Below are 141291 nucleotides of genomic sequence, written 5' to 3'. Positions count from 1 at the left end.
ATTAACACCTTTACCAATCTCAGTTATACTGTATGAATATTCAGTTTTATACCCAATAGTGATTTAATCATTTTGTTTTATAGCAAACTGAGGAGGATGCTACAAAGGACACATTTCTTAATTTTCCAGTCTTCAAAGTAAAATTTCAAGACTAAATCCAGATTAATCTAAAGGAAATATATAGATAACAATGATTTCTATGAATACACTATCCTTTAAATAGATTTCATAATTTCTTTCTTCGTGATTTATTTGTTTTCCTTTAACTGTTCTCTTTAATATCTTACCAAGTTTCAAAATGAAATAAGCAAAGTAAGTATATATTGAAAAACATTTTGTTATCAATACAAATTTAACCTTTTTAAAGATTATATAGCATTTTCTGGATTAAAATTATTTCAAAAGTTATAAATTGTAAGTAAAATGAAAAAAATCATAACACTTTAGCTGCTATAGATGAATAAATATGATTTCAGAACAAGGTTACATAGTTTGAAGTTTTTCTATCCCTAAAAAAAATCACACCCTGGATCTATCCTTACAAATACAGGTGAAACTCGAAAAATTAGAATATCGTGCAAAAGTTCATTTATTTCAGTAATGCAACTTAAAAGGGGAAACTAATATATGAGATAGACTCATTACATGCAAAGCAAGATAGTTCAAGCTGTGATTTGTCATAATTGAGATGATTATGGCTTACAGCCCATGAAAACCCCAAATCCACAATCTGCAATCAATAAAACAAGGATTGTACATAGAACAATATCAGACCTCTGAAAAGTATGAGCATGCATATGTACTCAGTACTTGGTTTGGGCCCCTTCTGCAGCAATTACTGCCTCAATGCGGCGTGGAATGGAAGCTATCAGCCTGTGGCACTGCTGAGGTGTTATGGAAGACCAGGATGCTTCAATAGCGGCCTTCAGCTCTTCTGCATTATTCGGTCTCATGTCTCTCATCTTTCTCTTGGCAATCTATGGGGTTCAAGTCAGGCGGGTTTGCTAGCCAATCAAGCACAGTAATCCCACGGTCATTGAACTAGGTTTTGGTGCTTTTGGGAGTGTGGGCAGGTGCCACGTCCTGCTGGAAAATGAAGTCAGCATCCCCATAAAGCTCGTCTGCGGAAGGAAGCATGAAGTGCTCCAAAATCTCATGGTTGACGGCTGCATTGACCCTGTACTTAATGAAGCACAGTGGACCAACACCAGCAGATGACATGGCTCCCCAAATCAACACAGACTATGGAAACTTCACACTGGTCTTCAAGCATCTTGCAGTGTGTGCCTCTCCATTCTTCCTCCAGACTCTGGGTCCTTGGTTTCCAAATGAGATGCAAAAGTTGCTCTCATGAGAAAAGAGGACTTTGGACCATTGAGCAACAGGTCACTTCTGTTTTTCTTTAGCTGACATTGTTTGTTGTTCAGGAGCCGGGTTGACAAGAGTAATATGACATTTGAAGCCCATGTCCAGGATCCGTCTGTGTGTGGTGGCTCTTGATGCACTGACTCCAGCCTCAGTCCACTCCTTGTGAAAGTCCCCAACACTTTTGAATGGCCTTTTCCTGACAATCCTCTCAAGGCTGCGGTCATCCCTGCTGCTTGTGCACCTTTTTCTTCCACACTTTTCCCTTCCACATAACTTTCTATTAATGTGCTTTGATACAGCACTTTGGGAACATCCAACTTCTTTTGCAATTACCTTTTGAGGCTTTCCCTCCTTATGGAGGGTGTCGATGACGGTTTTCTGCACAACTGTCAGGTCAGCAGCCTTTTTCATGATTGTGATTCCTACTGAACCAGACTGAGAGACCATTTAAAGGCTCAGGAATCCTTTGCAGGTGTTCTGGCTTAATTAGCCGATTAGAGTGGGACACTTTGAGCCTAGAATATTGAACCTTTTCACAATATTCTAATTTTCTGAGATTGTGGATTTGGGGTTTTCATGAGCTGTAAGCCATAATCATCTCAATTATGACAAATCACGGCTTGAACTATCTTGCTTTGCATGTAATGAGCCTATCTCATATATTTGCTTCACCTTTTAAGTTGCATTAGTGAAATAAATGAACTTTTGCACGATATTCTATTTTTTATAGTTTCACCTGTATACAATCTAACTTCCCCCAGGGTGAGACTATTTTTCAAAGCCAGGCATTTTACAACTGCACTGCCGCAAGGCAGATACTCCAAATCCCTTTAACAGAGCATACCTGCCCATGTGGCGACAAAAGATCAAAACCATTTCACATACATTACTATAAAGATATTTATCTATGTAGTAGGCTGTATTGATATTATCCTTCTCATCTTTCTCATCTTTCCTACTACCTTTTCCTAATGGTATCTATGATTTATCACTCATTATATCTTATGATTGATTACTGTAACTATGATTTATGATATATGACCTATCACTTTGTTGTTTGTATGTACACTGAGAGCTTATGCACTGGAGACAAATTCCTTGTGTGTTCCATCACACTTAAAAAATTCTATTCTACATTATAGGAATATCTGATCTGCTTAAATTCTGCACCTACTATGTACATTTTCAGGAAGACCCGACTGTTACTAAATGAATCTTCTAGAAATTCCTGTGAGGTAGTCAAATTCTATTATGCCACACACAATGAAAATAAGGCCTATGGAAATAATTGCTTCTATATTATTTATCACTTTAGATATAACGTATAGTAGCTATCTTGTTGTGTGTGTGTGTGTGTTAATTATGAGTAGAAAATGTTCTCTGCCAACTTTTCTAAAGGAACTGAGAACAACAGGTATTTGCTTTAATCTCTTCTAAGTATATTAATTCTTTTTAAAAGCAAGACATGCCAAGCACTGTTCACAGTATGGAATCCTGCTGGCTACGCTCAATTTTCTTGTTCCATATCAAGTTTCAGAACCAAGCAACATCTGGATATTTATTCAGGTTTTAGGCAAAGATCTTCCTCTACTATATTATTGAAAGGTGTGGTGAAATTTTTTTAATTTGTGTGGAAACCATCCCAGGACAGTTTAATTTAAACATTGTTTTATTTGAGTCTTGTCAAAGAGTTAATCAACAAGTTATACATATCCTTGTCAGAACTTGTCTCAGCACAAAATAGCTTTGGCAAACAAAGCATTTAGAAAATCTTTGGGAATCATTTCTGTTCCGGACTAGCAGGCTTGAAAGCCTGCAACTCTGATTGGCCCGCTGATAGCGGATCATGATTGGTCACCTCAGACTGATCCGATTGGCTAGTAAATGGGCTGCCGTGGTTGGCCCAGCCAAGCGTGGCAAACTCAAATCGCCGTCATTGGCTGCCTAGCCACAGCCAGCCCTATATAAGGGGCTGCTGCGGCTGGGATAGTTCGCTCAGATCTGAAGTCACTAATAAAGAGCTGTTGTTGCTGAGTCTTGTCTCCATTCTTGGACCCATCCTTCCAGATTTAACACTGGCGACGAGGATGGGATGCGGAGACAACGAAGCCTGCTGAACACTTGCTAAGCTGAAGGAGCTTAGCTGGCTGACAAAGCGCAACATCGGCGACATGGCCAACAGCACTATACCACCCGCCCCATTCAATCCAGCTAGCGAGGACTGGGACTCATATATGGACAGATTTCAAATGTTCCTGGAGTCCAACAACCTTAAGGATGCCACGCCCAGCAAGAAACGAGCAGTTTTTCTTACGCATTGTGGACCCGCCGTTTTTAAAATGGCTAAAGCACTTGTGAAACCGGCTGAAGTCAAAACGATGGACTGGGATACCCTTGCTCCCATCCTTCGTAACCATTACGCCCCAGCAATACCGACTCTCATTCGCAGACACGAGTTTTATCAGAGGGACCAACGAGATGGTGAGAGCATCAGGGATTTTGTAGCTGACCTGAGAAACCTGGGCGGATTATGTGGCTTCGCCAATCTAGAAGAAGCCATGAGAGACCGAATTGTCCTTGGCCTGAGAGATCCAACTGTCCAAAGCAAGATCATGGCCAAAGGAGACATTTCCCTTGCAGATTCCATAGCAGACGCCACTGCAGCTGAAGCCACTCGTAAATCAGCAGCCCGAATGCGCCGAACCAGTGGGACCAACCGCCAACCCACCAACGATGCTGGGAAGCCTTCAGACAAATACACATCGGCCACCCATCACGAAGATGTCGAATCCTCCTCAGACAGTGAAGAGGAAGAAGTCCACAGACTCCGGTCTGAAGGTGAGCAACGGGACCAGCGGGGTCGTAAATCGAACTACCAATGTGCCGGATGTGGTGGAAACCACCCACAATCCAAGTGCAGATTCCTAGACGCCATCTGTCGTTTTTGTGAAAAACGGGGACATATTGCTAAGGTATGCAGAAACAAAAGAGGCTCCAGCCCCAGATGGAGAGGGAACAGCCCGAAAAGAACCGATGGCAACCCCACCACACAGAGGGACTGCCCTAGCAATCAGTGGAACCAGTACAACAGACTCCGCCGGTTTAATGGCGTACCCAGACGAGAAGAGGCTCATCAGACCATCACCATCAGCCACGCTTCATCGCTAGATACAAAAAAAAATCCGTGTATAAGTCAACATCGAAAATAAACCATGCATCATGGAAGTAGACTCTGGGTCTTCCCTATCCATGGTGTCCTGTAAAATCCTCAAACAACTGATTCCCAACATCCGCCGCCAAGATCTCAGCAGTCAGAGACTCATACTAGAAGATTACCAAGGCATCCGGATTCCAGTCGCGGGCACCAGCCATTTCCAGGTCTCTTTCAAGGGACATACTGCAATACTACCACTCACCATTGTTGATAGAGACCGGCCAAGCCTACTGGGCCTTCAGTGGTTCACGCCATTAGGAATCGGAATGGCTGGCATCCACCATACCGAAGACGATGACTGGGAAGCAGCCCTCGTCCAAGATTTCCGGGAAGTTTTCAGTGAAAATTTAGGCAAGCACAAAGGGTCCCCTATTTCATTTAATCTCAAGCCTGACATTGCGCCCATTCGCCTAAAACCACGCCGAGTTCCCTTTGCTCTCAAACCCAAAATTGATGAGCAACTGGACAAATTAATTGCACAAGGCGTATTCGAGCCCATTGATCACGTCCGATGGGAGACACCAATTGTCACCCACATAAAGCCTGACGGGTCCCTGAGAATCTGTGGAGACTACAAGGCCACCCTCAATCACGCACTGCAGCAGAGCGCCTATCCGGTACCAGTCATTCAGCATCTCCTACATTCACTTGGGGGTGGCAGAATATTTGCAAAACTAGATCTGGCCCAAGCTTATCAACAGCTGCCAGTTAATGCTGAAACCGCCGAAGCCCAAACTATAGTTACACATCGAGGCATGTTGAAATGTAACAGGGTCCAGTTTGGAGTCAGCGTAGCACCAGCATTTTTCATAGCCTGATGGAGAGACTATTGCAGGGCATAAAAGGGGTCGTGCCCTATTTTGATGATGTATTAATAGCCGCCCCAATGAAGGGTCAATTAGAGAAATGCCTCAGAACAGTCCTACAAAGGTTCAAAGATGCTGGCCTCAAGGTTAAAAAGGAAAAGTGCCAGTTATGTACAAAAAGGGTTGAATTTCTTGGTTACCTCCTTGACAAACAAGGAATTCACCCTACAGAAAAGAAATTGGCAGCCATCAAAAATGCCCCAAGACTCAAAAACAAAACAGACCTTCAAGCCTTCCTGGGACTCATTAACTTTTATAACATTTTCCTACCCCAGAAGGCGACTGTTGCTGAACCCCTTCATAGACTCCTCGATAAAAGGGCCTCCTGGATTTGGGAAAGATGGGAGGAACATGCTTTCCAACAAGTAAAGGACCTTCTCACTTCAGATGCAATGCTCATACAGTATAACGAAACACTCCCATTGACTGTTACTTGTGACGCCTCACCTTTTGGGGTGGGGGGGGCATCCTGAGCCACGTCCTACCAAACAGTACCGAAGCACCAATTGCATTTTTTTCGAGAACCTTGTCAAAGACAGAAAGAAACTATAGCCACCTAGACAAGGAAGCCCTTGCAATTGTATCTGCAATCAAAAGGTTCCACAAATATGTATATGGGAGATCATTTTCCGTCATCACAGATCATAAACCATTACTTGGCATCCTGGCAGGCGACAAACCTACTCCACACATTCTATCCCCCAGAATGACACGGTGGTCGGAGTTCCTAGCTGCCTACGACTATCAACTAAGGCATCGCCCTGGAAAATCTATTACTCACGCAGACACCTTGAGCCGCTCTCCACTACCCAAACTGCAAGATGACCCAGCTTCCACGCTACCAATACTACAAATTGAGACAATTCCCTCACCTCCACTAACTGCGCAGGACATCGCCCTTGAAATAAAAAAAGACTCATGTTTGGCACGAGTTCTTGGCTGGGTGGAGAGGGGTTGGCCAGAAAACGAGCCCAAGGAAACCTTTAAACCCTTCAAGAACAGACAAACAGAACTTTTCTCACAAAGAGGGTGTATATTATGGGGAGACTGAGTGGTCATACCAGCTAAACTACAAAAAAAAGTCCTACAAATGCTACACAATGGACACCCGGGCATCGTGCGTATGAAAGTGCTGGCGAGGAGCTACGCCTGGTGGCCAGGTATGGACAAACAAATTGAAACCTCGGTCACCTCCTGTAACAGATGCCAAGAAAACCGCTCAGCCCCACCAAAAGCTCCACCAGCAGAATGGGAAACACCCAGAGGTCCCTGGTCACATATTCATATTGACTTTGCGGGACCTACTAAAGGACACACTTTCCTAATAACAGTAGAAACATATTCTAACTGGCTCGAGGTTAATAAAATGAAAAGAACCACTACAGATGCAGTCATCAAGAAATTAAACAGACTCTTTGCAACACACGGCCTACCTGATATCCTGGTATCTGACAATGGGCCCCAATTTACTGCCTTAGCCTTCGAACAATACCTAGCAGACCGGGGCATCCGACACGCACTAACATCGCCAGCTCATCCAGCGGCAAATGGTAGGGCTGAACGAATGGTTCAGTTCACAAAGAAAACTCTGCAAAAAATGGAACAAGGAAACATCCACGATAAAGTCACTAGGATACTCCTTCTCTAGCACATCACACCTAACAGCATGACTAACAAGAGCCCAGCTGAACTCCTGATGGCCAGGAAACTCAGATCGCCTCTAGACCGGTTACACCCTGCTTACACCCCGGAAAAACCCCTGGGTTCCAGCAGCAAGCACCGCGCCTTTAAGGTAGGAGACCTTGTATTTGCAAAAAACTTTTCAGGGGATCCCCTGTGGATTCCTGCTCAAATAACTCAAGTCACGGGCCCCCGCTCCTACCGCCTACTGACCACTGATGGCAGAGCGTGGAAATGCCACATTGACCAGCTACGCTCCAGACTAACCACAACTTCCATCAGTGACCCCAACCTCGACACCAGGGGGGAGGGGAAGCCTTGAGTCCTATAATAGAACCAACACCTGTCCCATCAGAACTAAACCCGAGATCTCCACATCATAGCTTACAATACTTACCAACTGTAGTTGAACCTGGGCAAACGAACACTTCACCTAGAAGCAGCAGCCAAGCAGGTTCAGTGAGCCCGGGGAGCCATAGCAGTAGAAACGAAGCTGATGACTCAATCACCCCGAGGTCACCAGAGGAGAGTCACAACTATGGCACCGGTTCACCGTTCCAGTTAGATCCAGCAAGAAGTCCGTCTGAACCCGAAATTGAACACGGACGATTGGAATTATGCAAGTCAGGTAGACAGGTACGAAGACCCGCCTACCTGCGAGACTACATAACCCCGCCCCTTAAACGGAACCGAGAGGGGAGGGGTGTTCCGGACTAGCAGGCTCGAAAACCTGCAACTCTGATTGGCCCGCTGATAGCGGATCGTGATTGGTCACCTCAGACTGATCCGATTGGCTAGTAAACGGGCTGCCGCGATTGGCCCAGCCAAGCGGGGCAAACTCAAATCGCCGTCATGGGCTGCCTAGCCGCAGCCAGCCCTGTATAAGGGGCTGCTGCGGCTGGGATAGTTCGCTCAGATCTGAAGTCACTAATAAAGAGCTGTTGTTGCTATCTGAGTCTTGTCTCCGTTCTTGGACCCATCCTCCCAGATTTAACAATTTCATTAAACTATTGAATTACAAAACCTCTACATCATGTATCTTTTACAACTGCTGAGATTTCACTTGACTAGTGAAGCAAACTAGTCTCCTCGTCCCCTAAGAATTATATTATTAATATTATTAGATTTCATTTAAAATTAAATTATATTACTTCTAAATATAGGTAGAAAATCGCTATTCCAACTTATAGCAATACATAGATATAGAAGTATGTCTATTTATGTGAAAATAAACTTCACTGAACACTTCTGATTCAACAGGGAAAAATTCAGATACTGTTCAATCAATCATTTGGCAATTTCCAATCATTTTTCATAGCAACCATAGGTAAGGCTATGAGATCTGGGCTGCAAACATCTGACCAATAAATGCCAGTAAATAGATAGAAAAAAACTAACTTGTGGACATTTGAATGTTATGTCACAATTTCTGTGACTTATTTATGTCAGATATTAGGATGCAAATACAAAGAGCTGTGAACTAGCACAGTTCATGCCAGTTGTCAGTAGGGTAAACTCTAACAAGGTTAGTATGGTAAATGTCAAAACCTGAAAAAAGAAGAATATATTTTCCACTCCAGATAATGTAAATACTTTCAGACACTGTGCACCTTGTACATGTTTAAAGGCTAATTCCAAATCTAGTGAAATCATTAGCATCTTTTTATGTTGCCTATTAATTAAGTAGGCTGTAAGTAATGTAGTGATTCTTGCCACATATATATTACTAGCTGTCATGCCCTTGGTAGAGTCGGACTCTGAGGGAGAGGAGGAACAGCCGACAGGGAGTGGAGGTGTGGAGGAGCTGGAGAAGGGCAGAGGCTCGCTGGGCAGTCAGAGGAAGACCAGGCCCATCTCCTCTGCATTCTAGGACATGCAGGGAGGAATGGAGAAGGAAACAACTTGGCTTATGAGAGAGGAAGTGGCTTATGAGAGAGGAAGTCTTCCTCATTGGTTGCAGCTGGGGAGACTAGTATATAAGAGAGATTTACGTTTTGGATTTTGTTACGTTTGTTACTCCAGGTCATCACACTAGCCATTTCCAAGGTAGAGGGTATCAGATGAAAGAGACTTCATCATAAGATTGGGAATCTAGACATTCATATAAGCACTTCATGCTTCCTTCTGCAGACGAGCTTTATGGGGATGCTGACTTAATTTTCCAGCAGGGCGTGGCACCTGCCCACACTGCTAAAAGCACCAAAACCTGGTTCAATGACTGTGGGATTACTGTGCTTGATTGGCCAGCAAACTCACCTGACTTGAACCCCATAGAGTATCTATGGGGCATTGCCAAGAGAAAGATGAGAGACATGAGACTGAACAATGCAGAAGAGCTGAAGGCCGCTATTGAAGCATCCTGGTCTTCCATAACACCTCAGCAGTGCCACAGGCTGATAGCTTCCATGCCACACCACATTGAGGCAGTAATTGCCGCGAAAGGGGCCCAAACCAAGTACTGAGAACATATGCATGCTTATACTTTTCAGAGGTCTGATATTTTTCTATGTACAATCCTTGTTTTATTGATTGCATGTAATATTCTAATTTTCTGAGATTGTGGATTTGGGGTTTTCATGAGCTGTAAGCCATAATCATCTCAATTATGACATATCACGGCTTGAACTATCTTGCTCTGCATGTAATGAGTCTATCTCATATATTAGTTTCACCTTTTAAGTTGCATTACTGAAATAAATGATCTTTTGCATGATATTCTAATTTTTCGAGTTTCACCTGTAGCAGCTATGGATCAAGTAGAGCAGGAAACCTTTGTGCAGCATGCTTTCTTAACTTTATTTTTGAGAACTTGTAAGAAAGTGGGGCTTGCTTAACAATAGTTTTCTTAGAGTAGAGCTGAAGCCTGTTCTACTCCATTTAGATCCCCATAGATCCCAGATGCTTGGGAAGACCTTAATGACATCACCTATTCAGCCAGGGATTGGAATTATAGCTGAAATATCACCAGCAAGGGATAATGCTTTACCTCATGTCAATGGATGAACTTACCCAGTGACTTCATTTAGAAATTAAATAGGAGCAATGAAAATCTATAGATCTGAGGAATCCCCAGAGTGGAAGCCTAGAGAGAAATATCTTGTCTCCTACTAACGCGGATTGAAATCATCACCTAAGAAAGGAGGAGAACCAGTGCAAGTCTCTGCCCTCCCTCATTCCAGATTTTGAAAATTGATGCAGAAAATTATAATGATGGTATAAAAAGCCACGGAGAGATTAAAGTGGGTGAGGATGAATAGAAGTCAGCTCGTTTGTGGTCAAGGTGTTGTGCAGAGTCACCCATTTTTTCATTTGTTGGTCTAGGTATATTATACATTACAATTAAAGACCACAGCTTTAGAAAAGAACTGGCAACAACAAAACCTGAAGATTAACTTTTGAAATGTCTTTGGAACTTAAAACGATTTATTTCAGAATATTTTGTCATTAGGAATCCTTTGTTTGTCTTTGGACTGACTCTTTGTCAGGTGAGGGTCCATTCAAAATCCAAGAAAGAAACCATTAGACTCCACTGTTATAGAGAAAAGGACTTTTACTGGAAATCAAGTGGTAGCAACAACAGAATTCAAGATCTGAGGCATTAGGCTTGAAAATCACATATACAAAGTTATGGCAATGTTCCCACCCACAATAGTTCAAATTGGCCATCCAATCTGAGATGTGTATAATGTCATGTGGGGCATCTTCAGGTGGTGATTCAAACATTTGGCTGTTGACCTTGGCCTGGATAGATAAGATGCTGCAGCTGCACAGTAAGCAAGTTAGGATAAACAAGAAAGTTTTCCCAAGTATTACAGTTCACCCTCTCAAGCCTCCAGCACTCTTCCCCCCCAATAAACCCCAAATTATCCTCCCTCCCCCTGTTACTATGGCAGCCAGAAAGACAAGCAGAAGAAAGATTCTTGAAGGCTGACACTCTTGCCATATCAAAATGGGATAATGATTGGGATAATGATTTGCTGTCTCAATTTGGGTTGTCTTGGCAATATAATCAAATATATTGTGATCATTTGAAGAGGGTGAAAGTTTTGTCCACCTTTCCTGCTAAGATTATATTACAAACACCTGTTTGGGAATCTGCCCATGATTAATCAAGGATTATCTGACCATATGAACATATTTCTCTATAAGGGGACAAAGAATGAAAAATAAGTTTTTATAAACACTGAAATTTAACCAAAGTTAAAATAAACACCATGTATCTGGTGGCTTAAACAGGAAAAGCATGTTATTTGCAGGAAAATAAGGATTATAATAAGACTATTCAATTATTAAAGAGGTTGGAACATCTCTAATCTAGGATAAATAAGGGCTGGAAATAGAGAGTGAGGATTGTCCTCTTTTTGTTCTCCTGTATCTGGTAGGCAGGGGTTTAACATGAAGTTTTTTTAGTGTATTTTTTGGATTATCACCATAGTAATCATACAAACATTTATATGATCCTGTAAATTGTCTGCTTCTTTCTTTTCCTAGTTTATTGACAGACTTATGTCTAGATTTTAGTTATTTCCTAATTCCAGCAATTGTCTTCAATTCAGACCCTTTAAATCTATAACTGTTTAAGCTCTTCTTGTAACATTGTTAGGAATGATAGTCACCTAACAGTTGGGATGGCAATATATAAATCAGGATAGTCATTTAATACTGTTATATCTTTAAGAGAATGTTGTAATTGTGATTGGCTGAGGTTCCTCCAACGGCCATAAGATGGAGCCAGATACCTGGTTTGTTCTTCTTGCATTTCCTGTTGCCTTTTGCCTGATCCTCATTCTGCTGGAATTGCTGTGAGTCTTGTAACTGTTTGCAAACTCCGTTTATTGAACTTTGTTTGTGATACTGGTAAAGAAAAGGACTTTGTTTTTGGATTATCCCTGGACTCATTGTTTTGAATATTAACTGCTTTAACTGTGTATGATTTGGACTGTTTGTTGGACTTTGTTTACCCATTTACTGGAAGTAAAAACTTACTATTCAGTGTATCTGTATGCTGGTTGTGTGTTATTCATCACCATTCTCACTATGTTTCCCTGAGTGCACTCATTCTCCTAATGGGGAATACCTCAACAAACATATTTTGCTGTTGTTGTTCTTTCTTGTTTTTTCTTGCTATGTATATTATCACTAATCCTTGCATATTGTATATGCCGTGTCTAGAGGTGGTATTCAACCAGTTCGCACCTATTCGGGAGAACCAGTAGTGGTGATTTGACATGGGTCACGACCCCAAACCAGGTCTCCCATCTCCCGCTTGTCCCGGTTGCTCTCCTAGCTTTCCGTACCATGTGGTGGCCATGGCGCAGCTCGGGTGGATGTCCCAGGGCTGCTGCATATGCACACTGCATGTGCAGCCATTACACATGCAGTGCGCATGTACAGCAACCCTGGGACATCCACCTGCCTGCCCGCCCTCCCAGAACATGCTTTCTTCCTTCTCTCAGCAGCAGACACACCTCTTCCAGTCCAGGCCAGCCCAGCCCAGCCAGCCAGCAGGTGGGTGGGCGGATATCCCAGGGCTTCTCGCCCCACTTGTCACAAATGCCTGCAGCAGCCCCTTGGGCCGGCTTAGCCGGGAGCCACCATTCCCAGGTTTCTACTCACCTGTGCTTGGTCGACGCCTCTTCACTTTGCCTGAAGTGGCTGGTCCTGCCCCTCACCCTCCCCTCCCTTGCCTGGCCTGAGAAGGAAAGGGCAACAGCAGGGGATAGCGAAGCGGCCAGATCCCTATCTTCCCCTTTCTCTCCCCCATTCTCTGTGTCTGTGTGTGTGAGTGCCGGTTGTGAGTGGAGGAGGAGAAGGGTCGCCTGAAGGGACTGGCTGAACAAGGATTGCCAGCTGCATTGGAAGCAGGGGTAGGATTCTACCAGTTTGCACCTATTCGCTAGAACTGGTTGTTAACATTCTAAGCACTTCAGAGAACCAGTTGTTAGAAGAAATTACTGGCCTAATCCTGTAAGGAAGGCAGGAAGGAAACATTCTGGTGTTGCTTACAGAAACTCCCTCTCCGTTAATCCTTATTACATTCTTGGCAGGACTAGACTTCCTGTCTCAGGAACGTCTCTGGATTTTTTTTCCCCTCCTTTGCTGGTACTTTACTTGTGTAGAGTGACCATTCAAAGTTACAATGGCACTGAAAAAAGTGACTTATGACCATTTTGCACACTTACGACTGTTGCAGCATCGCCACAGTCATGAGATGCATGCCTCAATGTGAGTGATATTGAGTTGGCCACGCCCAGCCAAAAACATGACCACCAAGCCATGTCCACCCAGTCACATGACTATCAAGCCACACTCACCACCTAAGCCATGCCCACAGAACCAGTTGTTAAAAAGTTTGAATCTCACCCCTGGCTGGAAGCATCTCATCGATTTCCACTTAACATCACTGGTGCCTCCAGCTCCAGCCACACAGAGGCAGATGAGCATGTGTGCTTGCCATTCCCACCTACCCACCCTCATCCACGCATGGCGACCCTACCCCCCAATGAGGGAGAAGACTGCATTTTTGCTTCAGCCCACCTCCGTTGCTGAATTTCTCCACCGCTGCGTCCTTGGTGGCAGCCGATTATGGGACCTCTATCTCCTCAAGTGCCAGCCTCGGTGTTTCTCACTGAAAGTGGGGGAAAAAACACACACAGAGCTGAACCAGCAGCAGTCTCAGTAGTAGTCCTGGTAGCAGCAGTGGCGGTGGTTTCTGTGGCAGGACTCACCCTGCCCCCAGCCATCAGGCACCCCGAGCTAAAGAAGCTGGCTGCATCAGGGGAGTCGACCAGCTGAGCACACAAAACAAGGCACTTTGGACTGCCCACAGTTCTCCTTCCTCCTCTCCCCCATCCCCTTTCAGGGGCTTCCCACCCACCACTCTGCTTGCTCTGTGTGTGGGTCTGGCCGGCTGCCTCTTTCCTACACTGCCTTCCCCTCAGCAATTCTGTTCAGCGCTCGCCCCCTCTCAGCCCTCCACCCCGCCCCACACACACACCTGCTCATGTCAGACCATGAATGAGATATATGGATGGGTAGATAAATAAATGGAAGGAGGGAGGGAGGGAGAAAGAAAAAAAAGGAGAGGAAGCAAGGACACAAACCCTGGCTTCAGAAGACTCTTTGAAGCACACAGCAATCTAGGGCTGGCCTGCAAGGGATTTCGGAGGTCATCTAGTCCAATCCACTCCTCCAGCAGGAGATCCTTACAGAATCATAGAATAGCAGGGTTAGAAGTAAGTGTGTGTGTGTGTGTGTGTGTGTGTGTGTGTGTGTGCATGTGTATGGCTGTCAAAACTCCAAAATAGGTCAAGTAGCTCTGGGGAGATCAGTCATAAATTAGAACACTTGCTAAGCAACTGGCCATTAAAGCGAAGACCACTTGTATTTGGTTTGCTGGTCACATGGTTGCCTGGCCACACCCACCCACATGGCCACAAAGACATGCCCACCCAGTCACATGGCCACAAACCCATGCCCATCTGGTCATGTGACCATAAAGCCATGCCATCTGGTCATGTGACCAAGCCATGCCCACACAGTCACATGACCACCAAGCCACACCCACAAATTAAGCCACACCTACAGAACCGGTAGTTAAAAATTTGAATACCACCACTGTCCGTGTCCCAGATATTTTGTAGCGGTGTTTCCTCTTTTTTTATTTTCTTTAAATAAATTTTTCATTTCTTTTTCCATCATTTGTGTGAACTCTTTGTCTTTTAGGATAATTTGATTCATTGTCCATCTTGATTTCTTCTTTTGTCCCTTCCACACAATTTTTATAGGATTGTGGTCTGCCGAGTGTTCGTTACTATCTCTACCTCTTGGACCTCTGTCTTCATACCTGGAGTTATCCACACCATGTCTTTTTTCAACCATGATTGATGTATATTCGAGTAGAACATATATTCGTCTTTGGGTTAAGCTCTCCCCAGATGTCCTGCAAGCCCATTTCCTGTGTCATGTCGGAAAAGGGTTTTGGAAGCATTCTCCTTGTTTTTTAGTTTCTTTTGCTGCTTCTGTAATCTTTTTTAATGTCCACAATTCAATGGTGGTATTCTATCAGTTCGGGTCAGTTCAGCCAAAGCGTTAATAAAAAGTGCTACCAGTTTAGTTCGACCAAAGTGGTATTTCCAACAATCAGCTGGACAACCATTAGCTTTGCCGTGCAATTTAGATTAGCTAGAAAGCAGGAAATCATTAGATTTCTTGCTTTCTAGCTAATCTAAATCGCATGGCACAGCTGATACCCCCCTGCCTTGCTCCAAAATGCTTCTTTTCCCCTGAGGCCCACTAGGTCAAAAATGGGGTGCAAAAATGGGGGGATGCTGCAAAAGAAAAAAGAAAGACAAAGAAAGAGGGAGGGGAGAAAGAAAGGGGGGGAGGAGAGAAAGAAAGAAAAAAAGAAAGAAAAAAAGAAAGAGAGAGGGAGAGAAGGAGCGAGGGAGCATGGGAGGGGAAAAGGAGAGGAAGGAAGGACCACAAACCTTGCCAGTAGACCAAGGGTTTTCAAACTTGGAAAGTTTAAGACTTGTGGACTTCAACTCCCAGAATTACTGAGTTAAATGACTGGAGGAGAAATTCTGGGAGTTAAAGTCCACAAGTCTTAAAGCTGTCAAATTTGAAGACCCCTGCTCTAGATGCAGCCTCAGAGGATGCTTTTAAACAGTGCAGCAATCCAGGGATGGAAGATACCTGGAGATCATCTAGTGACATCTAGTCCAACACCCTGTTCCAGAAAGTGAGTTTCTGTCTTTTGACCCCCAGTCACATGACCCCATAGCCACACCCACACAGTCACATGACCACATAGCCATGCCCACCAAGCCACGCCCACAGAACCAGTAGTAAAAAAAATTGAGTCCCACCACTGCCACAATTGCATTGAAATCCCCTACGATGCATATATTTTCATATTTTCACATTTCCGTTATCTTTTTATGAAGCCTTTTGTAGAACTCTTCCTGTTGATTATTTGGGGCTGCAATCAAGAGAATTTGTTTCTGGTTTATTAGTACCTCCGTCATTTGTATTCTCCCTTCTTCATCTACATATATTTGTTTAATTTTTAATGATTCTTTAATATATAGTACTACCCCTCATTTCTTTTGATGTGCTAATGATGAGTACAATTTCCCCATTTTAGGATGTTCCAATAGGTTACTGTATTGTTTTTTTAATGTGCACTTCTTGAAGACAAATTATATCCAATTTTAATCTTTGTAGTTTGCTAAAGGTTTGGGTTTTTTATGGGGGAATTCAATCCATTTATGTTAACATAGAGCATCTTTACTTCCTCTTCCATTTTTTCACTTATATCTAGGTCTTACCTTTCTAGTTATTCTTCTATTTGCAGTTCATCTTGACTTTTACTTTCTATCTCCTCTCTACTTTCCTGTTCTTTGTTTGATGTAAAGTGATGTTCAAAAAATTCATGTGCATTATCTCAGGCAGTGGTGACAAACCTTTTTCGGCTCCTGTGCATTCATTCATGCACTCGCGCTCATGTGCCAACAGCCAGAAGGCAATGCACGCTGGCCCCCCCTGCACCCCCTGCACATGCATGTGCGACCCTCCGCAGCATGCTATGCACCTGCACCTGCATGTGCAATTCTCCCATTGCATGCACCATGCACCTCTGCGCATGCATTTGTGTCTCCCGTGCACCCCCCTGTGCATGCATGCCCGATACCTGACAATCAGCTGTCAGGCGGCAGTGGCACACACTCATGCGTAATGAGGCTCTTCCAGGCAAGCTCTCATGTGCTGGGAGAAATGGCTCTGCATGCCACTTCCGGCACGCGTGCCATAGGTTCACCATCATGGATCTAAGGTATCTATCCTGAATTGTTTATCTTGCTAGGAGATCAGAATTCCTTCTGGTATCAGCCTTCTAAACAACATACTATATTTGATCAGTTGTGCTGTTAAAAATTGGTACTGTCTCCACTGCTCTCTGATTCTCCTAGGTATTTTTTTTAGGGTTAAGATTTCTCTCCCTTTTGTACTTCATGGGTTCATCTCTTGTTCTTTTGTATACTTCATCTCTCAGTGTCTTCTTGGTGCATCTCTTTTGGTAATCTATGCCTTCTTGCATAATTTGTGTGAATTCTGAAAATATTGTCATTATCTCTTTGTATCCCATGTTTACTCTTTTCTAACACACCCACTAGCAATTCTGTCATCACCTCAAACACAATGTTCTGAAACCTCAGGTAAAAAGCCACCTTTTCCATTTCAAGGAAAATTATTGTCTCTTCTAGTTCTCTATTAGTCTGGGACAGTTTATGATCCATTTCTTCCACCTTTTTTTCTATTCATTCACTCTTTGTTTCCATTCTGTGGATGAAAGGATTGTGAGTATTCAACAAACAATAACAAAAAAAAATATTATTGTTTGTTGAATACTCACAATCTTTTCATCCATTTCATGTATTTCCCCCTTCATCTCCTTCATTTTGCTTTTGTTCTCATGATTTTTGGATATAACTTCCCGGCTTTTGGTCATTACTTCCTGGTTCAAAAGTAGGTTTTAGTTATTTCCTAATTCCATCAATTATCTTCAATTCAGACCCTTTAAATCTATGATAACTCTGTGTTTTTGTGTGCGCTTGCAAGCACACACATGCCTTTGAGTCAGTGTTGATTCCTGGCAACTATCTGGACAAATCCCGCAGTTTTCTTGGCAAAGTTTTTCAGAAGTGGCTGACAAATAAAGACTGGTCCAAGTCCACCAGTTGGCTTCTTTGTGCCTTGGAACTAGTTTTCAGAGACTCATTGTTTCTAGCCAGATGCCTTAACTGGCCCTCCCATGATCAATGCAATCTGTAGATAAGTAGGTAAAGGTATGCTGGAAAAATATTGTAGTTGAAAAACTGCTTTTTCTTATTGATATTGTAGAAAGTAATTTCATATGTATGTAGATCTACATAGATTTCCCCCCTCAGATTTTCACTGTAATGTTTGTTGCAAGTGCCAAGAAAGTTAAACAATGTATTCTCCTTTTGTCCCCAGTTGTCCTACTTTCCAATCATCCATATCATCCTTTGCCCATTCAGATATCTAGTAACTGTAGTGAAAGGTGGATTGTGGTGCCCATGTACTGGCAAATGGAGAATTACTGATTATTAGCTCTTCAAGTAACACTGCTGTCAAATAAAATAGGACAGTCAAAAGTAATTCAAATTAAGAAGTAGAGCGACCAAGGGCATCTTTGGAAACTATAAAAACTCAGTGCTGGTTCCTTCAATTATCATGACATTGAATAGTACTAGCCTTTTCCCCTCCACCACCCTTCCTCAAAAATGGGGGTGGGGGCACTTCCTGTTTTGAGCTTCCCCAAAGACAGACCACTGACCGCGATCGTGTGCAGTTTTGGTTCGTGCTTCGGCGTCGGAGAGCCCCAATCCTTTGGATTCAGGGCAGAAGTTACCTCGTAGGGGTGGTGGAGGAAAGGGAGACTGTCAGCTGGGTAGAAGGGAGTCGCAAATCCCCTCCTCAGCTTGGCAATTGCTTCCTCCTGAAGATGCCTGAAGCAGTGGTCTAAAATGGCCACCTTGAAGGGGAAGATTAGACTGGAATAAGATTGTGCTGGAGAGAGAGAAAGAAGCGAACAGCAGGAGGAACGGGATGATATAATCAAATAGAAGATATCCCCAGGATTAACATTTCAAAGAATCTTTAAGAAAGGATCTAAGCGGCGAAGAGAAAGAGAGAAAAAAAAGGTGTGAATTGCTTTTGATAGCGTCGGGGCTTTGAAACCACAAAAGGTAGAAGCTGGAGAAGGAACTATATAATCAACTTGGATAAGTATACTTTGATTTTATATTGGCACTAATAAAGCTGAACTATAGACTGTTAAAGAGGAAATTTAATATCAATTGGATTTGATCTTTTTCTTGTTGGAAAATTGGGGTTTAAAAAGCTCTGAATAATAAAGAAGAAAAAAGAAGAGGGGTGTGTGTGAAGACTTAGTATAATAAAAAGTGCCATCTCAGTTAAACTCAACTTGTTTTTCTTTAAAAAAAAATTCGTTTCTTGAAATTGCATGGAAATTGATACAATAAAGTAAGAACTTTGAAAAATTGAAACATTGTAACAAAGAAAGAATTAGGAATATTCTGTCTTTGGATTAGTTGCTGATTCTGACATGAATTTGGCACTGGATTAGCAGAGACTTAAAAACTTGAGAGGAAGAAAAGTTGGCTCTTGGAAATAAACTTTAGAGATACTATTTGGATTAAATTGCAAATCAGAAAGTTGTAAAATGGTGATTTCTCTTCTGGCATTAAAAATGGAACTCAGAAAAATGAAAGAAACACTATAAGAACGAGGTGAATCACTGGGTTTTGCTTTAAAATTTATTCAAAATGTGACAGCAGAATATGAACAACAAAGACAAAAGGCAGAAGAGGAGGTGGAGCAAATAATAGAAGAGACCATCTTTAGTGATCATCGAAAACTAAGAACTCTTGAAAGAAAGAAGAAAAGAGTTGGAAATAAATACAGGAGATTTAAGAAATTAAATAAAAAGGGGAATATCCAAAAAATTTAAAAAGGGAAAAAGAGTCAGCAGAAATTCAAAGGGCAAAAGGAAGCTATAAATAGAGGGATAAAAACTGGAGTGAAAGAACAAAGGAGAAAAGACAGGGGGAAAGAAGGGACAAGAAACAGGATTTGGAAACAAAGAAATATGGGAATTGTAAAAATGGGGAAATCCTTAATTGGACACAGAGATAATGGGTGATTATTATATAGAAAGGGGATTCTGCAAGGTATTGAGGGGTTATATAAATAAATTTATGGTTACAAAATAGGGACTGACAAAATGGAAAAACAGAATTGTTATTTTTTGGATAATAGAATCTAATGCTCTTCCTCTTTATGTAGAGAGATAATTGTAACAATAATGGAATAAGTATATTAGATATATTGAAATATTTTTAAGATTGGAATGTTGGCTTTTTTATTTAAATATGAATGGAATAATTAATAGAATATGTGTATTAAATATATGGAAATAAATGAAATGATATAGGAGGAGAGCTGAAATTGAATTAACTTTAGGGCTTAGGATTGTTTTACTGTTTGAATTAGTAGATTAATATGTCCTTTGGGGGGAAAATTTAATAAAATTTAAAAGGAGAAAAATCATGCAGAATCTGATTTATATATGCTATGTAGTTTTAAAGGGATTATTAAGTTTAATGTTTTAGGTAATAATGTTAAATGTTTTAATGAGATTTAAAAGGGGTGAAAATAAATGAATTTATAACTTAGAGGTGGCACACTTATATTGAGATTTCAGGGGGGAAACCAATTTATAGAAGTGTCTTTTTTTTAATTAGAAATTAAGATGAAATATGATAGTTCAAAGTACTAAAGTATAATGATTATGAAATTATCATAAGTGAATTAAATAATGAGATAAATATTTGGAATAATACAATAAAATAGAAAATGTATAAAAGCACTGTTAGATAAGGAATTGCATATAAAAATTGAATATGTAACCATGGTCATATTTGTATGTATATGTGAAACCTGTGATCATGCTGTTCACTAAAAAGAGACATTAAAATATGGAAAACTGAATAAAACTTGTTTTTTAAAAAATGGGGGTGGGGTGGAGATATGGGTACCTTGGAATGAATGAAGTCTAAAAACTGTACTTCAGATTTCTATTGCTTAAGTTTTTCTGATTAACAGTTCACTGTGATTGTCCCTTTGGTGAAATTCTGCCTCCAGTTGCAAGGTCTCTGTCATATGCAGAGGCAATCACAGGTAGGAAGGGTTTGATCTAATTCTCTGCTCAAAGGAAATAGGTATGCAGCTACTAATGGCAGAAAATTAGGCAGAAAAGGAAATTTTAGGGGACTAATTCCAGCTTTGCTATAGGTTGCTTATAGCTTGTAGCACAGCAAGAGGGGAAAAATCTTCTGCATCTGAAGTGCTTCCCATGGTTTTCTTCAGTGAGAACACCTATATTGTCTTTGCACTAAACACTTTCTATTAAGTCTCAAACCTGCTTTCCTGATAAGAATTCCATTTGTGATATGGAAAACAACAATGCTCCGAATTCTACTGATTTTGATAAGGACTAAGTCCCAAGTAATTGTGCATATCACTGCATGCTTCATCCTTCTAATATAAATAAATGAAGCTTGTGAAAGATGTTGACAAACCATTTCTCAAATTATTCCAATGTTCTGGAAATAACTGGAATAACTGAAGCAAGAGGGAAGGGAAAGATAATAGGAATGAAAAAGGAATGAAAGGGGAAAGAGGAGGAAAGAGGGAAAGAGAAAGTCCAAAAAAAGGGGGAAAGTAAAATTTGTTTCAAATAGAACAAAAAAAGAGAAAAATGGGTGCTGTTGCAATAGTACACAATCACTTGCTATCGCTAAGTGAGAATTATTAAAGGTAGTTAGGTAGACCTTTGGTGTTGGAGAAGACTCCTAGAATAACATAGACAATCAATAAAAGAAACAAATGTATAATTGAACAAATCAACTCAGAGTTGTCACTTAAGGCACAAAGAACCAGGCTCAAATTATTCTACTTCAGACACCTTATGCAAAGACCCAACTGTGTAGAAAAGACTCCAATGCTGAGAAAGCTGGGAGAAAAAAGAAGAATAGCAGCTGGAGGGGGGACTCAGTCATGATGATGATGAATGCTCTGCTGGAGATTTTAAAGAACAGGCTGGGTATAGATTGTCATGGAGAAGGTTTATCTATCTGGACACATAACCAATCAGGGCAAATAGGTTTCTTCCCAAAAATGCAATTCTGCTGTGGTTGCCTGAAAGAGACCTCCAATTGTGATACAATTTACTCACCTTTGAACCAAAACAGGAGAAAGTGTATGAATGAAAACCTCTGTTTCCATTTTTTTAATCAAATGTTTGTTTTGCCAGATCACATGAAGTCCCCAAACCAGTTTTACCATTTCAAATCCAAATGCTGCGCAGCCCTAGCATTTTCCAAAGAATTAAGATCTTATCTTAATTCCTGACCAGATCTCTGGCTCTTCCCTCAGTACTTTTCAAGACATTATGAGTTTCTGATTACAGACTATCTGACTCAGATTACATTTCCCGGACCTCTGTTAAACTGCCACACATTCTTTCTCCTGATTGTGAACTCTTCTTGCTGTCTCCCTGAGCAATATTGAGCAACTACCTCTCTGTGTATTGGTATGTGCTTGGCCTGGGATAGGACACTGGGCAGTGAAGCTCCTCAGGCAATAGTTCATCTAGCAACTGGCTGCTTATTGATGGTTTCTTCTTCAGAGTTCAAGCCTTAAATGGCATAAGCATGGTTATTTGAGGGACTGCCTGTCTCCCATAATATCTGCCTAGCCAATGCAATCCTGTAGGGATGGATTCTGAATTCCTTCAATTGATCAATGTCATCGAGTTACTGGAAGAGTGCCTTCTTTGTAGCAGAGTGTGCTCTCTGGAACAAGATTCCCCCCAAGATCCAATTGGCCCCCACTCCACTGTTATTTAGAAGAGCCATGAAGACTTGGCCCTTACCCAGGCATTGATGAAGGAGAATGAGGCTCCCTTGGTTCTTCATGTTGCCATCTTTTATCTTAATGGTTTTATGTTTTATTTATTTTGTTTATTCATTTAATTTTTATGGCTACCTAAGTCAACCAAGTGACTCTGGGCAGTTTGCAGCTCTCAAACAGAACATTTAAAACCAATAAAAATAATCATAAAATAAATATATACAACAAAGATAATTAACAAATTAACAGTAGAGCCACAAAACAGACTCTTAACATATTCAGAGCCCCAGGCCCAGGTATACAGCCAAGTTTATTTACTTATTTATTCATCCATTCATTTATTTATTATATTTTAAAGCCTTACAAAAAACCTAACTGAATTGGGACCATTTTAATCTTTGAAGGAAGAATATTCCACAGAATGAATGAATGAAGAATTCTTTATTGGCCAAGTGTGATAAGACACATTTTGTCTTGGTGCATATGCTCAGGACAAGAGCTACAGCAGAGAATCTTAATTGTAAATGACAATTATGTCATTTAAAATTATAAATGACAATAATCATTGGAGAAGATGGTTCAATTGTATTTGAAGGAAGCCAACTGATACCACTTCTGAGATGTGTCAATACATCCTGACTTCATTGTGAGCGCCAGCAATGGCTGCTGTTGAGGTGTTGGAAATTTATTCAGTTTTTATAGCTCCAGTGTTTTCTACATCCTTATTTTGGGTCTATTTTTCAGTATTCCTCTTCTAATAGAATTTAAAATTTTAGAATTTTTTGAAACTCAAAAGATTTTCTGCAGGCAAACTCTGAGGTTATAACACATTTAGCTTGTGTTATGGATAAAGTTCTAGATCATTACATTTAAATAGAATGTGAATTGTAATTTTTCATCCTAGATTGCTGAGAGTTAAAGCTTCCAATATCTAATGTTCACTTCCACACAAGAAATACCGCAACTGTTAGATCTGGGAGGATGGTTCAAGAACGGAGGCAAGACTCAGATAGCAACAACAGCTCTTTATTAGTGATTTCAGATCTGAGCAACTAATCCCAGCCGCAGCAGCCCCTTATATAGGGCTGGCTGCGGCTAGGCAGCCAATGAAGGCGATTTGAGTTTGCCGCTCTTGGCAGGGCCAATCGCGGCAGCCCGTTTACTGGCCAATCTCATCAGTCTATGGCAACCAATCACGATCGGCTATCAGCGGGCCAATCAGAGTTGCAGGCTTTCGAGCCTGCTAGTCCGGAACACCCCTCCCCTCTCGGTTCCGTTTAAGGGGTGGAGTAATGTAGTCTCACAGGTAGGCAGGTCTTCGCACCTGTCTACCTGACTTACGCAATTCCAATTGTCCATGTTCAAATTCGGGTTCAGATGGACTGCTTGCTGGATCAAGCAGGAAAGGTGAACCGGTGCCATGGTCAGGGCTCTTCTCTGGTGCCCCCGGGGTGATAGAGTCCTCAGCTTCGTTGCTACTGCCATGGCTCCCCGGGCTCGCTGAACCTGCCTGGCTGCTGTTTCTTGGTGAAGCGTTCGTCTGCCCAGGCTCAGCTACAGCTGGTGAGTGTTGCAAAGTACGGTGTGGTGATCTTGGTGTTAATTCAGAATAAACAGGTGTTGGTTCTAATTCTGAGTTCACAGCTTCCCCTCCCCCCCCTGGTGTCAAAGTTAGGGTCAGGGTTGGAAGTTGTAGTCAGTCTGGAGCGCAGCTGGTCAATATGGCGTTTCCACGCTCTGCCATCAGTGGTGAGTAAACGGTAGGAGAGAGGACCCGTAACTTGAGTTACTTGAGCAGGAATCCAGAGGGGATCCCCAGAAAATTTTTTTGCGAATACAAGGTCTCCTACCTAGAAGGCATGGTGCTTGCTGCTGGAACCCAGGGGCTTTTCCGGGCTGTAGGCAGGGTGCAAACGGTCTAGAGGCAATCTGAGCTTCCTGGCCATCAGGAGTTCAGCTGGACTCTTGTTGGTCGTGCTGTTTGGTGTGATGTGTTGCAGGAGCAGCATTCTAGTGACTTTGTCGTGGATGTTACCTTGTTCCATTTTCTGCAGGGTTTTTTTTGTAAACTGAACCATTCGTTCAGCCCTACCATTCACCACAGGATGAGCCGGCGATGTGAGTGCGTGTCGGATGCCCCATTCCGCTAAATACTGTTCAAAGGCTAAGGCAGTAAATTGGGGCCCATTGTCAGAGACCAGGACATCTGGTAAACCGTGTGTGGCGAAAAGTCTGTTCAGTTTTTTGATGACTGCCTCAGTAGTGGTTGCTTTCATTTTATTGAGCTCAAGCCAGTTAGAATACACATCTACAGTTATTAAGAAAGTGTGGCCTCTCGTAGGTCCCGCAAAGTCAATATGAATGCGAGACCAGGGACCCCTGGGTGTTTCCCATTCTGCTGGTAGAGCTTTTGGTGGGGCTGAGTGGTTTTCCTGGCATCTGTTACAAGAGGCGACCCAGGTTTCGATTTGTTTGTCCATACCTGGCCACCAGGCGTAACTTCTTGCCAGCGCTTTCATACGCACGATGCCCGGGTGTCCATCGTGTAGCATTTGCAGGACCCTTTTTTGTAACTTAGTTGGTACAACAACTCAGTCTCCCCACAAGATGCACCCTCTTTGTGAAAAAAGTTCTGTTTGTCTGTTTTTAAATGGCTTAAATATTCCCTTAGGGTCGTAATCTGGCCATCCCCTCTCCACCCAGCCAAGAACTCGTGCCAAACAAGAGTCTCTTCTGGTTTCAAAGGTGATGTCTTGGGACGTTACTGGAGGTGAGGGCATTGTCTCTATTTGCAGTACTGGGAGCATGGGAGCTGGGTCTTCCTGTGGCTCAGGTAGTGGCGAGCGGCTCAAGGCATCTGCGTGAGGAATAGATTTCCCTGGGCGATACTTTAATTGATAGTCGTAGGCAGCGAGAAATTCCGACCATCGCGTCATTCTGGGGGAGAGAATGTGTGGAGTAGGTTTGTCACCCACCAGAATCCCAAGTAGTGGCTTATGGTCCGTTATAATAGAAAATGGTCTCCTGTAAACATACTCATGAAATCTTTTAATTGCAGAGACAATAGCAAGGGCTTCCTTATCTAAATGGCTATAGTTTCTTTCTGTTTTTGATAGAGTTCTTGAAAAAAATGCAATTGGTGCCTCTGAGCCATTTGGTAGGACGTGGCTCAGGATGGCCCCCACCCCAAACGGTGAGGCATCACAAGTGACAGTCAAGGGTAGTGTCTCGTTATACTGAATTAGTACTGCATTAGAGGTAAGGAGGTCTTTCACTTGCTGGAAGCCGTGTTCCTCCCGACGTCCCCAAATCCAGGATGCCCTTTTTTCGAGTAGTCTATGAAGGGGCTCAGCAACAGTTGCCTTCTGGGGTAGGAAGATGTTATAAAAGTTAATAAGTCCCAGGAAGGCTTGGAGGTCGGTTTTGTTTTTGGGTCTTGGGGCATTTTTGATAGCTGCCAATTTTTCTCTGGGGTGGATTCCTTGCTTGTCAAGGAGGTAGCCAAGAAACTCCACCCTTTCTGTGCAAAGCTGGCATTTTTCTTTCTTAACTTTGAGGCCAGCATCCTTGAACCTCTGTAGGACTGTTCTGAGGTGTTTCTCTAATTGACTTTTTGTGGGTGCTGCTATTAATACGTCATCAAAATAGGGCACGACCCCTTTTATACCTTGTAATAGTCTCTCCATCAGGCTTTGAAAAATCCCTGGGGCTACGCTTACACCAAACTGGAGCCTGTTGAATTTGAATGCATCACGATGTGTGACTATAGTTTGGGCTTCTGCAGTCTCGGGATCAACTGGTAGCTGTTGATACACTTGCGCTAGATCTAATTTTGTGAATATTTTGCCACCCCCAAGTGAATGCAGGAGATGTTGAACAACTGGTACTGGGTAGGCGCTCTGCTGTAGCGCATGATTGAGGGTGGCCTTGTAGTCACCGCAGAATCTTATGGACCCGTCAGACTTTATGGGGGTGACAATTGGTGTCTCCCATCGGGCGTGGTCAATGGGTTCTAACACGCCTTGTGCAATTAATTTGTCCAGTTGCTCATCAATTTTGGATTTGAGAGCAAAGGGAACTCGGCGTGGCTTTAGGCGAATGGGTGCAATGTCGGGGCGAAGATTAAACGAAATGGGGGACCCCTTGTACTTGCCTAGGCTTTTGTTGAACACTTCTTGGAAGTCGTGGATGAGGGCCGCCTCCCAGTCATCGTCTTCAGTATGATGGATGCCAGCCATTCCGATTCCTAATGGCGTGAACCACTGAAGGCCCAATAGACTTGGCCGGTCTCTGTCTACGATGGTGAGTGGTAGAATTGCATTATGTCCCTTGAAAGAGACCTGGAAATGGCGGGTACCTGCGACTGGAATCCAGTTGCCTTGATAGTCTTTCAGTATGAGTCTCTGACTGCTGAGGTCTTGGCGTCGGATGTTGGGGATCAGCTGCTTGAGTGTTTTCCAGGATACCATGGATAATGATGACCCAGAGTCGACTTCCATGATGCATGGTTTGTTTTCAATGGTGACCTTTACTCGGATTTTTTAGCGTCAAGTGATGAAGCGTGGCCGATGGTGATGGTTTGATGAGCCTCCTCTTGTCTGGGTGTGCCGTTAAACCTTCGGGGCCTGCTGTTCTGGTTCCACTGGCTGCTAGGGCGGTCCCTCTGTGTGGTGGAGTTGCCATCATTTCTCTATGGGCTGCTCCCTCTCCGTCTGGGGATGGAATTTCTCTTGTTTCTGCATACCTTCGCGATGTGCCCTCGTTTCTCACAAAAACGACACATGGCGTCTAAAAATCTGCATTCGGATCGAGGATGGTTTCCCCCACATCCGACGCATTGGTAGTTGGATTTACGACTCCGCTGGTCTTGTTGCTCACATTCTGACCGGAGTCTGTGGACTTCTTCCTCCTCGGCTGTCTGAGGATGACTCGATATCTTCATGATGGGTGGTTGATGTGTACTTGTCTGGAGGTTTCCCAGCATCGTTGCTGGGTTGGCGGTTGGTTCCGCTGGTTCGACGCATTCGTGCTGCTGATTTATGAGTGGCTTCAGCTGCGGTAACATCTGCTATGGCATCTGCAAGCGAGATGTCTCCCTTGGCCATGATCTTGCTCTGGACGGTTGGGTCTCTGAGGCCAAGGACGATGCGGTCTCTCATGGCTTCTTCGAGATTGGCAAAGCCACATAAACCGCCCAGGTTCCTCAGATCTGCCACAAAATCCCCAACGCTCTCACCTTCACGCTGGTCCCTCTGGTAGAACTCATGTCTGCGAATGAGAGTTGGCACGGCTGGGGCGTAATGGTTGCGCAGGATGGGAGCAAGGGTGTCCCAATCCATGGTTTTAACCTCAGCTGGCTTCGCTAAGGCTTTAGCCATCTTAAATACGGCTGGCCCACAATAGGTTAGAAAAACGGCTCGTTTCTTGCTGGGCGTGGCATCCTTGAGGTTGTTGGACTCCAGGAACATTTGAAATTTGTCCATATATGAGTCCCAGTCTTCGCTAGCTGGATCGAATGGGGCGGGTGGTATAGCGCTGCTGGCCATGTCCCCGTTGTTGCGCTCTGTCAGCCACGTGCTCTTTCAGCTAGTTCAAATCAATAGAGTTCGTTGCCTCCGCATCCCATCCTCGTCGCCAGTGTTAGATCTGGGAGGATGGTTCAAGAACGGAGGCAAGACTCAGATAGCAACAACAGCTCTTTATTAGTGACTTCAGATCTGAGCAACTAATCCTAGCCGCAGCATCCCCTTATATAGGGCTGGCTGCGGCTAGGCAGCCAATGAAGGTGATTTGAGTTTGCCGCTCTTGGCAGGGCCAATCGCAGCAGCCCGTTTACTGGCCAATCGCATCAGTCTATGGCGACCAATCACGATCGGCTATCAGCGGGCCAATCAGAGTTGCAGGCTTTCGAGCCTGCTAGTCCGGAACAGCAACCTTTCTAATGCCCCAGTGGTTCATTTGGTTCTGTTGGAATGGATATAAATAGAGTACCAGTAAACGTAATGTAAGCAATACTTTTTCTAATTCAGGGATGGGAACATGATATATATCAACACAAATTTGCTCTTGATGCCTTACAGGCAAATGTTGAATTTGGTTTAATTATTCTTTTGATCCTTTAAATTAAAAGAAACCAAGAGGTGCTAAATACTCACAAATGCCTACTAAGGGCCCACAGCATTTTTTTACAAAATTAAAGTAACAGAAGGTTATACAGTAGTCAGAGGATATGATGGAGAGCAAGGTCATCAGTTTGCCTTCTAATAAATGTTGTGTGTCTAGCTGCCAAGGCAGCTATTTTGTTAATGGTTTTAAGGCATGTATCTCAAATACCTGCAAATCCTGAAACTAGCAATTTTCCTGCTTCTATTTGAATAGGGATTATGTGCTCCCCAGCCAGCCCTTCCATTCTGAAGTTGATATAGGAGCTGCTGTTAGAATTCCAACTGAACACTTGTTTACATCTTATATAAACACGTAGAGAAGGGGAATTAAAACGGAACATTTCCTATTTTGTCATGATTATTATTATAAATTTTGAAACATGTTCCTTCCAGGGGTGGGAATCTACCAGTTCAGACTGGGTCTATAGAACTGATTGTTATGATTCTGCGTAGTTTGGAGAACTGGCAAATCATGCCCCTGGATGGCCCCGCCCCTTTCCGCCTCTCCCTCCTCGCTCAGTCAGTCCTTATCGCACTTGTGCAACATCACGCACATGGCCAACATTGCTGACTGCATTCTCCCCCACCCAGTCACTCCTTAAGGTATTTCTTTTTTTTTCTCTCCTGACGATCAGCTGTTCTGATGATCAGCTGTGCCAGGATCCCTCTTGCTCTCTGTCAGGCTACAGAACTTTTTCCCATTCAATTAACAACAATGAACTTCTGAAAACCAAACATATCAAAAGGAATCCTTTATTGAGATGAGATGAGATTCATGTAGGAGTTCAAAGCAGCGTCTAAAGTCTCTCAGGCATATAGGGATAGATAAGGGAGTTTAGAACCCCTCCCCTTATCTCAATGTGTATTTAGTGAAACAAAAGCCAGTATGTTAATCCCCCACTTTTTTTGTAAGGAACAATCTTTTTCACAGTTTCCCAGGGCATACCTAATTTCCCCCCATCCCCTTTCAGAATGAACTTTTCCAGAGGTTCCCAAGACACATCTCAGTGTGGAATTTTTATGGTCTTCTCATCTCCTGGCTGTGCCTCCCAGAGGTGATAGGTTCTGGCCATCTGGGTTTTCTTCCTCCATTGTATCATGTGTAGGTTATACAAATTCGATATAAGATTAAATATATTCAGAATTTTTGGTAGGGTAGACATTTTAATTGCCGCAATTTTCCCCAGTAGTGATAGCTGTAATTTCCCCCACATTTCCAATTCTTTTTTGATTTGTATTATTAATTTGTCATAGTTATCTTTTTTGATTGAAGAGCATCTTGCTGTTAACCAAATGCCTAAATATTTTACCTTTTTCACACTTTGCATTCCCAATTTTTCTTCTAATTCTGTTTTGTTTATCTTTTAAATTTTTAGTCAATAATTTTGTTTTGTTTTTATTACTCTTAAGGCCTGCAACTTTGCCAAATTCCTCTATTTCCTTTATTAATTTTACTCCCATATCCTCTATATCTTTTTCAAACTGTACCAATAAGATTGGATAAAACCTTTTTTAGAGAATTAGATCGAATAACAAGTAAATTTGTTTGGGATGGGAAAAAAGCTAGGATAAAAATGAAATTGTTACAGGACAAAAGAGAAAGGGGTGCCTTTGGATTCCCTGACTGGGAAATGTATTATCAGGCTGCAGCTATGGTATGGATTAAAGATTGGATCAACCTGGAAAATAAAAGAGTATTGTCGATAGACTTGCAGAGAGGGTGGCATAGTTTCCTATGGGATGAGAAATGTAAACAGCATGCATATTTTTAGAGACACATGATGAGAGATTCATTAATTCAGACATGGAACAAGATTAAAAAGAATCATTATACTAAAATACCGAACTGGCTGTCAACTATGAAAGCATAAATCTACCCAAATGCAATGGATCTGTGGGGAAAAGAGGAATTACAAAGACCTATTAGACACACAAGGAAGATTAAACATGAGACAAGAATTACAGCAACAAAATATAAAGATAGATTGGTGGCCATACATGCAAATTCAGGCGAGCTATCAGAAGGACAAATAATAATTTGGTTTCTACATGGAAATGCATCAGTTAGATAAAATTCTACAAGAAATGGAAAAGAAAATGATTTCAAGAATATAAAACTTTCTACTAGATTTTAAAATGGAAGAGGAGGTGGTCAAAGAGACAATGGTGGTATGGGCGAAAAATGTTGGCCACAATATAGACCTGGAAAATTGGGAGAGAATGTAGGGATCAAATTACAAACTGATTACATCCACAGCATACAAGGAAAATTAATACAAAATGTTCTACAGACGGCACCTTCCTCCCGCTAGATTGGAAAAAATGTTTAACTCAGACCCAAATTGTTGGAAATGTGGAAAAGAAAAAGGCACTTATTTTCATACCTGGTGGACATGCCAGGAAGTGAAAAAATATTGGAATACAATTAGATAATGGATAGAAGAAATCACGAATCAGAAAATTGAATTTAATCCGGAAACTTTTTTAATTAGGTATGATAACACAAAAATGCAATAAAACAGATAGATATATTATGCTACATATATTAACAGCTGCAAGGATTTCATACGCACAACTTTGGAAGGAAAAAAGGGTTCCACTGGAAGGCATGGTTATAAAAAAAAAAAATAGATTGTATAGAGATGGACAGGCTAACGATGAAAATTAAAGACAGAGAAGATTCCATTTATTATAGGGCCTGGGATGCCTGGTATGAATGGTTTAGAAATAAAAATAAAATAAAATGGCAATTAGGAAAAGAATGAGGGAATATGTAAATATGTAAATATACCATGGAGAAGATTGAGATGTAAGGATAAAAGATATTGATTTATAGTAAGATATAATGGTAAAGGAATAAGTAAATACATATACTGAAAAATGTGAGGAGATGCAAAAAATGTCTTGATGTTGATAACAATGTATAAAGTTTTATTTTATGTTTTCAAAATTTGGAAACTTAATAAAATTTATTTTTAAAAAAGATTAAATATATCCAGGTTACATCAAGAAAGGATTTCTTTATCAGTCTCTCCCGCCCCTTTTCTTCTTCCACCAAAGAAATGACAGATACATGGATCTGACATCCTGCCCTCCTTAAAAAACAGATAGGTCTACCTGGAAAAAAACAAAAATCTTGCATTACATTTGCAATTCAGGATGGTTTATCAGGGTATTTTAGGTGGAACTTTCGTAGTAATATGGGTGCTTTTATGTGTCGTTTGGCTACCCACTCATTTTCTGAGGAAGGAAGGTGTTTCCAAGCTACTAAGTATTGTGTGGATTCACAGTGAGTGTGTGAATCAAGGATATCTTTAATTTCAAAATGTTGTTCCCCATGTACCATGATAGGGGTTGGAGGTGTGGGAAGGGGGGGTTATGAGGTTTGACGTGATCTCCGGTATGAGCAAGCTACAGTGAAATACTGGATGAATCTGCCAAAGTGTTTTGGGAAGTTGAAGCTCTACCGTTATGGGGTTAATAATTCTGGAGTTGGGGAATGGGCCAATGAATTTTGGTGCTAATTTCTTAGAGGGCTGTAATGATTTTAAGAATTTTGTAGACAAATATACATGGTCCCCAATCTTGAATAGTTTAGGTTCGCAAGCGTTTTTTGTCTGCATGAGTTTTATAAACTGCTCTAGCTTCCTGTAAAGATAATCTTACCACTGGCCACATGGCTTGTAAGTTATCCATCCACTCCTTAAGGGAGGGGATTTCAGGATCTTTGGTGGGTAGTTCTGGCATGGGGTTGAACTCTTGGCCCGTGGCTACCTGGAATGGGGTGAACCCCTTGCTACTATGGACTGAGTTATTGTATGCTACCTCTGCAAATGGAAAAAGGTCAGTCCAATTATCCTGTTGGTGACTAATAAAACATCTTAAATATTGTTCTAATAAACTGTTCACTCTCTCTGTCAATCCGTCCATTTGGGGGTGATTTCCTGATGACAACCCCTGGGTGGAGCCTAATAGGTTTAAAAATGCCCACCAAAATTTGGATGTGAACTGAACACCCCTATCTGAGATAATCCGCTGGGGAGCTCCATGAAGGCGATAGATGTGTATTAGAAACATCTTTGCCAATGCCTTGGCAGTTGGGATCTTTTGGCATGGGATAAAGTGAACCTGTTTGGAAAAAAGATCAGTTACAAGCCAAATGACAGTATTTCCAGCACTTTCGGGAAGCTCCACTATACAGTCCATAGATTGTAATTGTCCATTCTTTTGGAGGACGACTGCTCCAACTGCAACATCACTACCGTCTGCTTGGATGACAAAAGGTTGTACAGGATCTGGATGCTTAAGGACTGGTTCTGCTGAGAATAGACGTTTGAGTTTCTCGAATGCCACTTGGCATTCCATTGTCCAGATAAGGGGTTGCCTTGGTTTCGGTTTCTCCCCCCACTTTCATTTTTAGCAAGTTCATGATAGGGAGGGTGATGTTTGCAAAAGCTGGAATGAATTGGCGATAAAAGTTCGCAAACCCCAGGAAACTTTGCAATTGTTTGCAGGTGTGCGGTGGGTCCCAGTCCAGTACAGCTTTTACTTTCTGTGGGTCCATCTCTATTCCCTCGTAGGATATTCTATATCCCAAATAGTCAATTTTTTCTTGATGGAATTCACATTTAGAGAGTTTTGCATATAGTTTAGCATCTAAGAGTTTTGTGAGGACTGCATGGAGTAGCTTGATGTGTCTTCCATCATTTCCGTGTAGATTAAAATATCATCAAGATACACCAGAACCCCTTTATATAAAATTCATGAAGGGTTTCATTGCTCAATTGCATAAACATGGCATGCGCTCCTTGCAGTCCAAAGGGGAGCACTTTAAATTCATAGCATCCCAATGGTGTGTTAAAAGCTGTCTTCCACTCATCCCCTTCCTTTATTCTGATGCGGTAATATGCCTCTCGTAAGTCTACCTTTGAAAAAAAAAAATCCTTTCGAGAGGTGGGCTAACATGTCCTTCATGAAGGGGAGTGGATACATATTCTCTATGCAAATTGAGTCCAATCTTTTGTAAGCGTGCTGAGCCATCTTTCTTTTTGCGGAATAACACTGGGGCAGCTATTTTAGGATGGGGCAGGTTCAATGAAACCCCTTTTTAATTTTTTATCGATAAATGCTCTGAGTTCTTTCAGTTCTCTGGGGGACATGCAGTACATTTGTGGTTTTGGGAATTTAGCCCCTGGTAGGTTTTCGATGGCGCAGTCTGTGGTGCGATGGAGTGGGAGTTCATCACAAACTTCCTCACTAAATGCGTGGGCCAGATCCTGGTACTCATTTGGGATGTTAACGGTTTCAACCGACTGTCCGGTCATGGCTGTCTCTCTGTTCACTGTTCCTTTCTTTATCCTTTCCTCTGAGCTATTTGCAAATACTACGTCTCTCTAGAAGTGTACAGTTCCTCTCCTCCAATTTATTTTTGGATTCCATTTCTGCAGCCATGTGAGACCTAGGACTAGCGGCTCTTCCATTCCTGGGGCTATAATGAATGTGACCATTTCCCTATGGTTCCCTATTCTTATTTTTAATGGTTCTGTGGTAAACCTGGCTGGCTCCCCCCCCCCCCCGTATAATTCCATCTAATTGGTAGAAAGCGATGGGGTTTTCCGTTTCTTTCAGTTGGATCCCCAATTTTTCTGCAAGGGAGGGATTTATTAGGCATCGGGTGCATCCCGAATCCAGCAACGCTGCAATTTCCTCCCCCTTCCCTCGGCTGGGGATAAACAGTCTCAGGGGTAGGGTGATTGGTTCAACTGGATTGCTTACCAGCGGGTCGTCTTCTGGATCACTTTCGGACTGGCTCAGGTCCCCTCGGAGCATTGGGGGTTCTTCCTCTGAGTTGGTGGGGGATCGGAGTCCCACATCTATTCGGCCTCTCAGGCCAGTCTCCTTTCCTCGAGGGCTGGATGTTCTGGGTTTCCCCCTGCTGAGTGGTCTAGCTTTCTGGCAGGGGTTTTCGAATGGCATTCTGCTGCGTGGTGTCCCTCATTTCCACACTTAAAGCAACCAGACGTTCTTGGAGTCATGGTGGATTGGGGTTTGAAAACTTCCCATTTCCCCAGGGGTGGGAATCTTTTCCAAAACTTGCCACTGTGGTACCAATTACGAGTCATGTCTATTTCCGCCTCCTCTGCCATCATGTACCATTCATGCAGGAGGTTTGGGGCCCCACGGGCCAGACAGGCAGTGTATAGGTCATCATTTAGTCCATCGTTGAACCAACAGACTAGGATATCCTCGGGCCAGTCTACCCGGCCGGTCAGGTCAAGAAATTCCTTGGTGTATTCAGCTACCAGGCGACCACCTTGCTTTAAGACTCTGATGCAGTCTCAGGCTTTTCTATTGGCAAGATGGTCTACAAAGTGGTGGCATAGGGCCATCATGAAGCGGTCGAGGTTCCTTAATTCTGGGGCATTGATGTTGTAGAACATCACCATCCATCTGGCTGCTGCCCCTTCAAGGGCCAGGGTGACGACTCATATTTGGGATCCCTGGGTTTGGAAATTCTGCCCATATTTTGCATGTAGGTGAGCATTTGTGCCAGGAAAAATCCCAGTTTCTGGGGGTTCCCCTCGAATTTTACTCCCAGGGGTCGGACCTTCCTTTGCAGTTGTATGTCTCTGGGTTGGCCAGGGTTAATCCCCTGTTCTGGGGCATTTAGGGGTTGGGTACCTGGTATGGCTGCTGGTTCTTAAGCTTGTCCTGCTGCTCGATCATTCTCAGCTGAATCTGGGCTGGCGGCTCAGGTTCTCTCATTTTCTGGTTCCCTCGCTCTCCTGCATTGGCATCCTGGTGCATCCCTCATCTCGGGCTTCCCTCACGAGGCAATTTATGTACTGTCTCAGTCAGTCATCGGCCGGTGGCTCCTCGCCCCATCCTTCCTGATCTGATAGGGCCTCCAGCTCCAATTTCCATCTGGGTTTACAATTGCCCTGGGTGAAGGTTACTCCCCTGGTTCTTCCGTCCCAGCTGTCTCTCTTTCCTACGTCTATAGACCACCGGGGCTTTGTGGAGGTTTCGTAGGCAGCTTCTCTATCTTCAATGGAGTGCACCGAGTCAGTATCTGGCTGGGTAAGTGTTGACGTTTCTCCCCAGCATTCAGCTTCCCCTTGGTCCTTGCTGTACTCAGACATTTTCCTTTCTTGCAGGGTCCCCTCGGTGGAGTGGAGGGTTTGGGGTTTTTTTTAATTTCCTCTCCGGGCTGACCTCTATTGCAGACACTGCTTTATGTCAGGCTACAGAACATTTTCCCATTCAATTAACAAGAATGAACTTCTGAAAACCAAACGTATCAAAAGGAATCCTTTATTGAGATGAGACAATTCATGTAGGAGTTCAAAGCAGCATCTAAAGTCTCTCAGGCATACAGGGATAGATAAGGTAGTTTAGAACCCCTCCTCTTATCTCGATGTGTATGTAGTGAAACAAAAGCCAGTATGTTAATTCCCCCCCCCCAACACCATCCCTTTTGTAAGGAACGATCTTTTTCACAATTTCTCAGGGCGTATCTCACTGTGGAATTTTTTATGGTCTTCTCATCTCCTGGCTGTGCCTCTCAGATGTGATAGGTTCCAGCCATCTGGGTTTTCTCCCTCCATTGTATCATGTGTAGGTTATATAAATTTGATATAAGATTAAATATATTCAGGTTACATCAAGAAAGGATTTCTTTATCAGACTCCCCCACTTTTCTTCTTCCACCGAAGAAATGACAGATACATGGATCTGACATTGTCTTACTGATTCTCCCAGGACGCTTCCCTGAGGCCCAGGAGGCAAAATAAGGCACGGGGAGTGGGGGAGGGGGCTTCAGCCCCTCCATGTTCCATTTTTTGCCTTCCTGGGCCCAGGGAAGCCTTCTGGGAAGAAAAACATCCCCCAGGAGGCTTCCCTAAGGCCCAGAAGGCCCAAAACTGGAGTATGGGGGGGGGGGTTGCTGCAAAAAAGAAACCACACCCACCCAGTCCCATGTCCACACTCATCTAACCATGCCCACCGTGCCACACCCACATAACCAGTTGTTAAAAAATTTGAAACCCACCTCTGGTTCCTTCCCATGTTACAGTTGTACACATTTAAAACTTTCTATGTATTCTTATAACAGCTAAACACTATTGTTAAGCCAATATAATTCAAAGCAAACAAGAAAGTAGCTCTTAAAATTAGTATAGGCTTGGGCAAATAAATAAATAAATCACAAATATTCTTATTTTGAAATTAATGAGAGCTTCATAAATATAAAGTCTGGCCCAAGTGACTGATATCAATTAACCTCTGGTGAGTAAGTCTGATTTATTCTATAAATCAGATGGAATCAGGAAGTTCAAAAGTCCTATACTCTACTTATACTAAATAAGTTCTACTTACTTAGAACATTTAAATTTTTACCGCACACTCATTTTGAATTTCGTTTTGATTTGTTTTTCTGAATGCAATAAGGTATTAAGCAGCAAGAAACTTGTATTTAGAAATGCAATTCAATTCAAAAGATCAGTAAAGCTCCAAACCATTTTCTTTTTCCAAATCAAATTGGAAAAATGAATGAAATTTGTTGTTAATATCAAACTGACCCAATTCAAGCTTCCCCATTTGATGTGAATCTTCAAATGAGAAGTGATCCTAATAAACATTGTGACTCCCATATTTAACCAGTTGCTTAAGCAGTCTGAACCAAGTTGCAGTACTATATTGTACCTTCTTTTAAGAGCATGAATTCCCATTCCTTTCCATAGCCATGGAGCAGAGTTAACTAGAACTTACTACCATAAGCTGGAATTTATTACGCCATGTTCTAGTTGTGCATCCTGACCCTCACTTCAAGACTTGAAATAGTTACTTCTGTTACTATGGGGCCAAACTGGCCGTCAACATCTTGTTCAACTCCCTTGCAAATGAAAAGGACATCTGTGCTGTCCCAGCCAGTCTATGGGAATTGCAGTTACTTAGGAATTATGAGCTGTCCCCTTAAGGGAAGGCATCATGGTAAATGTAGTTAAAGGTATCCTGGGAAATGTAGTCCATATCATGTGACCACATTTGGTTCATCACTAAATTGACCCTCGAAGGGTTGGGGGAGTTTCCCTCATTCTTTGTCGGAACTCTCCAATTTATGGCAGCTTCTTTCTATCGCTATGAGATGGGCTGGGAGATAACTCCTTTTACTACAAGGCAGATATACAAAGGATTGGTCATTAAAGAACTACTTTGTCACAAATGTGAGTTATGAGAATACCTGATGAACCAATAAATGTTCTTTGTTATGGACATCTTGTTAAGTTATCTATCTGCATCTGTACAGTTTATAAATCCACCTCTGTGCAGAAGGCAGAAAAGTAAAAGATGTTCTCCTGAGGCCCATCTATATATAAGATTGTTAATTTGGATTTGTGATAAAGCAAAGTAATATTGAAGCCAGGAGTGAATATGCAATGTTAATCTAAACCTGCATTTCCCATCGTCTCTCTTTGTGAGCATCGGAACTCTTTCCATGCTGTGGATGGTGGGAGGGGTTGGAATTAACATCTCTAACACTAGAAATGAAATTGGTTATACTATGTTACACTGAAGTTTGTGAAAGTTCCTCATCCCTAGGATACATATTTAATCTGACTGAATCTACTTTGTGCAACATAACTGCAAAGAATGCTACTAGATTCCATAGTGCCATCATACATTCTCCTCTTTGACTGCCAAGATAACCATGTGCATCATTAATCCAGCTGTAGAAATGATGGAGAAAATGCTTTTATTGTGCAGAGAACATGAGATAAGGAAGAAAACTGGTTTAACAGTGGGATTGAAGAAATCTCTCAGTAGCGAGTGCCGCTTTTCTGCAAAGAACTGTTTCAAGTTTCCAGAAAAGTAATAAATAAAAGTCCATTTTCTAAGCATTGACCTTAGAGACAACTTTCAAACTGGGTGCTTAAAGGAAACAGTGGGTGTCACCACCTAACTGAGACCCAACAAAATCCCAAGAACCCAAGAAGTGAAACTCAAGAAATGTTTCTAGCCAAAAATGTTAGAAGTTATCAAGTTACTCTTCTTTCTCCGGTGCCCAACTTGATATTTATGAGGATTATTTGCTTTGAGATATGTTACGGAAATGTGCTGTTCTTTCAGATTAAATAACAAATCTTACAGGTCTTGAAAGTGTGGATATAATTCCAATAATAAGCAGCTTGGCACCCACAGCATCAGAATTATGGCCAATTGAAACTGGTTTTTCTATTACCTGAAATTCCTTGGGGTCAAATATATGTAGCGCACAGTCAGGTATTTTCTCCAGTGAGTTTCACTATGTTCTCCCCATCTTTTACAAAATAAGATTACTAAACCTACAGTAAATCAAGAGAGATGAAGTGAGAACTTAATTCTTTCCTCTTCAGAAAGCATTTTCTAATTTAAAATTATGACCTATGGTAGTCATAAGTCTCCACTGGGGAGGTTCAAGTGAGTTCCATACCAGGATACAAGAAGCATGGAAGTTGGGGTGTGCATCACAGTGTCAAACATCCTTCCTCATGGGTTGTACAAACATCCATGGGAATAACTGCTATTCTCCCATGCAAAAAGAGCTAAAACCACCACGGGTATGGAGTGCCAAATCTACTTTTGTTTTTAGTGATAAAGAAACCTTCACCTAGGGCAACCTGTTTATGAAGATCATATGATATAATATTTCCCCATAGAAATCAAATTATTTCTAGTTCTTGGTCATTTCTCCAGACCCATTGAACATCTACATCAGTGGTTCCCAAAGTGTTTTTCATTATATTGTATTGTAATGTGTAATTAGTAATTTACACTGCTTAGAGCCCTTCGAAACGAAGGTTGTCTAGAATTTGTATAAATAAAGAAAAAAGTGTAAAATTGTTCCTTGGTTTTTGATGGTTATGTTAGCATATAGCATATAATGTAAACCCTATACCTAAATGAAATAAATATTGTAATTTGTACTGTGTGAAATAGGGTTTTTAGCAAAGTACTAGAAAATCTGTGACTCATGGGCCATCTCGAGAGATTTCCTTACCAGATTTCTCAGTGACTTCAGTAGAGCTTCTAATGTACTGCCTTCAGTGGAAAAGTTGGGCTACATTCAGAGATGCATTTGCCTTGAAAATAGCTTATGTTGAACTATACAGCACAATAAAGCATCGGCACAGGAAATGTTTTGTGACATTTTGTATTATATCACAAAGGATTTTATGTTAAAGTTTATGTCATAAATAGTTTTATAACATTTGCCAAATTTCAATTCTACAGGAGTCCTGAGTCCTGGACTTTGAATGCATTCTGTAAATTAGCTGTAAATTAGCCTCTTTGAGGTACCTTGGTTCAAAAGGTTGCACCATTTCACCCAGTTAAAGGACAGGGAAAACACCAGGCTTCCTAAACAAATGATTCAGATTCAGTCATAAGTGCCATTTCACTGGGCTGTGATCTAGCAGAGTTTCCCAGCAGAGGAAAGAAAGGGAGTTTTTCATCTCTTACTTTTTGCACAGCCTCCTGTTCTCCCATCATTTTCCTGGATATTTCCCTTCATAAAATTCCCTACTAGAACACCTGCAAGTGTCTAGAAATGAATATGAGTTTGTGTAAGGGAAAAGTTGTTTTCTTCCCAATTCTTGAACTCTAGACTTAGCCTAGTGCAGTGATTCTTAAAGTAACTTGATTTACATCTAAATAGTATTAAATTCTTCCAACTAAAGAAATCCACCTATGCTGAGAAAAACAACCTTCCAAAGAGATTTTGAATAATTCTATTCAGGCTCCTCCTCCCTCTTTATTTCATTTGTTGCTTAGTTTTTAGAAATTGACTGCCACTGCAAAATCCTTCATTCTTGACCACATCATTCCTGGTAGTTCTTAAACTGTGCTTTTGAACTGCAAAATGACTTGTCCTCAACCATCAGATGAACTTGTATTTTTTGTGAATGGAAGGAAGGTAAGGATTTCTTTTCTTTAACAGAAAATTTACTTTTTTAAAAAATTGAAGAAGGTGAGGAATGCCTTATGATACTATATTATTCCTGACACTGCACAGTGATTCATTCTGGCTTGCAAAATATATTATATCTTTACAGTACAAGGGACAGGTTTATGTACATGCAATAGTAATTGCTTACACAGAAATAAAACTACATAATTGTGACATACTTATTAACTTGTAAAATAACTCCCCCAAGTATTTGTATGCAGCCCGATAGGACAGGAATACAATGATTTTAAACCAATTAAATGAACTGAACTGTTGTATAAATGATTTTGTTATATTGTGTAACCATTATTTTACCATTGTAATTAATGCAAAGGGTTTGCCAAGACTAAGCTAATTAAGACATTGCTAAACAATAATCTGAAAAGTTGTTAAAAATAAATAAGATAATATTTTTCTATTTAAAACTGATAATTATGCAGTTTTATATTTATAGCATTAATTTACAAATACGTTAAGTAGCTTTTTGCCAGATTTACTACAAACAGATATTCTCAAGAGAAAATTTAGTTTGCATTACACATACAAGAATACAAGAAGGCATCCAGAAATATATTTTATGAATTTTCAACTAGAAAATTTTAAAGGGAGAGGTTTAAAATGTGGTACTTTCAATATAGGTCTGAAGTGAGCTACATTTTGCTTTTTTATATTTTTGAAATTCTAATACAGTGTGATAAAAGCACAAAAGTGAGTATTAAAATATAAAGAAATGCCCAGGAAACAGCCTACTTTCATTCATATTCCCAGTGTGTTAATATTTTGCAATCTTTTCTTACTGTGCCCTGATCTCTTTTCTGCAAACGTGCCATAACTAGAACACGTTCCAGTCAGGGGCTATTATCTTTGCATGTTTAGGTTTACCAATTGCCCAAAAATGTCCTATCAGTTCTTTGTTAAGTTTGTTAAGTTTTCCTGGCTTGACAGTTACGTTTGCAATAAGCAGTAGAATAAATAATTACGAACATGTTAAGAAAATGAATGCAAAATACCGATGAATAGGTGTTAAATAGAGGTAAATCACTAGGAAAAAAAGAATTTCAAACAAAAAGGTTAAAAGGGAGATTTTTAAAAAATCTCTAATAACTATAGTAGTTCTACAAACAATGCCCCTATTAGTAATAAATAACTAAGAATAAGAAGTATAGAAATGCTAACAATATAATTCCTAAATAAAGATATTACCAGTCTTCTACCATTGTTTATGATTCTCAAGTATGAAGATTTTTTTTGAAGATCACTTGTTTGGATTGAGAAGAGCTGCCTTGTTGCAATCACTCTTAATAGTGCCAAAACTTCAAAACTTTTGCAGTCTTTTCTTACTTTGCCCTGATCTCTTAGGGCAAAGAGACTTCTGCACCTTAGACTTCTGAGTTTTGAACAGATAATTTGGTCAGATCATAAGTCAAACTGCAATTATAAATGTCATCATCCTAGTGCTCAGCAAGCCAAAATGCACACTACTACAGAATCAAATTCCACTAAAAAATCATCTACAATCATGTTAAGAAATGTTTGTCACAACTTGGAAGACTGTTTCTAAATCCAAAGAAGAGAAAAAAAGATCACTGGAATTGGATCGCTGCTGGTAATGTTTTTTTAAAGATTGTATCACAGCTCTCACACAACTCACAGGTTCTTTCTTCACCTTAATACAGTTGGAAATAGGATGAGACAACATATAGTTAAGAGAAACATCTGATTTAGTCTAGAGAAGTAAGAGAACACTGAAGGAACTTAGGTTAACTCAATTAATTAACTCAAGTTAATTAACTCAAGTTAATTCCTAGTTGCCTAGTCAGGTAAATATGGTGCCTTGGGGCTTTACCAGAGTTTATCAGAGTAAAAATTAATAGAAACCACAGCTCAGCCATTAACTTGCTATTTGAGTAATATAATAATCCAGAAGTAACAGAAAGAGGAGTGAATAGCAACATGGCTCCCTGAATATTTTAATTAGAAACAAGAAGACCCATTGCCTTCAGAGGTCCCTGTATTCCAAATGCTCTTTATATTCCAAAAGGCGTCAGTAAGAAGAGGCAAAAAAATGAAATAGTTTTCATATCATAAACTATTATAAACCTATCTGTACAGTTATGTTTTCTTATGAAAGGGTAAAATTATTTTAATAGAACTTAATGCTGGTTTGTTCCCAATTCCATCAACATATCAACACTGGAATAATTGTGAATCCAGAAAGCCTGAAGAAAAAAAACAAAAAAGAGAAGTTGATTTGTGGATTTTAAAGACTATAAGATATAAGAATGTGCAATGATGATATCTCTGTGGGAATTTAAAATGGTACTTAAAAATATGAAAGAACTATTACATGCAAGAGGTGAATCATTTTGTTTGTGTTAAAAGCTGTGGAAAGAAGAGGGGATGAATGGAAAGAAAGTCTATTTCTTGTTCTTTGATTTACTATGGTTTTTCTTTTGGGTTATGTCATGTCCCCCTGTTCCTTTCTTATCCTAATGGTCTTATTGTATCTGAATGTCCACAGCCCAAACAACTTTGCATTGTCCTTCTATAGTAACAGATGACTCAAGTCTCAGTTGAATTAACTCAAACATGCTAAGAGATTTGTAAGCCTGTAATGATTAGCCTAAGTAAGAGGAAAGAAAAAGTGCAGTATTAATTTCCACTCTTAAAAACAACATTAATCTTATTGGGAAAAAGTGCATTATATCCTTACAATGGTTCTTTCAATGCAGGTGACAGACAATTATCCCGATCCTGAAGAATACTTGCTTAATTACCTGAGAAAGGAGCGTATCCTTTTTTGCTACAGCATTTTATAATAAATTCTACTGATTATGCAAAATGCATGATAATTTTCCTGTATCTCAGTTTCCTAGGAAAACAAAGCCTTTTGGTTCATTTTTATTCAGACTATGCAAAGCAGATCCTCAGAAATCTGCCCTCAGAAATTAATGCCTTTCCTAAAATAATAGCACTGATGGAGAGATCTAAAGTATTACTATACATATCAGTTATGGGTGCATCAGTAGAAAATTGGAAAATGTGGCTTTCCTTATTTTTGTGGGACTATTTCTCAAAAGTGGAACTTCAAATCAGCTAGTAAAAGTTTGTACTTGGATTTTTCTTAGTTTACAAATGTTGGTATAAAAGCCTTGAAGATATTATTTATAGTGCCACTTGATGTTTACTGTATTTTTTTAAAAGAAATTATATGTATTTTTTTACAGAAATTTTTTTTCTTGCCACAGTTGTTAAGTGAAACATTGCAGTTGTTAGGTTAATGACCTGATTGTTAAGTGAATCTGGCTTCCCCATTGTCTTTGCTTGTAGAAGGTCGCAAAATGGGATCACATGACCTAGGAACAGTGCAACCATCATAAACATGAACCTGTTGCTAAGCATCCAAATTTTTATCACATGACCATGGGGATGCTGCAATGGTTACAAGCGTGAAAAAAGGGCATAGGTCCCTTTTTTCAGTGCTGTTGTAACTTTGAACAGTCACTAAATGAACTGTTGTAAGTCGAGGACAACCTGTATATGCAAATATAATGCTTACATATTTGCTGAAAAAGATTATTTATGGAACAATTTTATTTATTTGATAGATATATGTTCCGCTTTTTCTCGAGAAGTCAAGTGGTGAATGGTGCTCCCTCCTCTAATTGCTTTTTTCCTCCACAACAACCAATCTGTGAGATTTGTTGGGAGACAGCCACCAAATTCAAGTCAACTAATTACATTACATTTTTCCTTAGTGAACTGTGATTATTTTTTGAATTTATATTTTCTGCAGTTATGTGAAACATACTTTCAGTCATAGAAACTCAATAAATAAATTTGGGGCAATCAGTCTCTCTCAGTTCAATTTACCTCACAAGGCTGCTCCTGTGGGGAATAATGTGAAAGAAACTACTGAGTTCCTATAGAAAAGGCAGGATGTACCTTTAACAGTAAAAATATACTAATTTTTCTCTAGTATCCTAACTTTTTAAGGGCACCTGACTTTTCCTGGTTAGGATAATGACAGAATAAACCTTAGTGATGGCTTCTTTGGACCCCAAGTTTACCTTTCAATATGAGAAGCAGGAGAGATTTAGAAATGTATAATAGCAAATGCTTTCATAACTTTTGCCGGTAGGTTCCCTGCTTTCCAGACTTTTACAGGTATTCCTCATCTTAAAACCATTGACGTAATAACAGTGCTGAAAAAAAGTGACTTATTACCAGTCTTTGCACTTACAATTGTCACAGCATGCCCACAGTCACATGATCAAAATTCATGAGCTTGGGTATCCAGCATGCATTTATGACAGTTGCAATGTCCCAGGATCATGTATTTACCGTGTGCAATCTTCCCAGCCAGCTTCTGACAAGCAAAGTCAAAATCAGATTTACTTAAACAACCACACAATTCCCTTAACAATTGCAATGATTTGCTTCATAACCATGGCAAAAAAAGGTGTAAAATCAGGCGTTACTTACTTAACAACTGCCTTGCTTAGCAATTGTCATTCTGGTCCCAATTGTGGCTGTACGTCAAGGACAACCTGTATTTATTTTCTTCCCACTTGCTCCCTATGGAAATTGAAAGTAATGGGGAAATTGTTCTGGCAAAACATACAGTCTTTAATGGGAATCATTGTTTCTTTCCTTAACAATACATCTGTATCAGTCCACCTGACTGGAACTAAATATGGCTGTGGAATTGGAGGCTGTGGGGCCTGTACTGTGATGATATCAACCTATAATCCTGAAACCAAAAAGATACAGTATCCTTCAGAAAGGGGGAAACTGGATTCTGTCTAAAGATTACATAAAATTAAGGAAAGTCTCTGAGGTTGCTTTCTCCCCAAAGAATTGTGAGAGTACAGATAGAAAAAGAATAATTCTGTCAGATAAGAATAATCAAAACAGAGTTATAAAGTGGTTGGAATCTCAGAGGCCCTCGTGTGTTTAAGAGCCCTGATGCCAAGTTTCGGTTAAAACAATAAATACCCATTCAAGCTACAGTGCTTCAAAAGGAGATATTCATTATTCCTCACCACTTCCCTTATTATATGGGGTGCTTGTGGATCTCTGGGATGCTTGTGGATCACTTCTCTTGGCTGAAATTCTTTTGAACCATTACCAAAGTAAGAACAATTATATTTGGAGAATCATGATTGATGGAATACATCCTTTAATTCAATCCTATTTGGTACTATTCTAAAGTTTCCTGATAGCTGTCCAGTCCAAGTCTGGTTTCAAAGTAAGAAAGTGTAAAAGAAAGAAAGAAAAAGAAACCAAGGGTCTTGCAGGGGACTATCAAACACACAGGTTCCCTTTTCACAGCTTTTTATTTCAATTTATATCACAGGAATTATTTATGAATTCTATTATATCTAATGAAAATCAATACATGGATGTTTAATGTAAATTTGCATCAACTGTGTCTCAAGGCATGGCAAACATTTTCCAAGTTATTGACCCAATAGGAGGGTCTCTCTGGAGGGCTATGAAATGCTGAGGTCCAAGACAACATGTCAGATTAGATGGTGTGGAGATCATCAGCAACTATTTTAATGGTTATTCATGTGGATACCCTCCTTTACAACCCAAAGTCATTATCCAGCCAACTCTTGTCTACTTCCATTGTGCTCGATCCATGGTGCTGCAATAACCACTGTAGAAGGAGTGGGAACCACAAAGACCAAACTTAATCCTATACAGGTAAGAATAGTAGATGTGCTTAAATCAGTTAAGATATGATGACTTACAGTGCTTCTTTCAAAACTGAATCGAGAATTTAAACCTATAGTTTTTCTCAAGCCTAGTTCATACTACCTGAGTCGGAGAATAACTCTTAACAGTTTGATGTTCCCAGCTTCCTTAGCTCCCATCTCACTAAATATTTCTTTTGCTTTGTTCTCCATATCTGGTTGTTGTGATTGCATCACAGATTCCTTCCAATATGTCCCAAGGTATCTGCTCCTCTAGTTGTGACCCACATTTACCAGAGAAGAGAAGTACCCCTTGAAATGTAGGATCAGGTTTGTCACAGATTCTTTAAAGAGTTGCAACTGAATTTTTACGTGGCATTTTGAAATAATAATGCACTTGTTTGACTTCTGTTCCCATGGGGTCCTTTAGGGTGAGATCTCCATTTTTAGAAACATTTTCATTTATTTTGACAGTAAAAATATGGCAAATTGTCAAGTTGGACACTGGCCATGCATAAAAAATGTGGGCATGTAAGAGCTTGTAATACAGAAATAAAACAATTAGGAAGATTTCTTCTTAAGTCTTACACTGCAGGCTACAGTTTAAGGCAGTGAAAAACAAGTGTAGCATAGGGGTTGTGCTGTGTGTGGTGAAAATTTGTACAGGCATCAGCCCTTGCTATGCAGCTTTTGCTCAGGATCCATGCAGTGTGTGCAGCAGAGGAGAAAGAGCAGTCGTGATAATCTCTGCAGCCTTAGTTTAGACATGTGTTGTATATGCAACATTTTCTCTTTTAAAAAAGTAAAAGCTGATCCTTAATTGGTTTTTGTAATAATCAGCAGAAAAATTTGTTTAGAAATCCTGTAAATACAGTATAAAGTTGGAATAATAAAGTCATAAGAATAACATTTCAAAAATAAATCATTGCAGCAAGGGTTAATTCATATCCAGGCTATGAAAAAATAGTTATAAATATATCTACAAGATAACGTTTTCCTGTGGATCATAAATTTAGATATTTTGATTCCAGGAAAGGCTGGCAAAGTGTTTTGGCTCTCAGTGTGGTTTCTGCACTCCTGGGATGGTGATGTCTATGTATTCTCTCCTGAGGAATCATCCTGAACCCAGCATGGAGCAGATTGTTGCATCTTTGGATGGTAGGCTGCCTTTCTTCAAAAAATTATTTTTTCTTTTTTCATGCTTGTTAGTAATTTAGACATATACCAAAAGAAGCAGCTATTTTTACAGATAGTCCTCAACTTACAACAGTTTGTTTAGTGTCCATTTAAAGCACCGAAAAAAGTGACATGCCTGTTTTTCACACTTATATCAGTTGTAACAGCCCTATAGTCATGTGATCAAAATTTAGACACTTGGCAACTGTCTCATATTTATGAAGGTTGCAGTGTTCCAGGGTCACATAACCACCTTTTACAACCTTCTGACAAGCGAAATCAATGGGGAAGCCAGATTCACTTAATAACCATGCTACTAACTTAACAACTGGGTTAAGAAAGGACGTAAAATTCATTTAACAACTGTCTCGTTTGGCAAGAGAAATTTTGGGCTTAATTGTGGTCATAAGTTGAGGACTACCTGTGTATATCTAAGTATTTGCCTTCCAAACAGTTCTTTCCTTCTTTGGTATCTACTACTAGATACTTCCAATATTAGTCTTCTGTGCTCTCTACTTGTATTAAAATATATAAAATATAAAGCGGAAATATCCAATAACTGAGCCTTCTACCCAGATCTTGGCTCCAGTTGGCCTTAGCTACAGTATTTTGAAATATTTTTGAAGTACAAATGGCACAAAACATATACACAAATTAATGTATAATTTAATAAATTAAAATATATAAAGTAATCAAGTTTGATTAAGTTATGGTTAAGGCTACCTTTTTGGGTATCCTTTAACATTCTATCTGTTTATGGGAACAATCTTAATCTACAGATTTATTTTGTTGAAGGGAGCAAAGATTTGACCAGAGGGAAGCACTTCCACCATGGAGATCAATCCTATGCCTGCAGAGAACTATTAGGAAGAAAAACTGCTGCATTCTTTCTATGCTCTGAATAAAACTTTATTTGAAGATATTTCTTCCTACTAGTTTGTTAACCTTCCCAAGTAATGCACATGCATTAAAAGGAGGATGCAAAATGCTTATTGATCGCTGAAATAAATGTATCGTGTCTGATAATTTTCAGGTAATTTGTGCCGTTGCACTGGATACAGACCTATACTGGACAGCTTTAGTGCTTTTTCTATGGTAAGAAAACAATGGATGATCAATGCATTGATTTTCCTGAAAGTGCCCATTAATGGAAGAAAATGCTGTTCTATTGAAAACGTGGATAGAAGAAATGATTATTTTGTAAAGACGACAAAGAAATATACAGCAATAAAATAATTGAAAACAATAATAAGTAACCCCCTCTCCAGTGTTATCTTAATATTCCTAAATATCATAGAACGAATTCTTTTCTTAGGACTGCTGCCCATTGGCAGGGAGTGGAAAATGTTGCATGGAAAAAGAGGAGAGTAAAGAGAAAGAGAATTATGCAGAAGATCCATCAATAAGAAGAGGAAAGGTATGCTGTAGCGTTTATGGTTTTTGTGCTTTCATGAATGAACTCATGTTGCAAGTCCCAAAGGGTTTATTTTGGTTGGTATATATCAACCTTATAGGAATGTCTAGATTCCCAATCTTATGATGAAGTCTCTTTCATCTGATACCCTCTACCTTGGAAATGGCTAGTGTGATGACCTGGAGTAACAAACATAACAAAATCCAAAACATAAATCTCTCTTATATACTAGTCTCCCCAGCTGCAACCAATGAGGAAGATCATGGCCACTTCCTCTCTCATAAGCCAAGTTGTTTCCTTCTCCATTCCTCCCTGCATGTCCTAGAATGCAGAGGAGATGGGCCTGGTCTTCCTCTGACTGCCCAGCGAGCCTCTGCCCTTCTCCAGCTCCTCCACACCTCCACTCCCTGTCGGCTGTTCCTCCTCTCCCTCAGAGTCCGACTCTACCAAGGGCATGACAGCTAGTAATATATATGTGGCAAGAATCACTACATTACTTACAGCCTACTTAATTAATAGGCAACATAAAAAGATGCTAATGATTACACTAGATTTGGAATTAGCCTTTAAACATGTACAAGGTGCACAGTGTCTGAAAGTATTTACATTATCTGGAGTGGAAAATATATTCTTTTTTCAGGTTTTGACATTTACCATACTAACCTTGTTAGAGTTTACCCTACTGACAACTGGCATGAACTGTGCTAGTTCACAGCTCTTTGTATTGCATCCTAATATCTGACATAAATAAGTCACAGAAATTGTGACATAACATCCAAATGTCCACAAGTTAGTTTTTTTCTATCTATTTACTGGCATTTATTGGTCAGATGTTTGCAGCCCAGATCTCATAGCCTTACCTATGGTTGCTATGAAAAATGATTGGAAATTGCCAAATGATTGATTGAACAGTATCTGAATTTTTCCCTGTTGAATCAGAAGTGTTCAGTGAAGTTTATTTTCACATAAATAGACATACTTCTATATCTATGCATTGCTATAAGTTGGAATAGCAATTTTCTACCTATATTTAGAAGTAATATAATTTAATTTTAAATGAAATCTAATAATATTAATAATATAATTCTTAGGAGACGAGGAGACTAGTTTGCTGCACTAATCAAGTGAAATCTCAGCAGTTGTAAAAGATACATGATGTAGAGGTTTTGTAATTCAATAGTTTAATGAAATGATTCCCAAAGATTTTCTAAATGTCTTGCTTGCCAAAGCTATTTTGTGCTGAGACAAGTTCTGACAAGGATATGTATAACTTGTTGATTAACTTTTTGACAGGACTCAAATAAAACAATGTTTAAATTAAACTGTCCTGGGATGGTTTCCACACAAATTAAAAAATTTTCACCACACCTTTCAATAATATAGTAGAGGAAGATCTTTGCCTAAAACCTGAATAAATATCCAGGTGTTGCTTGGTTCTGAAACTTGATATGGAACAAGAAAATTGAGCGTAGCCAGCAGGATTCTATGCTGTGAACAGTGTTTGGCATGTCTTGCTTTTAAAAAGAATTAATATACTTAGAAGAGATTAAAGCAAATACCTGTTGTTCTCAGTTCCTTTAGAAAAGTTGGCAGAGAACATTTTCTACTCATAATTAACACACACACACACACACATATACAACAAGATAGCTAGTATGCGTTATATCTAAAGTGATAAATAATATAGAAGCAATTATTCCCATAGGCCTTATTTTCATTGTGTGTGGCATAATAGAATTTGACTACCTCACAGGAATTTCTAGAAGATTCATTTAGTAACAGTCGGGTCTTCCTGAAAATGTACATAGTAGGTGCAGAATTTAAGCAGATCAAATATTCCTATAATGTAGAATAGAATTTTTTATTCGCCAAGTGTGATGGGACAAAAAAGGAATTTGCCTCTGCTGCATAAGCTCTCAGTGTACATACAAACAACAAAGTGATAGGTCATATATCATAAATCATAGTTACAATAATCAATCATAAGATATAATGAGTGATAAATCATAGATACCATTAGGAAAAGGTAGTAGGAAAGATGAGAAAGATGAGAAGGCTAATATCAATACAGCCTACTACATAGATAAATATCTTTATAGTAATGTATGTGAAATGGTTTTGATCTTTTGTCGCCACATGGGCAGGTATGCTCTGTTAAAGGGGCTTGGAGTATCTGCCCTGCGGCAGTGCAGATGTAAAATGCCTGGCTTTGAAAAATAGTCTCACCCTGGGGGAAGTTAGATTGTATACAGGTGAAACTATAAAAAATAGAATATCGTGCAAAAGTTCATTTATTTCAGTAATGCAACTTAAAAGGTGAAGCAAATATCTGAGATAGGCTCATTACATGCAAAGCAAGATAATTCAAGCCGTGATTTGTCATAATTGAGATGATTATGGCTTACAGCTCATGAAAACCCCAAATCCACAATCTCAGAAAATTAGAATATTGTGAAAAGGTTCAATATTCTAGGTTCAAAGTGTCCCACTCTAATCAGCTAATGAAGCTAAAATACCTGCAAAGGGTTCCTGAGCCTTTAAGTGGTCTGTCAATCAGGTTCAGTAGAAAGCACAATCATGGGAAAGGCTGCTGACCTGACAGTTGTGCAGAAAACCATCATTGACACCCTCCATAAGGAGGGAAAGCCTCAAAAGGTAATTGCAAAAGAAGTTGGATGTTCCCAAAGTGCTGTATCAAAGCACATTAATAGAAAGTTATGTGGAAGGGAAAAGTGTGGAAGAAAAAGGTGCACAAGCAGCAGGGGTGACCGCAGCCTTGAGAGGATTGTCAGGAAAAGGCCATTCAAAAGTGTTGGGGACTTTCACAAGGAGTGGACTGAGGCTGGAGTCAGTGCATCAAGAGCTACCACACATAGACGGATCCTTGATATGGGCTTCAAATGTCATATTCCTCTTGTCAAGCTGCTCCTGAACAACAAACAAAGTCAGAAGCATTTTACCTGGGCTAAAAAAAAGAGAACTGGTCTGTTGCTCAGTGGTCCAAAGTCCTCTTTTCTGATGAGAGCAACTTTTGCATCTCATTTGGAAACCAAGGACCCAGAGTCTGGAGGAAGAATGGAGAGGCACACACTGCAAGATGCTTAAAGTCCAGTGTGAAGTTTCCACAGCCTGTGTTGATTTGGGGAACCATGTCATCTGCTGATGTTGGTCCACTGTGCTTCATTAAGTCCAGGGTCAATGCAGCCGTCTACCAGGAGATTTTGGAGCACTTCATGCTTCCTTCCGCAGACGAGCTTTATGGGGATGCTGACTTCATTTTCCAGCAGGACATGGTACCTGCCCACACTGCCAAAAGCACCAAAACCTGGTTCAATGACCGTGGGATTACTGTGCTTGATTGGCCAGCAAACTTGCCTGACTTGAACCCCATAGAGAATCTATGGGGCATTGCCAAGAGAAAGATGAGAGACATAAGACTGAACAATGCAGAAGAGCTGAAGGTTGCTATTGAAGCATCTTGGTCTTCCATATTACCTCAGCAGTGCCACAGACTGATAGCTTCCATGCCATGCTGCATTGAGGCAGTAATTGCTGCAAAAGGGGCCCAAACCAAGTACTGAGTACATATGCATGCTTATACTTTTCAGAGGTCCGATATTGTTCTATGCACAATCCTTGTTTTATTGATTGCATGTAATATTCTAATTTTCTGTGATTGTGGATTTGTGGTTTTCATGAGCTGTAAGCCATGATCATCACAATTATGACAAATCACGGCTTGAACTATCTTGCTTTGCATGTAATGAGTCCATCTCATATATTAGTTTCCCCTTTTAAGTTGCATTACTGAAATAAATGAACTTTTGCACCATATTCTAATTTTTAGAGTTTTACCTGTAGATATCTTGCTGGTTCCCAAGTGCTCTTATCTGCTGTATCCAATTTGTACCATCTGGGGCAACCTATTAACTTTAAACTGAAATTCGATATCTCTTACTTTCTGACTAAACAGATATTTGGCTCTGCCATATCCTAAATAAATCAGGAATGTAATATAATGTCTATGTGCCAATTTCTCTTATATGGCCTGTTGCCAGGGAATATATGGGGGTTTATAAAATTATGGCAGCAGCAACAGCATAGAGTAGTATAGGGATTTTGCACCTTGCTAGTTTATCCACATAAAAATCTGGATAATGAACATGGTCTACTGTTGAACTGACATCCAAGTTAAAAGAACAGAGTACATCTCTGTTCACTCCTTTCTGAATACTTACTGTGCCAGAGAGAGACTCTTGCTATTGCATTCACTCTTAAGGTGGGGCTTTATTTCTGTATAGAAAGAGGAGGCACTTGTCAATAGTTGTATTTTTTTATTTTCTGCCATTCCTGGAAAGTGAATCAAAGGCATGTTTAAAATCTAGAAAGACCATGAAGAGAGAAGAGTTCTTTTTATGAGTGTATTTTTGTACCAGATGGTACTAGAGTATCAAAATATGGTATATTGTTGACTTTCCTTCTCTGAATCTTGAAAGAAGATGGCGGTGTATAACTAGCAAGGTGAGGCTCTCACTCCAATGGTCATTTGATCACGAGTGGGACCCTACCATTTCCCTTGCTCATTAAAATAAATAGTTGATCATGGGAAGTTTTGCTGTTCATCCCCGATCAAAAGAGACTCTGTTAGGTTGCCATATGCATCAGTTATTGGCAATAATCACCTGATCCTGTGACTGAGGACCGGTTTTGGAAGCGCTTGCCATCCTTGTGGCCACCCTGAAGGACCGCTTGTGCCAGGGATCCCAGAGCACCAGAGCTACTATTTCCTTCAAAACGCTGTAGCCCAGAGCCTGTTGGAGCCTTTCCCACCTATAAAAACCTATAATACCATTACCTGCACCAGAGATCCTGAGGAGCCTAAGCTCCTAAATCCTAAGGGAGCGCTGTAGCCCTAAACCCATTGGAACATGGATCAACGGCAGAGCTCCAACTGCTGAACTTCCAACAGCTGAGGGCCTGATCCCGGAGTGCTGACCTTCAGTAAAACTGCTGCCCAAACTGCCGCCTACATCATCAATCATCTGCAATCATCAAATCCCACATCGGAGGTCCTGATCTCAGAGTGCAGCCCTGCTAATTCATTCAATGGCCTAATTCCTAAGATCACTGACAAAAGACAAGGGGATCCATGAGAAGACAGACCTAATCCCTAAGATTGCTAGCTGATGATCTGAAGTAACGAGTGAAGATTAACCTTCTGCCAAAAGACTTTCATCTTTACTTTCAGCCTAATATATGCCCGAAGACAAGAAGATCCATGTGAAGACAGATCTGGTTCCCAAAAATCACTAACTGAAGAAACGAGTAAAGAGTAACCTTCTGCCAAAATACTTCCATCTATACTTCCAACCTAATATATGCCCTCTTCCTATACCCACCAGGACTACTCAAACTAAATCTTCTCTTCTTCCTCCCATTATTCTCTTCCTTCCCTAATTTTTCCCAATATAACTCTGTTTAATTGATTAACTGATCTTACTAAATGATTAATTAATTTTTACAATTATTTATCATTAGTGAGTAATATATTATTATAGATTATCATAGACTAGTGGTTACTGATTAGTTTGGTTAACTATTTTGAATATTAGTATGATTAGTATGTTTAGTGCAAATTAATGATTAGGACAATTAATTGACTAGTGTATTTATTGATTAGTGTAATTAATTATTGGGGTGATTATTGATTACTTAAATTAATTGACTAGTGTGATTAGTATAATAGACTGTTCGGCATGATATTACTTTACTGATTACCATAATACTTTGTTTGATTGAATAACCTAATCAACAAACCATCTCAACAAACCCACCATGCCAGGAAAATAATCCAATGTCAAATCTCAACCTAAAAAGAAAGAAACCCCTACTAAAGAACCACAAGACTCTTGCTCTTGCCTTATTTGTAAGGAATCTTTAAAGGAGAATGAAGATTAAATCAAATGTTCTCTTTGTAACAACTACGCTCACCATAATTGCTTAGGATTACCCAAGCAAATGGCTCTATTCCTAAAAACATCCTCCAATGCTTTTCCATATTTCTGTCCACCATGCAGACCCAAACTAGAAAAATACATTACCCTTTTTGAAAGAGTTGATACCATTGAAACATGTATAATATCCCTTGACACCATTGTAGCATCCCTGGACACTACACAAACTAGATTGGCAAACCTTGCAAAAAAAGAGACAGCACTAAAAAATGAACATCAAACATCTACAAACCATATCTCTACTCAACAACCATAACCAAAACCCAATCCACAAAAAACAACAAATCCTACAAATATTGATATCCCCATCCTCATCAAAGAAACCGTTGAGTGTGAACGGAAGCAATCAAAATGCCATCTTATTTGGTCTAGAGGTCAATGATAATGATGACATCTCTAACGTTCGAAACATCATCAGAGAAAATCAAGCATCAACCATCTCCCCTGAAGAAATACTTGATATTTTCCGTGTCAGTCCTGAGCTTAAAAACAAAGATGGCTTGATGATCCCACACCTCTGCAGGGTTGTTTGCAAAAACGAAACAAGCAAACGCAAATTCATTTTCTCAATAAATTCACTCGCAAAGAGCAACAACAACCATAAGTACCTTCGTTCTCACCCTGATCTAACCTTACAACAACATGTACGATCCCGGGAGCTCAAAAGATTACATGAATTAGGTAATACAAATCTATATATTGATTACCGTGCTGACTGTATCAAAAGCAAGACCCTCAACCCACGTCACAATATCCATCACCCAAACATCCAATGTTAGGGATGCACGCCCCTTACTTCCTCCAGACCCAGTACTTCATATCTTAAATGCAAACTACTTAAAGCAAGAAGCCTCGCAAATAAAATGCATGAATTCCTCATCCTTCTAAGCTCAGCCACATTTGGCATTATATTTGTCTGTGAGACATGGTTAAATGCATCTTTCCCAGACTCCATTACCACTACAAGAGAATATCAAGTTTTTTGGTCAGATCATGAAATCCGTAGAGGTGGTGGAGTTGCTATATTCTATAAAAAGTCTCTAAACCTAAAAAAGATCCAAAATATACAAGAGCTTGCTCTTCCCGAGACCATCGTCTGTGAACTGTCCTTAAACACCTCAATCGGCTTCTTACTTTGCTATCAAGCCCCTGACTATGATATAATTCATGCAAACAAGTTAACTTCACTACTGACATGGGCTGCCTCCTGCCCACACACTATCATTTTTCTTGGTGACCTCAACTTACCTCTTATAAATTGGACACTAAATGAGTGTACATCTGAATCCATTCATACAACCCTGTACAATGCTGTTACCACACTAGGACTAGAACAGCTAGTAACCAACAGTACTAGACTTAACAACTGCCTCAATCTCATCTTCTGCAATAGTTTGAATTCAATTTATGGAATACAAATTAAAGAACCCTTTTCCAACAGTGACCACATGATTGACTTTTGTCTCAACATACGTCCACACAAAAATCATCACAATGACATAATCCCCAATTATAACTTCAAAAAAGGCAACTATGATCTTATAGACAACAATCTCTTATCTCTTGATTGGCAACTTCTATTCATTGGATGCAACAGTGTTGAAGACCATTACAACATATTTTTACTTGAAGTTAAAAGAATCATCAAACTATATGTACCAATAACAACTTCCAAAACCAGAAAAAACAAATTACCCATAACAATAAGGAAGCTTCAATCAAAAAAAAAATCACTTTGGTGGAAAAACAAATCTGGTCACATTGCCAACTTCAAAAGCTGATAGATAAAGATGCCACCAGATAAAGACTGAATGTGTCAATTATCACATTAAACAAGAGGAAAACCTTCTATACACCAATTCCACGCACGCTTTCTACAATTTTGTAAACAACAAACCACAAGACTCAAGGTCCATCCCACCCCTGAGAGGACCTAATGATAAAGACTGCAACAATGACACCATTAAAGCCAACCTCTTTAACACATTCTTTGGCTCAGTATTTGTAAACAGCAATGGATCATGCCCAGTATTTCCTAGACGAACCACAGACAACTACAATGATCTAATACATATCGATTTTACAGAAGACAATGTTGAAAAAGCACTACGCAATCTAAAACCATCTCTATCCATTGGACCAGACGGAATATGTGCCTACTTCTTAAAAAAGCTATCCACTGCCATAGCCGAACCTCTAAGCATAATCTTTGAAAAATCTTTCAGGACCAGCTCCTTGCCAAACCAATGATCACTAGCCACGGTTATCCCCATCTTCAAAAAGGGAGAGCCCAGCCTAGTTGAAAATTACAGACCAATCTCCTTATGCTGCATCACCTGTAAAGTCATGGAATAAATTATTAATCAATCCATTATCCTCCACTTACAGACAAACAACCTACTCTCTAACAATTTGGTTTCAGAAAAAACCTATCCTATAATCTGCAATTCTTACACTGCAAAAACATATGACTACACAACTCGATCAGAGCAAAGCAAAAGATGTAATTTACATAGACTTCTGTAAAGCCTTTGATTCAGTGGTACATGACAAACTACTCCTGAAACTAAAATCTTATGGTATCTCTGGACACCTTCATAACTGGATAGAAGCATTCCTGTCAAACAGACAACAAATGGTCAAAATTGGGAGCATCCTATCAAATTCTGTAACTGTCAACAGTGGTGTCCCCCAAGACAATGTTCTAGGACCAACTCTCTTCATACTCTACATAAATGACCTCTGTGATCATATTAAGAGCAACTGCGTTCTCTTCGCTGATGATGTAAAGCTATTCAACACCACCGACAATACTGCTACCCTTCAAAAAGACCTTGACTATGTATCAGAATGGTTAAACAAATGGCAACTTCAAATCTCAACAAATAAATGTTCTGTCTTACATATTGGCAAAAAAAATCAGAAAATAAAATACAAGCTGAATAATCAAGACCTTGTTGAGGATCCAAACTTTGTCAAGGACCTTGGAGTATTCATCTCTAATGATCTAAGTGCTAGAGCCCACTGTAACTACATACCCCAAAAGGCATTAAGAGTTGTCAACCTAATCCTGCATAGCTTTTTCTCTGGTAATATCACACTACTAACTAGAGCATACAAAACATTTGCTAGACCAATACTTGAATATAGCTCATCAGTCTGGAACCCGCATTACGTAGCTGATATTATCACAGTTGAGAAAGTCCAGAAATATTTCACAAAAAAAGTTCTACACTCCTCTACTCGTTGCAGAATACCTTATGCCACCAGACTTGAAATTCTAGACCTAGAAAACCTAGAACTATCCCGCCTTCAGTCCTATCTAAGTATAGTACATAAAATTATATATTGCAATGTTCTACCTGTCAATGAATACATCAGCTTCAACCATAACAATACAAGAGTACACAATAGATACAAACTCAAGGTAAACCGCACCAAACTTGATTGCAGGAAATTTGACTTTAGCAACAGAGTGGTCAGTGTCTGGAATACTCTACCTGACTCTGTGGTTTTTTTCCCCAAACCTCAAAAACTTTAACTTTAGACTGTCTACTATTGACCTCACCCCTTTCCTAAGTGGTGTGTAGGGGCGTGCATAAGCACACGAATGTGTCTACCGTCCCTGTCCTATTGTTTCTTATATTTTTTATTTTTATTTTCTTATATGTATCTGTTCTGGACTAGCAGGCTCGAAAGCCTGCAACTCTGATTGGCCTGCTGATAGCAGATCGTGATTGGTCGCCATAGACCGATGCAATTGGCCAGTAAACGGGCTGCCGCGATTGGCCCTGCCAAGAGCGGCAAACTCAAATCGCCTTCATTGGCTGCCTAGCCGCAGCCAGCCTTATATAAGGGGCTGCTGCGGCTGGGATTAGTTGCTCAGATCTGAAGTCACTAATAAAGAGCTGTTGTTGCTATCTGAGTCTTGCCTCCGTTCTTGAACCATCCTCCCAGATCTAACACTGGCGACGAGGATGGGATGCGGAGGCAACAAAGTCTACTAGAACTGAGCTAGCTGAAGGAGCACGTGGCTGACAGAGCGCAACGACGGCAACATGGCCAGCAGCGCTATACCACCCACCCCATTCGATCCAGCTAGCGAAGACTGGGACTCATATATGGACAGATTTCAAATGTTCCTAGAGTCCAACAACCTCAAGGATGCCACGCCCAGCAAGAAACGAGCAATTTTTCTAACCCATTGTGGGCCAGCCGTATTTAAGATGGCTAAAGCCTTAGCGAAGCCAGCTGAGGTTAAAACCATGGATTGGGACACCCTTGCTCCCATCCTGCGCAACCATTACTCCCCAGCCATGCCAATTCTCATTCGCAGACACGAGTTCTACCAGAGGGACCAGCGTGAAGGTGAGAGCATTGGGGATTTTGTGGCAGACCTGAGGAACCTGGGCGGTTTATGTGGCTTCGCCAATCTCGAAGAAGCCATGAGAGACCGCATCGTCCTTGGCCTCAGAGACCCAACCATCCAGAGCAAGATCATGGCCAAGGGAGACATCTCGCTTGCAGATGCCATAGCAGATGCCACAGCAGCTGAAGCCACTCGTAAATCAGCAGCACGAATGCGTCGAACCAGCGGAACCAACCACCAACCCACCAACGATGCTGGGAAACCTCCAGACAAGTACACATCAACCACCCATCATGAAGATATCGAGTCATCCTCAGACAGCGAGGAGGAAGAAGTCCACAGACTCTGGTCAGAACGTGAGCAATGAGACCAGCGGAGTCGTAAATCCAACTACCAATGCATCGGATGCGGGGGAAACCATCCTCGATCCGAATGCAGATTTTTAGACGCCATGTGTCGTTTTTGCGAGAAACGAGGGCACATCGCGAAGGTATGCAGAAACAAGAGAAATTCCATCCCCAGACGGAGAGGGAGCAGCCCAAAGAGGAATGATGGCAACTCCACCACACAGAGGGACCTCCCTAGCAGCCAGTGGAACCAGTACAGCAGGCCCCGAAGGTTTAACGGCACACCCAGACGAGAGGAGGCTCATCAAACCATCACCATCGGCCATGCTTCATCACTTGACGCTAAAAAATCCGAGTAAAGATCACCATTGAAAACAAACCGTGCATCATGGAAGTCAACTTTGGGTCATCATTATCCATGGTATCCTGGAAAACACTCAAGCAGCTGATCCCCAACATCCGACGCCAAGACCTCAGCAGTCAGAGAGTCATACTGAAAGACTATCAAGGCAACCGGATTCCAGTCGCAGGTACCCACCATTTCCAGGTCTCTTTCAAGGGACATAATGCAATTCTACCACTCACCATCGTAGACAGAGACCAGCCAAGTCTATTGGGCCTTCAGTGGTTCGCGCCATTAGGAATCGGAATGGCTGGCATCCATCATACTGAAGACGATAACTGGGAGGCGGCCCTCGTCCACGACTTCTGAGAAGTGTTCAACAAAAGCCTAGGCAAGTACAAGGGGTCCCCCATTTCGTTTAATCTTAGCCCCGACATTGCACCCATTCGCCTAAAGCCACGCCGAGTTCCCTTTGCTCTCAAATCCAAAATTGATGAGCAACTGGACAAATTAATTGCACAAGGCGTATTAGAGCCCATTGACCACGCCCGATGGGAGACACCAATTGTCACCCCCATAAAGTCTGACAGGTCCATAAGATTCTGCAGTGACTACAAGGTCACCCTCAATCACGCGCTACAGCAGAGCGCCTACCCAGTACCAGTTGTTCAACATCTCCTGCATTCACTTGGGGGTGGCAAAATATTCACAAAATTAGATCTAGCGCAAGCGTATCAACAGCTACCAGTTGATCCCGAGACTGCAGAAGCCCAAACTATAGTCACACATCGTGGTGCATTCAAATTCAACAGGCTCCAGTTTGGTGTAAGCGTAGCCCCAGGCATTTTTCAAAGCCTGATGAAGAGACTATTACAAGGGGTCGTGCCCTATAGCAGCACCCACAAAAAGTCAATTAGAGAAACACCTCAGAACAGTCCTACAGAGGTTCAAGGATGCTGGCCTCAAAGTTAAGAAAGAAAAATGCCAGCTTTGCACAGAAAGGGTGGAGTTTCTTGGCTACCTCCTTGACAAGCAAGGAATCCACCCCACAGAAAAGAAATTGGCAGCTATCAAAAATGCCCCAAGACCCAAAAACAAAACCGACCTCCAAGCCTTCCTGGGACTTATTAACTTTTATAACATCTTCCTACCCCAGAAGGCAACTGTTGCTGAGCCCCTTCATAGACTACTTGATAAAAGGGCATCCTGGATTTGGGGACATCGGGAGGAACACGCCTTCCAGCAAGTAAAAGATCTCCTTACCTCTAATGCAGTACTAATTCAGTATAACGAGACACTACCCTTGACTGTCACTTGTGATGCCTCACCGTTTGGGGTGGGGGCCATCCTGAGCCACGTCCTACCAAATGGCTCAGAGGCACCAATTGCATTTTTTTCAAGAACTCTATCAAAAACAGAAAGAAACTATAGCCATTTAGATAAGGAAGCCCTTGCTATTGTTTCTGCAAATAAAAGATTTCATGAATATGTTTATGGGAGACCATTTTCTATTATAACGGACCATAAGCCACTACTTGGGATTCTGGCGGGCGACAAACCTACTCCACACATTCTCTCCCCCAGAATGACGCGATGGTCGGAATTTCTCGCTGCCTACGACTATCAATTAAAGTATCGCCCGGGGAAATCTATTCCTCACGCAGATGCCTTGAGCCGCTCGCCACTACCTGAGCCACAGGAAGACCCAGCTCCCACGCTCCCAGTACTGCAAATAGAGACAATGCCCTCACCTCCACCAACGTCCCAAGACATCGCCTTTGAAACCAAAAGAGACTCTTGTTTGGCACGAGTTCTTGGCTGAGTGGAGACGGGATGGCTAGATTACGACCCTAAGGGAATATTTAAGCCATTTAAAAACAGACAAACAGAACTTTTTTCACAAAGAGGGTGCATCTTGTGGGGAGACCGAGTTGTTGTACCAACTAAGTTACAAAAAAGGGTCCTGCAAATGCTACACGATGGACACCCAGGCATTGTGTGTATGAAAGCGCTGGCAAGAAGTTACGCCTGGTGGCCAGGTATGGACAAACAAATCGAAACTTGGGTCGCCTCTTGTAACAGATGCCAGGAAAACCACTCAGCCCCACCAAAAGCTCTACTAGCAGAATGGGAAACACCCCGGGGTCCCTGGTCTCGCATTCATATTGACTTTGCGGGACCTACGAGAGGCCACACTTTCTTAATAACTGTAGATGCATATTCTAACTGGCTTGAGGTCAATAAAATGAAAGCGACCACTACTGAGGCAGTCATCAAAAAACTGAACAGACTTTTCACCACACACGGTTTACCAGATGTCCTGGTCTCTGACAATGGGCCCCAATTTACTGCCTTAGCCTTTGAACAGTATTTAGCAGAACGGGGCATCCGACACGCACTCACATCGCCGGCTCATCCTGCGGCGAATGGTAGGGCTGAACGAATGGTTCAGTTTACAAAAAAAACCCTGCAGAAAATGGAACAAGGTAACATCTATGACAAAGTCACTAGAATGCTGCTCCTGCAACACATTACACCAAACAGCACGACCAACAAGAGCCCAGCTGAACTCCTGATGGCCAGGAAACTCAGATCACCTGTAGACCGTTTGCACCCTGCCTACACCCCGGAAAAGCCCCTGGGTTCCAGCAGCAAGCACCGTGCCTTCAAGGTAGGAGACCTTGTATTCGCAAAAAAAATTTATGGGGATCCCCTCTGGATTCCTGCTCAAGTAACTCAAGTTACGGGTCCCCGCTCCTACCGTCTACTCACCACTGATGGCAGAGCGTGGAAACGCCATATTGACCAGCTGCACTCCAGACTGACCACAACTTCCACCCCTGACCCTAACTTTGACACCGGGGGGGAGGGGAAGCCGTGAACTCAGAAGTAGAACCAACACCTGATTATTCTGAACTAACACCGAGATAACCACACCGTACTTTGCAACACTCACCAGCTGTAGCTGAGCCTGGGCAGACCAACGCTTCGCCAAGAAACAGCAGCCAGGCAGGTTCAGCGAGCCCGGGAAGCCATGGCAGTAGCAACAAAGCTGAGGACTCTATCACCCCGGGGGCACCAGAGAAGAGCCCTGACCATGGCACCGGTTCACCTTTCCTGCTTGATCCAGCAAGCAGTCCATCTGAACCCGAATTTGAACATGGACAATTGGAATTGCGTAAGTCAGGTAGACAGGTGCGAAGACCTGCCTACCTGCGAGACTACATTACTCCACCCCTTAAACGGAACCGAGAGGGGAGGGGTGTTCCGGACTAGCAGGCTCAAAAGCCTGCAACTCTGATTGGCCCGCTGATAGCCGATCGTGATTGGTCGCCATAGACTAATGCGATTGGCCAGTAAACGGGCTGCCGCGATTGGCCCTGCCAAGAGCGGCAAACTCAAATCGCCTTCATTGGCTGCCTAGCCGCAGCCAGCCCTATATAAGGGGCTGCTGTGGCTGGGGTTAGTTGCTCAGATCTGAAGTCACTAATAAAGAGCTGTTGTTGCTATCTGAGTCTTGCCTCCGTTCTTGAACCATCCTCCCAGATCTAACAGTATCCATTTCATGTTTTCATTACTATGTTTATACTTATACCTGTTATCTTATAATTGCTTGACTAAATAAATAAATAAATAAATAAATAAATAAATAAAATCTTGCCTGCTCATCTTGGATTATTCACTCTAAATCTCTGTCTAGTCTTGGAACTTGTGATATATGTTTAGCATGTAATTTGCTTACAACATTCAAAAGGCTCATAGGCTCATAATTGCATTGATCATTCTTAGTGCCCTTTTATAGATTGGTACTCTCTCATTTCTGCCTCTTCCATAGTTGTTTTGCTTCCGTGTTCTGTAGCAACTATTACACTCTGATTTCATTGCATTCATTGCTAGCTTCCATTCAACAGGGCAACCTGCATAACCTAAGTTTGTGGGGGGGAAAATACTTATAAAACAAACAGCAGGCTAGTTCTCTCCATACCAAATAAATCCCATTAATAGAAAAGAATCATGTGCTTAATTGGATCTAAAAATTCAAGTCGGTATTGCACATGTTTTTAGTGAAGTAACCTGCACTGTATCAGTGACAAGGTGGAGCAGGTGTGTATAACCATTGGACATTGAATAAGTTGAGATCATCTTGTGGATCATTACTATAAAAGCTGAATGGCAGAGTGCTTAAAGACAATCCCACCTAAATTTAAATGTAGCAATGGCATACTCATACCTGTTTATTGCCTGTCCTCATCAGCTTACTGAAAAGTGAAGGTTAGGATTGAGAGTTATCCTAATAGTATTGGTTAAATTAACCGTGGCTGCATGAGATAAATAATTACATTCATTATTAATGTTATAGCTGCTTTTCTGCAAACAATATTTAAAGTGATCAACTGTACACGATTACCTAGAAAACATTCCTCCATCTGAGTGTTGTCCCTCACTTAGGATCATGTTGGCTAAGTTATTAAAGGAATTGAAAGCAAATACAACTGAAAGACATCCATTTAGGGAGGGCGATTTAGAGTCCCTCCCAATTTTTCTTTTAAACATATCATAATATGTGCACACTTATTTATAAAAAATGCTGCTAATATTCATAATTGGGGTGGCCCTTATTTAGCAACCACAATTGGGACTGGCAACTTGGTTGTTAAGCAGAGTGTAGCTAAGTGAAACTGTGACTGTGCTTATGGTCATATTTCTGTTTTCCTTTCAGACCAATTTGGAAATGTCTTTGTTAAAGAAATGACTGGGTCTTATGGGTAAATAACAAAATGTCATTATTCTGGTAAGATGATCAGTAAGGTAGACAATGCATGCAAGTGACCTGTGCATTCAGCTGAATTCAAAGAATGATCTGAAATGGATAGTAAGTCAACTAAAGCAGCTGAGCATGTTTTGGGAAATCCCATTACCCCATTCAATAACCACTCTTGCAAATTACACATATATTTTTAATCCCCGTCTGGTATGGTATGGTACGGTATGATATGATATGATATGATAATAATTTTCTTTTAGATCTGTTCAGGCCTATGTAAGCCAGAAAAATTCAGTCCCAGGGATCTGACCCAGGATTACATATTTCCTCCTGAACTGATGGTAGGAGATCAATCTTTTATCTAGCTTTTAAAGTTTTACAATCTTTTACAAGATTTCTTGTATTGTAGCCTATTGTCTTGAACTATGCTACTGATGGAACTCCATGGTATGATACAGCATTTTTTTTCTGATTCTGGCCATTCTGCTGATTATAATTGCCTCCTCTCAATTCAGTGCTTTTCTTTTCCATTTTTATGGCATCTTTTTTGGCAACTACATTCCCTATGTTCCCCCTCCCCCCAAAAAATTCAATCATTACTACTAACATTTTATGGCTAGTTGCTATAAATTTGTAAAACTTTCAATGCAATATTTATCCTTTTTTTTCCTTCTAACTATGAAAGGCCAGAAGGAGTTAGCAGATGAGACATTTAGAGCTGACTTCTTTCTTTTTAAAAAATATGGGGAATATTTGTCAAAGAGTAGCCACACAAGTACACATTGGAAATGACTAGTTTTTATTTTAAAATCTCTGTTCCATCTGCAGAAGTATAAGTGACTTTTATTAGCCTTTTAAAATAAAGCATAGTCTAAAGCTGCAGTTTTAATGGAAACTAAACAGTTGTTGGGCTCACATAGTGACCAAGCTGTTGATGCCAAGTAACAAATGTCCAAGATTGCAGAGATATTATTTAAACATGCTTTTAAAAACAAACCTGAAATTCCCACACAAAGTACCACTTGTCCTGAAGCAGTTGCATAGGTAGCTTATGGCACATGATTCCCATGTTCATGCAAAAGAAATATGGCTCTTCTGATGTAAGAAACATGAAACATGGATGAATGAATGGTACTAGACTGAGTTATACATATTGTCACTCCTGTTGTGTCCATCAATCCATGCCCATCAAGCAGCAACTCATTTGGATATGTCACAGCCACAGAAGAGAGATAGAAGCAGTAGATGCTCTGGAGGAGATTTTGCTCTGTATAAAAGGCCACTAATTGAGTAACACTAAGAGTATGTACAGTCTCCATCAATGTTGCCTTTCCTCACAGAGAATGGCTGAAGAGACCAGGGGGAAAACTCTGGTTTTCAATGGGAAAAGGACAACATGGATTTCTCCTTCATCTCTAAAAGAACTGCTCCAGCTGAAAGCTACCTACCCACAAGCACCTCTTGTTATAGGAAATACCTGTGTAGGTAAGTAGATCAAACCCCATTTGTCACATAGTCAGACATGAGGAAATGTGACATGATGGAAGAAGCATAAAGCAAACTATTGCATGCATTCACTGAGAAGAAGCTGCTGAGTACCCTTCCTTCCTGTATATGTGTATGTGGGTGGTATGGATACACTATTGCAGTAATAGAAAACAGAAGTTGCTGGTACATTGAACTGTTCACTGGTGATACAAAATGTTACAAGCTACCTTTTTAAAGACAATTTACCAGGTATAGACTTAAACAAGAAGGAGAATGAAATAACAGAAAGAGCTGTATTACAACAGGGAACAAAGAGGGAATGTAATTTGAATATGCTTTGTTTATAAAACCAATCCCAAAGTCCCTAATACAGAAAATGGGCATGCTGAGAAAGTCATGTTTTTTACTGTTTTTATAACAGAAACATCAGTTTTGCTATTCTTTTTATTCAAAAGAGATCGTTAAAAATGTGATTCCCTTACTCTGCAAGAGGATAAATCAACATGAAAGCAATCTATCTTGGGGTTCCACATATAGGTTGCATAGTCCTCATCTAGCTGTCTAAAATAGCTCTCTAAGGATAGAAGTAGACATGATGATGGCAGCCCAGAAGTACAAAAGAACACCCTGAATGGCTTCAGGCTTATTATGTACTTACATGCTCATTACTTTTCTCTCAAAAGTTTATATGCCCATATATGTTACTTCTGGTTGTCTCCAGAACCCATTACAGGTTCATCTGGCAGCTACTCTGCATAGCAAACATTTGCATAGACTGTTTCTGCTGCCAAGGATTTGTTTTTGCCTTCTCTTTCTAATTTTGGTTTTGCCTCTGATTCTAATTTTCTCCCCATTAGGGCTTGATAGGAAACTTCTGGAAGTTTATTATCCCATTTTCCTCCATCCTATAAGGGTTCCAGAACTGCATGTCACCAGCATTGAAGAGAACGGTACATTTCTATTGTGAAACATGTCCATTTCAAATAAGGGGCAAAAGTGATATAATTTTCACGTGGTCCTAATTTAGTGACCATAATTGGAACTGGTAACATGATCATTAAGTAAGGTGGTCACTGAGTGAAACCATGACTATGCTTATGATATTACTTTAGCTTTTTTTAACTTTACAGATCTGCAAATGTTGTAAATGTGAGGATCGGTTATGTTACTTTTTTCATCACCACTCTAATTAGGAATGATTGTTAAATGAGACAGTGGCTAAACAGTGTCTAGCATGCACAAATGGCAATAATAAGTGAGCTCCTTGCCAAAGAACTGCAGAAGGTCTTCGAATAAAGAAAGGTTTTAAATGTATAGGTGGTCTTTGCTTAATGACTGTTCATTCAGTAGCCATTCAAAGTTATGGTGGTGCTGAATGAATGGCCTGATCCCCAAAGTCACAGCTGTTGTAATTCCCCTGTAATCCCTTGATCAAAATTCTGATGCTTAGCTGCCCACTTGCACTTATGACCACAGGGGAATTTCAATTCCCCCTCCTGCCCATTCCCCATCCCTGCAAAGCGCACTCCTCAGTGGTGGTGGTAGCACCTGCAGTGCTGGGTCTGAAGTAAAGACCTGGAGCCTTCTGCAGTTTCAGCTGGCTGCCACCATCCCCTGGCCGTTACTTCTGCTGTAGTGTTCCTGGCACTCTTGAGGACTGTCATCTGAAGTCTAACCCCATGGTCAGCTACCACAGTGCTGCAGCACACATCCCCCAATGCCCCTGATATTCTATGCACTCCACTGGCCTACTGCTCCCAGCTGACTTCTGACTTCTTTTTCCTCTGCTGTAGACGAGGCATGCCCAGCCTGACCCACTATGAGTAGTTGCATGCCCACGTAAATATCATGTTCTCTCATAATCGTTCTTTAGCAGAGTAGGCTTTACTTGTTATTCCATTGTAAAGGCTGCATATCACATTGCATCCAATGTAATGACGGCACAGAAATATGACTGTTAGTTGAGACTGTAAATCTGCCTGCCTGCCTGCCTGTCTGCCTGCCTGCCTCTCTCTCTCTCTCTCTTTTTCAGCTGACACTTTGCATTGTTATTGTTACTGTTATTGTTTCTAATTTTCCTATTAATCATGTTCTTTGAAAATTCTTTGATTTCAGGCATACTAATAGGAGCAGCCACCCGCTTTGCCCAGTTGAGAGACTTACTATTAAGCATTGTCTCAGAGCTCCCAATGGAGAAGACCAAGATTTACTGCACCCTCTTGAAGCAACTGAGGACTCTGGCTGGAGAACAAATCAGAAGCCTGGCTGTGTGTTTTCTACATGATTTTCATTCCCAATATGCACATCTTTCATCTCATTAGCTCTACACGTCTCCACAAGCTATTCCCCAGCCTATCATCTCCAGAGAATATAAGAGCAGGATTCATCTATTTCTAGCAATCTAGCATGGACTACCTGTCAAAAGGTGGCAGGCAATTGTGAGAAGAGAAATATCTATGTAATATTTTTCTTCCACAACCTATAGAAAAAAATCCACTAGCAGGAAAGTACCCATTCCCATATTCAATCCATGTGTTGTTCTGATATCTAGCTTAGAGATTTACAAGTCCATTTATTGACTCCAACCAGGGGTGGGAATCAAATTTCTTAACAACATTTCTGTGAATGTGGCCTAATTTGTGGGTGTGGTTTGGTGGTCATGTGACTGGCTGGGCATGGCTTGTATGTAAATATTATAAATATTTATGTAAATATTGATTTTTTTTATAAAAAAGAGCAACTTTTACCCAAAAGCAGGCAAAGCAGGCAGGCAGATTGAGTTCTCACAGAATCACCCTTAGAGATCTCTCTATCTGCAATCGGCTACCTGAATCTGTCACATAAAATTTGCTTGCAAGCAACCTCGTAACATTTGCTAGCAAGCAAACTCACAAAATTAACTCACAATCCACCATGGATTGCTCTTTTTAAAAAAAGAGCAACTTTTACCCAAAAGCAGGCCAAGCAAGCAGGCAGATTGATTGCTCACAGAATCACAGATTCACTTAGAGATCTATCTGCAATTGGCTACCTGAGTCTGCACTGAAAAGCTTCAGTCCTAAGCAGGGGTGGGTTCTGTCCACCTCTGTAGAACCGGTAGCTCTGAAGAGCAGCAGACATAGAACCGGTTCTATGTCTGCTGATGTTTTTGCCCATCCACCCGCCCTGGCTCTTACCTGATCTTTATTTCCTGATTTTTCAACTTCAGCTGCTGAACAAGGCACAGCTGCAGTTAAAATAGCAGGGAAAAAGGGCTGCTTCAAGGCTGCTTCTCTGCATGCAGTGTGCTGATGACGATTTACAGGCATACGCGCGGCACGCACACGCAGGCTATGCTTTTACATTAGCTAGAAAGCAAGAAATCCAAGGATTTCCTGCTTTCTGGCTAATCTAAATCTCCTGGCAGAGCAGAACAGCTGATGGTTGGGAGAAAAAAAGAAAAAATAGCAACTTACCAAGCCAGGCAAGTTGGATGGCTCACATGCCAGGTAAGGAGTGAGTGAGCAGGGAGGGGAGAGGCTAGCCAGTGGAGCAATTTGCTGGTTCTCCAAACTGCAGACAATCATAATGTGTGTGTGCAGCATTTGCAAGAAATAATCAGCTGTGCCACCTGGACAGCTGACAAGCACTGTGCTCAGGTGTGCAGCGTTTGAAAATCCTCTTGTTTCCTGCTTTTTCAATCTCAGCTCTGCCACACAAAGCAGCTAAGGAGAGAAAAGCAGGAAATTAAGGACAGCCTAGAGCCCGGGCAGGCAGGTGGGCCAAACACTGAACCGATTCAGTGTCAGCTGCTCTTTGCAGCTACAGGTTCTATAGAACTGGGCTGATCTGGTAGCATCCCACCCCTGGCCCCAACCAAGAAACCCCAATCTAGCAATTGAAATTCAAATGGTAATTGTTTTTTACAGGTCTTTTCTTTTAAGAATTAAAGAAGAATTCTTGAGTGATTCATTGATTGGCAAGCTATACAAGCCAATTCAGTATTCATGAGACACAAGACTGATATTATTCCTAACCTCAAATGATAAAACGTGCATTGTGACATCACAATACAACTTCAGCCATTTTGTACTTGCATTGCAACATTATATAGAAATATATAAAAGGGGAAAACTCCATTATCACAGTTTTCATAACATCCTCCCAGCAGGCTCTCCTATAAAATTATCAATATACAAGAGAATGTTACAAAGCATTTACTTAAATAAATATAATGGGAAAAGTTACAATATGAATAAAAATAATCTAGACAGTAGAGATGAGGTAATTTTTATTGAATATGTTGCAGTAATTTTCAGCTATAATGTAGGAGACATTTGCATTAACAGATCCCTTTGAATTCAGTGGGACTTCTGAATACAGAAATACAAGATTTTACTGCCAACATTTGAAAATTGCTATTATTATTGAACAAGGCTAAAATTGCTGTCATATGTTATATGTTGAATAAGGTTACTTGACTAACTTGATACTCTATGAATAAAAAAGACCTCTATTTTCTTATCATTGTATTTCAAATCTGTATGGAGATGTGGGCAAGAAGCAAATAAGCCTTATCCCTCAGTCTTTAGGAGGACACATTGTAAGCAGAGGATCCACCTGGGATTTGAACCCTGTCCTGGCAGCTGGGAAAGCTATTCTCTATTTGGCATCAGAAGGTAAATATAAAGCATCCTGATATTTGTATTTATGCGGTGTGCAAACTAGACTGCCTAATCTTGTGAGCCCCATCTGTGTTGAGCCAACAGCCATACTAGCTGTGAATTCTGACGTTCTAGTCCCAGCAAACTTAGAGGGCACCTGATATATGGAAAGGCTGGTATATTCCCATAAGATTATGGGGTAATATTGTAATTATAAATATTATAAGTGTTACTAGTGACCTCTCACATTTTAAATTCTAGAAATAAATTAAAGCATGCTTAATTGGTCTCAGTCTTTCCCAGATGCTGCAAATAGCAACAATTCCTAAACAGTGAAGAGGATGGAAGGAAAGGGGAGGGGAGACTTTGCACTTCAGAAATGTACTTTGCTTCAGGGATGGGATCAAATTTTTTAACAACTGGTTCTGTGGGCATGGCTTGATGGGCGTGGCTAGGTGGCCATGTGACTGGGTGGGTGTGGCCAACTTGACATCACTCACATTGAAGGGCGCTTCTCCTCCCCTGGCCTCTTGTGACCATGGGAATGCTGCAACGGTCGTAAGTGTGAAAAACAGTCATAAGTCACTTTTTTCAGTGCCATTGTAACTTTGAATGGTCACTAAATGAACTGTTATAAGTCAAGGCTTACCTGTACAAAAATACAAAAACCTTCTTTGCTTGCAAAAAGCTGCCCTAAATACCAATCATTAGATTAAAAATATCTGCAAGCTGGAGTTACAAATCAGGCAGGGTGCCAGAACATCTTGAGGAATTAAAATAGTTAAAATGCAATGATAACTATCAGCAGCCAACTCTTGTTCATAAAGTGAAACCCTTTAACAGAGAGGTCATTTAAGCTCTCCAGAAAGAGCACACCCAGGAGAAGCAATCCTTAGATCAATTTGCACCACTTAACAACAACACCTAATCTCACTCACCTCGCAAGGAAATCATCCAGATTTAAGGAAAGATCACATGCCCCCAAAAGGCAGTAAAAAAACAGTGCCAAGCTTGTATCCTGCCTCTTGGAAATACAGCCCAAAACGACAGTGCCAAGAACCTTTAAAGCAGTGAGGAAGACCCCCTCCCCAAATAGAAAAAGAAACTATGAGGCAGGAAAAAAATCAAACACAATACAAATAATTAAATCACAACAGTAGCTGTTGCTTATTAAACCAATTACCAGAACAAGTAGACACAGGAACTAGCCAGATTTCTCAACCCAGTTTCTTTTCAGGAACAGAGATTAACCTTTTTCCTTCCAAACAAAGCCGAATAGGGAAAATTATCCCATCAATAAACACAGGATTAAACGTCACCAAGCACAGAATTAAACTTCACCAAAAACTACTTTTAGACCAAAACTCAGAAAGGGTTTGTAAACTCATGTTTGAACGTCAATCTTTCTAGCTAGCCAAGAAGCCTTGCTGAATGTCACTCATCTTGGTTCCTTGTCATTAAAAACTTATTTCCGGCAGCTCTACTTCATTATTCAATTATTTCTTCAAAGTGCTGGTCCCTGCTGGAAGAACTCTAACAGGGGAGTATTTTTCCCCAAGAATCTCCATTCCTGCAGGCATATGCAGTAGATTGGGACATAGAAAACTCTGGGTACAGTGTCAGTGGGAATCAGAGATCACGGCCAACAAATTTGGAAAAAATAGAATTATTCATTGTCAGCAGTCGTACAAATGTGAAAAATTATTCAAAATGATAGAATAATTCATTGCCTGCGTAAATGCTTCTCTTGGGCATATCAGTATTTTTCTCTTTTGTGTGATCTGACAGAGCACTTTCTCTCAAAATCATTACTTCCTCTATCAGATGGTACACGGAAGATTCCACTAAATGATGAATTCCTTGAACGAATGCCTCAAGCAGACCTTTTTAAAAATGAAGTTGTTGTCTCTGTTTTTATTCCATTCTCAAAGGAAGTAAGTCCATGCATTTTTCTCCATCTCTGATCACATGGCCTGTGAAAAAACTAGCATGCACAGTGTTGAGAACTAATCACACATTGTGGTATACTTTGTCCAGCCCATATTGAGATTTTTATCTCTTTTCCTTTTCACTATACTAGCATACATAACCCAAATATTTTAGAAAACTGTTCCTCTCATTATTCAGAGTACAAGTTGAAACTGTACAAGGTTTGGATGGAGGAGAAATTCTGGAGGGATGGGGTGGAGGTTAGGTGGGTTAAAGTAATGCTATTCATAGGACTATAATATTAGTAGTTTGGCTCAATGTCTTGGTGACATTTTCTTGTTTAAAAGCATTAATTATGCCACATATCGCTTGGCTCTGTTTCTTTCATAGGCAGATGTTTTCAAGATAGGCATTTTTTTCACATGTGAACTAAATAAATAAATAAAGAAAGAAAGAAAGAAAGAAAGAAAGAAAGAAAGAGAAAGAGCATTTGAGTATGTAAAATTCTCTTTCTTCCTTCTGCCAGAATGAATTTATATCAGCCTTCCGACAGGCAGATCGTAGAAGAAATGCACTCTCGGTGACAAATTCTGCAATGAAAGTCCTTTTCCAATCAGGCACAGATGTCATTCAGGATCTAACTATTTTATACGGAGGCATTGATTGTACAACTGTGAGTGCACGGAATTCCTGCCAGAAGCTCATTGGAAGGTATAAGTCAATGATACTATTTATTATTTACACAGAGGACTCAGAGAACATGGGTTAATGAAATTGTGATGAAGCCCCATCTAATATGAAAGAGAAATGTTCCTTCTCCAGTGGGGTGGCTTCTTGTTTTCTTCCTTCTGAACTCTCTGTGTTGCCCTAAGGTCCTCCTGAAGATTCTTCAACTTTTTTGGACAGATTTAAGAGGTTGCAAGAAAGGAGTAAATTTGAACATCCAATAATTTTAATAATAGCAAAAGTAGTAGCTGTAATTTCACATGGTTTTATGTAATAATAATTCAAGTATTATAATCTGCCTATCCCAAGTCCTTGGGTAAAAAATCCAAATCCAATCTAAATGTTTGGCTGATGTTTCCTGTACATTTCCCAGATCTGTTTCAGAACACTCACTGTTCACCTCTGTAGAACCGGTAGCTCTGAACATCAGCAGACATAGAACTGGGTCTATGTCTGCTGATGTTTTTGCCCACCTGCCGCCCGGGCTCTTACCTGACCTTTATTTCCTGTTTTTTTAAACTTCAGCTGCTGTGTGAGGCACAGCTGCAGTTTAAAAAGCAAGAAAAAGGGGCTTTTTCAAAGGCTGCTTCTCTGCACACAGCGTGCTGATGACGATTTACAGGCACGTGCCCACAGCATGCAGGAAAGCACATCATAAATCACCAAAACTCGTAAATCACTGAACCGGTAGTTAACCCTGTCGGATCCCACCCCTGCACTGACACAATAGCTAGAGATTTCCATAGGAGGACAGTGTCATATTACTAACTTTATGTATGCTAATAATTATCCCAAAATAAAAGCACAGAATTAGCTCCGCATTCTCAAAAAGTTTATTGTGTAAATCTTGAATTTGTCATTGCAATATTCAATAGTATTGCTACAACTGTCAACAATGATGTAAGCAGTGAGGTTACAGTGCATGATTGTACAGGTAGTCCTCAACTTACGACCTCAATTGAGCCCAAAATTTTAGTGGTTAAGCAAGATATTTGTTAAGTGGGTCTTGCCCCATTTTACGACCTCTCTTGCCTTAAGTGAATCACTGTAGTTGTTTAGTTAGTAATACAGTTGTTACGGGAATCTGGCTTTTTCCTTAATTTTGCTTGTCAGAAGGTCACAAAAAGTGATCACATGATCCTGGGATACTGCAACCATCATAAATTGCCAAACATCTGAATTTTTATCACATGACCGTGGGGATGCTGCACTGGTCATAAGTGTGAAAAATGGTCATAAGTCATTTTTTTCAGTGCAGTTGTTACTTTGAACGGTCATTAAATGAACTGCTGTAAGTCAAGGACTTCCTGTATTTGGAGGGGCTTATTGCTGCTCGTTTAAATTTTCCCTTCTGCACTTTGCTCATCTAAGCATGCTTGATTTATGACTTTTCCCTCCCAGAAACTGGAATGAACAGATGCTGAATGAAGCTTGCCAGTTAATTCTTGAAGAAATCACACTCTCTCCCTCTGCACCTGGTGGAAAAGTAGAATACAGACGCACTATGCTCATCAGTTTCTTCTTCCGATTCTATCTGAAAGTGCTACATGATTTAAAAAATATGGTAAATAATAGACTTTCTGTACACCCAAACGTTTTTTCCAAAGCTATTTCGATGATAAAATTGCCTTGTGTAGATCGCTGGCGGCCTGGGACTGGCTGCTCACATTTTCCTTTATAAGCAAGCTCTGTAAAAGGTGTGCGCTAGGACTGCCATCTTTTCAACCAGACTTTCTTATTGTAATTTTAAAATCAGATGGGCCTGTCTACATTAACTATTAAAAGGTTTACCTTCACAAAATAATCAATGTTTATCAAATATCAAAATGCATCAATAATTTGATAAAACAGCATTTTTTGTATCAGCAATTTGATGATATAGACATCCATAGTGGCTAAGAATAGAAATGAAACCAATAAAAATTTAACTTCATCAGTTAAATTTACACAGAAATATTTAGGACTATAATGGGGATATAGAAAATTGTAACTCTACTGCCATCTAGTCATTGTCTGAATTTGAACAGCTCAGATATGGGGGTAATCCTAGGAAGCTTTCACCAAGAACAGCTGTATAAATTAGACTTATGTCTCAGCAGATGCTATGCTTTCTGATAGTAATTATTTACCATGCTTGCACATAGACTGACATCAGGTTACTACATATAGTTATGAAAATAAGCATAGACTTTCATAAGCATATATATCTGTCCTTTGACTCCAGATTTCTACTCTAAAACATATCCATATATAAAAAAATAATCTATTAGGAAATATTTTGTTAACATGGTTAATTGAATAGAACTAGATTGGAATAAACTAAAATTTGATTTATGTATTCTTTTAGTTGCATTAATTGTTTTAGCCAATATAATTTCCAGAGTCTTAAATGACACTACTGTAAATTAAAATCATAATATTCTGCTATAATACATCAAGAACAGTGGTGGGATTCAATTTTTTTTCACTACTGGTTCTGTGGGCGAGGCTTGGTGGGCGTGGCAGGGGAAGGATACTGTAAAATCTCCAGTTAGAGGTAATGTTTGCCAGTTCTCCAAACTACTCAAAATTTCTGCTACCAGTTCTCCAGAACTGGTCAGAACCTGCTAAATACCACCTCTGATCAGGAAGCTCTTCTGATTTTGCACTATTGTCTGATTCTAGGCATATTGTGGTTAATCTGAACTTGGGATACAAGCTAATTTCACATCGTACTTTATGATATGGTGTTGTATCAACTCCTTCCAGTTTAGAATTTAAATTTGATTAATGGTAAATTTGAATCTAAAATATAAATAGACAACTCACAATGTTCTTTCCATTCTCTACCACAAATAAAACACTACTTAGTGAAGCTAGAAGAGATAAAATAAGTTGATTTTTATAATGCTAAATGATTGTTAATATTACAATGAATATAACAGTACTCTTTTGACTTTGGATTTCCCTCTAGCAAAATCAGTTTTGAAATATTGGTATAATATATTAAATGAATTCCTAACTTCCTACAGTTTCCAGACAACTATCCTAATTTACCGAAGGAATGCATGAATGCTTTAGGTGAATTCTGTGATACACCACCAAAGGGCATGCAAGTATACCAGGTCAGTGAAGTCAGTTTTAAAGAGAGTTAGGTGTAGATAAAAAATATGTTTATCTAAATAGCCAAGAATATCTCAATCAGTTAACAGAAATGATCCTACAAAAATGGGAAGGGGAATTTGTGGCTTGGCTAATTACTCACCTAGTTCTTGAAGGTGAGGGTATTTTGCTCTTGCTCTAGAAATCTGGGCTTTCTGCTATTACTGGGAATATTTTCCAAGTTACATACATAATAGTCAGACAATATTTGATGTAGGTGCCCAATGAGGTCTTTGCAATGAGGTCTTTGCAAGTGACAATGATCCTTCCAACACACACATTGATGCCTATCAAATTATCTGCTTTACTTAGTCTTATTTTTAAAAAATATTTCTGTTTTCAAAACATGAGTGGGATGGGGAAATATTGCAAAACAAAGTGCAGTCCCAGTTGTAATCTACATTTGCAACAATGCCTCTCAGGCCCACATAGATGCCAGAGGCATTCTTAGAAAAGAAAATGGGGTGAACCTACAGTCCGGTGGTTGTAGGTTCTGTATATGTGGGTATTGTGACTGTTTGAACCATTTTGTAACAATGCATTTACGTTCTCACTAACTCACATGTGGTTATTGGTTCACAAAAATAAGGAACTCTAAAATAAGTAGAAATGTAACTTTTTTCTCAGGAAAAAAATAGAAAGGGGTTTATAAATGCCATTTTTCAATAGTTTCAGTGACTTCCTATTATGTGACAGGATATAGATCCTCAACAGCCTCCTCAGGACCCTGTGGGACGTCCCATCAAGCATGAGTCTGGTATTAAGCATGCCACTGGTGAAGCTGTCTATGTTGATGACATGGAACCAGCAGAAGGGCAACTGTACATGGCAGTGGTGACCAGCACACGGGCCCATGCCAAAATTCTGTAAGTAACATGAAAGAAGAGGCATGAGAAATGTGTATTTGGGGCCATATTTCCACAGGTTCAGAACACACTTTAAATCCGTTTAAAAGTTTTAAGTTTATCTGTGGTCAGGGTCAAAAGTGAAGGTTATAAATAAAAAGTAAATGAAAAGAGAGATGTTCAGGATCCAATTCTTTAAAATAAGAGTACAAAACAATTTGCAGGCTAGATTTTCTTGTTCACCATATTCATCTCACAAAAAATCCATTCTTAATTTTTACAGGTTTCCTTGTCTTTTCCCTACTTCCAATGTTTGTTTATTTTATTTCATAATTAGTTTTACAAAATGATACACAAAAAGAAAAAAGGGAAATAAAAAATACAAGAAACTGTAAATGAAACAGAAAAAAAGAAATGTTACAAAATTTCTAAACATTGCATATTTGAAGTTTTCAGCAGTACATAAGTGTCTCATTTCAAAAGACTAAATAGTATAAAATAAAATCTCTGATATAATCTATGCCACATACACGCATCATTTTTTTATTAGTATATCAAAATGTGAGAATGAATTTGGAAAATGAATTTGGAGTTTCTGTGTTCTATTACCACCTCGGGCACAAAGCCAGTTCGGTGACTTTGGGCTAGTTGCTATCTCTTAGCTCATTTTGAAAGGCATTTTAATGATTTCTTCCCTTTGAACAACAGGCTCAGTCTCAATTAGGGCACTGTTTGTTTATTGTTAACTGGGTAAAATCAGAAACTGGAGCCCGAAGACAATTTGTAGACTACCTGGTATAGTCTTAAATTGCTTGGAATGATAGATAAAGAAAAATATGTACCCAATTTTTATCATTGATCTTTACTAGGTCACAAAACAAGTACTCTATGTACTGTACATTAGAGACATCATCTAACCAATTCCTTGGACTGAGCTGAATGGGACATATTTCTTCTTTTTTTTCCAGGGCCATTGATTTATCAGAAGCCTTGAAACAACCAGGTGTGGTTGATGTAGTAACAGCTCGAGACATTCCAGGGAAAAATGGTGATGGCAAAGAGGATGTGTTTGCAAACGATGAAGTAATTCTTTTTTGATATTTTATTTCCATGTAACAGTCTAGCTGGCAACTCTAAAACAGGCATAGGAAGGCTGCTCCTAATAAATCTTCTCAGTTCTTTTGATGCTTGGCTCAAGGCTCATGATTTAATTAGGGCAATCGCTGGAATCCTGAAACAAGCTTTATGCACAACTTATGCCAATATTAGTTAGTATAGGAGTTTCTTCCTGTTCTAGGGTTTCTTTACCCAAGATACAGATTTATAATTACAGGTAGTCCTCAGTTTACAACAGCAATTGAGCTCAAAATTTCCATTATGAAGCAAGGCAGTTCTTAAGTGAGTATTGTCCCATTTTATGACCTCTTTGCCACAGTTCTTAAGTGAATCACTGCAGTTGCTAAGTGAATAATGCAGCAAATCTGGTTTCCTTGATTGACTTTGCTTGTCAGGAGCCAGCTGTCAGGAGCCAGCTAAGAAGATTAGAAATGGTAATCACATGATTCCAGGATAGTGCAATTCTCATAGATACATGCCAGTTGCCAAGGATCTGAATTTTGATCATCACATGACCTTGGGAATGCTGCAACAGTTGCACGTGTGCAAACTGGTCATATGTCACTTTTTAAAGTTGCATTGATACTTCGAATGATCACTAAATAAATGGTTGTAAGTAGAGGACTACCTGTATCCTGCTTGCTCAACCTTTTAGAATAATGGAAATTATTGATTTTGGTGAAATAAGCTAACATGGAAATTTTTTGTGACTATCAAAATATCATTTATATGTGCTTCATCGACTACAAGACTTCTATTGTGTTGATCATGGGAAGCTATGGAAAGCCCTACAAGACCTGGGGATACCAGCACATCTGATCAACTTGGCAAAATCACAAATCAGGAAGTCACTCCGCAAATATCCTATGGAGACTCCGATTGGTTTAAGATAGAGAAAGGAATGACAAGGTTGCATTCTTTCCCCTTTCTTATTGAATCTGTATGTTGACATGATCATGAGGAAGCTAGATTTCTAAGAATCAATAATCTGGGTAAAGATTGGAGGTGTCAGGGTTCCAACCAATATGAAGAAGAAACATCAACAATTTTCGATATCCTGACAATACAAGTCTCCTATAAAAAAACAAAGAAGGCCTGGAACATCTGATCAAGGAGATCAAAGAAGAAAGTGAGAATTTTGGTCTCTTCCTGAACATCAAAAATGTCAAAATGGAAATTGATTGTAAAGAGATAGAATGTTTGGAAAAATTCTGTTTCCTAGGGTTGCAATTCGCTCAAAGTGGTGAACGCAGCGCAGAAATAAAATGTTTGATTGCAATGGGTCACATAGCAATGATGAACATGAGCCGAATATGGAAAAGCCTGGCAATCAGCCTGGCAACCAAATGTAGGTTAGTCCACTCTATTGTGTTTCCAGTAGCTACCTGTAAGCAAGACAGAAAGAAAATTAGCTTATTTGAGTTGTGGTGCTGGAGAAGGCTTCTGTGTATTCCTCAGACAGCAAAGGTGACCCACAAGCAACTACTGAAGCACAATAACACCATGGCACTAGAAAGAAAAATCACAAAACTGTGTCTCACTTATTTTTACTGTGTCATGTGGGAGAATTCACTGGAGAAAGCAATTGTGTTGTGAAGAGTTAGTGGTAAAAGGAAGCTAGACTGCCAAATTTATTTTATTTATTTATTTATTTGATTTGTCAACCACTTACAAGATAACAGGTATAAGTATAAACATAGTTTTGAATACATGAGATGGATACGTATAAGAAAAATAAAAAAAGACAATAGGACAGGAATGGTAGGCACGATTAGCGTGCTTATGCACGCCCCCTATGAGATAACATCAGATAGAGCATACAAAAACTCAAAGAAACAGTGCAAGAAGTTATGGACAGACCTGGTGCATAGAATTGCCAAGACTCAGACATGACTGAATGGATAACATCATCATCACCACCAAACTAACAAATCAAGCAAGGAGAAAAACTATTGATTTGAGCACTCCCTCTCCCATAGGAGCAGTCAAAGATTTCCACACAACTCTTCAGGAGAATGTTAGGGGTGCCCAAGATCTATGGGAAGGGGGCGAAAAATATGTTCTACACATTTATAGAGATAAACTGTATTGTATTCAAAAGTCATGCAGTCTCTATGGTTTGGGTTTTCGTGCAGGTAATATTCATTGGGCATATTATTTGTGGTGTCGTCGCAACATCCTTTGAGTGTGCAAAACAAGCTGCAAAAAAAGTAAAGATTGACTATCAAGATCTGGAAGTGATTCTGACAATTGAGGTAAACATTTGGGAAACTTTTAGTATTTTGGTGACTATTTGCCTTAACTGTTTAACTAAGATCACAGCCCCCATAGCCTATCAGCAAACCTGCAGTGATGCTGTTTTTTGACCACTGCTTTTCAATGCCAAGCTGTCTGCAATGTGGTCTCCCTCAGTTGCTTTCAAAGATATATCCAAACTGGGTTTCAGGTGCCGCATCAGTCAAGACTCTGGGCATGGGTGGAGGCAGGGGTGGGATTCTACCAGTTCTCACCTATTCGCTAGAACTGGTTGTTAACATTCTAAGCAGTTTGGAGAACCGGTTGTTAGAAGAAAGTACTGGCCTAATCCTGTAAGGAAGGCAGGAAGGAAACATTCTGGTGTTGCTTACAGAAACTGCCTCTCTGTTAACCCTTATTATGTTCCTGGCAGGACTAGACTTCCTGTCTCTGGAACTTCTCTGGAGTTTTTTTTCCCCCCTCCTTTGATGGTACTTTGCTTGTGTGGAGGGACCATTCAAAGTTACAATAGCACTGAAAAAAGTGACTTATGACCATTTTTCACACTTACGACTGTTGCAGTCATGAGGCCAGGTGAGGAGATGCGTGCCTCGATGTGAGTGATATTGAGTTGACCATGCCCAGCCAATAACATGACCACCAAGCCATGCCCACCAACTAAACCACACCCACATAACCAGTTGTTAAAAAATTTGAATCCCACCCCTGGGTGGAGGTGTTCTGATTGTCATCCAGGATTCTCTTATAGCTTTAAGGAGCGATGCACCACAGGTCACTGAATATGAAACTGTGTTCATTAAGTTGGGCTCTAGGAATCGGTTGAGCTTGTTGCTGTTTTATCAGTCTTACTACTGCACAGCAACCTCCCTGCCTAGACTCTTTGTTCCATTCTGGGTTTGGCAATGGAGTCAGTCGCCCAGTCTTATGATTCTGGGGGACTTCAATCTATCTTCTCTAGGAGTGGAGTCTGAGGTGGACTGAGTTCAGAACCACCATGATGGCCATGAGCCTTCTCAGATAATCCAGAGCCTGACATAGAGTAGTGGTCACACTTCACATCTGGTGAACATGTTGGAGCAATGGCTGTATGATCTAAAATTGGGGGAACTCTTGCTATTGCTTTTGTCATGGTCTGATCACACTCTGATTTCCATGAGATGTTTTAATGCTATTATCCACTGCAGTGAAGTTGGACCCATTAGATTGGTCTGCCCCCCCCATCCCTGGTGACTGATGGACCTGCAGACACTGGGATAAGGAACATCTTATCCCAGTGTCTGCAGGCTGTGAGGATCTGAATGGGAAGCAACAGGCTTCAGCAGAACCCTGGCAAGATAGAGTGGTTTTGGGTTTCGGGGGCCTGCCAGTTTTAGGACTATGCCATCTTGTGTTGGATCAGGTTGCACTCTCGCAGATAGACCCACTGCACAATCAGGGAACCGGCTCATGACTCTTGCTCAAAGAGCAGGAGGCAATTGTGGCTATGAAGGCCTTTGCACAGCTTCAATGTTGTGTTCCGGTTGCACTTGTTCCTAGACTGGGAGGCCCTACTTACAGTTAGTTATGTCCTAGTCACCTCGAGATTGAACTACAGTTTGACCTCAACTTACAACTGTTTATTTAACAATGGTTCAAAGTTACAACAGCCTTTGGAGAAAAGGCTTTATGAACTGTACTAAGACCATTGTAACATCTCCGGGTTCACATGATTGCAATTTGGGTGCTTGGCAATCTGCTCACATTTATGACCAGTTGCAGTGCCCCACAATCATGTGATTGTGATTTTGAACCTTTTTTGCTGGTTTCTAATTGGTTTCCCATTTACTAGTGTCTGGCAAAAAAAGGGGGGGGGGACATCAATTAGGGAAGCTGGATTCATGGAAAGACCATGTGATTCACCTAACAACCATGTGATTCACTTAACACTTATCTCACCTGCTAGAGACTTACATTTGGCAAGTCTTAGGAGGCGGGCCTTCGCTGCCATTGCTAAGTGAATTTGAACATTAATCCTGGCTTGTATATTAGTCTTTAAGCTACTGCTAATCAACTGCACAAGAATAGAGTATTATGAGAGCAGAAAACAACATTTATTTAATTCTGACATCCCTTCCTCCATTAATTTGCTTTTTAAAACTAAAAACTTCAAAGTGCTTTCCCTTTTCGAACAGGAAGCTATTCCCATTCTTTAATTATTTGGAGTGCTCTTTTCTTTTTGCAAGTCTCTCTACACATTTTTGAGAAATGTCTGTTGCAACAAAGAATCAAATCAAAAAGAACAGAGAAAGAAGAAGAGAAGAACTCTATGACACCTTTATTATTTATCTATTGTTTGCCCAGTAAAGCGGAGATGAACCTAAAATAGATTGTGTTTAACTGATACATCAGGGGCTTATTTTTCATGTGCTAACAAGAGCAGATACAGGAATCCTCTGTAGGTTTCCCATCTGCACCATGGGTTTTAGGGAAGCTTCATCCCTTCTCTCACATCCCAATTTTATCTCCCCAATTTTAAGGTTTTTCCAAATGAAAAAATCTCTGATCTGTATTCAGCAGTTGCTCAAAGACATGACTCCTAATTCAACCCCAAAACAGTCAAATCATATATATTCAGCCTGCCTCATTTTGACATATGCAATTCTGGTTGCTTCTATTGTTTTTGTATAATTTAAAAATAGAAAAAAGTATATTTATAAGCACACTTTTTCGCACAATACAAGTATTGTAGATCAAAAAATCCTGTATGCATATTTGGATATTTGTTTGAAAGAGATGTGTTTTAAATGTATTTTGTAATTGAGTAAGACCTCATCTTAAAAATTACACAAGTATAAATTGGAAGATAATTTTAATGTCAAGGTTCCGATTGACAAACCCAAGTGAGTCAGGACTCCGAGACAATCAGAGTTCGGCATTCAGAACCTTGCCATTTAATTTCAAATAACATTAATCCAGGCAGTGTGGATCAGACATTCACCAAGCATCCCTAAGAAGGGGCAGGCATTGCTTTCTTGATGATGTAAGAAAGATAGAGATACTTTAGCTCACATAAAGATAGTACAACTCAACAAAGCCAGTATGCTATACCATACGCGCATCTGAAATAGGTTTCCCATTTATACACATGAAACTGAATGAGCATCTTTACAGAATAAGAATTAGGAGCTGAGTGCTACTCACAGCACACAGGTAATGTCCCTACCTTTGGCCAATATGAAATAATACAGTTTGGGAAATGTTTCTTTATTTTTCATGACAGGTATTTTATTTTATTTTAATGATCAGCTATTTCATGAACTGAGAAGAAGCCAATTGTGTACATATTTGCAATGAGACAATTTCTTAACCAGAGTAACATCAATGCAATTGTACCGAGACAAAATGTGATACATTAATTCTGTATTATCTTCTGAGTTCTAGAACATGGTCTCAAAATTTCCTTCTCTGTTTCAGGAAGCAATTAATCATGACTCCTTCTTAGCAAAAGATAAAAAAATTGAAAGAGGAGATGTGGAAAAAGCATTTCAGACTGTGGACAAAATTATTGAAGGTAAGAAGTATCAGTCCTGAATAACCATGAAGTCCCAGTGATAAGCGGTGTATTTCTATTCATTCATGTTTCATGAAATAATCATATTTTACTTAAATTGTTTTGTGACAGTTCATATTATCCTACAATCATTTTGTAGATGTAATAAGAAAAGAATACATCTTTATATATTTATTATTTTCTAAGAATCTACATATTTCATTACCATGTTTCATTTTCTAACCATTGATAGAATAGATCCCAGATTTTATAAAATTGTTTATCATCTTGTTCTCTAATTTCAAATGTCAATCTACTCATTTCAGCACATTCCAATATTTTCTTAATGATTTCCTCCTGTGATGGTATTTTCTCATTTTTCCAATTTTTACCAAATACAATCCTAGCCGCTGTTAATACATTTATAATCAGGTATTTCAATTCTTTACTATATATTTCAGGTAAAATTCCCAATAAAAATATCTCTGTTTTCAAATCTATGTGCTTTTGTGTCATTTTTTCCAACCATGTGGGGATTTTAGTCCAATATTTTTTAGCATCCGCACAAGTCCACCACATATGGTAATATGAGCCAGGTGTCTGATGACATTTCCAACATTTTTCCAATTTATTCTTGAACATTCTTGCTATTCTTGTCGGGAGAAAATGCCACCTGTAAAACATCTTATACAAATTTTCTTTATATGCTGTTGACATTGTCATTTTATAATTTTGAAACCACATTTTTTGCCATTTCTCTAAATCAGGGGTTACCAACCTGGGGTGCTCGCACCCCCTGGGAGTGTGAGATGATATTCCAGGGGGGGCGAGAAAAGTCCAGGTAAATAATAGGATATTGGCTATATGTTGGCATTTTTATTTATTATTTATTTTAGGGGGTGCGAGGTTCGAGTGAAATTTCTTTAGGGGTGCGGGGTGAAAAAAAGGTTGGGAACCACTGCTCTAGATCAATCCCATATCCAAAATTCTTCCCCCAAACAATCATTTTTTCTTTAACTTGTTCTTCTTCTAGTTTAATTTCTAATAAATATCCATACAATTTTTTAATCACCTTTTCATCAGTACCTGTCAAAATCTTATCTAAATCAGTCAGTTTATCATAGAAACCTTCTGTTTTAGAGTCTTTATCATACCTTGAATGTATTCGGGTATATGAAAACCAATTAATCGTTATACCTTGTTCCTCTAATTTTTGTATAGATTTAAGTTCACTCTTTTCATTCGATATTTTACCATATCTAACTGTTTGTTCCTTTTTATATATTATAGGATAAGAAAATGCTTCAATAGTCGATCCAGACTGGAATTTTCAAATAACATTGTCTTTTAGTCTTCTCCCAGTTTAACCACAGAGACTCCCGTATATAATGTCTTCTAAAGTACCCCTGTGTTTTAGTTCCTTTATACCATAGAAAAGCATGCCACCCCAACAACGGATCATGTCCTTCTAATGTCAACAATCTAGTATTTCTTAATGTTATCCATTCCTTAACCCACATCAAATTTGTAGCTTGGTAGTACAACTCCCAATTAGGTAAACCAAATCCTCCTCTTATTCTAGCATCTTGCAAAAGCTTTAGCTTTATTCTCACTTTCTTTCCTTGCCATATATATTTCAACACGATTTTATTTAAATCTTCAAAGTAATCTTTTCCAAGCCTAATTGGAATTGTTTGGAACAAATATAAAATTCTGGGTAGTATATTCATCTTGATTGTTGATATTCTCCCTATTAATGACAGTTGTAAATTTTCCCATTTCACCAGATCTAACACTATCTGCTGCTTAAGTTTGATATAATTATTCTCTTTTAGTGTACTGCATCTTGCTGTCAAATGTATCCCCAAGTACTTAATCTTATTCGTGACCTGAATTTTCAATAGATCTGCCAGTTCTTCTTTTTGTCTTGATGGCATATTCTTTGTCAAGATCTTTATCTTATGTTTGTTTATTTTCAAACCAGCCACTTTTCCATATGCCTCTATCTTTTCTATCAGTTTTGATGCTGTTTCTAGTGGGTCTTCTAAAATGAAAACCAGATCATCTGCGAATGCTTGCAACTTAAATTCTTCCTATTTAATTTTCATCCCTTTTATATCTTTTTCTTCTCTAATGTTTAGCACTTCCAAGGTTAACACAAACAACAGAGGTGATAGTGGGCACCCTTGTCTTGTTCCTTTTCTTATATCAATAGAGTCTGTCTTACCTTTTTACCTGGTGCCTTTCCATTATTTTGCTTATGATATATAACTTCTATTGCTTGAATAATTTTTTTAGCAAAGCCCATCTGTTCCAGTTGTAATAACATGAATCACCAATTCACATTATCAAATGCCTGTGCATCTAGAAATATCAAAGCCATTTATTTTTCAGGATGTGCCTTGTAGTATTCCAAAGTGTCCAAGATTACTCTCATATTATCTTTAATTTGTCTCTTTGGCAGAAATCCATTTTGATCAGGATGGATAAAATTGTTTAAGTATTTTTTAAGTCTTTCTGCCAATATTGAAGCAAAAATTTTATAATCTGCATTTAGTAGGGGAATAGGTCTATAGTTCTTGATTTGTAATGGATCGGCCTCCTCTTTTGCGGCAAGTGTAATATAAGCTTCTGACCATGATTTAGGTATCTTCTTCTTTAACATAACTTCATTCATAACTTCTAGTAATGGAAGGTTCAACGATTCTTGTAGTGTTTTATAAAATTCTGCCGGAAGTCCATCTGGGCCTGGTGCCTTTCCATTATTTTGCTCCTTGAGTGCTTCAGTTAACTCCATCATTGTTATATTGCTTTCTAACATTGTTTCAATCTCTTTAGGTATCTGGGGAAAATTAGCATTCTGCAAATACTGTTTAACTCTTTCTTCATAAATATTCTCTTGTGCGTATAGTTTCCCATAATAGTCTCGTATGATTTCCTTCTTCTCTTTACTACCATAGCAAACTTGGCCTTGGTCATCTATTAATTGCAATATTTTCCTTGATTCTTTCTCCTTTCTCAATTTATATGCTAACCGTCTACCTGGTTTATTTGCATCTTCAAAGTAATTCTGTTTAGCACCTCTAATTTTCTGTGCTAATTCTTCTTTTTCTATTAGACCCATTTTATGTTTGGTTATATCCATTTTTAACTTAATGTCCTTTTTCTGTGGCATTTTCTGTAGCTCTTTTTCAAGTCCTTTATACTCATCCTCTAATGCCTTAGAGGCTAATCTTTTCATGGTATTTCTTTTCCTTGTATAGTCTATTATCGAGCCTCTGGCATATGCCTTCATTGTATCCCATACATTCTGAATTGATGTATCTTCTTTTTTGTTTTCTCTAAAGAAAAAGCCAGTTCTTTCTCCATCCACTGTGTGAAGTCTTTTTCCTTTAAAATAGTATTATTTAACATCCATCTAGATCTTCTTCTTTGTCCTTTCCATTTAATTGTCATTGGATTGTGATCTGCCCAAGTACTTGTTTCAATATTTATTTCTTGAATATTAGTTAACAATTCTGTTGACATCCATATCATATCTATTCTGGACCATGATAAGTGTCTATTTGAGTAGAAGGTGTATTGTTTAGTTTTAGCATTTCTTTCTCTCCATGTATCTTTTAGGTTTATTTCATCTACCATATTAAAAAAGGATTTAGGGAGAGTCTTTCTGTTTTGCTTTATTATTTTCTGTGCTGTATAGTCCAGTTTGTTGTCTACAATTCCATTAAAATCTCCCATCATAACTATATTAGAATAGTCCAGTACAATTATTTTGATAAATAATTTTTTATAAAATTCTTCTTGTTTGTCATTCGGGGCATAGATTGCAATCAGGAGTGTTTTCATATTATTGTCCATTATTTCCATCATTAGTATTCTTCCATCATCATCAGTATAAATCAATTTCGCTGGAATGGTCTCTTTAATATATAAAACCACTCCTCTTTTCTTGCATTGTGTCAAGGAGGTAAATATTTTCCCTAGTTTTGGCTGTATCAACAATTGTTCATATTGCTTTTTAATATGTACTTCTTGTAGGCAGATTATATCAAATTTTAATTTCTCTAATTTATGGAAAGTTTTCCTTCTTTTAATGGCTGAATTAAGTCCATTTATATTAATTGTAATCAATTTTTTTCTCTTCCATGGTTATATTTTATAATTAGGTTTGGCAGCTCTCGTGGATCTTGGTTCACGTTGTCCTTTGGCTTCCTCCTTTCCACCAACTGCACCTTCCTCTTTTTCAGTCGTCATTTGGCAGTCCTCTTGGAATTCAATTAGTAAAATTTCTTTTTCCGCCTCTTCCTCTTTCCCTCTGAAAAATTCTGTATAAAATAATTCCGCTTTCTCAATTGAATCAATTCTGTATCTCTGTTCTTGCCATGTGAACATTAAACCTTCTGGAATCAGCCATTTATAATTCACCTCTTTTTTCAGTAGCAATTTGGTCAAGAATCAGTATTCTCTTCTCATCTCTCTCACTCTTCTGGGTACTTGTTTCAAAACCACAATCTCCTTGTCTTTATATTTCAATGTTTTCTCTCTTGCCACTTGCAATATTTGCGTTTTAATGGCTTTCTTTGTAAATCTGATGTGAACTTCTCTTGGTAAGCTATTTCTCATTGCATATCTTGTGAAAACTTGATAAACCTCATCTATTCCATCCATCATCTTCTCTTTAGTTATTTCCAAAGCTTCAGCCAATATTTCTATCATTATCTCAGCTAGATTTTGTCCTTTTTCTTCCTCTATGTTTTGGAATCTGAGATAAAATTCTGATCTGTCCATCTCCCATCTCAGCATCCCACTTTTATCTTGTTCAACCACAGTTAATCTGTTATCAATGTCTCCAATCTTCTTATCTCTTTGTTTATCTTCTTCAATTTTTTGGAATCTCTCATCATACTTCATCATCATTTGTTGAATGTTCTCCACCTTTTCATCAGTCTTCCCTGTTCTTTTTTCAATGTTCTCTGTTCTTTTTTCAATATTCTCTGTTCTTATTTGAATATTTTGAATTCCTTGCATAATTGTCTGGAGGGTCACTTTTTCCTGTTCTTTTTCTTGCTGTAGTAGTGGCTGTATTGAACATTGTCCTCCAGATGGTGAAGAAAAAGAAGTAGAAGTTGAGGAACCAGGGGCTGTTAGTTTCCTACTCATTTCAAACAATTCAAAATCTTCAGGTTCTTCTAGACCTTAATCTACTTGTAAAATAACCAATTGCAATTCCAAATAAAAATAGTAGGAAAAAAGAAACCAAATAATAATAATAATAATAATTTCTTCGGGTTCTTGTATATCTTAATCCAATCGATTGGCTAGATAGCAGTAAAAACTCAAACATGGAAGAAAAAAGCATAAACACACACAAAAAAGAAAAAACTGTTAAATCCTGAAAAAGGCAGAAAAATAACAGAAGAAGTAGTAAGTAGTAGTAGTAGTTTTTAGTAAGAAACTAAAAAAGAGGGGAAAAAAGTTCTTCAGGTTCTTCAACACCTTAATCCAATTAAGAGGTTTCAGGTATAAAAGGATGCATAAGAAAAAAAAGAAAGCCACAAAAATAAAAAACAATATGTAAGGTAAATAGAGAAAAAAAAAATACAAGGGAGGGAGAGAAAAAAGAAAAGAGACTACTCGCTTAAAAAAAAGGAAAGAAATCATTAATACTAAAGCTTTTCCTTTAAAATAAAATGCAGACATAAAAATTTGACTTCAAAAGACAAAAAGAAAGACAAAAATCAAGTTCCAAAAGGGCAAAAATCCAAATAGCTATTACGAAAAGTAAACTAGTAAGGAGGGGGTTTGTTAAAGTAGGAAATAGCGCAGCTTAAAAAAAATAAAAAGAGCACACTGCACCTTGTTTGATTGTCCAAGGCTTTTGTTAAAATTTATAACTCTCTTCTCCAGAGTCTTATCACCTTTTTTTTCTATAAGTTTCAACACCAGACTCCAGTTGTTGATAGAAACCCAGAAGAGCACCTGCAATAATACTCTCCCGTGCTCTTCTCTCTATCTTATCAAACAGGCAATGTCCTTGAAAAGAAGTCTCAGTTCTTTCTCAGCTTTGTCTGGTCAAGAAAAAATAAAATAAAATATTTCCAAGCCTCTAGTTGGCAGTGTTACAAAGTTTCTTTTGCTTTCACTTTCCCCCTCCTTTTCCAAACAAAATATAATGAAAATTAATTAAAAAGGGAAAAAGATATTAAAAAAGATGACTAAAAGGGAGTCTCTAGCCTAAAATATTATAAAGTCAAAAAGAAGAGAAAGTATAGGTGGAAGAAGAAAAAACCAGTCCAGTTTCAAAATATAAAATCATGTATAGAAAATCCAGCAATGAGAAAAAAAAATATTACTTTGACATTCCTGTTTAAAATCGCCGCTTAATCACTTCTGTCAAAACTTTTACAGATTCTTTCTTTTCCTTGGGGTGTCCTTTCAAATCTTAAAATAAAGAAAAAGTTCTCACCAAACCGGCACACTTTCTCTTTCCGTTCTCTTTCGTTTTGGAGCTGTCCCAACTTCAGCAGCTTTTGCCGCTGGCAAAAAGAGCTTCTCCTGGATCTACCAGGGACTGAGATCGACAGGATGCGCTCTTTACATTCACCATCTCTTCGGGACAGTTTAGATCCGATTGGACCGTCCAGGAGCAAAGATATCGGCATCAATCTCAGACCTCCAAGATTGCATGCCATATCGTCGCAACGCCAGTTCCGCCCTCCCCCAGTATATTTCTATAGTGTAGATTCAGTTCGTTCATTGACATTTTGCTTAAACTCAGTACAAGTGAATTTTTCACCTATGGATCAGAAGGTTTGCCTAAAATGAAATATTAATCCTAGGATAATGGCATGAAATATTCCCTGCTTTGATATTTCTTTGCTGTTTATCATTCTGCTTTTATTGTTTTTGGTCTGTTATTTGATGAACTTTCAAGAATTCCCAAACTGTATTGCCAGAGAGATATACACACTGAGGAAGGCAAAGTTAGGATCCAGTTTGAACTAAGTAATGAAATCAGATATTTATCTTGCTGGTACTATTGTTTTTAATAGGTGAAGTCCATATTGGGGGTCAAGAACATTTTTACCTGGAAACAAGTAGTGTGTGTGTCATTCCAAGAAAAGAAGATAATACTATGGATATATATGTGTCCACTCAGGATGCTGCAGGTGTACAGGTGAGATAACCTGAGGTTTTGCCATTGGTTCAGCAGTAACTATGAGGCAAGACAAGTCACATACCCACTCATCCAAAGATTTTTGTGTTCATTAATAATAATATTAAGATTAGTTGATTTTATGGCCTCTGTTTATTTTGTGCTTACAACCAGGTATCTATGGACATTTTCAGTCATCCATGTCATGGTTGTCCCAAAGATGCTTTACAAAAGGCAACTGGGCTTCCTTTTTTTTTCCTTGAAGACATTTTGCTTCTCATCCAAGAAGCTTCTTCAGTTCAGAACTGAAGAGCTTTTTAAATGAGATGTAAAGTGTTTTCAGAGAAAGACAGCCCAGCCACTGTTTGAAAAGCATATTTAGGGTTATAACCAGTTATTTACAAAAATTAAATACAGATTTAAAACAACAAGGAAGGCAATAAAGGCCATTAAAATTACTTTTCAGTTTGAGGTAAACCACTGTTGGAACAGGATCCTATCCTTTGTGAGAGGATAGATAAGAAACCCTGCACCCCACCTCCTGCATGCTTCCTCTGTTTATTTTCATCACAGTGAGCAGAAACTAGAAGGCCTTTTGAAAAATGATTAAGATGAGATTGGGAAGCTCCAATGAGCATAATTCAAAAATCACTTCCACAAGACAGGTTTTAGTGTCTGGAGTATTTTAACTGACTGTAACAGTAGATCTAAAGAAATATGTACAGATAGAATCCCCATACATAGAGTTGGAGTTATATTTGTTAATAAAGCTGTAATGATGCTGTAAATAATTAAATGGGGATATGCTGCTTGACAGGTGTAGACAAACCTGTGAATGCATTTTTTTTATAGAATATGGTGGCTTCTGTATTAGATGTTCAAAGCAATAAGATCATGTGTCATACAAAACGAGTTGGAGGAGCTTTTGGTGGAAAAACAACTAAACCTCCATTTTTTGCAGCGGCAGCAGCAGTGGCTGCAAAGAAGTAAGTACTAAACTAAAGTGCAACCATCTCAAATAACTAAAACCCAGTCCATATATTTAGTGGTTTCTTGTTTATTTTCTCTGGTTTTCTAAAATTATGGACACCAATTTGCTATGAAGAAAATTATTTATTTAGGGTGTAGAGCTATAAAGGCTCAGAGATTCTACCTAAACTGATACTCAGTCACCTCATCCTTCTTATGTTATATAAGAAGACAGGTGGCTGCTTTAAAAGTTAATTGTTTTTAAAGTTGCATCATAGTTAATAACAGTAGAGCAGGGCTGTCAAACCCACGTCATCATGGTATCACATGACATATCACTTTTTTTCTCTTCATTAAACCAGGCGTGGCCATGATGCATCCAGCCCACGAGCCATAAGTTTGACATTCCTGCAGTAGAGTATTGACTACAATGTACCTTCCATATAAATTAGATTGTTGTACTTCTCTTTCTTTCACCAGCTTTTTTGAATATTACAGTTAAGTTATCAGTGAAATGTTGTTAAAGATCCTAATAATCTGATACAGAATTTGTTGAGCTGCTCCAGTTCGCACACATCATCTTCTTTAGATTTAGGTTGAAACTTGATGTCTGTTAAGCTGTTGTATATGAATATTGTGATTATATTGATACTACTTGCATATAAAAACATATATAAAACTTTTGATATCTAATGGCTTGATTTCCAAATGTATCTCCCATAAACACCAGTGTGTCCATACACAACTTTGGGGCCCTTTTGTCATCTTGGGTACCTCACCTGTTTTTATGTTTATCATTTTAGTTAAAATAATTTAATGGAAAATCAGAATGCTATTAACCAAGCAGCAGCTTCAAACATAACTTTTTAAGAATATCCCTAGGGCTGCACTTGCCTGAAAGCATTTTTAAAAGATAAAAAGCCAGTGAGGTACAGTAGCTAAAATGTTACACTGGCACTGAGGATACCCAGGCTCTAACTAAGAGCTTTCCAAACTTGGCAACTTTAAGATTTGTGGACTTCAACTCCCAGAAATTCCAGGAGTTGAAGTCCACAAGTCTTAAAGTTGCCAAGTTTGGGGACCCCTGCTCTAACTGATCCCTAGTCAGAGAAGCTCACTGATATTGTAATACTGGGGCAGTCACCCTCTCATCTTCCTCATAGAAAAATATGTGGAGAAAACACAAAAGGAAGGAGCATGATGTGTACACCATTAATCTCTCTCTCTCCCTCCCTCCCTTTCTTGTATTCTACTTTTATTACTTTTTACAAATAACTCAATGCAGCAAACATATCCATCACACCTTCCTTCTCCTGTTTTTCCCATAATAATAAACCTGTGAGGTGAGTTGGACCTCACAGAGAGAATGACTGGCCCAAGGTCATCCATCTGGCTTTCATGGAACTGAATTTTCTGCTAGTCTGGTGCTTTAACTACAAGATCAAATTGGCTCTTGCATTCTTGCATGAAAGGCATGGTATAAAATTAATTAGGACCAACCATGTATTGTGTTTGCTGAGGAGGGGGGAGGGATAGGGGAAAAGAGACAGAGAAATGTTGAGGGGGCAAAAAGCAATGTGAACTAGAATGACAAGAATCTGTTTGCCTGCTGATTCTTATGGGCATAAAATATATTTTATGAAAGATATGTTAGTGATAAAATTGACACTTATCTATCATAAAATATATTTTATGCCCATAAGAAGTTGGTACAAAAGTAGCCCAAATGCTTGGAAATTCCTGCACTATGACATATGCTCTTTGGTGTCCTAACATAATGTTGCATACATTTTTGTAGAACCGGTTGTCCAGTTCGTTTTATCCTGGAGCGACAAGATGACATGCTAATAGTTGGAGGACGACATCCGCTTTATGGAAAATATAAAGTAAAAGCAGCACTTTTATATACCTAAATTATTACCTCACACAGACTTACTTTGTCCTTGCCCATCAGCAAAAACACAATTTCTTTTTCTGATCTATTCTTTCCCCTTATACCAATACTGTACACAATGTCTTGGACTGTGCAGAAAAGCATGCAGAAATCAGCCATCTACTAGACATAGGGCAGGTTTAACCCAAGGCAAAAAAAAAAAATATTTTAATGAGTTATTTTGGTCACTTCTCTCATGCATGCTTTGGTAATCTCCCATTCAGAACCAACCTTCCTTCCTTCCTTCCTTCCTTCCTTCCTTGTGTTTTATTTGTGACTGTTTTTGAGAAAGATTCAAAAATTGGACAGTTTTAAGTGTGTCATGTTAGTGTTTCATCACCTGTAATAGCTGCCAATCTATTAACAGTTTGAAATATTCCCTTCTTTCAGTTATTTCTTTCCAGGATCTCCTCCTAAGCAAAAGACATGAGTAGCTGTCAAGAAAACTCCCTAAGTGGAGACACATTAGCAATCAAATGGTCTCCCCAAGAAAAAAGCTTATCTGACACACAGCTTATTGTCCTTTCAGCACCATCAAAATTGTTGAAGAAAAAAATTAAAGATGTAATAAATGCTGGTGCTTTCATTGCCCAGAGAAAATTCCAATAAGCTTCAGGGGATTCAGATGAAGGAGATAATGTGTTTCTAACAATACTGTTATGATTTTAGGTGGGATTCATGAAAGATGGCAAAATTAAAGCTGTTGACCTTCTGATCTTCATAAATGGTGGATGTACACCAGATGAATCTGAAATGGTAAGTTCCTTTATAATAGAAGACTCATAGATGAGAACAATATATTTAGTGCTAGTTGAGAGAAAAATAATCTTATACTCAGTGGGGGGATTCAAATAATTTAATAACTGGTTCTCTGTCCTAATGACCAGCTGGGTAGGTGTGACTGGGTGGGCATGGCCAACTCGACATCAGTCATGTCGAGGGGCACTTCACCCACCATGCCCACCTCTTGTGACCATGGGGATGCTGCAACAGTCGTAAATGTGAAAAACAGTCATAAGTCACTTTGTTCAGTGCCATTGTAACTTTGAATCAGTGGTGGTATTCAGCCGGTTTGCATCGGATCGGGTGAACCAGTAGCAAGAATTTGGTGTGGGTCACCGAACCGGTAATAAGTTCTGGCTGGCCATGCCCCCCACCTGGTCGCTCTCCCACCTAATGCTCGCCTGATGCTCACTCACCCTGCCCACCTGCCTGACATTCACCTAAGGTATTTCTTTTATTTCCCCTCCTGACAATCAGCTGTAGATAAGATCAGCTGTGTCAAGATTCCCCTTGCTGAGGCCCAGGAAGGCAAAAAATGGAGGGAAGAGCTTAGCCTCCCCCTCCATTTTTTGCCTTCCAGAGCCCTAGAAGAGCCTTAGGGGAGCAAAAACACCCCCCCCCAGAGGCTTCTCTGAGTCTAGGAAGCTCCCAAAACAGAGCTTGGAGGGGTGCTGTGTGCCCCTCCCATGCTCTGTTCCTTTTCTTCCAGAGCCCCAGAGGAGCTTTAGGGGAACAAAAATGACCCCCCCCCCGAGGCTCCTCTGTGGCTAGGAAGCTCCCCAAAATGGGTTGGGGGCTGCAAAAAAGCCACGCCCACCCAATCACATGACCATGCCCAACAAGCCACGCCCACAGAACTGGTAGTAAAAGATTTTGAATGCCACCATTGCTTTGAATAGTCACTAAAGGAAGTGTTGTAAGTCAAGTACAAAAATACAAAAAACTTCTTCGCTTGCAAAAAGCTGCCCTAAGTACCAATCATTAGATTAAAACTACCTGCAAGCTGGAGTTACAAATCAGGCAGGGTGCCAGAACATCTTGAGGAATTAAAATAGTTCAAATGCAATGATAACTATCAGCAGCCAACTCTTGCTCATAAAGTGAAACCATTTATCAGAGAGGTCATTTAAGCTCTCCAGAAAGTGGGTGGGCATATTTGGGCTACAAAATGCCAAACTAAAGTTACAAATTAACAAATTATATAGGGAACCCAGGTTCAAGACTCCCAAGCTTGTCAGGATCACAATAAAATTAGTATATGCCACAGATATCTAAATAAGCTGGTGTCATGTTACTGAGCCTTATGATCATGAGAGAAAGCTAAAATGAATTGGAGGATCCACACCCCTACATCCTTTTTTAAAAAAATCTTACTATCGATGAGCAATTATGTGCCTTGGCCACTCCAAAGCAATGCAAAAGCACCAAAGGTGCTTTTTCAAGAGGCAACTGGACTTTCTGGAAACCAAGGAAGTCCAATTGTCTCTTGAAAAAAGAAACTTTGGGACAGACTTGGATCACTGAAGAATCCCCATAGACAAGAGACTCCTGTGCTCAGTGAAACTCAGTGAACTCCTGTGCTCAGTGGAAAAATAAATAACTGACAAAGCACCCTTTCACACCCAGGAGAAGCAATCCTTAGATCCATTTGCACCACTTAAAGATACTAGCTGGTCTCACTCACCTCACAAGATGTCCTAAGGAAACCATCCAGATTTAAGGAAAGATCATATGCCCACAGAAAAGTAGTAAAAAAAATAAGTCCCAAGCTTGCATCCTGCCTCTTGGAAACACAGCCCCAAAGGACAGTGCCAGGAACCATTAAAGCAGAGTAAAAAGCTTAAAATACCCCTTCCCCTTTAAGAAAGTCAAGCCCCTAATAAAGCAAAGCAAAGTATCAGCAAAGAAAAAGAAACTCCAGAGAAGTTTAGGTGACAGTAAATCTGGGCATGCTGCTAAGAACCTTTAGCTGTTACTGTTCAGGTATTCCCCATTAGGAGAATGAGTGCACTCAGGGAAATGTAGTGAGTGTGATGTTGAATAACACTCAACCAGCACACAGATACACTGAATAGTAAAATGTAGGTTTTACTTCCAGTAAATGGGTAAACAAAGTCCAACAAACAGTCCAAATCATATGTGGTTAAAGCAGTTAGTATCAGTCCAGGGATAATCCAAAAACAAAGTCCAGTATCATAAACAAAGTTCAGTAAATGGAGTTTGAGAACAGTTTGCAAGACTCACAGCAATCCAAGCAGAACGACGATCAGGCAAAATGGCAAAACAGGAAATGCAAGAAGAAAGAGAGCAAACCAGGTTTCTGGCTCCATCTTATGGCTGTCGGAGGAACCTTAGCTAATCACAATTACAGCACTCTCTTAAAGATACAACAGTATTAAATAACTATCCTGGTTTATATATTGCCAACCCAACCGTTAGGTGACTATCATTCCTAACAGTTACAATGTAATAAGTCTTAACTGAGAAGCAGTTTCTGTAAGCAGAGTAATAACGATTAGGCTAGAAACAACACCAGAATGTTTCCTACCAGCCTTCCTTACAAGATTAGCCCTGTAAAGTGGAAAAAACAACTTGTTCTCCGAACTGCTCAGAAAGTTAACAAACAGTCCTCCCAAATAAGTGCAAACTGACTGAATCCCACCACTGCTTATACTTGCTGATGATAGAATATTTGAATACTTTATTTATTTGGCCAAGTGTCATCAGAAACACAAGAAATCTGTCTCCAGTGTAGAGGCTTACCCCAGTCCTTTCCTCTGCTAGTTTCAGAAAAAAATGACGTTTTAAAGTGAATGGTGAGAAACTGGAAAACAATTGAGTTTCCACTGCACGCTACAGCCTCTGACAAAAATTTGCAATGTGTAAAAAGCTGGAAAGGTCCAAGAAATTGGAGTAGGGTTGCTTTAGGAAGACTTTTGCTTTTATTGAAAAAGGAAAAATAAATGGAGTGTATACAAGGTACTAGGTTCTTTTCTCTCCTGTTTTCTCTGACCTGAAGCCAAATTCACAGCATAGTTACCATACATTGCATAGCTAGAGCCATCTCCCAACATTGTACCATTGGAACTCACTCAATCCAAATTCCTGAGAGCAATCTTCAAAGTCCAGTGTTGTGTCTCTGATGGAACCATACACACAGAGACCAGAATGGTGAGTAGGAGAGCTAGAATAGGCAGACCGTATTAAATTGTTAGCTAAGACTAACACAGTTTTGACCTCTTGATATTAGAGCACAGATTTCAAACTATGGGGAGGCAAACACTGTATAGCAAGCTGTCATATCTGTAGGGCTTTCATTTTCTTATTTACTATCAGTGGATTTCAAACAAGCAACCCTGATGCTCAAGCAGAAGCTGTTGGATCTAGTATGCCAAATTCATGTAGCCTCTGTTTTTTTCTGACTGATAGAGTGAAAATATCATAGCACCAACTGCATATCTCATTGCAGTTGGATATCCTGAACTGGAGAAGGACTTTCACACACTCTAGTCCAATGCTGTGCCCTCCAGGGAGCAGTGCCAGAAGGTCGATACAATATATATATTGTACTGGTCATGGCAAGTATGTCCCTGTGAATCAAAATAGGTAGGATTTATTCAGCGATTTTGCCAATTTTACAAGGAGCTTAACAGAACCCAATTATTCTGTTTCTGAATAATATTAAAGGATTTACCACCCAGCAATACAAATAGTCCTCACTTAACAACCAGTTACTAAGTCACCATTCAACGTCACAGTGGAGACTTCAAACAAAAAGTTCTAACCCAGTTCAGAGTTCCAATGGCACACACACACGGAGTCACATGACCATATTTTGAGCACTTGTGAACTAGCTGACTTTTGTGGCCGGTTGCTATGTTCCATGATCATGTGATAGCAATTTAGTATTTTTTGCCTGATTCCAGAGCATAGGAATGAATTGACTTAGTGTTAGTTAGCTTTACAACTACCATAAAATAAAATCACATTGGTCAAGTGGACACCTTGACTTATGACCGTCATGACTTACAACAGAAATTCTGGACTCCGTTAAGGTCAGAAGTTGAGGACTACCTCTTTGCACAGTTCCTGCTACTTAACATCAGTCTCATGACAATAGGTAAGCTAGCCAAGTCCTGCATAGCTGCATACAAGTAGTCCTCATTTTACAACCATTTATTTAGTAAAGTTACAGTAACATTGAAAAAAAGTTATTTACAACCACTCTTTGCAGTTATAAGTGTTGCAGCATCCCCATGGTCACATGATCAAAATTTGGGCACTTGGCAACCAGTATGTATTTACAATAATTGCCACGTCATTTGGTCACATGATTGCCATTTGCAACCTACCCAGTCTGCTTCTGACAAACAAAGCCTTGGAGGAAGACAGATTTGCACAATGACTGCAATTCACTTAATTTCAGTGATTCACTTACCAATTGTGCTAAACAAAGGTTATAAAATTGGCTGCAATTTTTTTAACAACCTCCTCGTTTAGCAATGGAAATTGTGGTCCCAATTGTGGTCATAAGTCAAGGACTACCCATATAAAATAAGGCATATAATAACTAAAAATAGTAGAACCCTCATGGTTATAGTCTGCTAGACATGGTTCTTCCTTTTCATTTCAACTTTACGCCCAGGGTTATGTTTGCCTTCTGCTGCTTAATGACCACAATAACAAATGATTTGAATTTGATTATAAGCTAGCTGTTTATTTTCTACCTTCATCCACATTTTGTGCTGTTTGTGATTTTTTTTTCATATACATAATCCTATACAATAATCATATACAAAATATACATGTTTTATCGAGAAGGCTCTTCATGTGTAGCAGACCAACTCCACTTTGTGATTTGCCAGTGTATTGTATTATTTTGGAGATTTTTCTTTTTGATTGTAGTTGCAAGCTGCTGTATTGTCATGACTACAGTTTCTTTCACATCAAATCATCATGTTTTAATACTTGAAGTTTTTTTTAAAAAGGAGTGTGGGCTGAATTCTGTAGTCACTATTTCTCATATGATAAAAGATGGCACTGGTATATATTCCCACTGTCTTTCCCCACTGGTGTTAGCTGGTGAATGTCAGGTGATAATCTTTTGGACAATAGAAAAATAAAAGGTAGATAGTGACATCAGGAACCTAAGGAGGCTGAGAATTAAAATATGAGGGTAACTCCATAAGACATGACAATTAACAGGTTTATTATCTATTCCAATCCATTAGGTAATAGAGTATGTGGTGCTAAAATCTTTTAATGCATATGATATCCCCAACTTCCGAAGCCAGGGATGGGCCTGCAAGACAAATTTACCATCAAATACTTCATTTCGAGGGTTTGGATTTGCACAATCAGCCTTAAGTGCGGAAATGTGGATAGCAGCTGTGGCTGACTGCCTTGATCTTCCACCTGATAAGGTAAATAAAGGATTGCAAAAAAGGTGTGTTTAGAGTAATTTAGAGTAGGGCCACAATGTTGCTTTGGCATTTGCATATGTAACACAGATATGTCAGTCTTCATTTGCAGAATAGAATTGACAGAAAGGAGAGGGATCTGAATCCCTTCTAATAAAAGATAAAAGATTTATGAAATCTGAAGAGAAACCAGAATATTTCTCCCAGTAAATACTCCTAAGCCTGTTCTCCCAGACAGATTTATTTCCAGTTGGGGAGCTTGGCTGGAAGAGGCAAAACTTCTAAGGCCGGGGATAAACAATACTTCATAGAATCAAAGATTCATAGCTTTGGAAGGGAACACAAAGTTCCTCTGATCTAACCACCTATACCATTCATGAGAGATGGCTGTCCAGCCTCTTCCTAAAAATCTCCAGAGATTTCACAGCTTCCATTGACAGACCGTCCTTTGATATCATCAGGGAAAGTGCTCTTATATTTGAACCAAAATCAGACAGCTACATTTGTAAGTCACAGAGATAATTTCCTTGCACCAACAGGTTTATCTCAGTGTATCATTTTATCATTACTATGCCATCTCAAACAGTACCACAGGCTCATGACAAATATCAGATAAGACCAGTGGTAGGATTCAGTTGGTCTGCACTGGTTCAGTTGAACTGGCTGTTAAATTCCCCCGCCCCCATCAAACTGGATACACTGGGTGCTGTGCTGCAATGGAGAAATGGGCAATGGAACAGCCGGTGTGAGGGAAGGAGAAAGTCGCTTTCCCTCCTTCTTCCCTCATGCTGGCCACTCTGTAGCCCATTTTTCCATTGTAGCACAATGTCAGGGATCTACTTTGATGGGAGGCATAATTTAACAACCGGTTCTCCCAGGGTCAGGTTGGCCATCATGGGAGGCTCATCTACATGTGGGGCAGAGCTGGAGGATGGGGATGGGCCACGCCTCCCAAAACAGCCAATCTGACCCTGGACGAACCAGTTGTTAAATTATTTGAATCCCACCACTGGATAAGACTGAAAATAAACTTCTATCATCATGTAATTGCATGATTTATTTATTGTTTTAATTATTACAATATTTTATACCATGATTCATCTTTGGGAGATAACTTTCTGTCCCAGTTTAAACATTTATACAAATGTTCATTCTGATGGTGAAAACTGAGTTGCCACAAAGTAGCTTCCATGAGTTACAGTCTGGATTTTCCCAAGAAAACATTCTAGATATCTCTGACATGGGTCTTGAGAAAGGTGCTTCAGTGAATCTAAAGCACAATTAGCTTTTTCTAGTTTATAGCCACTAGGATGTATTATAGAATAATTCACCTTTTTGAGAGCAAACGGATATGAAAGATACTTACTGTGAAAACAAACTGTGATTTCTACAAAGAAACATCCTACAATATCTTAACTTAAGAGTGACTGTCCTGAAACAATGCTTCTAGAACACTCTCTTGAGTACTAATTTGGGGAATTTTTGAACAGACTAATCATTTTAACTCAGTGTGGGACACTCTCTGCTTTAAGGAGACTTAGGGCAAGTGGTCCCTGCTGCCTCCTTCTTTGGTCATTGGACTTGGATGGATATAAAACAACTGATGTGACTGTATTCTAAATGTTGCCAAAGAAACGATTTCCATTTCTCACAGAATCCCAGATAAATATTCAGCTGGGGACATAAGCAGTGTGAGAAACTCAAAGATAGAGATTCAGCACAACATTGGCCCTATCAGAGCACTTGGACACTAGCTATTATTTGGAACTGATGCCAATCCAATAAAGTGGGGGGAAAGATGATTGTCTGAAAAGGAACCTCTGCACGTACGTTATTCTGTCCGTAGGCCAAGCATTAAGGCAACGGGACACAATTTCTTTGCTTGACCATAAGGGTGAAGGGAGAAAGAAATACAATATATATTAATATCTTTCTTCATATTGTATTTATAAAATGATCGTTCCAAAGTTGGCCATTAATCTGTTATGAAACTTATTGCTTTCCTATAGCTAGTAGTATCTTTTGGGAAGGGGGAATCCACCAAAGGAATACATAGGAAAATTATATGCATGTTCTATTAGAATATACTGAACAATTTATACAAAGTTGCCGTTTACCACCAGTACTTTTCTTCTCATCTTTACTATGAATATCAAGGGTGGGAGATTTATATTATGTTTAGGAAACATAATAAATCACATTCTTATTGTTGTACAGAACACCTGAACAGAAATGTTTTTAAACTCAACATAATGTATCCTGAACACAAACAGAAAATAGTATACATAGGGAAGCATCTATGGGAAGACAGAGTAGGAAATAAGGCCAAAGCACTGGGTAGATAGACATCTGTATTTTCTGCACAATGGCTAGCATGCTTGCCACTTCTGTTCATAGCACAATTTTTTGTCCAGTCTTCAATCTTTTGGGAGAGGATTATTAAGAAGATGGTCAGGGTACAACTACTGAGAATCTAGGAAAAAATTATCTGGACTCTTTTTAGGTCAAGGCATAGTACTGAGACATCACTGATAGAGCTTCTGGCAGAGTCGACATGGGAATAATAATGAGGTTGGGGGTTGAAGGGAGAGAAGTCAAGTTCAAAGCTCCTGATTTGTGGGGTGCCATAGAGTTTGACATTGTCACTGCTCTTGTTTAATATCTACAGTGGGAGATGTTTAGGGTAGGAATCACCAGTATGGTGACTATATTCAGCTGTACAGATGGACCCTGGCCAACCAAGCAATTCTGTCAAGGTTTTCTCTTACCCCTGGAAACAGTGGTTGGGAAGGACAGACTCAAGCTAAGCACTAGCAAGACTGGCTGTGGCTCTTTGACTACCCAGTTCCAGGAAACGTCCCCTCTGGTCCTGAATGGGGTTTCACTAACCCATTTAGAACTGAGACATAGAATCATAGAATAACAGAGTTGGAAGGGACTTTAGAGGTTATCAAGTCCAACCCCCTGCTCGAGCAGGACAGTCTATTCCAAATATTAGCTTCTGCCTAGGATCGAACTCACAGCCTCCCAATTGTGAGGCCAGAGCTCCACCTCTAGGCCACCGGAGCTGCACATTTTCAGATGGTTTCCCTGAACTCTCATTTCCTGCTCAAAGGACAGATGGCTGTTGTGGACTCGACCTTTGGACTGCAGTGATTTTTTTTTAGCATACTAAAGGCATGATAATTGTTATTAATGCGGAATATATAAAGGCACATACCAAGTTTTATATGCTTTGTTAAACATATGGAGCAATTAAAAGTATTTTCTGTGTTTCTACTGAAGGTCAGGGAGATGAATCTATATAAAACGATATCTGAAACCCCCTACAAAGAAAAGGTGGATGCCAGAAATCTGCTAGCATGTTGGAAAGAATGCTTGAAGAAGTCTGATTACTACATCCGAAAAGAAGCTGCTGAGGAATTCAATAAACAAAATTACTGGAAGAAGAAAGGAATTGCAATCATCCCCATGTTGTTTTCAGTTGGATATAATGTCACATTATACCACCAGGCAAGATGTTCACTTTTCAGAATGTGATCCTCCCAAAAAAGTAAAATAATAACTGCAAGAGAACAGCAGTTTTGACGGGATGAGTACATTTCCTTTGGGAAAATGCCACAGTGAGAAACAATTCTCTTTTCTCCAAACTTCCAGGGCACAGCTCTTTCTTCTGCTATATATATTTATATATTCTGCATATTTATATGTAACAAGCTCCTTATGATATGTTGTTTAGGAAGAATATTGCCTTCATTATAAGTTGTAATAAGGATTACTTTTCAATATTTAGAAATTTTAATTATTTGAGAAGTCTTGAATAATTGGTCGGTCCCATGTCATATTGAAAGGTATATCATTTTATAAATCCTTTTGGTGACTTGAAGGGCATTTTCCCCCAGATTCCAGCTTCAACCCTCATCCTCTCGGTGAGCACTTTTTCTGAGGCTAGAATAAATTTAAATTGTCATTAAACAAACAGTCGTAAGTTGAAGACTACCTATATTGTAATTTTGAACAATGTCATAACATTAAGTAGACTAATAGTAGTAAACTGATCTACTTGAGATGCAAATCAACAAATCATAAGATGTTTGTTACTTCACTATTCAAGTAAAGCAAAGCCCCCAGAGGCTTTCTAGCCCATCACTTATCACGAAGTCCAGTCTGTATCTCATCATTTTAGAGAATTCTTTCTTTAATCTTTGTTATTGTTAGCCATCTTAAGAGTCTACCATGATTCCTGTTGACTACATGGACAGTTCTATGCAGCTTTCTTGGCAACATTTTGGAAATGGTTTGCTAGCACCTTCTTTCTACCTAGGGTTGAGAGAGAGAGATCGACCCAGGTGATTCAAGGGAGAACTCATAGTTTCCAACTTCTAGTCCAAACAGACTTGTAACATGTATAATACTACAATATTATGCTTTGATATTATGACTCATTTTATCCTTTTTTTAAAAAAAATTGTTTTATACTACCGGTAGATAAAGGATACTTTGTTTCTAGGGCAATTCTCTATATGTTACTTCTGTATAACAAGATTTAAAAGATTAAAACTAACATTTGTTAAATAAGTAAATAAATACATCTCTATTTTTTGTAGGCTGCTGCTCTGGTTCATATTTATATAGATGGATCAGTGCTACTGTCCCATGGAGGATGTGAAATGGGACAAGGAATTAATACCAAGATGTTACAGGTAATTAAGATATATTAAAAATCTAATATTCCTAACTTGCACAAAGCAATCTTTCCAAATTGAGTGCCCTTTCCATGTGTTGAATTACAACTCCCATCATTTCTCTCCAGCATGACCAACTCATCTGACAGGCAGCAGCTGGGGAGGGCTACTATAGAATGCATTTAGGTTACAATATATTTATTGTCCAAAAATAAATATGAATGAATGTTCCATCGTTTGTTTATCAAATTACCTCACATTTCCGCCCCACCTACCCTGCATACCAATGCTGTTTGTTACGGCACAGATATAAACTTTTATTTTGGTATAACACAGACACAGAACAAAAAAATATATATGAAAAAATGGATGAAAATTTTCAAAGAAACAATCGGAACAATGGGAAAAATTATGGATCAAATCCATAAAGCTTATCCCGAATACAACTCCAAAGAAAATTGGATACAAAAAGTTTTCTAGATGGCACACAAAACTATCAATAATTTCCAAGATTTAGCGACCATTCAAAGTTATAATGAACCTCCCTGTGGATATTTATGAACCAATTCTGAAGTTCAGGTGGTCACCCACACACCCCCAATAGTAATCTGACTGTATTGGGCGCTTAGTACCAGCCCATATTTATGACTGTTTGCAGCATTTTGCAATCACATGACCACATTTTACAAAGGTTTTGCCAAACACTGACATTTACTTCTGGTTTTAGCAAAACCAGCCCATGGCAAACCATTCACTTAACCATGGAGTATACTTAATGACCATTGCAAAATAATGCCTTAAAATCAGGTTGGTCATATGGGTGACCATTTTATGACTGTCACAACTTACAGCCACAATGGATAGGCTCCACTGTGGTTGTATGTTAGGGATTACCTGTACTGGAAAGAGAAGGGAGGGAGGGAAGAAGAGAGATGTATGTATGTATGTATGTAGTACAATGCAGAAAATTTGTATATTTGAAATGAAATCGTATTTTTCTTACGGAATGTACAGAACACATTAACAAGAAATATCATAATTTAGTGAGATATACATGCTTATAGCAGTGAGAATAAATTTTGCACAACACCGGAAGAAAGATTGAATTCTGACAATATCTGATTGGGAATTTAACCTTGGAAAATATGCAACAATGGCAAAATTAACAGCACATATTCACAATAGAAGATTAAGTAAATTTAAGCAAGAATGGTTCCCATACACAGAATATATTATGCAGCTTGGCAAATGTAAATGGCTATAGTTTGACTTCTAAGGGGACCTAAATGTTTATAAACACTGCAAAATAGTAGAGGCACAAAAAGAGAAATTAGAAATGAAATAGCCTTATTTCCTTTACCTTTCTAAAAATATTATTCCTGTTTATTTTGTTTTGTCTTTTTTCCCTTTAACATACACAATCCATAAGTAACAATACTGACAGTAACAGTATTAAATATCCAGCTTAAGACAGAAACCTTTATTGTACAATAAATTTGACGTTATTTGCAAACGCTTTTAATGCTATATTTACTATGGATGTAAAATGTAAAGAACCTCTCAACATCCATATTTCAAACTATAGTTAACACTGTGGTTTTTCTTTTCCTCTAACTTTAAACATTTAGGTTCTCTAAACATTAGAGTTTCAATAATCTCTAGTCATTACTGTATAGATGTTGTACTGAAATAATATAAAGTATTATAGGTAGTCCCCAGGTTACGACTGTTTGTTTAGTGACCATTCAAAGTTACAAAGGTGCTGAATGAGGGGAATTTATGCTCTAAGTTGAAAACGTTGCAGTATCCTTGGTTGCATGATTACAAGTTGGAAGCTTTGCAACTGGCTCAAAATTACAATGGTTGTGCTATCCCATGGTTGCATGATCAGCATTTGTGGCCTTCCCTGCCAGTTTCCCACAACCAAAACCAATGTGAAAGCTGACAGGAGATCACAAGTTGCTCTTATAAGTCACTTTTGTTTCTGCCTCCTATTTGCCAAAAAATCCCCTTTGCAGGTCATAGGATATTGTACATACCCATGACACCACCAGGCCAGACTCCTTAATGCATGTCCACAGCATCTCTTTGCATTCTGTGGCAGGATGGCACAAGTTGTCCCTGCAAGTTGCTTTTGGTCCTGATCCTTTTTTCCAGAGGATCCTGCATGGGGATCTCATACTCCATAGGACTTGCCTGCCGACACTCCGTAGCATCTCCCTCCGGCATCTGTTTGCACTCTGTGGCACTCTCCAAACCACCTGCACTCTGTAACTTCTGTCCATGGCAACGGCCTGCTCGAACTCCATGGCATCCACCCACTCATACTCCTTAGCACCCACCTGTAGCTCTTCCCTGCCATCTTGCTTGCCTGGTATTTGGTTTTGAGGACCTCGTCCCATGTCACAGTCACATGGGGACCTCATTTAACAACCCGCAGGGTTCACCACTAATTGATGGCAGTGTGGACTGCCAAGATTGTCATTGCTAAACAAAGAGTTCACATGAGGTCACACACTTTATGATCACATGTTTAACAACTGAAATTCCAGTCCCAACTGCTGTCGTGACCCAAGGACTAACTGTACTTATGTCTTATAATAATACATTATTTAAACAAAACTTTCCCTGTAATAGTAATTGTAATTTCATTTTGGATTGTAACTCCAGGGAGATTACAAATGCTAATATTTTTTTCTTTTTTAAAACCACAAGGTGGCTAGTCATGAATTAAAGATACCGCTATCTTACATACACCAGTATGAAAGAACGACAGTCACAATACCAAATGCAATTGTTACAGCGGGATCAATCAGCACAGATGTCAATGGGAAAGCAGTCCAGGTTAGATGCATAATTGGTGGTGTTCTTTTCAATTATTTTGAAATGTGATGGAACTTAATCCTTCTGATATTAAAATATACCTTTTTGTGAATAGGAAACTTCCTTTTTTTCTAGATGTTGCTAGATTTGAAAGATGGGGAGAAGCTCAACGCTAGAGCTTCTGCTGTTTAAAAGATCAAACCATTACCGGTAGTGAAAGGAAAGACCTATGCCTCTAGAGGCTTCTTGCTGTGAGAGTAGGCAGTGCTGAACTAGATGGGAAAATGTTCCAACCTGATATAGGACATTTGTCTGAAAAGAAATAGTTTAATGTCCCATTAAATTGTTTAAATTTTTCACTTTAAAAGATAGGGCACTGCCAGAAGTTGCCATCTTTTTCTGACAAAGATCCTTCAGTTTCACACCTATATTACAGTCATAGTGGAAGTTTCTTCTGCCTTTATACAGAAACTGAGTTCACGCATCATCCTGAAGCATATGTGATTTATTTGGTTTTGACACTTGTGAACTTAGGCAGCATCTGTGGGGGAACAGGGCAAGGAGTGTTTATTTATTAGATTTTCATTCTGTCTTTACTTCAAGAGCTCTATATGGATGCATGATGGCCCACCCTTTTATTTTTTTCTCGCAGTAACAATGCTCTATGAAGTGGGTTGGGCTGAAAGTGTTTGGTCTAATATTACCCAGTTTCCATGGCTGAGGATGAGCTAGAACATTTTCTCCTTAGTGCTAATTCAAAATTTCACCAACCAGAGTTTCAAATACAAAAAATAGTTGTGATTTTATAGATCATACCAAATATGATTTACTGCAACATATGAACTTACTCAATATCTTTCCATGCTTCATTTGCCTGTTTTTAGTCAATTGGTGTACAGTAGACCACAAATTTATGCTTTAATATCTTAATAAAAGGAACAGGTATTATCTAATCAAATATTTAAGTTGCTAGAGCATTATTAACAAACAAAACAGATCAGGTTTTTTTAAATAGAGCACCTTTTTCCTTTACAAAGAGATTGAGCTCTAATGCCTGCAATATCCAAACAAGTCTGGGCTAAAACTTGCAAAAAGCTCACAGAAATTTTTGAGAATTAAAGAATCTGCTTGGGGATCTGCTTGGGGAAACTTTAGTATATAATACTTGGCCAGAGAAATTCATTTTGACTTCATGTAAAATAGCATCTTCATTCCACTGCTCTGTGTTATTGTGTAGTTGCAGAACAGTAATTGAAGTTCAGTTATGTTTGCTTTCAAAAATAATTAAACAGCTTTATTATTCTTTTCCTCATAACAAGTGCTCACGTTTTCTGTTGTGATATGCAAAGCAGAGTATTGTCTTCTTTTGTACTGCATTTTGGCATGTGAGATTCTGTGATGATTGAAGAATTTTGAACAAAATTGTAGTTTCTGTTAAGAAAAAGTCCTTCGATTATTCATGTCATGAAGGTTAACATTAAAAATGTCCAATTCTTGCAGAAAATGCAATATTTAAATTTGTCTTTTAAAAAAAAAAATTGGATAACATCTTAACAATAAATGTATTCTAATTAATTTTTTAGAATTAATTAGAATTAATTTAGAACAGGACTAATTTTTCCTGTTTTCTTTGGTATCATCTTCTACAGAATGCGTGTCAAATTCTAAGAAAGCGCCTTGAGCCAATCATTAAAAAAAATTCTAAAGGAAAGTGGGAAGACTGGGTAGGTATCATTTACATTTTTAAAACAGAATAATTTTAATCCTTTTAGTAGCACGTCTTCAGGAGAATAGTTTTTGACATATTAACCATAAATATAGGAACAGCACAGAAGTTAAAGTGAACACCCTATCAAAATAGTCAGCAATTCTAAATTTATCTAATAGGGAGCATTGTTGATATATGGCACTTCTTGATACCACTGAGCTTTGGATTATTTAAGTTATCTAATTTCAGCAATGAATTCATTCTAATGACATCTAATCTTTACTGATGCTCTGTGCATAGGGACTCTCTTAGGAGCCTAAGAATAGAATAATCAACTCAGTATTGTTTGGAGATAATCCTTTCCCTTTTAAATGAACATTTTGGATAATATTTTTTTTTTAAGAGTAAGAAGCTATAAGTAAATTCAAGAACATTGGAAGTGAAAAGTGTGTAGAGCACTCATAAAATTAATGTTTGAGGTAAGGTGGCTATTCCATGCAAATTTGTCTAGAAGCATCTTCTATACACAGTCTTAAAATTCCATGATGTGGATCCAGGGAAGTTGTTTAATGTCAGCAAAGATACATTTCTGGGGAGGTAATCCTAGTTGTATAAGCAGAGAACAAATTCAACATAACTTTTTTCTCACCTCTCTTATGCAAAGGAGAAAGGCTGACCTTTAATATCCCCAACTTGGTTATTTTATGCACAAATACATTTTTGTCAGTATTACAAATATTGACACTTAACAATTTACCATTTTCAGATTAAAGCTGCCTACGAGGAAAGCATCAGCCTCTCAGCTACTGGCTTCTTCAAGTAAGCAATTTGTTCTGAATTCCTTTTTTTTAAATAGAGTTTAATTTGGGTTTTCACAAAACATACAAATACAAATAAAATATCTTTTTTTTTAGAACAGCATGCTCCCGGGTTATCACTTCTCCATACAGACATAAGCTCAATTACATATTCATCTTATGTATTCTAATCCATATCTTATAACTATTTTCACAGTTTTCTCAATAGTTTTTCCCTTTCCTTGCTTTCTATAACCTTATTTTTAATTATCTCATTCCTTTCTAAGTTCAATTACGTATCTTTTTCTAATTTCAGTATCTTTCTAATCAATATTTTTATACTTTTGTCTATCCTGTTTACAATTTCATAATTTCTTTTCTCATAAAACAAATTTTCCCCTGTAATTACTAGACTGGAGTGTAACACCTTTGTATCTTTTAATTATGATCCATTCAAATCTTGTTTAAAGTTTAAATTATGCCTTTACAGTTATAACATTCATTTTCTAACCTCTATTTTATAACATATAACTATTATCAACTGAATTCTGCTTGGTACATTCCATTAAAGATACATACTAAGTTCTTGAAAAAAATGTGTGTGTGTGTGTGTGTGTGTGTGTGTCTATATATATATATACATACATACATACATACATACATACACACACAAATACTATACAGAAGCCTGATGATGGCAGATGAGATTCTGTCGAAACGTTGCTACAACTTTAAAAGCACAACTATAATGACTTGGGAAAATACACGAACAAAGCTGAATACCATACATATAAATACCCATGAAAACTTAAGAAAACAAACACACACACACACACACATATATATATATATATATATATATATATATATATATATATATATATATATATGGATCTTTGGTTGTTCGGGTTTTCTCCTGCGTAAGATTCAAAGTGTCTAGGCAACGTTTCGATGAAGTCTCATTCATCATCATCAGGCCTCTGTCTTTGGCTCTTGCTTTTCAGAGTGATGTGAGGTTGCAGCTGCTTTTTTCTTTCTAACTGTCAGTGGGGGTGGGATTTGAATGGGTGGGGGCTTGGCTGTGTTCTGATTGGGTGGGGGTGTCTTCTCATTGGTGGGGGCCTGACTGTGTTTTGATTGGTTTGGGGGTTGGCCGTGTTCTGATTGGCTGGATTTCTTGCTGCCCGGCTTGAGTTCGAGGTCGTGCTGCATCTCCATAGTTGGTGTCGGCTTGCTTCATGTATGGCTCGGAGGGGTTTGGAGTGGGCAGTGGTGAGGTTGCAGGTATTCGTCTGTTCATGAGGGCGGGTTTCCAAATGGCTGGGAGGCGGGAGGTGTCATCTCGTTTGTTCATGCTGTGTGGGCGTTTTTCTATTTCTATGGCTTCTCTGATTATTCTGCTGTTGAAGTGTTCGGTTTTGGCAATAGTTCTGGTATTTTTAAAGTTAATTTTATGTCCTGTGGCTTTGAGGTGTTGGACCAGGGAAGAGGTCGTTTCTTCTTTTTGATTGAGTTCTTATGTTCTTCAATGCGTGCACTAATTCTTCTGTTAGTCTGTCCAATGTATGTGGCAGGGCAGGCAGTGCAGGGATTTCGTATACTCCTTGGTTTTCTAATTCGACTCTGTCTTTGGGGTTTCTTAGGATGGTGGATATTTTTCTGTTTGTGCAGAATGCTGTTTTAATATTGTGTTTTTGGAGGATCTTGCTGATTCTGTCTGTAGTGCCTTTTATATATGGGAGGAGGGCTTTGCCGTTTTCTTGTTCTCTGTCTTGGATTTTGGTTGGGGTTTCTTTTTGGATTAGGTGGGTAATCTTGTGTTTTTGGAATCCATTGGCTGTAAGTACGTTGGTGAGGGTGTGTAGTTCAGCTTTTTGGTGTTGTTCATCGGCTAAGCATTTTGTTCTGGAGATGAGTGTTTTGGCTACGGAATTGATCTGTGCTGGGTGGTGGTGTGAGAGTGCATGTAGATAGCGGTTTGTATGTGTTTTCTTTTGGTAGATGGTGTGTCCTAGGGAGCCATTGGATCTTTTGTATACCAAGACATCTAGGAAGGGAAGTTGATTGTTGGTTTCTGTTTCCATGGTGAATTGTATCTTGGGGTGTAGGCTGTTGAGGTGTGTGAGGAACTTGTTTAGTTTTTCTTTCCCATGTGGCCAGATTATGAAGGTGTCATCTACGTATCTGAGCCAGAGTTTGGGTTTGTGGTCGTATTTTTCTAGAGCTTGTGTTTCAAAGTGTTCCATGTAGAGGTTTGCGATGACAGGTGAGAGGGGTGATCCCATGGGTGCTCCTTCTATTTGTTTGTATTTTTGTCCATTGTAGGTGAAGTATGTATTGGATAGGCAGTGGTTGGTCAGATCTAGGATGTGCTTGGGGGGGTTGTATTTGTTTTGGATGGCTGTCAAGGCTTCTTTTATTGGTATTTGGGTGAAGAGGGATATGACATCGAAGCTTACTAGTCAATAGTCAGCTCCATAGGCTCACCTCTACAAAACCTGGCCAAATTTCTCGCCAAACAACTACAACCCTATGCAGAATCCATCAACTCACATGTAAGAAACTCATTCCAGTTCATCGAAATCATAAAGAAACAAAACTTACAACCCAGCGACCTACTAGTAAGCTTCGATGTCATATCCCTCTTCACCCAAATACCAATAAAAGAAGCCTTGACAGCCATCCAAAACAAATACAACCCCCCCCAAGCACATCCTAGATCTGACCAACCACTGCCTATCCAATACATACTTCACCTACAATGGACAAAAATACAAACAAATAGAAGGAGCACCCATGGGATCACCCCTCTCACCTGTCATCGCAAACCTCTACATGGAACACTTTGAAACACAAGCTCTAGAAAAATACGACCACAAACCCAAACTCTGGCTCAGATACGTAGATGACACCTTCATAATCTGGCCACATGGGAAAGAAAAACTAAACAAGTTCCTCACACACCTCAACAGCCTACACCCCAAGATACAATTCACCATGGAAACAGAAACCAACAACCAACTTCCCTTCCTAGATGTCTTGGTATACAAAAGATCCAATGGCTCCCTAGGACACACCATCTACCAAAAGAAAACACATACAAACCGCTATCTACATGCACTCTCACACCACCACCCAGCACAGATCAATTCCAGTAGCCAAAACACTCATCTCCAGAACAAAATGCTTAGCCGATGAACAACACCAAAAAGCTGAACTACACACCCTCACCAACGTACTTACAGCCAATGGATTCCAAAGACACAAGATTACCCACCTAATCCAAAAAGAAACCCCAACCAAAATCCAAGACAGAGAACAAGAAAACGGCAAAGCCCTCCTCCCATATATAAAAGGCACTACAGACAGAATCAGCAAGATCCTCCAAAAACACAATATTAAAACAACATTCTGCACAAACAGAAAAATATCCACCATCCTAAGAAACCCCAAAGACAGAGTCGAATTAGAAAACCAAGGAGTATACGAAATCCCCTGCACTGCCTGCCCTGCCACATACATTGGACAGACTAACAGAAGAATTAGTGCACGCATTGAAGAACATAAGAACTCAATCAAAAAGAAGAAACGACCTCTTCCCTGGTCCAACACCTCAAAGCCACAGGACATAAAATTAACTTTAAAAATACCAGAACTATTGCCAAAACCGAACACTTCAACAGCAGAATAATCAGAGAAGCCATAGAAATAGAAAACGCCCACACAGCATGAACAAACGAGATGACACCTCCCGCCTCCCAGCCATTTGGAAACCCGCCCTCATGAACAGACGAATACCTGCAACCTCACCACTGCCCACTCCAAACCCCTCTGAGCCATACATGAAGCAAGCCGACACCAACTATGGAGATGCAGCACGACCTCGAACTCGAAGCCGGGCAGCAAGAAATCCAGCCAATCAGAACACAGCCAACCCCCAACCAATCAAAACACAGCCAGGCCCCCACCAATGAGAAGACACCCCACCCAATCAGAACACAGCCAAGCCCCCACCCATTCAAATCCCACCCCCACTGACAGTTAGAAAGGAAAAAAAGCAGCTGCAACCTCACATCACTCTGAAAAGCAAGAGCCAAAGACAGAGGCCTGATGATGATGAATGAGACTTCATCGAAACGTTGCCTAGACACTTTGAATCTTACGCGGAGAAAACCCGAACAACCAAAGATCCACATACAAATACCCAGAACCTCAGAAAACATATATATATATATATATATATATATACACACACACACACACACACACACACACACACACACACATATGACCAACCACTGCCTAACCAACACATACTTCATCCACAAAGAACAAAGATACAAACAGATAGAAGGAGCACCTATGGGATCAACCCTCTCACCTGTTATCACTAACCTATACATGGAACACTTTGAAACCAACGCTCTAGACAAATCCGAACACAAACCCAAACTCTAGCTTAGATACGTAGATGACACTTTCGTAATTTGGCCACATGGGAAAGAAAAACCGGACAACTTCCTCACACACCTCAACAGCCTACACCCCAAAATACAGTTCACCATGGAAACAGAAGCCAACAACCAACTTCCCTCCCTGGACATCCTAATTTACAAAAAACCCAATGGCTCCCTAGGACACACCATCCACCGGAAGAAAACACACAGCAACCGCTACTTAAATGCACAATCCCATCACCACCCTGCACAGATCAACTCCGTAGCCAAGACCCTCATCTCCAGAACCAAACGCCTAGCCAACAAAGACCACCTGAGAACAGAATTATACAACCTCACTAACGTATTAATTTCCATTGGTTTTCAGGTGGGACAGCACAAGCCTTTCAAATATTTTCATAACTACAGATGTTAGAGCAACTGGTCTGTAATCATTCAGTTCCTTGATGGAGGGCTTCTTTGGCACTGAGATGATGGTAGAATGTTTGAAGCAGGAAGGAACATAGCACATCTCTAGTGATCTAGTTCAGCTCAGCCATTAATATTGATAGCAATCTTTTACATTTCTGTTTAGAATATTTCCATCTTTTAACAAACATTACCTAATAATATCAGTTTTCATTCACTTTAATCACCTATATTTCATATTTTACTCATTACTGTCTTTAAACAAAAAGCAAAAGAATAGTCATTAACAGTAGTCAATAAAATTATTATTTTTATTCAAATTCATCCTGTCAACTGATATTAAAAATCTTCCATGTTTCTTTTCAATTATATACCTTTTTTAAAAATCATTGAGAGTCTTATTCTCTTATCCTCTTTGTTTCCTTTAATTACTAACAAATATTCCATTACATATTAATGCCAATTTTATGTCACTTTAATAATCTATCATATTTTCTAACTATTTTCTATTTCTAGTATAACAATGCTATCTCATATACCCTTGCAGAATCCTCTCTTTAAATTAAATTTTTAACCATTGTCTCTGTGTCTTTTAAATAGGCTTATACCTTTAATTCTTGTACATTTTTCCTGTTTCTCTATATCTTGTTTCTGACCTTTATAACTTCTTTTCCTTTGCATCTTCCCCCTCTTCTTCTACCTCCCCTTTTTGTTCCCTTTTCTATCTAATTCTCCCTTCTGTGATCCTCCCTTCTGCTTCTTCCTAATCTTATAGTTACTTTTCAAATTATTCTTTTTTTTAGTTGTTGCTTCAAGTCTTAAGTTTTTAACTCCCCCCCCCCTTCTTTCTATTTTTTACACTGCTTAAAATTGCTTGGTCATTAAAGATGTCTTCTTCTTTGTCCCGCCTTTCTTTTTCTGCAAGCATTTCTTGCTGTTTTTCATAGTTCAAAATCTCCATTTCTAAAAATTGAAATATGAAGCCAAAAGATCCTCTTCCCTCTTGTGCTTCTTCTTTTTGTTCTTTAAGTCTCATTTTAGCTCTTCAAGAAGTAATGCCATTTTAAAGATTTTTAAACAACTCCCAATTGATTTTATTTTGTTTCATTAGGATCCACCATCCAAAATTCCAGGAATCACTCAATAATCCAAAGCTGTTTATTGCTTCTTTTCTCACTTTCTCTTTCCAGGGGCTTTGTTATCTTGTAACAAAGTTTCAGCTACAATGTGTCCTTTAGAAGTCTTGTTAAAATTCCACTATCAATTCTTTTTCCTTCCAGGTGGTCTCCTCCATTTTTCCAGATTCCACCCTCTTTTTTTTCCCTTCTGCTTTCTTTCTTTTTGAAATTTTTAAATTATCCAAGAGTCTTTATCCCTTTGACACTTTATTTTCAGCTAAAAATAGTCTGTTAATGTCAAAGTGGATTAATATCAATTTCTTGTTTAGATCTCTTCTTAACATTCAAAGTCAATTAGAGCTGTCAGTGTGAGAGAGAAAAAAACAGTTCTTTTTCCTTTCCCTTCCTCTTTCACCGCTTTAAAAATCTTTTTTAGGAATAGTATTAGTCTTTGTAATTCAAGCTCCAAGTACCTTAAATAGATGTTTCCTCTGTTCAACCCAGTCAGTCAAAGTTTCTCCTTTAAACTTCTTCCTGCACAATCTTGTCCCGTCGAGTTCTTTTTTAAAGTGGCCATTTCTGACCACCGCTACAACTGCCTTTGGGAAAGAGAGTAATGGCCAGCCAAGGAGGAGAGATGCAGCTCTCCTCAACCCTGCTGGTGGTCTCCCTCTTCTTCACCACCTCTATAGGATGGCTTCAGCCCCAAATCCAAGCAGCTCAGGGTGCTCCAGCAGCGAGCACGGATCGAAACCACGCATGATCACGGATTTTGGTTCATCGCCAAAGAAGCCCAAACCGGAAATCTCCTTTTTCTGAATTCCTAAATGGCTTTATTTTCAATATCAAAGGTGATAAATCAGGACTTAAAGGGAGTTTAACATGTTGAATATCTCTGCAGTCTTGGGAGGGCAAGAGCAAACATGATTGTTCTCAAAGGCCCTATTACTAGGAAAGACCCTTCCCCACCTCCATTTAAATGTAAGCCATGATACAAACTCACATATATTTTTTCTGCTGGGTTCATATGAAGTTGTATTTATCTTTATCTCATGCCATCCCCTTAGTAAGTAATACATTCATAAGCAACACTTAGCTGTACCAATGCTAAAATATATTTCCCCCCTTAAACTAACAAAATTCAACAACCACAAGGTATGCAAAATGTATTGTTATTCACCACCCAGTATGAAAAAGGCACTTATGGGCCATTCTAGGATAATAATCCCTCTAATCCCCTTATCTCCTGCCATTCCTAAAGCGTGTCTTCCTAAAGAGTTAGACTCCAGTCCTGGTGATCCTTCTAATTTGCATAGATGTGGTAGAGGTGTGTTTCTTTGCATGGAGGTTAACAGAAAACAGAATCACAGAGCTGGAAGGGGTATTGGAGGTCTTCTAGTCCAACCCCCTATTCAAGCAGGAAACCCTATTTCATTTCAGACAAATGGTTGCCCAATTTGTTGTTAAAAACCTCCAGTGTTGGAGCACCCTCAACTTCTGGAGGCAAGTTGTTCCACTGATTAATTGTTCTCTCAGGAAATTTATCCATAGTTCTAGGTTGGTTCTCTTCTCGATTGTTTTCCATCCATTGCTTTTTTCCTGCCTTCAGGTGCTTTGGAAAATAGATTGACCCCCGCCTTCTTCTTTGTGGCAGCCCCTTAGATATGGGAACACTGCTATCACATCATTCCTAAATCCTTCTTTTTCATGCAACCATTCTTTGTATGTTTTAATCTCCAGTTCCTTAATCATCTTTACTGCTTTCCTCTGTACTCTTTCTAGGGTCTCAACATCTTTTTTATATTGTGGTGACCAAAACTGGATGCAAAATTCCAAGTGGGGTGTTACTGAGGCATTAAAAATGGTATTAACACTTTGCGTGATCTTGATTCTATCCCTCTGTTAATGCATCCTTGGACTGTGTTGGCTTTTTGGGGAATTGCAGCACATTGGTGGCTCATATTTAAGTGGTTGTTCACTAGGACTCTAAGATCCCTCTCACAGTTACTACTATTGAGCCAGGTACTACTACTTATTCTGTACCTGAGCATTTGTTTTTTCTTGCCTAAATATAGAACTTTGCTTTTCTCACCATTGAATTTCATTTTGTTAGAGAGTGCCCAATCTTCAAGTCTGTCAAAATCCTTCTGTATCTTGAACCTATCTTCTGGAGTGTTGGCTATTCCTGCCCTTGTCTAAATCATTGATGAAGATATTGAAGAGTACAGGGTCTAAGACAGAGCCTTGGGGTACCCCACTGTATACTTCCCTCCATGTAGATGCAGTTCCATTAAGGACTACATGTTGAGTGCAATTGGTCATCCAGTTACAAATTCATTGTTCTTTTACATTATTTAGCAACCACATTTCATTTGCATGCAAATGACCCTGCTTCTGTCTACCTGTGCAATACAATGTGATCTGCAGCTGTTATTATCTGACCTCTGAATGGTGAAAAGAGTTGATGACCAAGTATATTCAAACAAGGCTCAATTGCACAACAGCATTAGAATAATCAGCCAATAACTCTTAAGAACTTTAACCCAGTAATTCTTAACAGATCCATGGGGACATTAAAGGAGCCTCCCCAAATTACCTTTGGCAATTGGGTGTCCCTTGGGAAACAGTGTTGTTACTTGCAAATCCTCTCAACTCTGAGGGACCTTTCAGTTAGCTTTGCTGGTGCTTCTGATATGAATAGGGACAGAACAGATCCATGCTGAAGATGAAGGGATGAATCCAGCTACTGCCTTGCTTATCACACTCTGCATATGCATAATCAGCTTAATTACAAACAAAACCATTGGGCACTGATGCACAAGGGAGCCTGATTGAGAGTGATAATGAGGTCAGAAAATGTAATGCTTGTATATATTTTATCCTGACATAAAGGAAGGTTGACTGTGCCTTAATTTCTGGAAAGGCACAGAGAAACAGAAGGGAAGGATTTCCTTCTGATATTATCTTGCTCAATGTGAATGTTTTAAATAAGCCAACAAGTGAGGTCTAAAAATATTTTGGGATTGGGATTGGGAAAAGTCACTGACAGACTCAAAGGGAAAGGCAGAGGCTATTATTTTGGAGCAGCTCAGTCCACAGTGTTAATCCACTGTGTTAGTCCACAGCAAAAGCTGTGCTTCCTATTTATTTAAGTCACAAACTTGGGCAATTCAGAAGTTAACCCCAGCAAATTCTAGGTCTCATTTGAATCCTTAATTAGTTACAGTAGGAAATGACTACTGTCATTGGTTTTTCTATCTAGCAACCAATTTCCATTTTGTTATTTTTCACTAAAACAGGGGGAGTTTCTTCATCTCATCCCAGATCCTTCTTTTTTTATTTTTTTCAGAGTATCTAATTTGGTCCTTTCACATGACTTGTGTATGTCTGTTTGAAAAGATTTCTAAAGGAAACTCTCATTTTTTCCCCTTTCCCAGAGGATATGTTGTCAATATGGACTGGGAGAAAGGAGAAGGTCATGCATTTCCATATTTTATTTTTGGTGCATCGTGTTCTGAAGTTGAGATTGACTGCCTCACTGGTGATCATAAGGTAAGTCCATCATAATCTCCACTTTTCTGCTCAACCATGGGATAGACTATGGAGTGATTAAGTAGACCTCCTGCCTTTTAGGTTTGAGTGATCAGAAAATTTTGTGCTGGAGCAATGCTCAACCACCAAACATTTTGAAGGATAAACATGGAGAGATCATAACATACATCAGCAAGTATTTCAAAGATATCAACAATTGGCCACTCAAGTTGGGAAACTTTTGCAATTACTGGCTCAATTAAATCAAAACCTATTTCAATTGGATACTGCCAAGTGCCAGGTCATCTCCTACAGATATGGGGAGGAAGCAGTTGTCTGAAATATCCATGTTGTGTCCCGTCAAGGAAGGCTGCACCAGACTGGGGAAAGTTTTATAGGGTATGTAGTCAACACTATAAAACAATCTTTGTGGAATTAGACAATGCCACCAGAGAATCCATGAGCCAGGAAAGGGAGTGTATGTGGAAGTGTATGTGGAAAGCTCCAAGTTCAGTCTTTGGCACAGACAATGTTAGGCGAAATGGGAAATGTGCAAAGGCATTTTGTTCAGGTAGGTGGTTTCTTAGCAGGAGACAGGAAATGTTTTGGTGGCTGGGGGCCTGTGTATAAGATGGATTAGGGAATGAAGATCCTCACTGGGTGGAACATTAATGCAACTGGGGAATAGGGTGATGTCCATAGACAAGACTAGTTTTCAGAGGGGAAGAGGAGGGGGTTGTTTTTTTTAAGTATGTTACCTTTAGCATAGATCTTATGCCACAGTTTTCCATATGTCGCATCACAAAATAATGGAAGATTGCCACTGTGAGAAAGAGCATCAGAGCCTGCAAAAAGGGATTCTACAGGTCCGTGCTGCCCTAAAACAACCAGGTGCCCATCTGTACACCATACAATGGCCTCTCCTCACCTGATGCTGTTTGGAATTTATTTATATAAATTCCAATCACATCATAGAGCATACACCTTCTACTAGATCTGGGCAAAGCAGTGACAGCCAAGTAGAGACAGTGGGAGAGATGCAGCCCCACGACTAGCCTGCCCTCATGTCATATAAGACTTTGTAAGTGATAATTAGCACCTTTCATCACACCAGAAAGCCTACTGGAATCCAGTGCAGCTTGTGGAGCAGAAGTGTTATACGAGAAATTAACAAAAAATGTCAAAGACTGCCTACGCAGCTGCTCCCTGGAGTAGCTCAGCTTCCAAGTCCTGTTCAAGTGCAGTCTCAGGTACAGCAAGTGATAATAATCCAAACAGAAAGTAATTAAGATATGAGTCACCATGAGCAAGACCTTCCAGTCCAGAACTGGGTGCAATTGATGAACGAAACTGTGCAAAGCCCCCCCGCAGCCACACACACACACACACACACACACACACACACACCACAGTTACAGCTCCTACCTGCTCCTACTGTAAGTCCAGTATGAATCCAAAATTACACATTGACTGGGGAAGTGTACCTTTGACAGAGTTAAAGATGGAAAATATCAGGAACCAACAATATGGGGGCAGCTTAAAACTGAACCCCGACCCAGACCTTTACAGTCTCTAGGCATCAGGAAATGATCTTGACATTACTTGGCTGGTTCAGGATGGGGTTGGGATAGGGTATTATTAGCATACTGATGATATGGAACCCTGTGCCAGTGGATGATAGCAGCTTCATGTAGATGTTAAATAGGGGAAGGGATAATGCAGAGCCCTGAGGCACCTCACAAAGCAGAGCTTCGGACTTGACTTTTTCCACCCTGCTAACACCAACTGGAAGCGGCCCTAAAGAAAGGAGTAAAATCACCATACTTCTATTCCAATACCCTAAACCAGCATAGTAAGACACCATGATCAGTGACCAAAAATCAACGGAGAGGTCAAGGGTGAGCAGGATGGATACATTTTTCACATACTGAGCCTCCAAGAGATCATCAACAAGCACTATAATCAGGCCTGAATCTTGACTGAAAAGAGTTCAAATAATCTACATCTTCCAGAGATCTTTGGAGTTTAAGCCAACCAATTATCAATCTTCCTAAAAAGGAAAGATTGAACATTGAATAAAAGTTGTCCAGATTCATTGCATTCAGCAATGATCTCTTAAGGAGAAGGTATAGACAACCATCTCCTTCAAGGCAGATGGAACCATCCCTTCCAACAGAGAAGTATTTACCATTGCATGGACCCCATTGCCTGTCACATCCCAGGAAACCTTAATCAACCAGGAGGAACAGGAATCCAGAACATAATTCACTGCTCGAAAGACATTGTCTGCCTCATCTATCTCATTAAGACTAACTAGTTCAAACTTCACAGATCACCAATTGCCTCAGGCAATTCCATGGAATCTGAAGAGCCGAATTCCAACTCTAAGACAAACTGAGCAACTTTGTCTGACATTTAACTAAAATAGTCTTCACAGCAGCCCTACAAGACTTCCCAGGGCTCCTTCTTACTTAGAAGGGATGAGGTTATTTACAGATACAATAGGGATGGAGAAATAATTATTAAATGGCTTTTATTGCCAATCCTTACAAAAGGCTTTACCCATGTTTGGTCAAATTCACTGTTTGTTTTCTTTCAGGGACACTGTACAGTTTTCTTAGTTTATTTCAACACCAACACTCTTCTGAAAGCCTAGGGGTCTCCAGGATCCATGTGCCTAGAGAAACTACTTAGGCGCAATCTGATCCAAGGCCAAAGCTGCCTTCATTTCAAGCAGCAACTAGAGACTCAGCTGAACCATGCACCAGAACCACAGGAACACTCCAAATTCATTTTGGAACTCATTAGAATCTATCAGGTGCTTGAGGCAGACTGTTCAAATTGGCTCTGCTTTCTGTGACATCAGAATAACCAAGAATCAGCAAGGAAAATCTATCCATGACAAGGAATTGATAGTAACATTCCCCAACTCTAGATAGCATTGCCACTGCCCTGAGATATAAGCCAGGCCTGATGTGTGGACTGACTTTTAAGTCGAGTCACAAATTACTTGGGTCAGGTCCAGAGTTGTCATGAACTTCCAAATGGTTTCTGTAGCTGTGTCCAAGAATAGCGTTTGTTCTATGGTCTCAATTAGTGATGTGGTTTTTTTTTGTTTTTTTTTTTGGACAGGACAGATCCTATTAGAGCTATCAAAAGGAGAAAAATATTGTGCTTAGAATCCTCCTTTCCCTAGCCTATTCCTCAAGTAGCAGACATATAGCCATACTTAGAGACTACAGGAGAACAAGTTCAAAGGTGCAGTGCCTTCCAGCCAAAGCCCCCAAATATTATCATGCCTGCTGGAAAAACTTCCAAAAGTTTTATGGTAATAACATATTTGTACATATAATATCATAGGCTTGAATTCCCACAATTTTCAGTTTTTACCTGAACTGCTATAAAATGTCTTGATGATATTTTTTCTGTGCAACAGAATCTCCGAACTGATATTGTCATAGATGGTAGTTTCAGCATCAATCCAGGCATTGATATAGGACAGGTACGTATTTTAAATTCCCCCTTATTGTAACTACAAGCCAACAATCTTTCCTGAAAGATCAAAGAAATGAATCCCAGTTGCATGTTATTGTTCAGATCCTTCCTTCCTTCTCACCCTCCTTCCTTTCTTCCCTTCTTTCCACTTCTAGCAGGCAGGTAAGTGGTTGCTGTTAGATGGGAGAAGGGGCAAGGGATTGTGAGACTGGCTGGGAAACTGTTACAAAATATTGAAAATAAAGATCATGTGACTGCAGCAGCAGCAACAGCAGCAGCAGCCCTGCAGTGCAGCAACTGCAAGTAGACTTTCCTGAATTTCATTTCCTCAGGAGTCATGAATTCTGGATTTTGGGACACGTTCTGTTATTTAGTCCATTTGAAGTAGCTTTTTGCCCTATGATATACTATTTTGCCCAATTAAATGTCATGCCAATGAGAATTTTAGTAGTAAATAGATAGAAGATGTGAAAAGATAAATTAAACGATACCATATCATTTCATTTTCTTATCAATCCTGGGATAGGCTGGAATGATTAAACAAGAGTGTAATGTTTTCATATATCCATGCTGCAGAATTCAGTTTTCTCTTATTGATCACATTGCATTCTTATAGATTTGGTTATCTACACTGTTGGTTTTTTTATTTTATTTTTGTATTGTTTCACATTTGAATATTAAGAAGCTTCCAAGCATCATGGTTGTAGAGAGAAACAGTGCAAATCTGCATTAATTTTTAGTTCATCTTGGCATTTTTATTTCCAGATTGCTCTAATAGTGTTGCTGTCCTATGGTATCACAATTAGTATACAAACGTGTTACTGTAAGACATTCTTTAGTTTTGCATCCTTTTTTATTTTCACTTTCCAACCAAACTACAATATATGTGATCTGCCTCTGGAAAAAAAAAACCTGAATGGAAGGAAGGAGGGATGTACTTAGGGTAAAGGGCCTAAGATTATAGCAATGAAATATTTGCAAGAAGGATTCATGGATGGCTGATAAACTTGCAACAGAAGCAGTGCTTGGAAGAACAAAGGGTAGTAGCTGATTCATTCAGGCTGCAGCTGAAAAATATTGTGTTCAGAATCTCAAGCATCCATGGATTTCTCAGAATGGATGTTTGACAAAGAGATTCTCTTTATCCTTAAGCCATAGCCTACTATTAAAGTATTAATGTATCCTGAAAGTCATTTCAATATGGAATGGGTTGAGAATAAATGTAATAAATAAATTAAATTGTCTTCCTTCAGTAATAGTAAAATACGGTAATTGAATATAATGGGACATGGGAATGGACTTGTTGGAATGGAGAAGTCACAATTCTTGCTGCTGCTTACTATTCATTTAATTCTAGACAAATATTGCTTATGTGATGGAGTTGTAATATGATGCAGCAACAAAAGAATCCTAACTGGCAAATAAGAAAATACATAACAAGAAACTTGCAATGTGAATGTAAATTAAGAGTGCATGGCAGTTAAGAAATAGAAAGCCAATATGCATTTTCTACATTTTGTGGAAAGTTTCCTTAAGTCCCCCAAACCCTGGGATAGGATGGAACCATTAAGCAAGAACTGAAAGCAAGCATATTGTGTAGGATGTGTCTATCATGTCAGGATATAATCTACCCTATCCTTCCTTTTAGTGGATTCTCACAAGTCAACAGAAGTGTCTAATAGGTATCTCCAAATTTAAGAAAATTGTCAGAGTTACTGTTCTGCAGAAGAACAAAAAAGATTATTTTTACAGCACATTTTACAGTATATATTCACATTCCCAAGGAAATATACTTAGTATGAAAAACTTAAGAAGTTATTATTTTCTTAGAAGAAATTATATAAAAAACAAAGTGTGGATTTTATTTTTCTCAGGTTGAAGGTGGCTTTATTCAGGGACTTGGACTTTATACATCAGAAGAGATAAAATTCTCTCCTGAAGGACAACAGTATACATTGGGTCCTGACACATATAAGATACCGGGTCTTTGTGATATTCCAGAAGATCTTAGAACCTACTTGCTGCCAAACTCAAGAAATCCCATTGCTATCTATTCCTCCAGGGTAAGCAAATAATATGGGTTGTCCTGGGACTATTGAAGTAAGGAACACAACTCCAAGAAGACAATGCTATCTACTTATTTAATGATTGCTGGGTGCCTGCTTTGCAAGAAAGAGGGTATCCCAAAATATGAGAAAGAAAATATTTTTATTGAGGTTAAAGGCTATAAATCAAGAAATCCTATAGATCAGATTTGGAAGTCAGTTTGTGGAAGCTAGGCAGGACTTGTCAGTTCACCTATTATTAGGCAAAATGGGCCTTTGGAGAAGGCAGCTGAGCCAAGGATGTCCACTATTAAAACAAATGGAATGTTGATTCTTGAGGCTGATTGAGGATGGAACTTTGAGGATTATTATTATGTTGTTCCTAGAGCTGCCCTTGGGCTGTGCTATGAGCTGGTGAGAGGACTTCTATTATTTGGCTAAAATGGGATGACAAGAGGGCTTTGTCTTGGACCACAGGGTCAATTTGAGTCTCATAGGATTAGGCAAGGATATGAACTTCGTTTGATCTTGATCATGTCCAAAAGATGGAGGTGGATGAGAGGAAGGATGCAACCTCCATTTTGTTAGATTTTTTTTTTCTCCACTAACGGATGAAGAACATCTTGCAGAGTGCTCCAGGTTTATGAGTTACTTTTCTAGGAGGCATGATTATTATTTTATTTTATTGTAACAATTTGGATTTGCCCAAACTCCAAGCAGTGTATGTCAATAAGATACAATAAAAATAACAGCACAAGAAACAACCCTTCAATTAAAGTCTGTATGATAAATTAATGTTAAAAACAAAACAGCAAAATCAGATATTCAAAAAATAAAAAATTCAGGGACTTTTTCCATGTTAAAGCGATCTGTGCAGAACATTTTTAGACTGTTAACCCTACATATGGACAGTAAAATCTATATATTAATTTAGAAACCATGGTTCAATAGTCTGACAATGTGCATCTTATATTTTTTTATAAAAGTAATAAAATAGGTTTAAAGAATCAAAATCGTGTGTAAAGTATGCATCATATGTAAAAATAAACATTTTCCTGAAAAGTTTTGTTTTATAAAGTGATTACAGGTAAAATGTTTATTGATGACCAAGAAAGAGGTTCTTGCTTAATACTTACTACTTAATATGCAAATTAAAAGTGCAAGATCTCCATAAAGACTTCCCTGTTGTTTTATGTGAAAGCTGAATTTGTAAGAACCTTTCAACTACATTTGATGTTGTTCAGTCCCTAAGTCTTGTCCAACTCTTCATGACCCCATGGATTGTAGCATGCCAAGCTCTCTTGTCCTCCACTATCTCCTGGAGTGTGTCCAAACTCATGCCCACTGCATTGATGACACTATCTAAAGCCATCTTATCCTCTGCCATCTCCTCCATTTGCCTTCAATCTTTCCCAACATCAGGGACTTTTCCAATGAGTCATCTCTTTGCATTTGGTGGCCAAAGTATTTGAGCTTCAGTATCTGCCATGTATAGTGTTGAAAAGGATGCAATTTCTACAAACTGTAATATATTTTCTATATTTTCAGTTCACAAGGGGCTTTGTCTTTTATGCACTGAAAATATTCCGAATTTTTAGGATGCTACTAACAGAATAGGATGATTGTATCAGACTCTTAGCTGTGTGAAATTGTTGTACTGTATAGCCTTAAACACTATTGTACAAGAATGTTGCACCAATATTTTTTTTCCTTCCCTTCAGTTATTTTTGTTTTTTTTCCAGGGATTGGGGGAATCTGGAGTATTCCTCGGATCCTCTATATTTTTTGCTATACGAGACGCAGTAGGTACTGCACGGAAGGAAAGAGGATTAAACTCTGTTTTCACACTGGACAGTCCACTGAATGTAGAGAGGATTCGCATGGCCTGTGCTGATTACTTTACAGAAATGGTATGCCCTGTGATTTCCTCTATCCTTTTCCTCTAACCATTTCTACTTCAACCAGAAAGGCAAAGATTGTAAATGAAAGAGTATAAAACCATAGTCTTAAATGCTCAGTACTGTTAAGTAAGAAAAAGTTAAGATGGGGGGGAGGGGACAGAATAATTGTTCCTGATTATCAACTCTATAAATGATAATTTTATTGTAGTCAGAAAAGGCTCCCATGGGAGGAATGGGCTTGGAGACTGTCAATTATCCCTGTTCTTGAAGCCTTGCCTCTCAAGCTGCTCTTCAGTATCTTCTTTCTCTTCTTCCAGCAACTTTGCAGAAGGTATTAGGGGATTCAGATGGAAAAGGAATCAGGGAGGGAGGGAGGGAGAGACTCCCAACATCTTCCCACCACCATCAAGCCCTGTGAGATGGCAAACTTAGGAAAGAACCACTTGGATTTCTGGAATAATCTTGATTACTCATAGAATAATGTAACAGAATCTTGAAAGCCTGTCAGTCAACTGATACCTAGCGAAATTAAGGTGGAGTTACTTTTTCACTTCTGTGTTTCCAAAAGCATGTAGACATTTAATCATACCACTGCCTGGTGTGATTAAAACTCTTGCTATATTATTTTATTGTGATTTACTGCGTAAGTTACAAAACTCCCCCCACTTCTGAACCATCAATTTTTTAAATGATGGGGTATGAATGTGCATTTATTGCACAAACCACATATTAAAGATCTGGAAATCCAGCAAAATCAGGCTGCTCTTCTCAAGATTGTTTATTTGAACAGTCAAATCTCCCCTCTTAAAGCAGCAAGATATTTATATCAAATAACCATCCCAAAAGTCCGAAGGGCACTAACCTTACCACTCAGCAGTTTTGGAGAGCTGATGCAAAAAAATATGATATGAGCTGAGACTGTGCCCCTGTGGACAAGGGCCATTGAAACTATAGCTCACATCTTGCTATACTGCATTTTCTATAAGGATTCACAGACTCAATTTATAACAACTTGCTGAATAAAATATATGGGAAATAATTATATTTTTATATGCAATTACTGTTATCAGATCAGTACAAAATAGCTTTTTTGAATGTGATTTTGATTTTGCTATGATGTATGTAAAATTAGATGAACTTTAACTGCCCACTGATAATCCACCACCAACTGTATTATTTTGTCTGCCTTTTTTTGTTTTTTACTATTTTTAATGCTTTTGTTTGTAGTGCTGGTCCACAGCCATAATAAAGATTGGTTGATTCAATGGACCACGAATTCACTGATATCACTAATCTAAAATGGTGTTGTTTTTTGCTATCCTTGCTTTCCATCATTCAGATGAATTACACACTCTGAAATTTAATATTATGAGTTTGTCCAGGACCAACTCAAATGTTATGAGTTTCTGTGAAGTTTAATTTTGGTGTGTTGTTAGGCAATGCAGTAAAAAAAGTATCATGTTATTTTATTGCCCATTAAACATGAAAAGTTCATTTCATAGCAAAGTAATCTGGACATTTGAAAGATGTTGCATAAATGTTGTGCACCAGAGATTAGTATGCATGCAATTGTAACTTTATAGTTGCCTTCTTAAAACACTGACCTTCAATTTGGAGCAAAACAAAACTTCCATTTGTTATCGGCTCAAGAGAGTCAGGTTCAGTGTTCATGGAGCAAAGCTAGCAATCCAAGGTTTTACAAAAGATTCAGGATATATATGCATAGAGTAAGTCAATAAACTAACCAAAAGCATATTTCAGATTTCCAAATATTTTGGAAATATTTAAGATTAACCTTGCAAAGAAGCAGTTAAAATAAAGCAAAATAAATTTATTTTATTACAATAGCATTTTATGGTATTTTTATGCTTCAATAAAAACTTCCCAACCTAATAGAATGCACTGTTGTAGGAAACTCCCACATGGTTTGCAATAGTACAGTTTTCTATCTCCTTACCCCACTTTTCCTTATGGCTCTCAAGATTGGAGGAAAATGCACATAATTATAGCAGCCCACAAAAGCCAGTATGTTGTGTTGTATCTTATTTAGCAAGTTAAATATGCAGTCTAGAATGTCGACTATAATAATTATGTTTTATCTCATACTAAACAATCACATGATTAAATTATTTTTCATGTTCCTTTCTTGTTTAGATTCCAAGAGACAAGCCTGGGACCTATACACCTTGGGCTATCCAAGTTGATTAATCTTCTACTTCAGTGATGGGATTCAAAAAATTTTACTAGCAGTTCTGTGGGTGTGGCTTGGTGGGTGTGGCAGGGGAAGAATACTGTAAAATCTCCAGTCAGAGGTGGCATTTGCCGGTTCTCCGAACTACTCAAAATTTCCACTACTGGTTCTCCAGAACTGGTCAGAACCTGCTGAATACCACCTCTGTTCTACTTATTTTTCAATGAAGCTGTGATTTTCTTACCACGTAATGTTGTACATACCACTTCAGAAATATATCGTCTGGTTTTCGATGGGACATACACTCCAAATAAATGTTTATAGGACTGCATCCTTCACTGTCTGACAAGACAATAATATTGGAACCATGTTTAGGATACTGTTGGCCAAACTTGTTCAGTTTGATCTTTGAATCATTTTCCAACCATGCATGACCAAATTTGGTGCAACAGACACATTTCAGTATGAGAGTAAAGCTGTAAGAGAGATCTTTGTGTGACTGAAATCAGAAGAAACAAATCTTAGCAACATCTCTCTCTGTGTGATAGGGTCATTTGGTGTTGCTTCTGATTTAAGGAACAGATTGTAACTGCTAAATGAGATGTAAAGAAAGATATTTTACGTATCTTTTCATTTTTCTTCCTTTTTATTATTGTAAGTCACCTATAGTAGCTCTAGAGTATTTGCCTTGATAGATGGCAAATAAATTTAATTTCAATTTAATAAATAAAATTAATTTACCTACAGATGTATAATACCGTATTATAATAAATATTACCTGTGTGGTAATAATAGTATAAAAATTTTAATGCTATTAACTGTTGTGTATCTCATCTCATCAATTGAACGAGTTGCTATGGTTGTGAAGGGCTCTAACTGTTCAGGATAAGGTAGTCAACAATAGATTAAAACAGTATGGCTTCTGTGGGAAAAGGAAACACAGAATTGAATGTGAGGAAAATATCATCATGGACAATTTCATCTTGTGGGCAACTAATGTAAGCTTATTAAGGACATCACATGCTAGAAATGAAAAGCAGCTATCAACACAATTATTGATTCAAGCAAAGCATTGGTGATTTCCAATGGTATATTAGTCTGCAAGAAAGCTGGTTATTTTCAACATAAATGTGACACTGATAAAAAAAGCACTTGAAAAATAGCTGCATATTCTTCTATAATGTTATATATTAAAATGTTTCTCTTATCTGTCTGCTTGAACACATAAACTATGTAGAATTTTATTGGAGTCTCACATGTGTGCATTCTTTAATGAATAAAGATTGAATAACTTGACATTTTTGACAGCCTTTTTGTTCTATATTAGCATTCTCCAAACAATGAATTCTGATTGGTCCACACAGACTGCAACCCGATTGGTCAACTGAACGGCCGTTATTGGCACACTAAGAATCAACCTCGATTGGCCGAGCCGATCGCGGGAGATTCAAAGCGCTGTCATTGGCTGCCGAGCTGCGAGCAATCCCTATATGAAGGGCTGCCGTGGCTCCAAGATCTTGTACAGGTCTTAACACTGAAATAAAGAGCTGAATGTACACTTGGTCTCGCGTCTCTGTGGGAACCGATCTACCTGATCTAACACTGGCGATGAAGGTGGGATCGTGAGACAAGAGACCAATCGAGCACGTGGTGAAGTGGCACAGAACGACCGATAAGATGGCCAGCAGCATCTTGCCACCCGCACCCTTCAACCAGGCTGCCGAGGATTGGGACTGATTCCTAATGTTCCTTGAGAGCAGCAACCTAAAAGATGCCAATGGACAGAAAAAAAGGGCCGTGTTCCTGACACACTGCGGGCCCGCAGTGTTCAAAATGGCTAAAGCCCTAGCCAAACCCGCCGACATGAAGGAGATGGACTGGGCCGACCTCGAACCGTTTCTGCGGTGCCACTATGGCCCCGCCATGCCCAATCTCATCAGAAGGCACGAATTCTATCGGCGGGACCAGAAAGAGGGCGAGAACATTAGTGATTTCGCGGCCACGCTGAGGGACCTCGGAGGCATGTGCGGCTTCACCGACATGGAGGCCCTATGAGACCGCGTGGTCCTCAGGCTCAGGGACCCCATCCTGCAGAGCTGACTGATGGCGAGGGCAGACATCTCCGTTACCGAGGCCATCGCCGAAGCGACTGCATCGGAAGCAGCCAAACAGTCAGCAGTTCGGATGCAGCAGATGAACACGGCGGACCGGCCAGCAACCATCAAAATGACCACAACACCGGAGAAACACCTGGAAGCAAGCCCCAGGACGACCGCCACCACCCACCATGGAGATGTCGACTCCTTCTCCGAAACCGAGGAGGAGATCCACCGACTAGACGGAATGCGACCGGCAGGAACGGAGAGGCCGTAAGTCGGGGTTCCAGTGTGCCGGCTGTGGAGGTGACCACCCCCGCTCAGAATGCCGATTCCTCGACACCATTTGCCGGCATTGTGATAAGTGGGGGCACATCGCCAAGGTGTGCTGGAACAAGATGAACCACAGCCCCCTGCGATGAGACGGCAGACCCCGACGACGAGACAGCACCCCCCCAGGACCAGAGACCATCACGCCGAGAGCCGGTGGAGCCGGAACGGCCAGAGCAAGTGACTCAGCAAGACGCGGCGGAGAGAGGAGACCCATCAGATGGTCATCATCAGCCATTCCTCGACCATCGACGCCCGGAAGGTGCACGTGGAGGTAGGCATCAAGGATCAACCATGTGAGATGGAGGTGGATTCCGGATCCTACCTCTCCATGGTTTCCTGGCACACAATCAAGCGCCTGGTGCCTACCATCCCCTGGCGCAAGTTAGAAAATTAGAAGCTGACCCTAAAGGACTATCAGGGAAACCGCAACCCTGTAGTCGGAATTTGACACTTTAAAATAACCTTCAAAGGGCGTACTGAGGTGCTTCCACTCACAATCATAGACAAGGACCAGCCAAGCCTGCTGGGACTGCAATGGTTCGCACCGCTGGGCATCGAGGTGACAGGCGTCAACCACGTCACTGAGGCGGACTGGGAAGCTACACTCGTGCAGGACTTCCAAGAGGTTTTCAACGGCGACCTAGGCAAGTACCGGGGGTCCCTAATCTCTTTTAATATAAACCCAAACGTTGCCCCAGTCCGCCTTAAACCGCGGCGGGTGCCATTCGCGCTCAAACCCAAAATCGATGAGCTCATCGCGCAAGGGGTCTTAGAGCCAATTGACCATGCCTGGTGGGAGACCCCCACAGTCACCCCGATCAAGCCGGATGAGTCCGTAAGGATCTGTGGTGACTACAAGGCCACCCTCAACCACGCGCTGCAGCAGAGTGCCTACCCCGTCCCAGTGGTACAGCACCTCCTGCACTCCCAGCAACTGCCGGTCGATGCTGAAACTGCAGAGACGTAAACCATCGTAACCCACCGAGGGGCATTCCGATGCAAGAGAATCCAATTCAGAGTCAGCGTAGCACCAGGGGTCTTCCAGAGCCTGGTGGAAAGGTTACTCCAAGGGATCAAGGGGGTGGTGCCCTATTTCGACGACGTGCTGGTGTCAGCTACCAATAAAAACCAATTGGAAAGCCGCCTAAGGGAGGTGTTACAAAAACTCAAAGACTCTTGGCTAAAAGTCAAAAAAGAAAAATGCCAGCTGTGCACCGAAAAGGTCGAATTCCTGGGGTAGCTCCTAGACCAGCACGGAATCCACCCAACCAAGAAAAAGCTCAGAGCCATCAAAGAAGCCCCTAGACCAGGGAATAAGACAGAACTGCAGGCATTTCTTGGACTTGTTAATTTTTACAATGTTTTCCTGCCCCAAAAGACGACAGCAGCAGAACCTTTGCATAGGCTGTTGGATAAAACAGCCACCTGGACCTGGGGGAAGCGGGAGGAAAATGCCTTCAAACAAACGAAAGACCTGCTAACATCAGATGCAGTCCTCATTCAATACAGAGACCCTACCACTGACTGTAACATGCGACGCATCACCCTTCGGCGTCGGGGACATCCTCGGCCACACGCTTCTTTTCAAGAACACTATCCAAACCTGAAAGGAACTACAGCCAGCTGGACAAGGAGGCCCTTGCAGTCGTCGCCGGCATGAAGAGGTTCCACGAGTACCTCTATGGTAGGACCTTTACAATTATTACCGACCACAAGCCACTGTTAGGGATACTGGCAGGGAACAAGGCTACCCCGAACATACTGTCACCTAGAATGACAAGGTAGTCTGAGTTCCTTGCCGCCTACAGTTACCTGTTAACATATCAATCCGGCAAGAACATCTCGCATACAGACGCGTTGAGCCGCTCCCCCCTGCCCGACCTGGAGGACAATCCGGCACCCACAACATCAACCCTGCACATAGAGACATTACCCAACCCACCCCTGACTGCGTCAGACATTGCCACAGAGACTAATAAAGACAAATGGCTGGCGCGAGTCTTGAGCTGGGTGGAAAAAGGGTGGCCGGAAAGCGACGGTGGTGAACTATTCAAACCCTTTCGCAACTGGCAAACTGAACTTTTTACGCAAAAAGATTGCATACTTTGGGGGGACAGGGTTGTAATTCCAGAAACTCTACAAAAAAGAGTATTGTCTATGCTGCATGAGGGGCACCCGGGCATAGTTAAAATGAAAGCCCTGGCCAGGAGTTACACCTGGTGGCCAGGAATAGATAAACAGATCGAGACTTGGGTAGCCGCATGCAAAAAATGCCAGGAAACCAGACCAAGCCTGCCCGCCGCCCCAGTCCTGGAATGGGAGACTCCCCGGGGCCCCTGGTCTAGAATCCATATAGATTTCGCCGGGCCAACCAAGGGACACACATTCCTGATTATAGTCGATGCTTACTCCAACTGGCTGGAGGTAAGCATGATGAAAACCACAACCACAGACGCCGTCATCAAGAAACTAAACAAACTATTCACCACCCACGGGGTACCAGATGTGCTAGTGTTGGACAACGGCCCACAATTTACCGCACTAGCCTTTGAAAAATTCCTGGCGGAATGGGGAATACAGCATGCGTTGACAGCGCCCGCTCATCCGGCGGCGAACGGGCGGGCAGAACGCTTGGTTCGTTACACAAAAAATACCATACAGAAAATCGAAACCGGGGACATACAAGAAAAAATAAATAAAATGCTTTTAATACAACACATAACTCCTAACACAATGACAAATAAAAGCCCAGCAGAATTACTCATGGGCAGAAAACTAAGATCCCCGTTGGAAAGTCTACACCCCACATACAACCCCGAGAAACCCCCAGACTCATCCAGCAAACATCGAGCATTCAGCATCGGGGATGCCGTCTATGCCAAAAATTTTACAGGGGACCCACTCTGGGTACCGGCTAAAATAACCCAGGGAATGGGCCCCCAGTCCTACCGGCTACAAACCAAAGATGGACGAAGCTGGAAGCGACATATTGACCAACTAAGGTCAAGAACAGCCACCGAAGACAACGACAGCACGCAAACACCGCAAACAACTGCTAATATAAAGAAACCAGAGTGGGGGGGAACCTCAAACAATAAAGGAGGAGAAAATCCTAAAACACAAACAAAACACCCCCAAGCCAAAATAAACCAGCAATACTCACCAGTAAACGATGAAACCGCAACAGACGAACAACCGGGAGCTTCACCTGGAAGGAGCAGCCAAGCCAGTTCGACCAGCCCAGAAAGACCAGGCGGGAACAGCAGAATCGGCAGCTCAACCGACCCGGGTAGACCGGGTGGGAGCTACCACAGTAGGTCCAGCTCACCCTTCCAGGCGGTTCCATCCAGGAGAACTGGAGCGACGAGGAGTCCGTCCGAACCGGTCGAGAACCAAGCAGCAACTGAACCACACAGGTCAACTAGGCAGGTACGAAGCCCCGCCTACCTATGTGACTACGTAACCATGCTCCGTCGGACTGAACCAAGAGGGGAGGGTGTTCTATATTAGCATTCTCCAAACACTGAATTCTGATTGGTCCACACGGACTGCAACCCGATAGGTCAACTGAACAGCCGTGATTGACGCGCTAAGAATCAACCGCGATTGGCTGAGCCGATCGCGGGAGATTCAAAGCGCTGTCATTGGCCGCCAAGCCACGAGCAATCCCTATATGAAGGGTTGCTGCGGCTCCAAGATCTTGTACAGGTCTTAACACTGAAATAAAGAGCTGAATGTACACTTGGTCTCGCGTCTCTGTGGGAACCGATCTAACACTTTTATTAGAAATACTGCCTTAATCTAAAGGTAATTCTCACAATTTAGGTCTTTTAAGAACCAATTCCCTAATTGCAATACTGGGATTGTTATAAAACCTTTATGTTCAATCTCAGCACCTTTCTCATTGCACTAGAGATGACATTACTATGAAAAGGACAAATCTATTCTGATATATTGAACAGTGGTCTTCACTTCCAGCCTTGAAAGCTTACCATTAATAGCGAAGTAATGAGGTTTTGATTCCAAATCACATGAGAAGTTAACATTATGGAATAATCCAATTTGAAAATTCAGGGGAGATGTTTAACTAAAATATGTCTACACAAGGAATCAATAACTTTGATGAAACTTGATTGCTTTAAAGACTTTGAGACATTGTAGGTTGATTATAAGTTATCTACATTTGCTTGACAATATATATAATTGAACATCTGCTAACCAAGTAATATGGTCTGAGTACACCAGTAATTTTGGGATGCAAGAGCAAAAAACAACCGGTAAAAAAAATTAAGTTCTAAAATTTGTCATCTCACAAAGAGTTTTGGCTCTTTCAAGCTGGGGACATAGCAAAGAGGATAATTTTATGCAAATGGAAATGTATTTCTTGGTATTAAGAAAAGAAAAGACTCCTCTAACAATAGGAAGAAGAAGCCCATGTTTCTATATGGTCTACATTTAATGTTAAATTTAAGGATTGCATTTATATTATCAGTAGTAACTGTATGGATATATTTTTTTCCTGTTAATTAGGTAGACCCTTTAGTCACATTCTAAACTCAAATGAAATTTCACCATATGACATATGATATGAATGAATTTATCTTTTCTCTCTTGTGCTGTAGTTTTTTTTAATGTCCTTTTTAAAAATAAATAAAAGTCCCTGCTAGCATACATGTGAAATTAGATCAATGATTGTACAGTTTTATTGTAAACCAGCCATACCAACATCACTTGAAACAGACGATTTTTGTTTTGGTAGACCTAAGAATAGAATTGAATTCTTTAGAATAGAATAGAATTCTTTATTGGCCAAGTGTGATTGGACGCACAAGGAGTTTGTCTTTGGTGCATATGCTCTCAATGTACATAAGAAAAAATAAAATACATTAATAAAGAATCATAAGATACAACACTTAGTGATAGTCATAGGCTACTAATAAGCATCAAATCATACTAGGAAACAAATAAAACAATATAAATTGTAAACATAAGCAACACGGTTATAGCCATAAGTGGGGATAGGTAATAAGAAGGATGAGTATAATAATAGTAATACAGTTTTATTAAGTAGTTTGACAGTGTTGTGGGAATTAGTTGTTTAGCAGAGTGAAGGCATTCGGGGCAAAACTGTCCTTGTGTCTAGTTGTTCTGGTATGCAGTGCCCTATAGTGTGGTTTTGAGGGTAGAAGTTGAAACAATTTATGTCCAGGATGTGAGGGGTCTGTAGATATTTTTACAGCCCTTTTTGACTTGTGCAGTATACAGATCCTCAATGGAAGGCAGGTTGGTAGCAATTGTTTTTTCTGCAGTTTTAATTATCGGTTGAAGTCTGTGTCTGTCTTGTTTGGTTGCAGAGCCAAACCAGACAGTTATAGAGGTGCAGATGACAGACTCAATAATTCCTCTGTAGAACAAGCCACAGTCATCCACATCTTCAAAAAGGGAAACCCCAGCCTAGCTGAAAATTACAGACCAATCTCCTTATGCTACGTCACCTGTAAAGTCATGGAATCAATTATTAACAAATCCATTATCCTCCACTTAGAGACAAACAACCTACTCCCTAATAAACAATTTGGTTTCAGAAAAAAACTATTCTGTAATCTGCAACTCTTACACTGCAAAAACATATGGATTACACAACTCAATCAGGGCAAAGCAATAGACACGATTTACATAGACTTTTGTAAAGCCTTTGATTCAGTGGGACACAACAAACTACTAAAACTAAAATCATATGGATAAGCGCACCAACGTGCCTACCGTCCCTGTCCTATTGTTTCTTTTATTTTTCTTATATGTACCCATTTCATGTATTCATAACTATGTTTTTACTTATACCTATTATCTTATAAGCGATTGACAAATCAAAATAAATAAATAAATAAATAAATAAAAATAAAATTGAATCAGCAGTTCTTTGGACAGTTTGATCTTTCTGAGTTGGCGCAAAAAGAACATTCTTTGTTGTGCTTTATTGATGACGTTTTTGATGTTAGATGCCCATTTTAAGTCTTGAGATATGATAGAATCTAGACATTTGAAGGTCTCTACTGTTGTTTGAAGGTCTCTACTGTGTTGTTTAGTATTGTAAGAGGTGGTTGTATAGGAGGGTTTCTCCTAAAATCTACCACAATTTCTATAGTTTTAAGTGTATTTAGTTTAAGATTGTTCTGGTTGCACCATAAGGCTAGTTGTTCAATCTCCTGTCTGTGTGCAGATTCATCGCTGTCTCAAATGAGACCAATCACTGTTGTATCATCTGCAAACTTCAGTATGTTAACAGAGAGCTCTTTTGAGATGCAATCATTGGTATATAGTGAGAAGTGGAGAGAGCACACAGCCTTGGGGGCCCCCTGTGCTAAGTGTAAAGGTATCTAATGTGATTTTGCCTAGCCTCACCTGCAGCTTCCTGTCAGGAAGCTTATGATCCATTTACAAGTGTGATTAGGTACAGCTAGTTGATTTAGTTTTGTTAGAAAAATATCTGGAATGATGGCATTGAATGCTGAGCTGAAGTCTACAAAGAGGACCCTTGCATAGGTCTTTGGAGATTCAAGATAGCTCTGGCTTGTGGAGCGGGGGGAGTACTTCATTGAAAAACTTAAAACATTTAAAGCAGGGATAAATATTTGCCACTTTTGTTTTTCTAACATTTGCTCCCTCTGCCATAAAGAGTTAAGCTGCCAAATTGGCAAAGCTATCTGCCTTCTGTTTATTTTCTGTTGAAAGATTGATGTGCCATTTTTTACTTATATTTTTTTCTACAGTGCAGCTTAAGTCAAGTGGATGAACAACCTAATTTATTTATTTATTGAATTTATATTGCCACCTATTTGCTCATTGGGACTCGAGGCAGCTTACAGAATGTAAAACCATATTTAAAATGAAAACCAATAAAAACTAACACAAAGAATCAAATAAATTAATAACGTACAATAGAATAAAATCTGGGACAAAATAAATAAAAAGCACCCCCCAACTCCCACGCCACCCCCACTCCGATGACAGCAGATCACACAAGCCATTTGATGGGCTCCATCCTGCTCTGGGTTCCCCAGGCCCGCTGGCAGAGACAGGTCTTCAGTGCCTTCCAGAAGAAAGAGGGGGGCATTCTAATCTCTGGGGTAATGATGTTCCACAGAGAGGAAGCCACCACGGAGAAGGCCCTTCTTCTGGGTTCTACCAGGTGTATCTCCCTCAGGGTTAGGGTTAGGGTTAGACTCCCTGCTCTAATGGGTTGGATAAATATGACTGGCAAGAGACGTTCCCTCAGATAATCTGCTCCCAAGCCATGAAGAGCTTTAAAGGTGACAACCAGAACCTTGAATTGCACCTGGAAGCAAATCGGCAACCAATGCAGGTCTCGCAGGAGATGTGAAACAGGTGTATACCGCGATCTGCACAAAACCATGTAGACCACTGCATTTTGCACCAACTGGAGCTTCCGGGTGTTCTTCAAGGGCACCCCGTGTAAAACGTGTTGCAATAATCAAGACGGGAAATGACTAGGACATGAGTGACTGAGTAGGGACCGTTGGTCCAGGAAAGGGCATAACTGGTGCACAACCTGCAGTTGCGCGAAGGCCATCCTGGCCACGACTGCCACCTGCTCTTCGAGTAGGAGTCATGAATCCAGGAAAACCACTAGATTATGCACAGGTTGTTTGGGGTAGTGCCACACCATCCAAGACCAAAGGTGGCAATTCTCCCTGAGCCAACGAACTCCAGACCCAGAACCACTTGGTCTTGCAAGGGTTTAGTTTCAACCCGTTGCTCCCCATCCAGCCCCTAACAGCCTCCAGGTATTACGAGAGGGAGGACACAGCAACACTTAACTCACCACATGCCAAGACATACAGCTGGGTATCATCAGCATATTGGTGATACCTCAGTCCATGGTGATGATCTCACCCAGCGGTTTCATATAAATGTTGAACAGAAGCGGTGAGAGTACCGAACCTTGTGGAATCCCATAAAGCAGTGGGCGAGGGCTGGATCTCTCCTCTATCAAAACTGACTGAGAGCAGTCACTGAGGAAGTGAACCAGGACAGTACAAGGCCTCCTACTCCCATTCCCCCAAAGCCGCCCCAGGAGAATCCCATAGTCAGTGGTATTGAAAGCCGCTGAGAGATCAATTAGAGCAAGGATGGATGCACTACCCCCATCCTGCTCCCATCAGAGACCATCCAAGTGTGACCAATGCCATTTCTGCCCAAATCCACGCCTGAATCCCGACTGGTAGGAGTTGAGATAATCCGTTTCATCCAGAAACCTCTGGAACTGCTGCACAACCACCTTCTCAACAACTTTCCCCCAAAAGAGAAGATTGGAGACAGGTTGGAAATTATTCAACTGGGTGGAGTCGAGATGGCTTCTTAAAAAGACAGTGGACCACAGCCTCCTTAAAGTGCTGGAGCACTGTCCCCGCCCCTCGTAGGGAAGCATTAATCACCCCCAGAGCCCACCCACCTGTCACTTCCTGGGAAGCTTTCACAAGCCAGGAGGGACATGGGTCTAAATAAAACACAGGTGTTTATGGGCATATTCCCTAGGATCCTGTCCACTTCCTCAGGAGCAACAGGGTCAAACTGTTCCCAGAAAACAGGGCAAGAACCTGCCTCAGGAGCTTCCACCAGACCAGCAACCACACCGGCATCTAACTGGGAATGAAGTAGAGCAATTTTGTCTTCCAGAAAATTTCAGTGCGCCCCTTCAGGTGGACCTCAATCTCCTCCTTCCCCAGGAGACAGCTCACCTTAAAGAGGGTCACTGGGCGATTATCTGCAGACACAATTAGTGTAGAAAAGTATTTACACTTTGCCGCATGAATCGCCC

The 141291-nt window shown here is 39.8% G+C and overlaps 1 protein-coding gene across 1 annotated transcript; it reads left to right on the top strand.

Annotated features, from left to right (window-relative positions):
• Positions 1 to 40659: 40659 nt before the first annotated feature.
• Positions 40660 to 131338, top strand: AOX1 (aldehyde oxidase 1). Its single transcript, XM_026696821.2, has 35 exons — positions 40660 to 40764; positions 43530 to 43587; positions 45473 to 45569; positions 46401 to 46509; positions 47531 to 47657; positions 48709 to 48770; positions 48991 to 49092; positions 65188 to 65268; positions 66268 to 66412; positions 67273 to 67365; positions 68531 to 68682; positions 70980 to 71073; positions 72883 to 72992; positions 73514 to 73698; positions 75115 to 75277; positions 76725 to 76817; positions 77551 to 77720; positions 78668 to 78782; positions 80951 to 81070; positions 84525 to 84621; positions 91656 to 91780; positions 92612 to 92745; positions 94527 to 94614; positions 95331 to 95417; positions 100676 to 100867; positions 104150 to 104377; positions 105472 to 105567; positions 108265 to 108393; positions 110022 to 110096; positions 110847 to 110899; positions 120298 to 120412; positions 123828 to 123893; positions 125761 to 125949; positions 127674 to 127841; positions 129987 to 131338. The coding sequence occupies exons 1-35, from the start codon at positions 40711 to 40713 to the stop codon at positions 130038 to 130040; spliced, it is 4026 nt and encodes a 1341-aa protein (XP_026552606.2). The 5' UTR covers positions 40660 to 40710; the 3' UTR covers positions 130041 to 131338.
• The last annotated feature ends 9953 nt before the right edge of the window (positions 131339 to 141291 follow it).

The sequence above is a fragment of the Pseudonaja textilis genome, chromosome 1, assembly GCF_049901715.1.
Source record: "Pseudonaja textilis isolate UNSWEBS1 chromosome 1, rPseTex1.2, whole genome shotgun sequence".
Lineage (NCBI taxonomy): Eukaryota > Metazoa > Chordata > Lepidosauria > Squamata > Elapidae > Pseudonaja > Pseudonaja textilis.
Note: the sequence above shows the minus strand (reverse complement) of the source record. Positions and strands in the feature narration are given on the sequence as shown.

Bases quoted from the DNA above. Each gene is read 5' to 3' on its own strand.
- AOX1 (XM_026696821.2), top strand. From the start codon at position 40,711: ATGACTTGTCCTCAACCATCAGATGAACTTGTATTTTTTGTGAATGGA. The intron at 72,993-73,513 runs GTAAGTCCATGC...TCCTTCTGCCAG, and splicing joins TTATTCCATTCTCAAAGGAA to AATGAATTTATATCAGCCTT. The intron at 77,721-78,667 runs GTAAGTAACATG...TTTTTTTTCCAG, and splicing joins CGGGCCCATGCCAAAATTCT to GGCCATTGATTTATCAGAAG.